The 104,455-nt window shown below is 42.5% G+C and overlaps 6 protein-coding genes across 9 annotated transcripts; 3 read left to right on the top strand and 3 right to left on the bottom strand.

The window, feature by feature from the left end:
- Positions 1-4,407: 4,407 nt before the first annotated feature.
- On the bottom strand, positions 4,408-52,732 carry sfmbt2 (Scm like with four mbt domains 2). Of its 2 annotated transcripts, XM_084038874.1 has the most exons (21): positions 52,582-52,732; positions 45,299-45,480; positions 44,073-44,167; positions 38,444-38,684; positions 35,460-35,480; positions 25,855-25,943; positions 24,595-24,844; positions 24,045-24,142; positions 22,994-23,095; positions 22,106-22,336; positions 20,452-20,578; positions 20,187-20,300; positions 20,056-20,098; positions 18,463-18,530; positions 13,597-13,736; positions 13,065-13,174; positions 11,362-11,537; positions 11,034-11,203; positions 6,295-6,558; positions 5,998-6,120; positions 4,408-5,396 (listed from the first exon to the last, which is right to left on the bottom strand). In XM_084038874.1, the coding sequence occupies exons 2-21, from the start codon at positions 45,387-45,389 to the stop codon at positions 5,256-5,258; spliced, it is 2,694 nt and encodes an 897-aa protein (XP_083895000.1). In that variant the 5' UTR covers positions 45,390-45,480; positions 52,582-52,732; the 3' UTR covers positions 4,408-5,255. The 2 variants fall into 2 exon arrangements, with proteins under 2 accessions (XP_083895000.1, XP_083895001.1); XM_084038875.1 differs by lacking the exon at positions 35,460-35,480.
- A 3,555-nt stretch (positions 52,733-56,287) lies between these two features.
- Positions 56,288-78,684, top strand: tmem110l (transmembrane protein 110, like). Of its 2 annotated transcripts, XM_084038763.1 has the most exons (9): positions 56,288-56,727; positions 59,704-59,752; positions 60,060-60,155; positions 60,246-60,367; positions 61,381-61,493; positions 62,447-62,530; positions 63,055-63,186; positions 65,170-65,304; positions 78,670-78,684. In XM_084038763.1, exons 1-8 carry the CDS (start codon positions 56,538-56,540, stop codon positions 65,296-65,298), a joined length of 915 nt encoding a protein of 304 aa, XP_083894889.1. In that variant the 5' UTR covers positions 56,288-56,537; the 3' UTR covers positions 65,299-65,304; positions 78,670-78,684. The 2 variants fall into 2 exon arrangements, with proteins under 2 accessions (XP_083894889.1, XP_083894888.1); XM_084038762.1 differs by lacking the exon at positions 78,670-78,684 and having other exon boundaries at positions 56,289-56,727; positions 65,170-65,443.
- Positions 67,513-79,948, bottom strand: itih5 (inter-alpha-trypsin inhibitor heavy chain 5). The gene is made up of 14 exons (XM_084038759.1): positions 79,576-79,948; positions 79,457-79,501; positions 78,698-78,861; positions 77,741-77,842; positions 76,818-77,086; positions 76,282-76,451; positions 75,830-75,946; positions 73,600-73,768; positions 73,102-73,411; positions 70,935-71,608; positions 69,996-70,049; positions 68,987-69,103; positions 68,523-68,900; positions 67,513-67,984 (listed from the first exon to the last, which is right to left on the bottom strand). Exons 1-14 carry the CDS (start codon positions 79,684-79,686, stop codon positions 67,725-67,727), a joined length of 2,940 nt encoding a protein of 979 aa, XP_083894885.1. The 5' UTR covers positions 79,687-79,948; the 3' UTR covers positions 67,513-67,724.
- Positions 79,949-81,347: 1,399 nt separating this feature from the next.
- itih2 (inter-alpha-trypsin inhibitor heavy chain 2) lies at positions 81,348-89,554 on the top strand. Its single transcript, XM_084038760.1, has 21 exons — positions 81,348-81,551; positions 82,086-82,118; positions 82,316-82,354; positions 83,095-83,267; positions 83,345-83,449; positions 83,526-83,688; positions 83,774-83,881; positions 84,120-84,248; positions 84,346-84,462; positions 84,955-85,123; positions 85,232-85,357; positions 85,462-85,643; positions 86,038-86,223; positions 86,328-86,467; positions 86,616-86,788; positions 87,154-87,309; positions 87,406-87,519; positions 87,784-87,982; positions 88,067-88,239; positions 89,061-89,172; positions 89,257-89,554. The coding sequence occupies exons 1-21, from the start codon at positions 81,456-81,458 to the stop codon at positions 89,402-89,404; spliced, it is 2,841 nt and encodes a 946-aa protein (XP_083894886.1). The 5' UTR covers positions 81,348-81,455; the 3' UTR covers positions 89,405-89,554.
- A 53-nt stretch (positions 89,555-89,607) lies between these two features.
- On the bottom strand, positions 89,608-92,825 carry kin (Kin17 DNA and RNA binding protein). The gene is made up of 12 exons (XM_084038761.1): positions 92,595-92,825; positions 92,419-92,513; positions 92,266-92,309; positions 92,062-92,184; positions 91,569-91,753; positions 91,437-91,485; positions 91,304-91,355; positions 91,091-91,214; positions 90,881-91,006; positions 90,707-90,806; positions 90,297-90,397; positions 89,608-89,869 (listed from the first exon to the last, which is right to left on the bottom strand). The coding sequence occupies exons 1-12, from the start codon at positions 92,706-92,708 to the stop codon at positions 89,810-89,812; spliced, it is 1,173 nt and encodes a 390-aa protein (XP_083894887.1). The 5' UTR covers positions 92,709-92,825; the 3' UTR covers positions 89,608-89,809.
- A 480-nt stretch (positions 92,826-93,305) lies between these two features.
- On the top strand, positions 93,306-97,540 carry atp5f1c (ATP synthase F1 subunit gamma; the record flags this gene model as incomplete). 2 transcript variants are annotated; one of them, XM_084038764.1, is made up of 9 exons in its annotated part: positions 93,306-93,416; positions 93,959-93,993; positions 94,499-94,630; positions 94,825-95,032; positions 95,251-95,394; positions 95,509-95,573; positions 95,664-95,819; positions 96,542-96,638; positions 97,411-97,540. In XM_084038764.1, exons 1-9 carry the CDS (start codon positions 93,376-93,378, stop codon positions 97,412-97,414), a joined length of 882 nt encoding a protein of 293 aa, XP_083894890.1. In that variant the 5' UTR covers positions 93,306-93,375. The 2 variants fall into 2 exon arrangements, with proteins under 2 accessions (XP_083894890.1, XP_083894891.1); XM_084038765.1 differs by lacking the exon at positions 97,411-97,540 and having other exon boundaries at positions 96,542-96,642.
- Between the last annotated feature and the right edge of the window lie 6,915 nt (positions 97,541-104,455).

Raw genomic sequence — 104,455 nt, 5'->3', positions numbered from 1 at the left:
GGACGAGCGGTCTGCCTTCATTGAGAACAGATAGTTGCTGATGGTGTGATTATACCAGATTATACAAGAGTTTGGACCCAAACGCAGACAAAGACAAACTGGTTTTGAATGAAACAAGAAGTGATTTGTTTCTACGAAGCACATTGTTGGCTGTAGTCGATGAATGACGGATGACAGCCCCACTTAGACCTTAAATCAAGATCATTTTGCTTGTAATACTTAAGGATTACATTTGATTTTACTGTTAGCACACTGGTGTCATGTACCTGCACTGCTTTCCTTTTTTATCATCGGGTTCTGTTTGTGCCAGGCCTTGTTACATTATTCTGTTTATTTAACAGGGTGGGTGTTGCTGTAAAAGCACGTCTGCTCGGCCAACTCACCCTGTATAAATAAAGCTTGAATAAATGTGACTCGTATACCATTTTGAATGAGGGATGGTAACTTTATGGGAGGATTTCTGAGAGCTCGCATTGATACCCTTTGTATGAAAAGATGTTTCATTTCAAGGGAAGGGGGGGAGGAGATAAATTGCAGCTTTTGTTTACACACTTCAATTTCTGTCTTTTGCTCCCGGTGGCAATTTTTGCTTTGTTTTTGTGTTTTCTTCTGCGTCTCGTTTCATGTGTAATTGCTCCGTCTGGTTCTTGTGGAATACATTAGTGTCTATCAAAGCTGCCTGTTTATTTTGGTGCCACACAATGAGTTGAGCAAAGCAAATTTATAAACCATCATAATTTACATTAATCAGCCCACAACCATTACTCACTGCTCACATAGTCAGGTACACTGTTTGTTTTACGTCTCCAAACGTGAGGATTTTATGAGCAATTTATGACTTCGCTCTTTGTTCCACCTCCATGTATGAGGCAGTCATGTTAGCGAGGCCCCGTGGGATGACCCCGAGTAACCCATCACTCCGCTGTCATGCTCATGGGTTCATTGGATTTAATGCTGTTCATGATATGGAGGCGGGTTTCATCATACGGTTGAACTGCCACGTTAGTCATTTGGTCAAGTTGGTAATCGTACTGCTGCAATATCACCCATTCTTTTTAACCAGCGTCCATCCATTACCTTTAAATGTATGTCACAACCATGTATCTAGTACCTTTAAATGTATATCACAACCATGTATCTAGTACCTTTAAATGTATGTCACAACCATGTATCTAGTACCTTTAAATGTATGTCACAACCATGTATCTAGTACCTTTAAATGTATGTCACAACCATGTATCTAGTACCTTTAAATGTATGTCACAACCATGTATCTAGTACCTTTAAATGTATGTCACAACCATGTACCTAGTACCTTTAAATGTATATCACAACCATGTATCTAGTACCTTTAAATGTATGTCACAACCATGTATCTAGTACCTTTAAATGTATATCACAACCATGTATCTAGTACCTTTAAATGTATGTCACAACCATGTATCTAGTACCTTTAAATGTATGTCACAACCATGTATCTAGTACCTTTAAATGTATGTCACAACCATGTATCTAGTACCTTTAAATGTATATCACAACCATGTATCTAGTACCTTTAAATGTATATCACAACCATGTACCTAGTACCTTTAAATGTATGTCATAACCATGTATCTAGTACCTTTAAATGTATATCACAACCATGTATCTAGTACCTTTAAATGTATGTCACAACCATGTATCTAGTACCTTTAAATGTATGTCACAACCATGTATCTAGTACCTTTAAATGTATGTCACAACCATGTATCTAGTACCTTTAAATGTATGTCACAACCATGTATCTAGTACCTTTAAATGTATGTCACAACCATGTACCTAGTACCTTTGTACTGTATGTATACTACAAATATTTATTTAGTACATTTAGATGTATATTACAACCATGTATTCAGTACTTTTAGATGTTATTAACAACCATGTATTCAGTACTTTTAGATGTATTTAACAACCATGTATTCAGTACTTTTAGATGTTTATTACAACCATGTATTCAGTACTTTTAGATGTATTTAACAACCATGTATTCAGTACTTTTAGATGTATTTAACAACCATGTATTCAGTACTTTTAGATGTTTATTACAACCATGTATTCAGTACGTTTAAATGTATATTACAACCATGTATTCAGTACTTTTAGATGTTTATTACAACCATGTATTCAGTACTTTTAGATGTATATTACAACCATGTATTCAGTACTTTTAGATGTATTTAACAACCATGTATTCAGTACTTTTAGATGTTTATTACAACCATGTATTCAGTACTTTTAAATGTATATTACAACCATGTATTCAGTACTTTTAGATGTTTATTACAACCATGTATTCAGTACTTTTAGATGTATTTAACAACCATGTATTCAGTACTTTTAGATGTATTTAACAACCATGTATTCAGTACTTTTAGATGTTTATTACAACCATGTATTCAGTACGTTTAAATGTATATTACAACCATGTATTCAGTACTTTTAGATGTATATTACAACCATGTATTCAGTACTTTTAGATGTTTATTACAACCATGTATTCAGTACGTTTAAATGTATATTACAACCATGTATCTAGTACCTTTAAATGTATGTCACAACCATGTATCTAGTACCTTTAAATGTATGTCACAACCATGTATCTAGTACCTTTAAATGTATGTCACAACCATGTATCTAGTACCTTTAAATGTATGTCACAACCATGTACCTAGTACCTTTAAATGTATATCACAACCATGTATCTAGTACCTTTAAATCTATGTCACAACCATGTATCTAGTACCTTTAAATGTATATCACAACCATGTATCTAGTACCTTTGTACTGTATGTATACTACAAATATTTATTTAGTACATTTAGATGTATATTACAACCATGTATTCAGTACTTTTAGATGTAATTAACAACCATGTATTCAGTACTTTTAGATGTATTTAACAACCATGTATTCAGTACTTTTAGATGTTTATTACAACCATGTATTCAGTACTTTTAGATGTATTTAACAACCATGTATTCAGTACTTTTAGATGTATTTAACAACCATGTATTCAGTACTTTTAGATGTTTATTACAACCATGTATTCAGTACGTTTAAATGTATATTACAACCATGTATTCAGTACTTTTAGATGTTTATTACAACCATGTATTCAGTACTTTTAGATGTATATTACAACCATGTATTCAGTACTTTTAGATGTATTTAACAACCATGTATTCAGTACTTTTAGATGTTTATTACAACCATGTATTCAGTACTTTTAAATGTATATTACAACCATGTATTCAGTACTTTTAGATGTTTATTACAACCATGTATTCAGTACTTTTAGATGTATTTAACAACCATGTATTCAGTACTTTTAGATGTATTTAACAACCATGTATTCAGTACTTTTAGATGTTTATTACAACCATGTATTCAGTACTTTTAGATGTATTTAACAACCATGTATTCAGTACTTTTAGATGTATTTAACAACCATGTATTCAGTACTTTTAGATGTTTATTACAACCATGTATTCAGTACGTTTAAATGTATATTACAACCATGTATTCAGTACTTTTAGATGTATATTACAACCATGTATTCAGTACTTTTAGATGTTTATTACAACCATGTATTCAGTACTTTTAGATGTATATTACAACCATGTATTCAACTAGCCAATCAACACCTGTGTATAATCTGGTTTGTGTTTTTATTTTATGATGTGTAAGTATTACCACATGCTCCCTGGCAACTGCAGTAAACATGGCTGGGAACTCCCTGATAATGATGATTTATTTAATGTCGTAAATGGTTGTTATCCCTGATAGCTAATAATGAGCCAACACGCTCCACAGTTAAATCATCAGTCATTGTTCCAGCTGCTTGTTACCCACTGGCAGAAAGTAACTAAAGGCACTATATTTGTTTAACATCACAACATACGGTATAGATCTAAGATTAAACGCTGGCTAATGTTCCAATAATGTAACACATTGAGTAATGGTTTGTAAACACTTTGTCTATTTGCATCTGTAGATCTGTACATAATGACTCATTTCCATATTTAAACATTAGATTTCAGAAAACTTGTAATACTAAAACGTATTGTCTTAATGTGAGTAATCAGCTGGGGAAGTGTCATGGTGATATAATAGTTAAATTATTCTCTCCATTACAAGCATTGTCACTACATTTAAACTTCCAGGGAGTATTTTTGGTGGTTTTACTACTTCCAAATACTTCTTCTGCCACTATTGTTGCCTCTTCAGAAATGTTTTCCAAATATAATCAGGGGCCATTTTTGCTTTGGTGATCCTCAAACTGTATCTGTTGTCACAATCGTTCAGCTTCTGTAGTTCTGGTCGTAGTCGGTGCTCTTATTGTGAAGGAAAGCTCATATCAAACGTAACAAAAAATCAATAGAAATTTATTTTCTTACTTATCAAAAATATCTGCAACACATTTGCATAGATGGACACAAAATAGCTTACATGATTGTTTCATGTGAGTGTAACAATGAGAAGTGAGCGACACAAAGTACTTCAGAAGGCGTTATCTTCCCAAACACCTCGTTCTGCCTCCAGCAACACAACGTGACGTGGAAATCTAATAAACACAGATCCTGCTTCTGTTTGGGAAATCCATTCAGGGTTTGTTTCAACAGTTCATGTCGATATTATTATATAACTGATCAATTATTTTCTCTAAATCCAAATACATCACTCCTTATAAATAAGGATAACAATAAATATTTCATATATATTACGTCTTGGTTTGTTAAATACTTTCAAATATACTTTTTTTCTTCTCCAGAACCAAATCATGTCACACAAACAGGGGAAAAATCTTCATGGTCAATCATCATTTGTAACTTAAATGCTATAATGCTCCTCTTATCACGAATGAAATGGAAAAGTAAGAAATAAACACAGATGTCTTGAGAACCTCAGCTTCTCATGGTGACTTCTTCACAGGTCGGTGAAACACTCGGATCCACTCCGATGCGTCGTGTTCTGCCGAGTCGGCAGCCTGGACGTTTCTTTCCTCGGTGCTGCGTCACATTTTCTCCACCAGAAATGAGTCCTTCAACATCTGGTAGGGAAAACCTTCTGCTTTACCAATGCAGCCGCTCCAGAGAATGTCTGTTCCTCGTGCACGGAAATCCTCCGCATCGTCAGAACCCGATCCAACACTCTGCTGCTGCAGCACCACGACATCGTCTTCCACTGACCAGGCGGTCGCTGTCACTACTTCTTGTTCAGTTGGCAAACTGTTTGTAAAAGGCCACCTTGACGCGCTCGATCTGGTGACACAGTTTGATGGCGGGGCCGAGCTTCAGGTCCATACACTCCTGCACGGTGGGCAGAGTGAGCAGCAGCAGGGCCTGGCCGTCGATGTCCTGTTCAACACACACAGAGGCTTCAGAGCTTTTTACTCGAATGTCTTCAACTGGCCGACATCCCCTCAGCATTTCACTGTTTTACCTCCGTTCTTACACGGATTGTTTCAAGAGAAAGATGGGTTTTTTTTTAATCTTGCACATCCAAACAGATACTACTGTTCAAGTAATTAGAATACAGGAGGGGGAAATGCAAAGTAGTCTCTAAATAAGTAAAGAAACTAATGTGTTTTAAAAACAATCGTCACCCAGATATTTTCTTGCATTATTGATTTTCTTTTAGTCTTTTTTCAGAGTTTTTTACATTTTCTGTTAAACAAAACATTTTGAATGTAGGAGGGAAAAAATTTGAAAAGTAAAACATTTTTTTTTAAATACAATTGTTACCCAGATTTCCTTGCATTATTCATTTTCTTATCTTGTTTTTTTTTTTAAATAATCAACTGAGTTTTTAAAATTTTCCTTTCAACAATGGAAAACGTGCAAACTGACCTCTAAACAAGTAAAAAACTAAACAAATGTGAGTTTTGAGATCAACTAGATCCCACATTTTTTTTTTTTTAGCTAAATAAATGGTGTAATAAATGGTTGCTGTGTGTACCTGCTCCTGGAAGATGGTGGCGAGGGACGCACAGTCAGTAGAGTTGATAAATTCAACCACTTCATCGACGCTCCACTCTAGAGGATTTCTGTCCAAAACCAGCTGACCCTCCTCTTCCTCCACCTGACACACACACACACACACACACACACACACACACACACACACACACACACACACACACACACACACACACACACACACACACACACACACGAATACTTTTTATCTGATCGTGTCACTAAACCGACACTTGCAGTTCTAACCACTGAGGGCTGAGCCTCCACCAGTCTGCACCTGCATGTCTTGTCCTTTGGGCGGCTGGTACTTGTTGTTCTGGCTGCAGGCCGACAGCGAGCGAGTCGACCTCCGGCGGCCCTCGGGGGCCTCCTGGCTGCCCGTGGTGCTGCTGGTGCTGAAGGCCCTGCGTAGCGTGGCGGCCCGGCGAGGGCGGCTGCTGGTCACCTCCACCGAGGAGGCGTCGGTGTGGTCCTCGCGAGGCTCCGAGCTGGTGCCTTCGCTGCCCGACTGCATCGCCATCTCCTCATCCTCGTCACTGTCCTGAGGGAGGAAGAGGCTCAAGAGTCAGACGGGGGAGGGGCAGTCTGTGGTTGGCGTCAGACCTCCCACTACATGTTCGCTGTTGCTCTGGAAATCACTAAATATTAAATATTTCAAAAGAGAAAGACAGAACAAGTCCACTAATTGAAGCTTTTTATTCATACTTTACTTATTTATTTTTTCCTTATTCCCTCAGCATTTTATCACTTTACCACCAAGTGTTTCAAGGGAAAGATGTTTTTTTTTATCTCTTTTAAATCTCGTCTTCCAAAAATGTTGTCATTAATACTGCAAAAAGATTCTCCAATTAATAGAAGTGCATCAAAGTAATTAGAATAAATAAGGGGGAAAAGTTTGTATGTAGTTTAAAAAAAAAAAACACGTTTCAGATATGATTTTTACCCAGATGTTTGCATTGTTGATTTTCTTTTTAATGACTTAGGACTCACTTTAAATCAATTTCAGTGCTACTGAAACTCTTTGCCGTGTTTAATGTACCTCAGTTGTTCTGAGCTATTTGAATATCACCATCTGTGCAGAAGAAAATGTATCTTTCATTTTAGATATAATGTCATCAAATATAGCGATGCCACAGTATTTCTGTTGTGTACATTTAAGATCTACTTTCACATCAGGAGATGCACATATTTAGACACTGTTCAGTATTTTAAATCATCATTGCAGCATTACAGGACGTAGCCGATCAGATGCTACCAATGTTTAGGAATCATTCAAACTGTCATTTTGAGGAGAAACAGCGCAGACTTAACCATTTTAGCCAGTTGGTATAAAAAACTGAATCAGATATATATATATATATTAGGGCTGTCAAAAGATTGATTTTTTTAATCGCGATTAATCGCATTTTGTCCATAGTTAACTCGCGATTAATCGCAAATTAATCGCATTTTTTGGCACATTTTTTTTTCTTCTTCTAAATGTACCTTAATGTATTTTTTTCATATTCTTAATACTTTTGACAACATAAGGGCAAATATACTTGATTTATGAAAATGTTTATTTAACACTTCAAATATCCCCTTACCAAAACATGGGATCAAAACAGGGTTATAAGAATATATCACAAACAATTAAAGTGAACATGTCACAGGAGATAGTGTAACAGGAGATAAGTAAAGTTAGGATATAAGTGCATTGGCTTGCAAGTGATATCTCAGACTGGACGTGCTTCTATGGTAGCTCATTTCATACCCACAGTACGCGCAGATGACTTTGGTCTTATCGACTGAACCATCTGGCAGTCTTTTGAAGGTGAATTTGCCGTTCACAAATCGATTTTAAACGCGTGTGGACGCGCCGCTTCCCAGTATTGCACGCTTGGTGGGCTGCCACTAGAGGATGATTGACAGGCGCTCTCCTTTAAACAACAACTTTTTGCGAGCGTTCGCGAGCGTTCCCGAGGCGGCGAGTCGAGCCCGGCGCCTCTGATTAGCATAAAGTAGATTCGACTTTACTTTAGGCAAATGAGGAGCGGCCAACTCGCGCGCCGTCTCTCGACATTCGCCGCAACACCACCAGAATGCATTGCACGGCTTTTCACATAGACAATGAATGGGACGCGGGGAAACACCGCTGCCTGTGGACACGCACCTTCCCTCTGGATCAAGACTACAGGTGCCACCGACGGCCATAAATCATACAATGAGCGTTTTTTTTTTTTTTAAATACCGAGCGTTAATCGCGCGTTAAAAAAATTAACGGCGTTAAGAGGATGTTGCGTTAACGCGTTATTAACGTCAAAATGCGATTAATCGCGATTAAAAAAATCAATCTTTTGACAGCCCTAATATATATATATATATATATATTTATGTTTCTGCAATATTTGCTCTAAACTAGTTGATAGAATGTTTGGCAACCAGCTTCCAGCTCCACTGGTGCCTCGTCGGTGTGGCAGACTGATATCTGAGAGGGCAGGAACAGAAACCGGACTCATCCTAAGTTCCCCAAAGTGACGTAAGACGTGACTCATGTCCTCCTCAAGTTTCCACTTCGGGCAAGAACTCAGAGTTGGTATAGTTTGCTACCAGGTGTTGTGTTCCAAGCACAGACTTGTTAAACTCTACTACATGTACAACACATTCAGGTTGTTTAGTACTAAATATATAAATGGAAACGTGTTTTTGGTTCTTAAATATTAGTCAGTGTTGTAGTATTTGATCTCGGTCTCGATACGCTCTGGTCCTGGACTTTGGTTTAGAATGGCCTTGATTACAATACTGAATGTCAGAATTTGAGCTGTAGTTCTTAAATATGAAATTTGTCAGACTTGTTTTATATTTAAAATCCCATCAAACCAAAACTCTGTTGCTATTGCAGCTCTGGATATGAAATAATGAATTGATTAGTTTCCTGGAAGAAAACTGACTAATACTTTAAGTTATGTTTCAAGCAAAAATACAAAACATTACCTCATTCTGGCATCTCAATTGTGGGGCGTTTTTTCTGCTTTTTATATTATGTTATATTATGTATCAGACACACTTGTTACATCTAACCGTGCCACCACCTGCTCCCTCGACCCGATCCCCTCCTCTCTTCTCCAAGACATCACACACGACATCTTGCCATTCCTCACCACCCTGATCAACTCCTCCCTCACCTCAGGTGTCATTCCAGCGGATTTTAAGACAGCTACCGTGAAGCCTCTCCTTAAAAAACCCACCCTAGACGCTACTGACATCCAAAGCTACAGACCTGTATCTCTTCTATCATTCCTCCACACAAATCGCACCTTTCAGGTCACATGGAATGGCTCTATGTCCAAACCCTGTTCTCTGGACACGGTGTCCCTCAAGGCTCAGTATTAGGACCGCTTCTGTTCTAACTATACACCAGATCACTAGGTTCTGTTATCACATCGCATGGATTCTCCTACCATTGCTACGCAGATGACACCCAGCTGTTCCTCTCTTTTCCCCCGTCCTCTGACACTCACATTGCAACTCGCATCTCGGACTGTCTGGCTGACATCTCTGTCTGGACAACTGCACATCACCTCAAGCTTAACCTGAATAAAACCGAACTCTTCATCCCAGGGAAAGTCTGCCCTCGCATGGACCTGTTGGTCACTGTCGAGGGCATCACAGTATTACCTTCCTCAACTGCGAGGAACCTGGGTGTAATCCTCGATGACCAACTATCCAGCACCCCCAACATCACTACTGTGGCCCGATCCTGCAGATTTGCCCTCTACAATATCCGCAGGATTCGGACCTTCCTCACAAAGGATGCAACGCAACTCCTGGTCCAAGCACTGGTCATCTCCCGCCTTGACTACTGCAACTCTCTCCTGGCCGGACTCCCGGCCTCTGCGATTAAACCATTGCAGTGTATCCAGAACGCTGCAGCACGCCTTATCTTCAATCTACCCAAATTCTCCCATGTGACCCCCCTCCTCCGTGACCTCCACTGGCTCCCTGTTGCAGCACGCATCCAATTCAAGACGATGACACTGGCCTTCAGGGCCATCAATGGAACGGCACCTGTCTACCTTCAAACACTGGTCAAACCTCATGCCCCGAAGCGAGCACTTCGCTCCTCTACTTCAGCTGGCCGGCTGGTACCACCATCGCTGAAATCAAACAAATGTCGCTCAGCAAAGTCCAGACTCTTCTCTGTTCTGGCGCCTCAGTGGTGGAACGAACTCCCGACCAATATCAGGACAGCAGAGTTATTTGCCATCTTCCAAAAAAGGCTCAAGACTCACCTGTTCAGACTTCACCTCTACTCTACATAGCATGACCCACTAACACCCCCCCCCCCCAAAAAAAAAACCTTACCTAGCACTCTGATCATAACACTGTTGCTCTTGAAGTACTACTTTACTCAGATGAGGACCTAACACTTGTTCTATTTTTAGCTCTTACTTTATCGGCAATGATACGTTGTGGTTTCCTTGTTTCCTTCTTTTGACAAATGTACTTATTGTAAGTCGCTTTGGACAAAAGCGTCTGCTAAATGACCTAAATGTAAATGTAATGTTTTGGACTGTTGTTCGGACAAAATAGTAAGTGCACAATTACTATTACTAAAATCAATTAATCTGCAGAATTGATTTCTAATAATTTCAGCTCTACAAACCAGAAACATGTTCTACACTCAACAGTAAGTTGAGAAAATAAGCATTTGTACAGCCCTACTCAGCTCTATCACTTTGTTTATCTGGGTGTCACCAGTCCGACCAGTAAACACGCCACATTTTAGTAGTAAAACATAAAAAACACCCACAGAACAATAACTCCTTGCAGAGTAAAGATCAAAATTAAAGCACATATTCAAAACCAGGGCCTTTCATTGGGGTAAATTAAGAGTGAGTAAGCGTACACTTCCTGTCACATGTCGGGATGTTTATATTTATTCCCTATTTGATGGTGAGTGGACACCATCCGCCTGTTGCTGAGCACAAGCTGCTGTTACCACACCAGGGAGGAAGAGTGAAGCTGTGATCTAACCTGCGGTGAGCCGGCGGGAGTGTAGTCCACAGCTGACGAGCGTCTCTTCTTCTGCACAAAGATAGCTTTCCTCTTCTTCCTGCGGCGCGTGGGCTTGGCCAGGTCACCCTCCGCTGCCTCCTCTCCCCCCGGCGGCTTGGACAGCTTCCTCTTCTTCCCATAGTAATAGGCTGCGGACGCAGCAGATGTTTAAAACAATACATCCCCCCAAAACAAACCCTAGCTACTCACCAGAGGCAATTATACGCCGCTGCTGCGTCAACAAGCTCTGATTTGGGGTTGTCTTCATAGCTGCGGTGCAGGAAGTGATGCGTTTAATTACACTCACTGTATTTGGTTTTGGTCTGGACGGAGCAGTTCTCCTGGCACTTGTCGGTGACGATGACGGGGCTGAAGAGGTTCGAGCAGCACTGCAGCTTCACGCACACCTTGCGGCAGAAGTCTGGGATCTGGTCTGCGAGGCGGACTATACGGATGGTGGAGCGATAGGTTTTCCCTTTATATCTGGGCGGGGAGAGAGGGCGAGCAAGGGGAGGGATGTCATGACATTGTCAGCCAGCGTTCACACTTTTATTCACGAGAACGGTGCTTAATGAAAACTGTGATCCATCACAGCACTCGGCGACGATGAGTGATGATCGCCCGCGCGGTTATGATGTGAAAGTGGGCTGTTTGGCTGAATTCTGATGGTGTGCTGGATGAGGATTATGCAGCAGAGCGGAGCGTGACGCAGGGTCGATCCCGCAATCTCCCATCTAATGGCGAAGGTTAGGAAGGCTGAGCTGATTTGTTGGCAGCGCTCAAGGACAAATCTGACCTGCAGTCTGATGCCACTGACTTCTTAAAAATTCAAACGGACACAGATTAAAGCAGAGATTATATATATTATATATATATTATATTATATATATATATAATATATATATATATATATGGACTAAAGCCTTAATAAGGTTTTAAATTTCACTCATAAACTCAATAAAGTAAAATAAAAGAAGAGAACAAAAGTGATAAATCTCTCCTGGTAATGCTGGTTACTGTAGAAAACCCAAACCAATGAACATTGATACATTTTCAAGGGAGGAGGCTCAGAATGGGCCTGGAACAGATCCAGTAGATCATAAATAGATAATTAAATCCAAACAGAGAGAGAGAGCAGCATGATGCCTCGACTAACGAGCAGCGATGTTCGTGCTGCAGCCAATGATCATTTTCTTTATTGATTCATCTGTCACTTGTTTATTTTTCAATAAGCTGATTAACTATTTAGTTCATAAAATGTCAGAAAATTGGAGAATAAAGTTGTCAAATTCATTTGTCTACAGTGATGTACAAATAGTAACAAACACTTTTGAGAGGCTGAACACAGCAAATGTTTGCTGGATAAACAACTTAATAGATCAACATTATTGTTAGCCATTCGTGTTGTGTTCATCTAATACATGTCGTAAGAATCAATAGAACGTGGGACTATCGCCATGACAACAGCGCTGTTAAAGTCCCCCTAAGTGACCCTTGTCTCCGGGCAGCAAACGCCCCAGAAAAGTAACTCCTTCGTCGAGTTGTCAAGCCCCGACACAGGTGACTCACCAGAACCTTCCACTGGCCAAGTCTTTCCCGTTTCAGCCCGAAAAAACAAAACAAAGAACGGGGCCGTTTTTGATTAGAAAACACAAAGCACGCAGCCTGAAGCTGTGGAATAATTTAGCTCTGTGCAGCCAGCAGAGGAAGAAAATGCAGACCTCACACAAACCACTGCAGTAACCGAAAAATAACACTAAATTCAACAGACGGGGGGAGGGGGGGGCAGAAAGAAGAAAAACACCAGGCTCTTCTCTGAGGCCTGCTGCTCATTCTGGGGGAAAATGTTGTCATAATCGGATTTGTTATGATTTATAAGTCAAAAAGGCATGTGAGTGTACGGCTGCGTTGCCTCTGAAAATGACCAGAACTAGAAAACGACCCGAGAGAATCTGTTCCATCCCGTCTGTGAACGCTCCCCTGCACCTCTGTGTGTTTTGGGCTCCTCACTTGGCTTTGAGGGTCTCCTCTTGGCAGTCCCAGCTCGGATCCTCCAGCTCCTGCAGCTCCTTCAGGACTCGCCCGGGCTTGTAGGCGGCGTTGATCAGCATGCTCAGCAGCTGGAGGCAAAAAGAGTGCAGATTAAATAAAAAACAAAGAAACTCCTGCTTCAACTGAACAAATGTCGGGGAAGAATCGGAGGAACTGAACGAACACGAAGGAGGAAAAACGCAGATCACAAACGGACGAGGACTCTGACATTTTTGTACGCTCGCACGCCTGCAGAAAGGTCTCTGGAGAAATTAAGGGGCTGCTTTGCTATGCGGTCGCGGCGGTGTTTATGTGTAAACACACTTGACTGACAGCTCCTCACATTAAGATGAAGGCGCTGCTGGGAAACTGCAGGTGGCTAACAAGACATCGCTGTCTCACCCTCCGTCTTTCACCTCCTCTCCCCCCTTTCAGCCTCCGTCGGCCCTCCCCTCCCTTTGAAAGTGTTCAACTCTTTGATTAAACCTGCTCCTCGCAGGCTTCCCCCCACCTCTTTGAGGACCAGCGTGCATTTCCCCGGCCCGACGGCCTGCGGCAGCTCGGCGATGCGTCCCTTGTTGAGGTAGGGTCCTGAGAAGCAGCGGTGGTTGACAAAGATCTTGGAGCAGCAGTATCTGCCGTTGGCTGAGCCTGAGACGAGGAAGCATAAACAGGAATAGTTAGCCAACATACACACACAAAACAAACAAGGAAGTAAATAAGTCTGATGCCAGCTCGTCACGAAACAAATCTTTCTGGGGGAATTAATCATCGCCACATTGAGTCATCTAAATAAAAGAAGCAGCGTCGGAGAATAAAATGAAACAAACCGTCAGTTCTTTGGACTGAAGAGTTAGTGTCCGCTCTAATGTGTGCTCGTCCCCGAGATACTGCAGTAAATCCACATTTCAGTCAAACACAGACTGGCTGCTACACTATTATATCAACATATATATATATATATATATATATATATGGTGAGACAAGCACCAGACTATAAAGGCAGGATTTTAAAAGTAGAAGCATAATCAAAGTGTTGATTCTAATCTGGGAAGAATATGCAGCATATGTTTGAGTGATCGATGTGCCTCGGTTGTATTTCACGCTGTTCGTTTGAGATCTGATCGCTCCGACTCACGTCCAGAGGGGTATTCCATCAAACTCGCTAAGTGCAAAGCCGGGCTAATTTCGATAAGCCTTGCTACCTTTAGCGAGAGTTGCGTTCCATCAACGTGACTTGAGGCACTCTCCGCTAAGTAACCATGGGAATTTATCCGACCAAACTAGCCTGCTCCGGGGCAGGCTAAACATCAGGCTTACTTTAGCGGGGGTTTCAGAGAAGTCCGTCTGTCGGAAACAACTGTACCAGCAGAAGGTTCCGCCAAGCCTACTCCTCGTGATTCACGTGAAAGACCAAAAATGACCAAAATTACATATATCAAGCACAAACAAATCAAGCGTAGCGTTAGTTCCGGCAGGCCACGACGTCAAGCTCTAACAGCTTAGCCGTCAGTACAGATCAGCTGATGGCTCAGCTGACTCTGCGCATCCGCTCCCTATTGGTAAATTGCATTCAGAGCGGGGTATTTAAACTACTCCTGCCCGACCCTCCGTCCTGCTCCTCTGATAGCACTTCGCAACCCACCTCCACCCCAGCTCCTCCTGTCATTGTATTCATGTTGGCTGCTCTGCTCTGGGGTTTCTTTGCTGCTGCGCTCCCTGCTTATGCCGTTCATGATGGCTCATGAAGGGCAGGAAGGTGCTCTTCCTGCCTCAGGCTTTCCACGCAAGCGCGTGGAAGAGCAGGGAGTCCCAGAACAGTACCATACCGCCAAATAAAACTGTGCAAGAAATAAAGATTATTTTTGACAAAGTGGTCCTGACTGAACTATATTTTCATCAAACGTCTAAGAATACACGCTTGCAATTAAAAAAATATGAATAAATCGTTTATTTTGTTTAAGAACGACTGGCCATATCATTGTCTAAAGCCACTAGTTGGATGAGTGGTGATGCACCTGCCCTTGAATGTGGGCATCGCAGGCTCACATCCCGGCGAGGACATCTCATGTGTGTTTTGTTGTTGTTTTTTTTGCCTGTATAATTGTCTTTTTAATAAATTAATTAGACCAACATTTTACCTTAACTATGATAAATATGTCATACATTTCCCCAGAACCCAAATATAACTTGCAAAAACATGATAGGCATAAAGATGTTATTATTAATAGCATGATATAGATCCCAATGACAAAGGCATTGCTGCATGCAATTGTCAGCCACATAAATTCCTTTCAGGTGAGTTCATTAATAGGTTCATTGAATTGTTGAGATTAATGAGTTGGTCAATGTAGATGCATTTACTAGGCCTATCTAAAAAAAAAGAGAGAGAGAGAGAGAGAGAGAGAGAGAGAGAGAGAGAGAGAGAGAACGCATGAATGGAAAGAGTTCCGGACAAAGAAAGAAGTTTATCAAACTTCCATAGTCGGGAATTGAACCGTGTCCGGCTGCATGCAAAGCCGGCACGTTACCTCTACGCTATCGTCACGTTCGAGAATTTGTAGTCAGAGTTATATTAGAACATGTTACTCTTAACGGTACTTCCGTATTTAATCGTTCGGCAATTCTTGCCCAAGCAGCCTCGCGATTTTTATTTATCACTACAGTATTCCCTTTATTGGTTATGATGGGTTTGTACTCCTCATACAGTTCCATCAATATTTTTTGCGCTGGTCTTTTCTGCCATTTTCTCGATGATTCGACATTCCTGGTTCTGGTCTGGCTTCATATCCCGTGAACGGCGTAACACAAGACAACGTTAGCCTGGCTTGAATTAGCCTCAACAAGGCGCGGCTGACATGCGTTAATGGAACGGGTTTAGCCGCAAGTGGAAGTTGGCGTTAGTTCTAACCAGGCTTAACCAGGTAAGCGCCGCTTTAATTAGCGAGTTTGGTGGAATACCCCTCTGGTGAATGTCATGCCTAGAACACTAAATAACAATAACTAAATATGCAACAATCACAGTTGGTCGTAAAAAAAAAAACTGTTGATCTGCTCCTTTAGGATTATGGGGGGTGTGGTTTGATCAGATTGACAGAAAGACATTTGTATTCCATTTTAACAACTGAAACCGGCATGAAGAGCGCAAAGAAAACCAGCAAATACACACATCCCTCATGTGAAACAACAAGAAGTTTGGTGACTTTGGCAGGACGGTGTGTTCATGGAGGAGGCCGTCACTCAGAGTAACGGTGCACACACTGATGTTATGCATCTTACTTGTTATTGTTCTCGTGTATTCTTGTATATCACTAGTTTGAGTCCGGGAGCACGTCCTGTTTGTGTGACCCCCCCCCCCCTCAGAGATAGTCAGAGGGTCAACATAAAAAATCTGCACTCCGTCCTTCCTGCAGCCACGACTACCCCCAGCACCTGGACCCGCACCACTAGGGGTGAATAGTAATCAGGGGAGGGGATGAATATGCATGAGCGAGTGGGTGGTTTTTAAACAGGCAACTTGGGAAAAAAGAGGGCAAGGGTCTCCTGGAGACAACACTTAGCCCAGCGCTGTCTTTGTGCTTGAACATACACGCTGTTTACATGCAGAAGCGCCCCGAACGCAACACGGTACCTTCAAGTTTGGTCCACGGAATGCGTCCAATAAAAGAACCACGCTTTGCTTGTGCTCCCACCATACTTTACATCAAAATGATGCATTTTATTATACTTGTTTTCTAAATGTTGGCTTCAAAGCAGACATTTATGCATTTACTATTGTGTTATTGTGTCCTTTGCACAATGTACCTGCTAAATGTGAGATGTTAACAACGGGTTTAAAAGGCCGAACACATTCATTTTAATGTCTAAATAAATGATTTGTTGAAGATGCGTACTCCTGTGACTCCAGTGGTAATAAAACAGAACGCACAGTGAGATTTTTCTTGAAGCAGAGACTCACTTTAAAACACTAGAACGTGGTTGTAAAAAGGGACGCTGCATTTCTGGCTCTGTTTGGGTCTGTGGGAGTCGTTTTCTGCTTCCACCTGATAACCGGCCAAATGCACACATAGTAGTTTGAGTGGAGCTGCAGTAAAATGTTTCAGCTCTCTAAAGCGTGTGATAGAGGAAGATTGCCTTTGGAGCACTATTCAGTGAGCATGCTGGAAGAAATACATAAATATCCAAATAAATCTTGATATTGTTGTAGTATATTGGGAGAGAAAAAAACCTTCACTGAAGAGGAACTGAGACTAAATAGGACAAAGATCAAACTGCATCTTGTTGTAGCTGCTCTTTGTGTTATTCAGTCATTTGGAGCGTAAAGGTGCCTTTTCCGTGGCTGCACCCAAGTTGTGGAATCGCCTCCCTCTGCATGTTTGATCAGCTGCCACCGCTGAATGTTTCAAATCCAGGCTGACAACATTTTTTCTCTGGCTTTCCATGTGCTGTAGATATGTAGATATGTGGTTCTCTGATTGTTTCTGTTATCCCTAATCCTTTCATCTCCTTTACTTCACACGTCGGCCTCGTGGCTGAAAAGTTTACGGAGAAGTCACGATGGCGATCTTACTAGCTTGGACATTATGATATTTCTGTAACACTTCCAACACTTTGCACAGGTTTGGCTTGAATGGTGTCAGATTAACATAACAAATCTCTAATATCACCTAATTATCATCTCCTTTGCACACAGATAGAGAAACACTGAATAACTAGACCATTTTCAAACCTTTGCTTCCTCTTACAGAAGGCTGTTGATCCTATTGACACTAGCATTGATGTCTGAATACTCTTCATCAAACCCACTAATAACCAGATGCACATTCATGTGAGCTGTGTGAAGGAATAAATGCATATCCAGCGTTTTGCATACAGAATGTGAGCAAATAGAAAGTTAAATGGCGGTCCCAACTTGACCTCCTGTCTTTTAATACGTGTGCACTGTTGGAAATAGAGAGGCTATAGAATAAAACATAATCTAATAAATGATGAAGCTGATGAGGGAGATCACAAAGGTTATTAATTAGGCCTTCAGTACATTTGAAATGTATCATTGATGCCTTGTGAGAGAACAAAGACATTCTTCTTCGTTGATACCAACTGTGCTCCCTTTTGCGTAGCCGTTTGCCAAATACCGTGTGTGCATTACAAACGATTTCATTCACGTCTGAGTGAAGATCTGAAGCGATCGCTTTAACACATGAATGAGACCAATAATGTCTGAAAAAGACTAACTAAATGCCGAACATCACAAACTGGCGATGTTTATGAGCACAGGAGCATCTGACGAGCGGGGTTCCCCCCTCGACTCTCATCACGGCAGCTCATTAGCATTGATTACCGGGGATAAATCATGTGCAACGTGGCTGTTGATTACCTGGATCCATGGCGACGGGCTGGCAGAGGTTGACAGGAGTCGTCTCTAAAGGCTGCGGCGGAGCCAACCTGCAGGAGAAAGGCGACGCAGTCAAACCAATCAATAAAAATGATCTAAGTGATCTAATCAGACAGGAAACAACAGCGCAATCAAATGATCGCTCATCGATCCCATCGATCTTAGCAACAGCTAGTAGAGTTTCCATCAGATTTAGAAGCAGGTGGGTTAGAGGGGGGAGTATTGATGAAAGGATTCCCCTGAAGGTGAGAAATGGAATTAGTGGTTAGATGAGAGAGCTGACAAAGTGCTACTGAAGACCTCATATTTCTCTCCGCTCTCCCTTCGTAGTCCCGGGCTGCGTTTGCCAGCCGACGGTGTAACATGCCATTTGTCAACAAAATCAATCAGCGCCGCGGGAAAGCAATCTGGACTCTAAAAAGCCACTGTTTCAATTAATGTCCTCAGAGTGACAGAGAGGCAGGAACGCCTCGAGGGCTTTCTGAAGGAACTTGTACTTTGAGGGTTTTTTGGCTCACAGGTGGAAAAACGATGGAAAAACAAAAGGCTGTAAATTGAAGTTGAAGTGAAGCGGACGATGACTGTGGTGAGATTACCGTGATGTATTGATGCGTGTGCGTAATAGTCCTGTTTAATTTTCCATTTAACTGTCATTCGACACTTGGAAAACATATGGAGGAGCAGTCTGAAGGAATGTTGATTCACATTCAAGGAGAGAAACAATATGGTGGCACTTTATATTGAGGTCCTTAATAAGCGTTTAATACTATGTAATAAGGCCCTTTTAAGATGCTTGTCAACATGATTATGTGTTAATAAGACTAATGGTAGTTGTTAGATTATACATTTATAACCACTTGCACAAACCTAACATTGTATTTATTTATTATTAACCTTTATTTATACAGGTAAAATCTCATTGAGACCCACTGCTTAAGAATGTTAATAAAAGCCCTATGACTGTTATGTTATTAATAGCATTACAAACACATTTATTAAGGTCAACTAACTTACAATTCCTTTTATGTCACTACTAAACTTTTTTGCTGCTGTTTTCAGGATTAATAAACACTTTATTATATATTTATTAGCAGTTAGCAGCTACACATGTCTTATAACAAAGAACATCTTTATTTCTATGCTATTATTCCCACTTATTAACATAATTATGTTATTATGCATCTTATAAGTTCCATACGATTTATGGACATGACCTTTCATTTGTATTACTACTTACTTACATACTTATCATATGATATATGGATATGACCCCGGTTGCCTGTTGTGTTGACATGCATGTTTATTTACATAAGGATGTCTCAAACATTTTAGCCAACATAAACAGCAGGGTTTTCCTTCCCATTATAAGATTTGGACATTGCACATCTTTGCTAATAGAACACATATATTATGTTTTGTTTATTTAGGATATATTACTATTATTATTTTTTTCACATTCCACTGTCTGAATAGTCCTAATAATTAGAAGTTAATTGCTCTTTGAAAGGCTGCACGTTCATTATATCAGTGAAATAAGGTGATGTCAGAATGTGATGGATAAAGGCCTTTTCTTACTGTTTCTCTGGCTGGACCACCGCTATCTTCTTCTGCTTCTGGCCTGCAGAAAAAGGACAGTCTGCATTAAGCTGTCACTCCCAAGTAAACATGTGTGTATGCTGTGTGTGTGTGTTTGTGTGTGAACATACAGACAGGTTTGAGTGGGGGGGTCAGAGGGTAAGAGTTGGCCTCGCACCAGCCGACAGGGAAGATGTCCATGGACTCGACGTCCACGATGCGCTCGGACAGAGGCTTCATCACGCCTGTAGACGGCAAAGAGAGAGAGGAGGGGTGAGGGACCTGTCACACACACACGCACACCGTTTTATTTCCTTCAGCACAGCAGGCGTCCTCCGACACTTAATCCTCCACACACACACACACACACACACACACACACACACACGTCTGTACCTTCCAGTCGGAGCCACAGCAGGCGTCCTCTGACCTGTGTGATCTGAGCCACACACACCTCCGCTGGCCGGTGAGGGTTCACCGCCTCCAGCCACATGTCCTTGGCAAAGCCTCTGTTCTGCCATGTCTGACCACACACACACACACACACACACACACACGCACACACACACACACACACACACACACACACAGATGAGGAAAAGTGTAAAGGAGAGAGAGGTGTAGAGTTTATTTTACATTTCGGACAATGATATAATCTCAGATAACCTAAACCTCATACTGCAAGGTGCAATAAATAGAGAGCTGCGGGGATGGTTTTTTTTTGCAGGCCAACCCTGGAAGTTTCCATCGCACTGGTTCCCTTCACAAAAAGCCAATGGGATTTTTCCATTGGACTGAATATTGCAGAAAATGAGCTCTGTGGCAAACACAAGTTTATAGGTTATTTGTGGTTCCTAGAGTCTCCAAAAGTAACATGGGAGCCAGAACCTTCAGCTCCCCTCCTGGGGAATCTACTACCAGTTTGAGTCCTCAAGATTTTCCTTTCTGATGAGGCTGATAGTTGGGGCTGGCTCGGCTCGTCTTGGACCAGCCCTTAGTTAAGCTGTTACGGGCCTAGCCTGCCGGACCGGATCGGACCGGATGGTTGTACGTGTCCCTGCTCGAAACCTACTGCTGCTATTATTACTTAGTCATATTTCTATTATTAACTATGCTACTATATCTGCTTCATCATTGTTATTGTCATCGTTTGGTTTGAATTCAAACTCCGAGCTGCTATTGGATGAAGCCGACCAGTTTCTGTGACAATCTCACCGTGGACATAAAGAAACGACTTTAAGAAACATTTGAAAAAAGGAACTAAACATGATGTAAATAGAAAAAAAATCCCTTTATCCGCTGTTTTAAAAATACTGCCATCGTCAATTTTTTACTTTACTCTGCTGGTGCAACATGGATGAATTTATATGTTATCTGATTGGCTGTTTGTAGACATGGGTTGTGGTTACATGGTTACATTACTTAAATTTGATCACTAAAAGCTCTGGAAACCAGTACGCCATTAGTTAAACCAACCAGTAAGTCCTCATCACTGAGTCCATGTCTCCTGTAAAACCAAACAGTGGTGTCAGAAACCACTAGAGATAAAACATCTTCATCTTCGGTCACAGTCAGCTCATTCCACACTCCAAAACAAGCGATGGCACTTTAACTAAAGGTGAGATTTATTCTTCAGTGGAAGTGTTTTTCTCACGATGTGTTTTCATTTTATAAGATAAAAACATTTCAAGGATGAGGACTAACAGGTTGGTTTTACACATTCATGTCTGGTTAACTTTCCCACCTCCAATAAAGAGCAGAGCACAGCTGCTACTCTGAGATTATTACTCACTAATATGCTTCTGGATGTACTCATGGATGACATATTTGATTACCGTCTACTCTTGTGTTTACTCTTCCTGCCCGTTCACTACATGGACTTTGGGGACCTCATGTAACTCCCTGCCTTGGCGTCCTATTTCACAAATGATCTTCATACGGTCTTTTTTGAAAATACTGAACATAAAAACAACTCTATATCAGGACACCGACTTAAAATAAATTCAGGGCTTCCTCAGTTTAAAAAGTGCTCCGATCAGCCCGGTCTTACATCGGGGAAGCAGGCGTCGGGGGCCGCCTCCGTCCCACCCTGCTTCAAGTAGTCGGCCCAGTCGAAGTCGTGGCCCTCGTAGCCCCGGGGCCGCTCCAGACCCACGCCGTTCTTCAGACACCACTGGACGGGCAGGATCCCGGGCGAGTTACCGTGACACACCACAGACCGCGGCTTGGCGTCAACGGAGAGATCGTCCAGCGTCACCTGGAAGTAGATCTCATTGTAGATCTGAAGAGGAGAAAAGTGAGCGGAGAAACTTTAGATCTTTCATACGCAACGTTTTAATAACAAACGTCTAAATGAGTTTCTTTACTCTTTTTGTTGTTAAAGCGACACTTGCTTGGGTTTTTGATAGCTCAGCCTTAGCTGCAGTGATTTTAACACTTCTTTCTTCTAATCTGTTGAAGTGTAAATCTAAATCTACTGGAGGACCTTTGAAGTCTGGCAATGAAGCAACAAGGAAGCAGCATTTTGAAAAACCATTATATGCTTGAAACACTTTTTTTTAAAGAAAAATCTGAATTTTACAATCATTCAAAAACATCAGCAGTGAGCTGGGATGACATTTGCATGGTGGCAATTTGTAATTGAATACTGGCACAAAATAATGACAGCTTTATTCCATCAGACAGAAGATTTGTATTCAAATGCAACACATATAACTTGCATACTAAAACAGTCATCTCACTGCGTGAGAATAAAGGTTATATTTGAGATGAAATACTCAAGATAAAACCTAAGGAACAAGGCTAGCTTCTTGGTTTAAACATGTTAAGAATCCAATTCCACATTTATAAAGGCAGCTGAGGAAGAGGAGAGGGAGGAGTCTGCTTTTATAAATATATATCTATATATATAGATATCTAGATAGAGGGTGTGACTCACCTTGCTGACAGAAACGGGGCAGATCTGGAGCTGCTCCCACGGAGAAACCATCTCCAGCTTCATCCCCGTGTTGAAGGAGTGCTCGGTCAGGTCTACGTGGTCCTGACACAGTAAAGTCAAGACTTTCAGACAAATGTGCTCCATTTTTGTTAATGTGCACACATGCAAGACAATGTAGGTCACGCAAACCCCGCTTGGTCGGCGTGTAATGAACAAACAAACATTCGTCTCCGTCTCCATTCGTTTTTTCCTGATGAACTGTGTGATTTCATCCACGTGGCCACTCCTCAAGCTGACTACCCGGTTCTTCTTCTTTTATTCATTCTAAACCAACAGTAAACACATCACTTCCTGTGTGATGGACTCATTATGAAGAAGACCAAATATTGTCTTTGTAATCTCAGAGGCAGCTTGTCAGGTTTGATGAAATGCATCACTTCGTTTCAGGCTGCAGTTCAGGAGAAATCCTTGGTGTTTATTTGTCAGTGTGAACATTTGAACTTATTCCAGCCGGTCTGATGGTCGCACCATGTTTTGGGCATTTTTCATTCCAGTTCTGGCTTTTACAAAGCTTTTCATTTCACGTGTGAAATGTTACTTTACTTGCTCTCGTTAAGTTCGGTGTAGTGATCTTCCCACTAATCATGGCAGAAATGTGGTGTATTAATAAGATTGCTATTTAGTACGATTCCAAAGAGGGATTTTAACTGTGCAGCTTAAACTTTGTTGACATATGACTTTTTAATTTGGTGGTGATAGCGGTGAAAAACAGATTGTGTTCAGCTGGTACATTATTTATGAATTCATTACTAAACTTTAAATGAATAAAAAATACTATTTAAATTTACATCATATTTCCCTATAATTGGTACCAAATTACATAATTCTGTCAATGAAGCCCAGTTTTATGTCACAGATAAGCCACAGACAACAGAACTAACTAACTAAGGCAACAACACAGAGCTCATCTCAAAGTCATAGTGCTGCAGCCTGGATCTCAGCCAACACACACACACACACACACACACACACACAGAAGTGTGAGACTCACCTTGAACACCTCCAGCGGCAGTGGACTCTTTTGTCCATTGAGTCGAGCGTCCTCCAGAGCCTCCTGCCAGTCGGGGGCGCTCTTCAGAGACCTGAGCCCTGAGGCGCAGAGAGATGATGTGTAAAAGTTAAAACACATAACAAGTCAGTGTTAATGTTCAGCAGCTTCTGTAAACTGTCATCCATTGTTATGGATCAAAAATAATTTAATTGAAAGGATTTGAACAATAACTAACTTCTCTTTAAATCTTTTTTTATTATTATTATTATTATTATTATTATTATCATTTGATCATTTCAGGCATTCCTTGAAAGCAGAAATAAATCTATCAAATCAAATCTAATTATTTGCTGGTTTTTCAATCTCCCATAATAGTAATATATTTGAGTTTTGTGATTTGAGGCGCCACTTTGGACTCTGGGAAATCACTATTTTTATACATTTTTATAGACCAAAAATAAATTAAAAAGCAAATTAGTTGATTATGAAACATAGTTTCAGCCGTGACTTCAACTCTTCAAGGCCGGCGGTGAACGGAGCAGATGATCACCTGTGGGCGGTTCCAAGCTGAGCTGGTTATCCAGAGCCCAGCCCAGCGTTCGGAGCCGGACGTCCAGGTAGAACAGCCAGACGTCCTGGGCCTGGTGGTCCTCAGAGAGGCCGGCGTAGCGTAGGCGGAGCCTCCCTCCAACGTTCTGGAGGACTCGGACGGGCCAGTAAAGGGACGGGCTGGAGAGGTCCTGAAGCTCCAGGACCGAGCCCTCGACGATCAGGTCTACGGTGTTCTTCCCTCTCAGAGGCTGACAGACACAACGCTAGTCAGACAACTCAAGGATCCTCTCATTGGTGAGTCAGTCAAATCTCCTGCACACCAAACTCTTCCAGTATGAGCAGTGAAATAGTGACTCAACCCGAAATAAACAAGGGTTCCTGCTGTTTTCTGTTGTTCAGTGTAGCTGGTGTGACAGACAGAACACTGATACGCTCCTCTCTGTGGAAGTCTGTGGCTTTATATCTATGAAATCATCTCTTACGTTAGAAATGATTCAAACAAATGTTACAGCACTTTGCTTTATTGTGAAGCCACTAGTGATGATGTAAGATTATATCGCTGATGGAGATAAAAAAAAAAAAAACAGGTTGATCGACACACTTTATCTGTAGCTCATTCTCAGCTGGAGGAAAAACTGGAGAAGTATCATTTTCCAGGATATTTTTACACTCCCTCTGTATTCTCATGCGTTTTCAATGACTGGAAAATTGGTCAAATGTTTTCCAGGATGAGCGGGGAACCCCGAGAAAGTTTCCATCAGGCAGTGGCTTTGATCAAGATCAGCTGTGTTTCCTTTTTCTAACTAAATATGAAACATATCCTTCCTCTATTTTCTCACAGTGTGCAAGAGTTAAAAAAAAAAACAGCCGCAAAACCCAAGCAATTATGTTTCATTTCATTTCATTCATTGAAAATCAGGCTGTTGACTTGGAGCACCATGGGACCTTGTTTCCCATGGTGGTCCTACCAAATATGTACGGTAGTCAACTGATGGAGACAAATCATTTCTTGAGCCTGTATCAGTTGTATATCTATGACAACAGATATTTCTGTGTGTTCGGTACCAGAATGAATTGATTTTTCTCTCACCTTTGACTACCGTACATCTTTTATCACAGGAAGTAGCTCGACTTAGCCTCTCTATGCCATTGAGGTCTGTCTTTTCTCGTTCTGTCTGCTAGCACATTCAGCGAGGAGAAACAACAACAAGAGGGACTTGTAGAATTGTAGAAACCCTGAATCTGGGAACACACTCACCCCCTCCAGCAGGTTGGCCGGGGCCGTCCTGGCGCCGGTCAGGTCCTGAACCAGGAACTCGGTCCAGTCGCTGTATTTCTCCTTGATGGCTGCAATGAGACGCAGAGAGAGACTGAGAACGAACAATCAAAGTGAGTGGAAAGTGAGCTCACTGTTGTGCTTTTTGTGTCGTGCTGAATAATTAATTGCGAGCCGCTACGTTGAACTGTTAAGGGGAGTCGCCGGGGAACAGCATGCTTGGGAAACGCATGCATGTACGCAAACAAAGACATCACGACCGATATGTCGGGGTGTTTCATCCAAGGCTGATTTATTCAATTAGAACTGCAGATGTGAATTATTTTAACAATGAGCACCTCGTAATTTTACCATTTTTATGCAAAAGAAGTGAGAAAGAAAATCACATATTCAGTGTTTTTCCCCGCCTGGAAAAGCCTCTGAAGCCTCGATGGCTTTATTCACACTGCAAACATTAACGCTCTGATTTATGGCTGAGATCAGATATTCTTTTAAGGCTTTCATCTGGCAGGCTTCTACAGAAGTAAACACATCAAAATGAAAAACACTGACTAATGTCGTATTGAGCTGTGCCATTTAAATGTTAATGTGAAGATTAACAGCTGCAATATTTCAGTATACAATCAAATAAAGTCGGAGGAAGAAAACTTTTCTGTTTTTGACGAGCAGAAAGCCACTGTCTGAGCAGAGATGTGAGATCAGGTTTCATCCAGAACTTCAGGAAACAGTAGGTTACCGTGGCGACTAAACAGCACATGAATTCATAATAACTTGATGCTGAGGTTCGAAATGCCACAAATTAGACATGCGTTGAGTTTATGACCCCATGTGAAAGAAATCTAAACCATAATAAAACATTTTAGATTCAGAGAAACATCAACAAACCGATCTGGGCCACAAACACTAAAATAATGAGTACTGAGAATAAATAGGGGTGCAGAAAATAATCGATTCAAAGATGCATCGAGATGCTTAATGGGACGATTCTGAATCGATGCAGAAACGTCACATAATCGATTTTTATTGCGTTTCCGCTGGACAATAAAGTTGTAAAGTTCAAGTTGCATTGTGGGTGAAGGACAGACAAGCGAGCGAACACCGTAAAGCCACCATCATAACATGGAGGAACGCAGTAGCGGTAGCCAATGCGCGATAAAAAAAAATCCACACAATTTAAAAGCGGATATCTGGGAACATTTGGGATTTTATGAAGCTGCTGGGACGCGACGACAACTGGACAAGACCCATGCTATTTGTAAAACTTACCACGCTAAAATCAAATACTTGGTAACACCACTAATATGAGGAACCACATTAGCCGATGGCACGCTGAGCTAATGTTAGCCTCTGGTCACAACGGAAATAAAACTACTGAACCAGCACAGCCAAAGATCGACGAGTCTGTGAGAAAGTTGCCATCCAAGTCCGAGAGAGCCCAGAGGATAACTCGGTGTGTAGGAGCTTATAGTGAAGGACTTACGGCTTTATAGCGTCGTCATTAACGTGAATGAGGAATTAAAATTAAAACACGTTGGTAGGCTTGGCCTATAATTATATTTTTCTTTACAACTTAATGTAACAAAACATGTGAAATTTGTTAACATCTGAATTTAAAAGCTGAATTTAAAAGCAGCTTTCTAAATAAAGAGCTCATATTTATCTGACTGTTTGTTTTAATTGATGAAAAAGCCATGTGTGGTAATCTAGAAAATTGAGGATGAAATGCATCGAGATGCATCAAGAAGATGCATCGAGATGCATCGTAGAATCGAATCGAATCGCATCGTAGACTGGTGAATCGTAATCGAATCGTGGGGGCAGTGAAGATGCACACCTCTAAGAATAAATGGAGTTTCCCACATAGATGTGGAAATCTACTGATGTGAGGGCTTTCCTCTAAAAATCCCCAGGGTGGTTTTATGATTTCTGGCTGATTTGACCTTATCTCGGTTAAATATGTGAAGTCACTCCTCTCTAAACAACAACGTTCATGAAGGGAGGGTTTACTGCAGGGCTGTTTCTGTGTATTAGACCACAGTCGTCGCTGGGTGTACCTAATAAACTGCTCTCCGAGTTGACGTTGTATCAACAGCTGCAACAGGAGAATGAAGTCTGAAACTAATCAAGATAAGTGACGACACCTGTGTGGGTTTATTATGGGCCTGCGCTCGGTAGTAGAAATTAATCTGCTTCTTTTTTTCTTTTTTTTTTAAGTCCTAATCAGAAAAACAGAAAAGGTGAGGTGTCCAACTTATATGAGTTCATGAGGCACATACACGTCAGTTTGATCCCGAGTGGGTCGGACCAGTCAAACCACTGCATGAATACCAGTAAATAACAACACCTCCATTGCTTCCGCTTGTGAAAAGGTTAACAGTTAATGAAGCATCCATTTACCAACCAGACGATGGAAGCGTGAGATGTCTCACTGATCCTTCAGCCGCGACTGAAACCCGACTGTGGTTTCATCACACCTGCAAACAATTTCACCAGTCTCTTCTGTTCTCACTCTAACCTTAACCTTAACATACCCTTAAACCAAGCCTTCACCCGGAAATGTAATTATTTACATTATGAGGATCTGCAATTGTCCCCATTTGGTCTAAAAGATGAGTCCCCACAATATGAGTGTTATCAGGTCCCCACATGACAGAAAAACACACACACACACACACACACACACACACCTGCCTCTTTCACCCGTATGTTTACTTGTCTAGGACGCCGCATTGACTTGCAGGCAAACGGTTTTCATATCTACTATCAAAGACTTTTGTCCACAAAAATGAGGTCTTGTGTCACAGCGTGACTGTCTGGAGAGGTTCGTGTCCCGACGACGTAACCAGCACTTTGACCACACAAAAGCCAAACACAGACGCCAGGTGGACCGGAGCTACAGCTCCAGAGTCCTGCTAAAAAGCCAACTTCCAGCACATTTGCATGTGGTTTTCCCCTACTTCCTCTTTCCCACAGTGCAACAGTGTTTAGAGGAATCCTGCAATCTTCACTTTTCCTTTCATTCCCGATAACCCTCCTTCCCCCTCCACACAAAAAAAGAAGAAAAAAGACGGCGCTTACATTCCGAGGAAGATGCTGAGTGGCCTTCAGAGTCCTGTGTTTTCCTGTTCACCACTTACAGAGAAAAACCCCCGCAGATGCACTCACTTGTTCACTTGTTGGGAGTCACCGAGATGTTGTGGAATGAGTCACAGTTCCAGAATGACTACAGCGGGCTGTGTGAACCGACGCTCCCTGCAGCAGTGATTAGCATCACGCTGAAGTCAGAAACACAGCGGAACATGGTGATAATTAAATGTGCTTCTGGGTTCACGTTGTTTTTGTTCAGGTTTTTTTGGGGTTTTGTTCTGTTTTCCAGGGTGAAGAGTCAGGAGGGCACATTACTCTGAGAATATGTATTCTGTGTTTATCATACGAGATCTTTTTTGGATCGTTCTTTTGCAATTCCATGTCAGGAAACAGTATTTTTGATATGCTATGAGCTAAAGTGGGAGTCTTCCACAGACATCATTGAGATGAGATGGATTTATTTCAAACATATATCAAATGACAAAACAAAACCAATAAACTGACCAGTAAATATACAGCAAATTCTAAATAAACCAAATTAAATATATTTCAGAAGAGTAGACCCAGGTAAACTCTAAAAGTCTTACCCTTTCCTATTAATTAAAGATAAATAAAGCGAGCATCACAGACTAATCCACTTTATCAGATTATATTTATAGAAACCAGTTAGTGAATTAATTAATTATAATAATTATTTAGTTCTGTTTAAACATTTTTTTTATTTTTTTTGCTCTCCTAGTTTTCTCATAAACTTTTTTTTACTCCTTTAGAAAAGGTGCTACAGTTGAGAGGACGCTCCATCTGCTTTCAGTGATTCCACTTCAACTGATTACAGTAGCTTTTACTTCAAGAGGCTCATTTTTATTTGGGTAAATGCTTCAAACTAAGTGCTCGTCACCGACATATCTCCAGAAAAGAGTGAAATCATCCAAGAAAACAAGATCTCGTAAAAAAAAAAAAAAAAGGTCACGGCTGTCAAAATAAATTACAACATAAAGTATGATAACAATCTTTGCTACCAAAGATCGCTACCAGATGTTATGATTGTGAGAGAAGATCTCCAGTCTTAAGTGATTGTAACGCGTTCTTATTTTTTATTATTGATCGTGTCTCGACCCTCAGCTTCAACCATGCAGCATTTAACATGCAAAGAATTACCAATATTAAACCTGTTTATAGTGTTTACATCTGCAATTTCCAGTTCAAATAAGCATTTTTTTTAAATGTTATAAATTCTTTTGGACACTTTGGCACATAACTAGTCATATATGGGAATGTCCAGCTTCTTGTTTATACTGTATCTGTTTGAGTTCTCCATTGTTTTTGTAACTTACACATTGCACAGTTCTTCAGAAGACTGAGCCTCTTCCAGCTCGCTTTGGAAACAGAACGTGATTTAAACGTTTGCATTATAGTTATTATAATAAATCAGAGGTTTGAGTAAACATAACCGGCAGTGTGCTCCACAGAGGATCGCTGGGGATTTTAAATACGTAATTGACTTATGGGATCAAATGGATAAATCCTCTGGTGGCTCCTGAACTCCAGAGGTCCTCCCTTTTATCAAACCAACAACTGTGGAATTCGCTGGCAAATAAATCAACGGTTTTCCTGCGAACGGTAAAGTAAACGTGAGCGTCTCTGCGGCCTCGTCGCTCGCCCAACGCCTGTTTAATAATAGTGTTTTTTCCTGTGAGACTCTTTCCTTGCTGCTGCTGGACTTTGTAAGAGCACACACACACACACACACACACACACACACACACACACACACACTCCTGTGTTGATCTCGGCTGTGCAGAAATAGATAAACTATTTTTACAGATCCTGCCGAGATTAGTCCTGAAGCCATTTAGAGCTCAGTTGAATGATAGTAGCAGAAGCTAAAACATGCAAAGTTCACCCTCTCTCACCCTCCTCCGCTCTCTTTCCTGCTGTCTCCCCCACTTTTCCCTCCCCCAGCGTGCAGTTTCATTATACTGTAGAGCTTGTTTTTTTTTAAATATAAATAATCATCTTTTTTCCCCTTCATTTCCATCCCAAAGGCAGCAGACACATAGAGGTGAAAGCCTGACTTTCACATAACAATAAGTGCATAATTAACCTTGAGGGAGGAGCTCCTCAAACATACTGCTACACTATCACAGAGCTAACCTCCCCCCGTCCTCTCCCTTCTCCTGCCAGGCTGCACCAAAGCTGGCTGAAGCCTCTATGCAAATACCGAGCATTAAAAACACATTCTAATAAAAACACACCTGATATTTGCATACAGCTCCTCTTCTCCTGTAAACAGTGCCGGCTCTGTGCTCGGGGCTTATTTAAAAGCTTTACTTTAGATAATCAATGTTATAATTAAAGAAGAGAAACCGTCTCAGTGGGGGTTTTTCTGTGTGTGTGAGATCACGGCAGTGCAACAGATTCTAATCAGAGTTAATGGGAGCAAATTGTGCTCGATTCCCCCTCCGTCTTATCTAGTCATTACTCGCTGGCACGGAGAGGAACGGCCTTCTGAACGCCAGAAAGTCAATTCAAACAATTACCTGCTTTAACCGACGGCCTTTTCCAAATAGGCCGAGGGTGTAACGATGGAAGATGTCACACGGTGTGTGTGTGTGTGTTTACTGAGAGAGAGTTGTGTGTGGCTGAACTGCACCCGGACAGACAACATGTTGTTAACATTTTTATAGCCCTCTTCACGACAGGGCCGGGGATATTACAGCAATTTGTGTAAATATGAATTACTTAAGTGATGTGTCTGCGGCGATTGCTAAAGAGGCCCACAGGAGCAGAGCGCATACAGTGAGTGTGTGTGTGTGTGTGTGTGTGTGTGTGTGTGTGTGTGTGTGTGTGTGTGTGTGTGTGTGTGTGTGAAGAACCTGCTCAAGATGCCAGTGGTGGAATAAATACAAAGATGCTTAACTGGAAGTTACTGTGAGGAACCTTTAACATCGGCTATTTCTATGTAGTTATTCTTAATGCTTTAAAACCAAGCAGGTTCACTAGCGGGGGCCTCCTCCGCCTGCAGTCAGTTCTCCGGTGGGAGGTGGAGCGCTCGGCGCCCGCCAGCAGCGGCTTCTCCTTTAACCAGGAGCAGAGCCCGCTGCTCCTCGAGGAGCCCACGCCAACACCAGGCTGCTGGAGGGAAGGGAGCCACGGGAGAACCAGAACCCAGCGGGTTAGACTGTCGAAGCCTGCCACAGTGAAATGATTTTATTTCACATTACGTTTAGTTTTGATTGACACCGTCGTGATTGGTCAGCTGCTTGTGTTTCCGACTACACAGTGATGACGTCAAGCTCTGATTGGACAGGCGTGAGACAACTCTCTATATGACGAGGCTGTATGACAACATAACCACAGATCATCAAAAGTTCATTTTGTCTTTTGAGGAACAAGTGACTCTTCTATACCCCTGTTCCTAATGTTTCATCTTTATTCGAGCGCTATTCTGTTTTATTTTTTTGGTTTTAATTATTATTATTTATTTTTTTAGATATTTTATAAATTATTGAATTAACAGTATTTTTTAGGTTTCTGTTTGTTTGAATGTGCTTTGAATTCAACGACAAAGAAATGGATGAATTCAAAATAATGGAATCAGCTGAATAAATTGAGCAGCTCATTACGATTTTTCTAACTGTGACCAAAGACGTCACGTCGGCTTTTCTGTGACCAGTTTAAGGTTAAAAGGCAGATTATTTCCATGACTTTTTTTAACGTAAATTGTTCAAGAGATGTGGACAAAATACAGTATAAATGCAACATAAGAAGTGTTAAAGCATTAGATTGTTAAATGGGTTTAACAATCTTTACTTTTATTAACAAAAAACAAGCTTTTTTAAATTAGCTAGTTCTGTCAAATGTGTGTATATGTGTTGAAGGGACATTCGATAATATATTATTGATTTATAAATAGTTTATATATTAAAATATATATATATATATATATGTGACAGGCCTAGTTCCAGCTTATGAACTTTTTATTTACTTGAAACTCCTGGCCTTTACAACTGTAAATTAGCATTTTATGGAGCAAATCAGAAAAGAATCATCACATCATTCGATAATAAAATGAAGAATTGTTTGCTTTGCTGTATAAATGAAGCAAAACGCTGCCTGTATAATGAACACTCTTCATATCGTGCTGCGGCGGTGACGTTAATCGGTTAATCGAACACTCAACTATAAATCTAAATCAATCCCTTCACAATAAAAGTCTCAGGCTGGAATCACCAATAAGTAAAAGACGAGGTGATCGACACGAGGGCGACTCTTAGAGCCGGCGACGGCTGTATCTCAGCGTCATCTCCAGCCGGCTCTGGCAGGAAGCAGTGTGGTGAATTCATTATGCAAATGACGGCTGTCAGGATCCGTTGAGCCAGCAGCTACCTTACCACATGACCAAACTTGTGATGTAGCTTTAAAAAGCTCTTTACATGAATGGATGAACGTCTCCCACAGACTAGCAGACGCACACGTGCACATGCACATGCACGCTCGCAAGACTCCTTCTGAGCAAGCTTCCCTTAGTATAGTAGAATGAATTGTGTCGTCACCGTCTGCACCTGTTACTTCTCCGATATTTACCAAGATCCTCAAAACTTGCTTGACATTTTTCATGCAATTTGGATGTAATCTTAATAATAAATAAACAAATACAGGTTTGTTATTTTAATCCAAAACCTGGATTAAGAGTAATTCTCAGTTTATATTCCGACTGCAGGAGGGCCATGAAGTCATTATAGGTAAAGTGGAAAAATCAACAATGTTCACCCTGTTTAACTGTCTGTCCAATGACTTTTTAAATTCTTAAAATGAGCAAATTACACAACAGAAGCACTTGCAGGGCTGCAGACTCAGGCTGTTCATTGCAAACAGAGATGCTGATTAATTCGCCCGCTGATTTGACGAGCAGAAAAGCTTTGCTGAACGCATCAATTATCAGAGGAGCATTTAAAGTTGGAGCTGAGAGGCCGACTGTGTGTGTGTGCACGTTTCATGAGCGAGGACGACAGTTTGTATGTGGTGCGTCCAGTTGAGACACTGAATCTGAATTCAGGTTTTGCACCTCCTAGCAAACGGTGAGGAAAATAATAAATCCCATAATAATGACGGTTATTGAAGGGGACAACGGCCTGCAGATTTGTCAAAAAGGTATGGAAGCCGCTGCGCTGCCGCTTTAAGTAGATCAGTCAATTAGACGCCTATTTGGTCCAGAGTCATGGTGAAACCGTCTGAAGATCTCAGGCTGGAGATGTCTCCGTTTTATTATTAGGTTTTTATCATTTTGAAGATTTGGCTTTCTCGGTCTAAAAACCACAATGTTGACATCATGACAACGTTTCTCATGAACGCGTGGTGTATCTTCCCAGAAACAGCATCCACACAGTTCTTGAGAATCCACAGGACGCCCCGTCAACAGGTCTTATGATTGTATCTGCATGGTTAGACACCACTAAAGAAAACAGGATTTTTAAATATGCATGAGCCGGCCCTTTAAAGAGCAGCACTGTGGCTCTGCACTATTACACGTCTGTATTCTGGCAGACATCTTTACATGTCCAAAATGAAGAGAGAAAAAAGCACATTTGAGCATCAGATATATATATATATACACACACACACAAAATTATGAACTGTATTTATGTATGTTTGTGTGTGTATATACAATTGTTATATTATGTATTATTACATTATGTGTATTATTAACATGATATGAATATTATATTTTTTAGATATGGTGGTCAGTTTGTTTTTATAACACTATAACAGTTCTGAGAAGAGTCCTGATGGCGTTTGTCAGTTGCTTTGTTGTTTAGTTGTCATGAAAAGCCAGTCATAAGCCTACATCCTCACAACCCTCACCACGGCAACCCACTCACATCCCAGAAAAAGAAAACACCATGGTGAAAAACAACAAGTCCCATCCATCCAACATAATTGTGTACACAGCTCGTCTGGGATATGTCAACAAAGCAGCGTTCATACATAATGACGCGGTTAATGAATCTCGTCAGAGATATCGCTGCAGACCAACAGCAGCAGTGAAACAACGCCTGGTGAGATGTCGATCTTATCTGCCAACGACACATTTCAACAGCGCTTCTCCAACTTCTCACTTGACTCACACACCAGCGACATGTTGGAGCTTTTTTTCTGACAAAGGGGGAGGGGCCTCTTTATCACAGCATCGCATTTCTGCACTAGTTATCATACGAACACAGCTTGGCTCAAACGGCAGCGCCAGTGTGTGTGTGTGTGTGTGTGTGTGTGTTCACTGTTAAGACACACTCAGCTAAACATGCAAGAGGAGGCAAGGCAACAGAGCTGTGAGGTCACTTCCTGTAGAGTGGTGAAAAGAGGAAGAGCAGGAGGAGGAGGAGGAGGAGGAAGCACACTGTACACATGCAGCTCTGAGGCCTAACACAGTGATGATTTTAATGTTAGCCACTAGTGAGCCGGGCAGGCGAGTTAGTCAGAGCACTGTTAGAGCTGCTTACCTTTTCTTAGGTAAATGTTATCTGAGAAACAAACAAAAAAACAAAAAGGAAAACAATAAAACAGGTAACTGTGACACAAGTGTAATACACACACACACACACACACACACACACACGTTTCTGTCAAATTGCAGCTGACTAAGCAACATGAAAATGTGCATGACATGATGTAGACATGATGCAAAGCCTTGAAACGAAGTACTTCTTTTTTTTTAAGTCACATCCACAGATTGGCAGTATCTTGCGGGAGCCTCTTTATGGAATATAGAACTGCCGACGTTACATGATTTATGCTTCAGTTTGCATCATTAAACATGCAGATGTCAGCTGTCCATCATCGTTCAAAGAAAAGGGAGTTTTTTTTTTGGAAACAGGAGCTTTCTGAGAGACGCAGGCAGAGACGGTTAATAGGAGCCGAGTTACTACTGGAAAAATAGATCCATTTCTTAATGAACTCCAGCTGCTGTTACTCTCCTGGATTTATGAGCCAACACCAGTGTGATGGACGGAAACACGTAGTGGAGTAAAACGTACCATGTCTCATTCAAACATGCACAGTAGTACATTTCATAGAGGATCATGATGGTTTAATCAACTCTTTATCTGACTCATATGTTCATATGTTGCCTGGATTACGTTATCTGGCAAAGTTTTATCCCCAATTATGCAGGGAAATCAATATAAACATTTCCTGGTTTCCCTTAATAATTATCTTATTATGCAAAGCATTATGGCTCCTGTAGTCCCAGTGAAGTTGGAGCATCTTTATCGTCTGCACTGTGAGTGTTCCCCAGTAAAATATCTGAGAGGGATTTAAATCAAATCCTTCACATTTGATTGGACCGCTAAAAAGTGGGCGGGCTTAGAGTTGGGTGCTCCAGAGGGCTGGCTGCCATTCGCTTAAGCACACGTCATATTTTGATTCACAGGAAGAAGAGATAATTGTGTTCTGATATTGTTATTGATTATTACTTTGCTATTTTGAATGATTATTATCTTGTTTAATAGGTGCACAATGTGACTAACAAAGCATTTTTAATTTCTCTTTCACGGGTGTAATATGAAATAAGAAATTCTGAAATAAATTTGGTGACTTTTTGATGTTCACTTAATCATAACAGTGATTTCTTTTTTAAGTTATTCAGAGAGGAGAGAGAAAGGAGAGAGGGGGGAGAGAAAAGACCCAGAAAGAGTCGCCGGTGGGATTTGAACCCAGTGTGGACTTAGCCTCGGTACGAGGGGCGCCACCGAGCTATGTAACCTTCAGTGTAATGGCTGATGGTAGGCGTTAAATTTTTTATTTTAACTATTTTCCATTTTAATTTCATGGCCAAGGAATTGAGAAAATGATGGAGAGATTCCTCAATGATACTCTTCAGTCGTATCATGTTTGTGGACTTGAAATCCAAAGCGAAACAAAAAGCGGAGCTGGTGTGAGAGCGAGGACACCCGAGTCAGATGGAAACATATCCAGGTCACAAGAATGGAGGCGCTCGCCATCCATCAGCGGGGTAGCGGCGAGGAACATAAGTGGTCTGAACAAAGCTGGGGAGGGTGAGTGATCTATCCGAGGGGAGGAGAACGGCTGCAGGTGGAGATGTGTCTGCGTCTGTGGAAGGGAGCGGAGGAAGGATGGCTGCTGGAGAAGGAGGGCGCTTTGTTTGGAAAGGCTGCGTTCAGGTGGAAGAGACGCTCTCTGGAGACGGCAGTTGTTACGGGGAATGTTAGATGAATGGGAGTTGAGCCGTTTGAGGGAAACTTGTTCTTCCACTCAGATTATGTAAAGCATTGTTTGAAAGATAAAGGTGGGACGTGTTGACATTAAGCTCTAACTGACACTCCTGATTAATGAAGTCAATCAACCATTAGCTGAGCATATTTGTTCTAATACACTTAATAGTATTATTATTTAAATGTAAAAAGATTTTTTCCCATTCAGGATGGAAACACTTGGATGGCGTCCAAACTGCATCACGGGGCAAAAATGTATTAATATTTGTGTATGATCATTATAAGACTATATTAAGTTATGGATCATCATTTATATTTTTTACAAAAATATGTTTTTAATGAAAAAAACCTTTGTTTCCTGCCATGTTTTATGCTTTAAAATGTTAAAAAATAGCAAAGTCATTTTTATTTATAGAGCCTGAAATTGTCCTCCTCAGAACATGATGCCCACCATCCTTTGACGACCAAAACTAAAATAAAAGATGATGTATCCACAGATTCTAAGACAACAAGCTCAGCTTAGAACGTGTTTACTCCCACAAACTAAAAAGAAAAATAGGGAAGAAATGCTGCATTTTGCTGCAGATTATGACAAAACCCCTCAAAGTAAAAGAAATGCTGTATATAGTGATACAGAGACCTTGTGGTTTAAAATAGGACTTTCCCATCAAGTATTGTTTTCTTGCTGTTTACAGGTTTTAATGTTAAATATTAACATAAAAGCGAATACGAGTGATGTTTTTCTGAACACCATTTTTTCATTCCCGATAATGAAACCTGAGTGGTGTGATACCGGTGCGTTAAAAACAAAACTATATATGTAATTATTTTAATAGAGCTATATATTATATATGATGCTATTACTGTAAACCCTCTGTAAAAACAAACACGTAGAGGGAATGAATGTCGTATCTAACTTGACAGACTAGAACTTGGCAGCTACTTCCACCATCAGCTGTGGAAACACGCCTGTTGTTCTTCCTGTGTAGCGGAGATGAGCTGTTATGATATGATGACGTGATTTCAGATCCGTGCATAGACTCTGTATTGGTTCATTAATAAAGTCCTCCAAAAATGTACGTAATGAGCCTTTAATGCAGCGGAATAAATCGCTGTACCCTCAACAGCTAAATCTGTTCATTAAGTTTCAAACAAAAGGAAGTGTATCCTACTGACAACATGATAACGTTGAGACTCCACCCCACCGTGTGTGTTCTGCCCCGTGTGAGTCCGGCTTCAGTGTTTCTTCCTACCTTCGGGGGGCATGAGGGTCTTGTTGTTCTGGGTGCACCAGCCCACCGGGTGCAGCTCCGCCGTCATGACGTCGCACCAGAAGTCGGCCTTGCGGTCGTCGCCGTAGCCGCTGTAGCGCAGCAGCAGCAGCTGGCCGCACGTGGTGATGATGGTGGCCACCCAGTAGGAGTCCGGGCTGCTCTTATTGGCCACTTCCAGCTTCATGCCCGGCTGGAAGCTGCTCTGCAGGCTGATCTCCACCTGAGAGACACACAGCACACGGCTCAAGGAACCTTCTTTGTTGCTTTTTGTAGTCCTAATGTCCGTTACAGTTCTAATCAATGGATGCAGGTCAAAGGTGAAGCAGGGAGGAGGTTGATGTTAGGATTGGGTAATAAGTGTGTTTCTTTGTTTGTCTGACTGCTCGTGTTGCTCGCTCTTTTGGACTGTTGGTGCTGCGTCATTCATTTATTCATGGTCAAACTATGAAAATCTCAACCTCCTGCAGAGAAGTTTCTCTTGATGATATTAAATATTCATGACTAAATAAGAACATCCTCAGATTCATTCATTAATTATGTAAATATTTAAAAATACAGAAAGATAATCAATAATAATAATCAAAACTGCTCCGACTTTGACAGAAAATCGCGTCTTAATGTGAAGCTGCGTTGTACCGAGTGAAAAGCAGAGCAAATACATCTTCAAGGTCTTAAAGAAACAAAAAAAGGCGACGTGTGATGCTGATGTAATGTGACAAGATTTTGGCGCTGACTGTTGGTGCCTTCAGAATGTATTTCCATGATAGGAAACAGACGTTAAGTCTAAAGAGATGATCTATGGAAAGACCTAAAGGCAGCCTGTAAAAACTGCTGCTGAGGAGCACCGATGATTTCAAATGAACAAATGAAAGCTTGTTTTACAAGATGAGGGCATCGCGGCACTGACCAGCAAACAACAAGATGCCGTTGAGTTGCATTTTGGGAACTGGAGGATGAAAATGAGACTTTTAACACACAGCCTAAAACAAAACCTCTGCGCGAAACAAAAGCCGCTCAGCTTGCACCGGAGTGCCATAAATCCGTACGACAGTGAAGGCAGCGCGGCATAATGCATTTCCACCATAGCCACGGGCTGCTATACAATTCTCGAGGAGCCCAACAGGATGTTCACATTCAGCTCTCGCACAAACGCACACACTCGCCAGTGAATGGAAAAAGCCAACATCTTAGAATTAAACACAATACGAATGGCCCTGTGACTTCCTGCTGCAACAATGCAAACGTGCTGTATCACTGTGGTCGGCTTACGTAAGAGTGTGTGTGTGTGTGTGTGTGTGTGTGTGTGTGTACAGGCCCAAGAGAAATCACTGTTTCAATTTGTCCAGGCACACACACAGAGAGAGGGAGAGAGAGATGAGGGCTGCACTTTACTGAATCACATTTTTCTGGGGAATTCATGGTCTGTTTCCCAGTGACTCAATCCACTTACCAACAAGGCAATTTAGCTCCCCAAGAGACCTCGCCTGCTCAAAATCCCCACACAGACACTTTGTCCGACAACGGGGGCCCGCTCATAAAAACCCACACGGTCTTAATCTCCTCCTTATTACCGCTCATCGCTCCGAGTGATGCAAGAAACTGAAACGCCGACACGCTCCTTTAAATCCCAAATTACCGGCAGACGCGTCCCCGCCTTTTTCTTTCCGGAGGCCCGTCCCGCCGACGGCTGGGCGCCGTGAGCCTCGTCGGGGAGGACAGCTGCTCCGCGCGGTCAAACACGGTCAGCTGAGGTGGATAAAGACCTCGCATCCGGGATGAACTCGCCCATCTGGCCCTCTCCTGTGATGTAACGCGTTAATGGAGGCAAAGCCTTGTAATTGTTTGGCAACAGGCTGAGCGTTTTGTGTTTTTTTGGGAGATTGCAATAATGTAAAAGTCGTCATCAGCGAAATGTGAGTTGAACTTCAATTTGGGGTTGATTTCGGGGTGATTCCAAGAAGAGTCCCTTTAGAAAACCTCTGGTTTTACTGCAGCAGGGACAGTATGCGTCGTGGATTTCGGTCCAGGTCCTCCAGGTCCTCCCGTCCCTCCAGCGGGCCCAGCAGTACGTCCCGGGCCTCCAGCAGCGTGGTGTCGGTGGGGGCTCCCAGCAAGCTCTCCACCTCCCGCCGGAGCTCCAGACCGAAGACGGCAGCGTAGCCGGATCTGGGGCTGGTCGCTGCTGGAGGCCCCGCTGGAGTCCGAGCTGAAGGAGTTTCTGCTGACGCTGCATGATTTCGTCCGATTTTGTGCAGAATCCGACCCAATGACGAGTACTAAGAATAGAGAAATGGCCCATCTTGGTTTGGTTTACTTATGGAGGTGGTATAAAGGCATCAGAATTAAACTGAGTTTCATGACAAATGAAATGTTCCTCACAGTAAGTATTAAGTAGGAAACGCAAAGTATAAGTATTGATTTTGTGGATTGATATTACTGCTGCATTAATGTGTACATTGCATCTTACTGCTGTCTACTGAGATAAGTGGCTCTCCCTGGACAAGCTGCCAGACAAATGTAGTGGAGTCAAAAGAACACTATTTCCCTCTGAGGTACAGTGGAGTAGAAGTATAAAGTGAAATGGAAATAGTCAAGTAGAAAAACCTGAAATCCATATTTGAGGACAGCTCTTGAGTAAATGTACTTGGTTGCAGTCCAGCACTGGTTGCAGCCTTGAATATTACTTCAAGAACAGGAACACTATGTTAAAGGAAGTTGGATGAATAATCGGTTACCCACAATGCCGTAGATGAGGAAACATATCTCAGCTAGGCCTGTTCGATTAATCGATTTTAAATCGTAATCGCGATTATGTAGTTAGGACGATGTTAAAAACTGAAAATCGTAAAATCGATTTTTCAAAAAGCTAAAGTTCTGCACTTTATTCATTCATTTTTGTTTAATGGACACACCTTAAGATACATGTGAAAGTGAGGTTTTTCTCTTAATCCCAAAGGGATTGTTTTTTTTTTGTTGTTGTTTACAAGAGATCTACAAGAAGATAACATGGAGCAAAGCCAGATGGCAAAAGTTCATTAATTGTTCTTTATATTAATCCCTTGAGAGATTTTTTGTTTAATAAGAGCAAGGTTTGCACTCAAATCCCAATGGGGAAATTATTTGCAAAATGTTCAATAAAAAACAGCATATTTGAAATTATTTCTTTGCCTTTTGTCATTTCACAAAATAATCGTAATCGTAATCGAAAATCGGATTTTGAGAGAAGAAAATCGGGATTTTATTTTTGGGCAAAATCGAACAGCCCTAATCTCAGCGTTATACAATGTCCGTCTTATAAAAAGGCGCCGCAGCAGTTTATTAACACTTGATTTGTAAAACACCTTCCATAAAGATTAGTGTGGTTTACAGGTGACACGCTCGTTATTATACAGAACAAATAGAAACATTCAAACAATCCTAGCCAAGAAAATCCACTCTAGTTGGCAGAGAACAAACACTTCAGCTCAAAGTGCCTTTCAATACTGGACCGATCACCTGACTTTAAGTGCCTAAACAATACTTTATTTGACAACTTTTATTCTGAAAAGCCAATGTCCACAGTCCAGTTTTCCTCTCAAGTCACTTTAAAGTGAAAAATGATTTTGCTCCGATGTCTGACAGCCTCATATAAATTTAGTACTAGCGTGTTCCAACACTTTATTTAAGCTATAAGGCATTTAAAAAGGGAAATATGCAGCATTCCACCAAATGGAAATAGCTGCCATCATTTTATACACATTTCTCCAAAATCCAGCCGTGGCAGCTCTGGAAGCTTTGGAATATCAAGTGTAATTTGTACTTAGTCCTGCAGAGTTTAATCCATGTGAGGCCGCAGCAGCATCGGTTTGTAACCAGAATACCACAGTGAGTTAGCGTGGCTTCTCTATGAAGTTGGGGGACTTTTGAGAGATTTAAAAAGGAAAAACAATGACGCAGCAGACGACGAGCTCTTCAGATTTTAAGTCCCTGGTCAAACTCCAGAAACACTGGATCTACTTCCCTTAAAACGGTTTACAATGCAGCCTTTTTGTTCAACATTTGTACTCTCAAAGTCTCTAGAGACACAGCAGGCAACTGCTTCCACAAGATGTTTCACGTTGTAGGTCAACTGGCTTTGAGATAAAAATGAGTGCCGAAATAAAACTCAGGAAATATCTAATCAAAGATGGACTAGAAAAGTGCACTGAGTATGTAGATCTCCACCGGGTGGGTCTCCTTCTCCCCGACCAAACAAACAACCTTGAATCTCACTCAGCGGCCCCATCCCGCCTCCCTTACAATCAAGATGGCGGCGAAGATAAGCTAACTTAATTACTGTAGGTATTAATCTGCAGATGCTCCAACTTTTCAGAGTCCAAACCGCTGCCTGCAGCGGGGGGAGCTTGTTTAATCCTGAAGCCCCTCCTGCTTCAACGACGTGAGGAGTCACTGACAATGAAATAGGTTTCTCACAAATACTGGTTTCACCACAGTCCTAAATGAGCAGAAAACATTGTTAGGCTGATGGTATGTGAGATTAGCTGCGGACAGACAGACAAGCATGACGGAACACATGATCTCCCCCACAGGGTCCGGTACATTCAGTGCCAACTCTGTTTGTGCCTCCTGGTCTGACTGCTTCTTTTCTTTAGGAACCATGTTGTTTTCTGTACGTTTCACATCAACACGTTGACATCTGACTTCGGCTTCGCCTCGGAAACTAAATCCGTTATCTCGGCACGGTTCTGCTGAGCTTAGCATGAAGAACAATGACAGCCATCCATCCTGTATTCAGGGTACAACACTGGCTTTTAGGAGAAAAATGAATTAGCTGATTATTTTTGGGAATCATCTAATTGAGTTACTCTGCCGTCACGTGTCTCGTTAACTTACAGCATCATTTTAAATAAGTTTCTGTGATCCATTAATTTGGATTTTCTTATACACAACATATTATTAGGCAGTGAGATATGATATAAAGATTAAAGTAGCTCAAAAAAATGCATCATCACAATATTTACCCCATAACAATATATAGGAATATTAAGAAACTTTGGTTCTGTGTGTAGAATGATTACTAGTCTATCTATCAGGTCTTGGTCGTATTCATCCCCATTTAAAATGATGCAGTATTTGTACGTGGTTTTCTTTGGATGCATTTTAACGAGCGTCGTTGGAGGAGGCTGAGATCGGAGATTCATTGCTAACGACTGCTTCCCTACAATTATTGGCCAAATGACAAACCAATAACTCAAAACTGGAACTGACTGAGAAAACAGTTGTTGCTCTTGTGCGTTGAGTTGCGTGACAGGAAATCTCAAGCATCTCCCTCGGAGAGCGAAGACTTGAAGATGACCTTCCTCAAAAGCACACACACAACCCCGCCGCTCATTTGCACCCACGGGACAGTTTACTTTGGTGCCTCGGTAATTACCCTTAATTGTGTTTTGTCAAAAGCCGGTCATCTAACAACTTGTGCGCCACGAGGGAACCAATGAGAGTGCTCCGTGGAGCAGCATCATCGCTGTGATGCCGAGGCCTGCATCTCCCCAGTATGTCGTTAAAGGATTTCTACGTGTGGCGTTTATCTGCGAGGCTGCATTTACAGGATCAGTGAGGATGCACTCACATGTCTGAAGGTGGTGTGAGGGGCGGCGTTGGCACCCGTCTCCTCCATGTACTCCTCCCAGTTAAACTCCGCCTCTTCCTCCATGGAATCTGCATCTGAAAGAAGGAAAAAGTGCCCGTCAGTCATCACCAATAAAAATGAGACAGCCGCCTGTCTCGGGGCATTTTAATTTATGGGACAAAATCTGCAATTAAAGACACAGTGTAAATGTGGCTGATCCTGCCAAAACGCAGCGTGTGTGTTTGAGCAGAGCGGCGTCACATGTGATGCCAGTAAGGTTCCTCCTGAAGGGGAGAATTTTTCACATTTCTCTGTCATGTTTCAGTGTGTGAAGTGTGTTTGGTCTCCGGAGACTCCTCAGTGTGAAGGGAGCAGGACTGAACCTGCTGCAGCTAATAAGGGGGGAGGGGGGGAGGGGAGGAGGGGAGGGGGTGTAGGACAGGACGCGGGTGTTTGTTTTGATAGATTGTAGTCCTCCATTTGTGTCTTCGTCAAACATACACTTGTTAACAAACAGAGCGTCACCCTTTGCACCCACATGACACATTTTGTGTCAAAGGTCACACACACACACACACACACACACACACACACACACACACAGTTAGTTCTGTCAGTTTAGGACAAACATACGCACTTTTTTTATTGTATTGTATTAAATATATTACTTTTCTGTAAGCTTCATCATCAAAAGTTCATCTCCATGACTTTACAAGGTGCAGATTCTGGGTTTTCTGCAGTTTAATTTAAGACCCTTTAAGACTTTTTAGATTTTCACTACATGATTCATTTCGGCCAAGATTATTCATGACAATATTATTGTGATATGAATAGAATGTTTTTTGGCAAACGAGTTACGCTCAAATACGAGTGCAGGGAGGTGGAAGGAAAGAATGTCCCAGTTAATGCCAGTATACTGCCACACCCTTACTACAGTTATATATTATATATATTACAAGTCATACAAAGAAGAAATATGAAGAAGGCCTCCCGTTACTTATCAAGTATGAATTCATTGACATTAATACAATAATATACAGATAATATGATAATTGTTATAATTAAAAGCCTCTGTCCATGAAATAAACATAGAATATTCCTGCATTGTCAGCGACAGGAAGATTCCTCATATCCGTTTTCATCCAGTGAACCGGTCGGCAGACGTGACGCAGCCGAACTGACCCGGCCACATTCAAGGTGCAGATAGAGCTCCGGGGCCCGCTCACCTGTCTTCACCTCCTCCTCCTTCCCATTGGTCGGACAGCGTGACATCACTGCGGCGAGGGCCAACGGCTGCTCCTGGGTGACAGACTGCATCCCGCACCTCCACTTCCTGCCGAGCGTTTTAACCTTTGACCTGAAGTGTGTCGCTCGTTCGTCACTGCATCGCCCGCTCCCCTCGACAGCTCTGGTTCAGAAAACAAAAATCACATGGAGTCAAATGAATGGTTCACAAACGGTCTGTGAGATTACAGTAACACAGATTGGGTCATTTAAATAAAGACACTTTGCATTTCCATTCATTGGAATAAACAGAGAACCCAACGAGAACTAAACTTAACCAACATAACATGGAAATCCAGAGGAAACCTCAGCAGCAGTAAGAACTTACAGCCAAACAAAGTGTAAGAAAAGAGAGAAAACACAAATCTTGCAGTTTTCAACACTCAAAACTAATTTTAAGCACAATTAAAGCCGAGTCGACAGCCTGCTATTGTGTTTAATTACAACCTCGGCCTCTGCCTGTGTTCTGTAATATCAGGTTATGCATATTGTCTGCCGGCCCGCCTGCATTTGCATACCACAGCAAAACTGCATCAGATAACAGAGTCAAACAAAGTAGAAAAACTGGAACGACGCGAGCGAGACAAAAGGCCGATGGATTATTGCCACCGCGGGGAGAGAGAATTATACAGAGCTGCGCCGTGATGTCACCGCGGCTTCATATGGAAGCGTGAATATGTATTTATACACGAGGGACCGGAGCCGTCTACTGTCGGGCCGTAATCACCACCATGTATTAACCAGTTTCACTAATGAGGTCATTAGTTCTACCAATGAATGCATCAATTACCAAGTGCTTCTTTGTCAACGTGGATGATGGAATAACAAGGACAGTCTATAAATATGAACTCTTGGGAGATTTTCAGATTTTTTTTTGCCACATTAAGATAACTGTTGACTTCTTATTCCTCACGGCTGCTCCCTCTTAAACGATGAGTCGACTCATCGGCTGTTTGGTCCACGATTTATTTCGTCAATTAGTCCTGAAATGCATGAGCACGTCTCTGGTGAACGTTCACACTTAATTTCACTTAATTGAGACGATCAGTGGACTAAGAATGTCTGGTTTCTGATCAAAACAAACAATCAATCATCTCAATATAGTTACAAGATGACAGTTTAAACAGCCGCCTCATCCATTACATTTTGTGTGTACATTTTATTGATTATGAATCCATCATCGGTTCCTCTTATGGATCACATTTATTGATTCCTGATAAATTGTGGGAAGGAAAAAGATTTGCATCAACTTACTTTTATTTGTTGATCTCTGACAGAACAAACACCCCACGTTGTGAATAACCTGAGACAAAATTTTAAATATTGTAATAAACATGATGTTAGGGGGTCGGATGTGTTAGCTAGTTAGGATTTTAATGCGCATCGAGATAAAAAAAAGTCTCACAATAATGGATCGTGGTGAATTTTCATTATCGGTACGATCGTAAATATCGTGAAAAGTTAATTGAAAAGCCGTCTAGCTGTGAAAAACTGAGCCTGATTTTTAAAAAGCATACAAAAATGTATTAATCCTTTATTTATGCAGGGAGACCTTTTGATTTATGATCATCTTATTATTTCATTGTTCACTAAAAAGGATGTTCACAAAAAACTTATCTGACACAATACAAATATTTGTTTAATAAGTAATACCAGTATGTTTTAGTGCCTTTTAAGAGTTTTAAGCCCATTTTGATGATTATTGGGGTAAAGAATCTCAATTATTTTGACCAAGATAATTTAAATGTTCATATCATCCCCATGCCTCTTGAGGGGATTCAGTAATCCCCCATAAAGGATCAGAAATGAGTCATTCCTGCACTATAAGGGCATGCTGTGTTGAAACTGTTGAAGCATATCACTCTGTTTCCCCCCTTGAATGAAATTGACATTTTGCAAATGTTACAACACATGCTGTTATCATCTAGTCTTGTGAAACGCAGCCAGACCTTTGAGTGTTTTTTAATCTCCCAAACAAACTGAAACATTTTACAGTGTACGTACGGCGTTGCATTGATAAGAGGAATCAACTGACTCAGCAGCAAACGGCTTCAAGGAATCCGACAGTGAGGAAGCAATTTTCATCCCTAGTGGTATATACGTGTGATATTTACTGTATTTGACAATGTTTTTCTTCCTTCTTTTCTTTTTCATCATCTCCTGACCCCAGAGATTTATCTTGTGACCCATTCAAGGGGCCCCAAATCCCCAGATTTGATTGTATTCAGATTTTCGGGGCCGTTTCTTATCCAACAGCGAACAATACAGTGGAGAGAGAATAGCAGAACAACTTTAATAATAGCAGATGTTGAAATTGTGGCGTTTTTCCATTGTCCATCTATAAAATGTCAGAAAATAGTGAAAAACTCCCATCTCACTTCCCCCAGAGCCCTGGGGTTTCAAACAGCCGCCAAAAGCCCAAAGATAATCATTTTGCAATCATAGAAAACAAGCAAATATGCGACCCGAGAAGTCTTACTTTAAAAGTTGCTATCGATTATCAAATTATCCTGCTTACTTTTCCGTCAACGATTAATCCGCTCTTCAAGTTGAAATCACAGTATATGTTACAGGTTTGAACCTCCTGCCCTCCATATCTGTCTATACTTAATGCACAGCATCAATAAAGGTTTAACATTAAAACAAACAGCAATCAAGACCACACATGGGAACGATGTGAAGCTACATCACCAAAATATCTTTAAGAATGGGGAGAAAACAGCAGATTTTAAGTTAAAGAAAAAGTCACGTTTAATCCAAAAACAGACGAATCATCTTTCTGAATAACAAAACCTGTGTGAGCGTCATGCTCCTCACACAACAGACCCTGTTTGTCACTTGCCTGGTCCTACAGTAGGTCAGGCAGTAACAACGCCCGTGACTCACTCCGGGACTTCCAGCCACTCTCATCAAACCTGGCAATTAACCCCCGAGGCGCGCTGCCTCCCACAGCGACTCCTCAGTCAAGCCCAAAAACAGCTCCGGGATCAGGCTGTCGCTCTCAACTTTAAAATCAATATCCAAAAGGAACGGGCAACGTCCTCGTTCTGAGATCAGGCAAAACCACGCATCCTGAGACGTTCCCCGGAAAAGAAAAACACAAGAGGAAGAATCCAACAATCCTCTTATGAAAATAGACCGAAGCCTCGCGTCCAGAAGACTCTTGAAATCCAGAGGAAATGAAAACGCACAGACAATGCTGGAGCTGCTGTTTGAGCCGAGCATATTTACAGAGCTGTGAGGCTACGAAGGCGGTGACGGTCTCCACAACCACCCACCCACACACACACACACACCCACCCTCTCACTCACACACACACCCACCCACCCTCTCACTCACACACACACACACACACACACACACACACACACACACACACACACACACACACACACACACACACACACACACCCACCCTCTCACTCACACACACACCCTCTCACTCACACACCCACCCACACACACACACACACACACCCACCCTCTCACTCACACACACACCCACCCACCCTCTCACTCACACACACACACCCTCTCACTCACTCACACACCCACCCTCTCACTCACACACCCACCCTCTCACACACACACACACACACCCCGACGTTCCACAGTGGCTCCAGCAAACATACATTGCGTAAACAACAAGCGGAGCTAATTTGGCTCACATGACGGCGGTCGCTGCCCCCCCCACAGACTATCAGTGTTTCTTGCCCAAGACCCAACAATCTCCAGCAGCATTGACACATCGCTGTCGCCAGCATGCAGTCCTCTCACAGCGCTCATTAAAACTCATTAAAGTGCACTCCAACGCTGCTATCAAATAGTGCGCAGAGTTCTTCTCAGCAGCTGGTTTTTCCCCTTAAAATTCCCCTCAAGCGGCTGTTCCCCCCCTACACACACACACACACACACACACACACACACACGCACACACACTGTGTGCCAGTAAACCGAGTGTGATGATATTAAGGTTGAAACAAGTTATTTATCAAGCAGGAATGGCAAAACGTTACGTGTGTGTGTGTGTTATGTTCTGATTCATATCACTGTAAATGTCATATTTTTAGGGTTTTGCACCGTTTGATCACAAAACACAAGCAATTGAAATACATGACTTTAGGCTCCAGGGATAGTTTTGGCTGTTCGTTGACATTTAATACACCATAAATGAATAATAACCAATGAATTGCAGAAATAGTCGTGAGGTTTTCATGTTTCGTACTGAATTTAAAATGACACAAAAGTTGTGCTGTTGTTGAGCTTTCATTTAACGGAAAGTTGTTTGATGTTAAATCCGATGTACTGGTTGGAGGTCAGAGCCAAAAAAAGAAACAGGAAATGTGTCATTGTCCAAATACTTTTGTACTGCGTTGCTCATTTCCCCCCAAAAAATCGCCCTGACATATTTATTATCTTGGAGAACTTTGAGATGTGCTCTGGAGTTTGAAAGGTCACATATTTTACTCTTCATTCTTATGGAGTTTTAACAAAGTTCCCCGAGGTCTTAAGGAATGTTCTCATTTCTGACACGCGGCCGGCCCACATTCATGTTTTCCCGTTATGGGGCCGATAAAATAGATCTGCTGTGGGTGTGAACAGTTTGTAAAGGTCCTCCACATCCTCCACAAAAAAAGGTGACAGATCGTAATTAATCAGAGCTAGAAAAGTCAACTTCAATCATACATTTTACCCTCTCAGCCCCCTGTTGAGTTCTTAATTCGGTCCTTCACTGGTTAAACTGGTTTCATAATTCTCAGGAGCAGAAAACAGTCCACAGGCTTTGGCTCAGAAGGTCACCGTCAATGTCGACTACGTGACTCAGTCTTTATCCCTGAAACAAGCAGACTTTTTTTTTTTTTTTGGAGCAGCATTTGTACTTGATGAAGCTTGCTGACCTGCATCGTCCCGGAGGAACGGGTCCAGATTGGTCACCGGGGGATTAAACTGGTCTGGGAGAGTTAATCTCAGGACATGTGTGCCCCTGTGGTCTGTTTTTTTATTTTTATTATTGATTAGCCGCTGATGGGTCACTGGGCAACCACATGTTGTCCTCTTGCCTTTCCCTAAACCCATCCATGCCCAAGATTTAATGGGGGATTTAGGAGATTAACTACCACTGGGTTTTATTGCATTACTCCTTATTAGGTTCTCCTCTTTTAGACCCATCCAAGAGTTGTTTCCTCTTGGCAACAGCAGGCCTTCATATAACAATTTGCCCTCTGTTTCTTCCTCTTGATTCCTACCGTTTTTAATGCATGCACAATGCAGCCTGTGTGTTTCATGGCCAATTACAACAGCCACTGCAGATCGGCTCACTATATCGAAACGGTGAAGTGCAAACGGCAACCGCTGCCTTCTGATTTCAACATCGGTGACCGAAAACGACTCCCTGCAAACGCAGCACACAACAACCTGCAGCTGTGAGGCGGAAGGAAGGAAAGAAAGAGAGAATGAATGGCAGAAAGAAAGAAAATAAGAATGACAGAAAGAAAGAAAGCATCCTGACCTGATTATTTCCGGTTCAGTGACCTCCCATTTCTGTCTCTCTTTACTGCAGACTTGTTCATTGTGTGATTGTCTTTGCGATGAACAACATTAACATACAATGCTTTCATCAAAAACAGCTAAATGGTTCAAAAGAAAAATGGCCGGTGGGTGTTTCTTGCAAAAGAAGCCAAAACCATCAATAATGTATCAATAAAGCAGGACTCACACTGAGCTCTCCCAGTGGAGAAACTGGATCATATATGTTTTCCACGTTTTAATTGACCCCCCCCCCCCCCCCCTTAAAAGTGCTCTTTTTTGGGAGGCGGGTTTTATTTTCTCTGCCGCTGAGCCATCAGCAGCTCCGCGGAGAAAAATATGTATTTATACCTCTGGAGCAACAAGAAGTGTACAAGCATGATTTATTCATTCAGCGTCGGCAACATAACGTGCGCTCTTTATTCTTTCTGTTCGTTGTGGTGACGAGTTTAATCTGCTGGAGGAATCCTCGAGTGATGCAAAGCCGTAAACCCCGGATTTACAGACCGCCGCGTAAAAAAAAAAAGGAGAAATAATTAAACAGATAGGCTGCGCGCGGTTTAACCCAATTATCTGCTTAATCGTTGCAAATGTAGCCCACGGAGAAACAATACACCGGGAAAAAATATCTCGTTAAATCATCAACATATTCATCTAAAATGAGGCACAAAAATGGAATTAATCATCCTGCTGTCGGATTAATTTGGCCCCCAAAAAAACAACAACGCCATTAATCGGATACAACGTGGTCTGTGTATGAATCGAGCATTTTGTTGCTGGATTAAAGTGAAAGAGGAAACGTGAAGTGCACATGAGGAAGATGAGGCTGAGGGGTGTAGCCGACCAGCGGGCTGCATGGCTGCCACTCCGCTCGTTAGACTTTGCACACTCACAACTGCAGCGGAAAAAAACTCCCACGGAAACGCCAAACGCACACTTCGAATTTAATTGATTGCGCCTCCTGTGTGTCCATCCAAAGAAACCGAACCGGGCGCGTTATCTGCCGTCGTTTTATTTTTTCCTCTTTCAAAGATTTGAAGGCGCAGTTTCCCCCCATCTGAACGCCCGAACCCGCCATGTTGAAAGTGCTTTGGCATTTTTTTTATTTTTTTTTGGCAGTGTCCGGTGTTTTCCGATGGCTTTAACGCACCTAAGGGTGACGAGGGGAAAAAAAACACACACAAATGACTCATCTGTACGCGAATAAGTCACGCCGAACGTCGAGCTGCGAAAACAACTTCGTGTTCGCGTAAAAAAAAAAAAAGAACTCAACCCCCTTCGCGGTCTTTAAACGCAACATTTAATACGCCTTGTTATAACGTTTCGGCCGCGACCCCTGCGGATTATTTAAATTCGCGTTAATTCCCGGAACAGTTAATTTACGAGACAAAACGCGAACGGCGAAGGTTAAAAAAAACACACAACGCAATAAACCGTATTAAGGGCGAGTGCCACGAGACACGGTGAAAGCTGTTAATTACAGCGCGTGAGCGACTCTTTGAACAACTTGGGCTCGTGAGCAAAAAAAAAAACGCTCTCGTTTCTGGAGAAACCGCCTCGCGAGCGCTTCGTGTTTTCTTTTTGGCGAAGGAGGAGAAATAACTCTCCCGTGTTTATTCCGTCGACATGAAGGGAATTGTAAAAGGCAGCGAGCCCGGCGAAGCCTCCCAGAAGCTCCGGAGCAGTCACCTGTCTTACCTGTCCAAGTTTCTGGTCGTTTCTCCTTCTCGAGACCCCTCTGCTGTCTCTCTCTCCCTCTCTCTCTCTCTCCCTCTCTCTCTCTTCTCCTCGTCCGCGTAAGCACAGCAACGCGAGCGACGTCTTTCAGCTGCTGCTGCCCCCGTTTCAATATGGCATCTCCCGTCTGCGCATGCCCGAAAAACATCTACAGATATTTTTTTAAGCCGACTCCTTCGCGGACCTTTTTTTTTTTCAGCTCAGCAAGCAAACCAAAATATTTCTTCAGCCTGTTCAGAAAAAAGAAAAGAAAAGGGGAAGTGAAGTTCAGCCGCCGACGAAACCAAACAGCTTCTCCTTCTCTTATTAAAGCTTATTCTGGTGGCATTTAAATACCAGCCAGTTATTTGATCCGATTACCACTATATGGTTTTATTATTACCAGTGATTGGAAACAATAAAAGTGGTCAAGCTTCCAGAAAATATAGAAGTATACCTGACTAGAGCAGCACAACTTCCCCTCATCTCCAGCTGCTTCCGTGCATAAATAACCCCGAAAAGTCAATAATTCTTCATCTCTCATAACCATTTGCTCTTTTCACCACTTCATTATGCTCTTTTTTTTTTTTTTTTGAGGGCAATCACTTTTCTCCAAACAGCTCTTGAGAAATCCCCTGAGATTTGGTTGTGTGAAGCCGCGTCTTATCAAAGTCAACAGTATCCTCTAGCGGTAGCAGCGCCACTTTAAGAGTCACGCGTTTGGTTCAAAGGTCGCCACATATTTCCATAAACAGACTTATTAACATGCCGACCAGCAGAGAGGCGAGCTGGTCCCGGGGAGAGATACGTGGTCTCGGGGTGGAAAGTCGGTCTTTCCCCACAGAGAGCGGGACCTGCATGCCTCCATCTGTGAGGTTTCTCAGCGAGGCTTGTTCCTCTTTCAGCGTGGAAGTTCACTCTTGACATTTGGGAGACCGCACGCATGACGAAATCAAAAGTCAAATGTAAATCTCACCTCCGCGCGTATTGTTTTATTACGCGGTATTTTTCTGGGAATCCATGAAATGAAACTTACCCTTCTTGCGCCCTCACACCCTGCCAGGTTCAGGAGACTCACATGCAATAATACTGCATGTCTGTGACACATAATCCTATATTCACAAGAAAAACATATATTTAGTTTGGCCTATTTTTGTCTTTTTGGATTGATTTGACCAGAAGTGATACAATATAAGGTTGTGCTATAACATTCATGTGGGTGTTGGAATAGTCTTAAAATACACGCTGTCGCGTATCATGTATTAAGTCCATATTTAAGAGCCAATTAAGAGGCGTGGAGGTCAAAATCGATCTTTGAGATGGAAAACCAGAAACAGCGTTTCGATAATATCACCTAAAATGATGACATATTAAATGAAAGAGATCTCTGCTAATTCTGATTAAAAGGTAATAAATCTGACATGCATGCCCGACACATGAGGGGTCACCATTAAAGCGTCACCATTAAAGCGATTAAAGTGATAAGAGACCCCCCCCCCCCCCCCCAAAATATTTTTCAAGCTTTTGTCATTTTTTCGCTCTTTTAATGTGAAAAACATACTGTAGATATCTTCACCCCAGAGCACCCTTCAAATGAAATAGGATTTTAGGGGACCAGAAGCCAAAAAGGTCACCAAAGTCACCACATAATCCAATATTCTACAATAAAGCGTGGGCTATTATGACTGGGTGGTACAATACCATTATAAATGCGATGCGGATTTTATTTTGAAACCTGCGAAGGGAAGTCCCGTGTTGCGTTTGCGGCGGCGGGTCTGATTCCTAAAGACACAAAGGAATCATGAAGACGCGAGAAGAAGAGGCGCTCGTGCCGGTGCGATGCCGCTGGAGGAACAGATGGTTGGGGCACGCGCCCTGCTCCATTAATCTGCCAGAGAAGAGGCTTTTCCATGCGCGCGCTGGAAAGGATTATGCGGGGGGGGGGGCGCACACACGCACACACACACACACACTCGTGCATGAGCCCGCAGCCTGCACGAGGCAGAGGAACGTTTTTGTTTTGGCAACACTCATAAAAGGTTCTGGTTTCGGGAGCAAATTAAACATCTCCTAAATCCTCAATGAAGTGTTTAGTAAAGCAGAACCAGTGTGAGTTTTTGTAGTCAAATAAAGCAATTATTTATGTTGGGTATTTATTTATGCTCGATTTCTATCCATATATATTGATGGCCCCATAAGCATTGGAGCCACCTAAAGCATCTAAGAGCATCTAAAACGTAGGGGAATTCAGTATCGAGGAAAAATGATTTGTAGTTTATATATGTCAAAACCTTCCGTCTGAGCTGATAGACGTTAACAGTGTGAATAAATGCAGATGCCATGCGTGCTGTCGACAGGTTTATATAGGAACTATCGAGCCTATGAGTGACATTTTGAGCCAAACTCAAAGTTTGGCTGTTTCTATTGAGATAGTAGCTCGAGTGCGCACGTGCCGTATTAATGTCTCATCACACACGAGTTGTGTTTTGTACAAAAATAATCCAATGACAATCTTTGTGGATTCATCCAAATGAAAAATCTCAACTATATTATTCAGACAAATCACAACATTTGTACATAACTATCTTCTCTCTAAATTGGCAAACTAACATTTTATAATTATTAATCCCATAACAACATCCTCTCCACCTCTATAACTGCGGTTGATAGACTCCGAATTTAAACATATAGGCTAAGTTACATCTTCACGTGAGGCCGAGATTTGCCTCGTGCGTGGGCCCCGTCGCGCGCATGGCCAAGTGACACGATCCAAAGTGCTCCGGAGGGCCTCGCGCATATTCTTCTGCTGCCATGAGCCGCACAGAGCTTCATTACAGAGCAACAGGAAGTCGGGTACATTTTACTTCAAAATAAATGCCTGTTAAACAGTCAAAATGGGAACAAAAGAATAGAAATAGTGTGCTTTTGGATCACATTTGAATGTTTTGTATATTATGTAAATTGGTATAAATCCCAAGCAAGACAGCAGCGTAAACACTTTCAGACAAACAATACAAAAGGAAACAGATATACTATTAGGCCTACTAAAATCAGATAGCCAACAATAGCCCAATAAGGGAAAACAGCTAAGAACCATCATTAACCATTTAAGAAAGTCTTGAATTTGACCAAAAGTATCACATTCTTTACATTTCTGTCGCAAACATAAGTGGTGAGAGCAGAATATCTAAATGTATTTCTCATCTCCGGCCCTACATGACTCCATATATGTTTTGTGATCTGTGATTAATAACAGATAACTGCAGTAGGCTTTCAAGGAAACTACTGGGTAACGGCTTTTCCTTCATCACCTAAAAAAAGACGTTATTACAATCTACACATTCAAAACCATGTTCAATAATCATCTTCTACCTGCCCATGAATGTTTTTAACAGGGCCTCCATGTTGCTTAATATCTGTCTACTATTTGATTTCCAATTTTAATTATTTAATAATAACATGACATAAAATTAACCGTGATCAGCACGAAATGACATTTTCTGCAAGATTGCTTCGTCTCTAAAAGATGTAAGTAGTAGGCCTACTGTGTGATATTTGCAGGTTACTAAAAACAACGTGTCGCCTGAAAGATTACAGTCTTTTGTTTTTCTGTCCCAAAGGAAACATGGACGCCTTTTATTTTGAAATCGCGGTTTTCACCGGAAGCTAGAGTTTCGGTTTTCCGCTGGTTGCTTGACAGTTAGGTGTTTCTTGTTGTCATAAACATGGACGTGAGTGAGATAATCGATTCTCTTGTTTGCCTTTGCATCACGGGTTGTTGCACCGGCGTTTGCACACGTTGACGGCGGAACTTTGAATCGGAACCCGGTAAATCTGGCGTTGTTTTCCCCGGAGTGAAGGAAGGTTAAGCCCTCTTTAGCCCACCGAGGGAGGACTTCTTTTGTCTCAAGCGTCCGTGTTGTTTGTGTCGCGTCAACATGGACCTGTACGGATACAGCGGGGTGTTCTTGGTGAAAAGGTTCCTGGACAACGACGTCTTTGAAATCACGAACATGTCCGACATCAACAAGGCGAACCCTCAAGGCTGCGATAACGGAGCTTTGACGGACCGGTTCGGCGTTCTGATCCAGGGACTCCTGGCTGTCATCGCGTTCAGCACGCTGATGTGTGAGTATTCTTGTGTTTTAAAACATCTTCATCACCACAGTCAGTTTGGGTTTATTCATGAGGATGTTCCGCGAGACACAGCTCGTCTTTAAAGGCTCACATTGGTCCACGTGGCGTGTTGTTGACGTTTGTTTTCGCAGACCCTCGTTTAGCTCGCCACCAAATTCCATTAAAAAGCATGCTAATTGAATACAGACTCGCCGTTCGGCAGAAAGTCCGACCTTCTTCGAAGACCTCTTTAATATTTCTTGCCTAATAAGTGTTCTCTATTAATTTCGGCATGAGATAGGTGATGTAAACTTAACATATCGCGAAGGAATGTCAGCTGTTTTGTCAATTGAAAGCCACAAACATCTTCCACGTCCTCAAAATACACAGCTGATGTGAATGATTGCTGATTATCTGTACACCGAATTTGCCCTTAAGACCCCAATGCATCATAAATAATACATTTTAAGGTTTTAACTTATATATCGAACTGTAAGCAAAGATGCATCACACATTGTAGAGTTTTTAATGGAGTCATGGTCTAAAAAAAAAAACCTGCCAATGATATACTGATAAAAATCTCAGCCAAATTCAATATTCAGCCAACAGAACAGACTTCTTCAAGGAATCTGTGATTGATTTAAACAGCCTTGTATTATCATTGTATGGGACGTGACCAACATCAGCCACGTTCCTAGTGGTTTGTTTGCCTGCTTTCACAGTGAAACAAGATAATCCTTTTACAGCGGATGTGCTCTGAACAATGGCTATTGACGACTACATAACTTGTGATTCTGCGGCAGCTGACTTGGAGAATGTTGGGCATCTTCCCACTTCTGCTGCAGCCGATGGGTACGAGTAAAATGGGAACACTTGAGCCATTTAGGAACCTCTTTATATGGTTTGTTTTAATGCAGACGCTCTCAAATCCCACCTCATGTCCAATGGTTTCCTTATGACTTACTGGATTACATTCAAGCTGTAGGTTTGTTTTTTTTCTGATCAGTTTTCCTTGAATATTCAGCATTGACTTTATTTACCCACCAGGTGTTTTTGTCCATCGGTTCATGAAAAATAAAGCAGTTTCTTCACATTTTTTAGCTAACTGGATTATATGTGCTTTATGTTAACTTTTGCCTAAATTCAGAGCCTGTGAAAATGCTTGTATTGTTAATTAACCCTTATGGGTAAATGCATGGATGCTGATATGGCAAAATGCTGCATGTAAATGACATAAATCCAGATCATCATTCATCATTTCACCCGTGTGACGGCGATGTAATTATGAGGGTGCTGTTTTGAAAGGTCACTGCCCGGTGGTGATCTTAGCGATGGGTTCAGAGCAGTTGAAGCCTGCAGCAGTGAAGTGTTGCAGAATTAGGCCAGGCATCGAGGCTGAGTGAGATCAATGAGCTCTAACCTCCACTCAGTTACTTATTAGTAGAGAAATCGATACCCCTCTCCTCTCCCTTTTTTCTCCCCCTCTCCTGTTCTCAGCTTTGCGCAGTGACTCATGTGTCATTCCTGGTCAAAGCACATGAATCTGTTAATATTTACCGCCACATTATTTGTGTGCAGCGGAGCATTTAAGAGCCCTTCGGCTATGATCACAGTGGCAGAAAGCCAAGTCAAAGCCGAGCCGAGCATCCCTCCACTGATCTGTGTTTAGAGTGCTCTTCCTCAAAGCTATTTTTGTGAGTTTCCTTCCATTGACTTGTCATCATTCCTTTGCTTAGATAAACCCCCGACCAAGGCCGCACATCCAGTACAGCAGCCAGAGTTATTCAGTGCAAAGCTGTGTGTTTAAAACAAACATTTGAGGATTTTTGTGAAGAGAAACGTTTGTAAGCCAATCAGAGCAAATTATGAGAAAGTGACGCTGATGTCATTAGAGTCACTGGTTTGTGCGATGCCTGTTTTTCAGAAGACTTAGGAGATAAATTTCACACACTTTAGTTCCACTTAATGCCATTTCTGTGTGTCCAACATTCCCACAGCCTCTAACGCTTTAGAAAATGCAGACCTGTAAGTGATTATTGTTATGATCATATCACGTGCTGCTTATTTTGGGGGATTTAACAGCTCCACTCTTTAGAGCCCAAGGGGACATCTTCATATAACTTGTGTTGTCAGACCTAGACCTAAATATTCACTTTACAATGATCTAAAATGGAGACGAGCGGCAAATCTTTACTTTTTGAGATGAAATCAAATGTTTTTTTATTTATTTATGTATTTAATTTTTATTTAATCAGAATATAACAGGTGTTAAATCTTTTTTACAAAGGGGGTACCGGCCAAGACGGCAGTTTCACCTCATAAAAACACACAACAGACAAATGGAAAACAAAATGCACATAAAAATGTAATTGCCACGGTAATATGTCCAAAATGTAAAAACACTGTGGGTTCTACAGATGACGAACCTCATTTTAATTGGCAGCTATTAATAGTAATTGCCGTCAGTAAAGAACCTAAATAATGATTGATTTAATTAGCAAAATTGATAATAGTTTCAGCCCCAAAACAATCCACTTGAAGTCACTTTAAAAGGCTTACAAAGTTAGAAAAAGTCCAGAAAAGTATGAATAATTACGCTGCGCTCCAAAGGCCTCTGCCATGACGCGTTTACAGATGTCAAACACGTCTGCAGGAAGCCTCGCTCCTGTTTTCACATGCCGAGTCACATTCTCTGACCTTGTTAGATGGTGAGATAGAGGAACAGTGGGAGTCTGTTCACCCTCAGCCCGGTGGGGAGGAACCAAGTGTTGCGTCGGTGTGAAAAAGAAGAAAAAAACCAGAGTTCATGTGAACGTCTGTGTTTCATCTGTCCTGGCTCCCCCTCTGCCCTGCAGCGCTGGGAGGGATGAGGCTCAGACGAGCTGCAGAGGAACCGTATCACCTGTTATTGTTTTGCAGGATAAACACAAGTTTAGTGGGAACATCATTGTTCACTTGAATGACTTTCTTTGGTTTTGTCTTTGGCAGTGAAGAGGTTCCGGGAGCCAGTAGGGATCAGACGGCCGTGGAGGATCTGGTCAGAAACGTTTCCTCTTCTCTTTACTCTCTTCTACACGGTCCTGACTGACATTCTTACATTCAACACACTTGCATAGATGAGCAAAAGGTCTATTAAAGTAAAGAAAATGTTGGCTGAATGAATCCTAATTCCTCCCAGGGAATAAACCTGGACTATAAAAAGCCTCAAATATCTCCTCCAACACTGGCCTGCTGGCTAGTCTGAATATTTCTTGTGATTCCTTGACATTAAGTATTCAATAAGACATTTGTAGACATGCAACACAATAAATCTTTTTTTTTTTTTTAAACCTGATCTTTTCCAGGTTTTTTGACACATCCAAGCAGGCCATCGGTGCCCTTTTCATCCACTTTGCCAACGTCTTCCTGTCCACGCTCACCGAAGAGGACCCATGCTCCCTGTGAGTTACTGATCAGCACACCACACAAAGTCTTGACCCGCCGCGGTCCGACTGTCTCACTCAGAAAGGCGGTTTCCCATTTTGCCCAAGGTATCTGATGAACTTCCTGCTGGACGCCATGCTGGGGATGCTGGTCATCTGGCTGGCTGTGAAGTTGGTGTCCAGACTGGTGGAGTACAAGCAGTGGACGCTGCTCATGTTTGGAGAATATGGTGAGTGGGACGTCGTCGCCTCTCTTTTGTCCACATGAAGTGCCTGATGAGTTGAGTTTGTGGATTTCCAAAGCTGCAGCTCTGGTTTCTGCCACCGGGGGGCGCTGGAGACTCACTGGAGGTAGATGGGGAGGAGAGCCAGCATCTCCAGCTGTAAAACATTCCCAGCGGCTTCAGAGGGGGATTATTCCACTCACTCGCTCTACTGTTGTCTTTTATTTGTTCCTTGTGTGTGTGAAGGAACATTTCATCAAAACAACTTGTGAGGCTGCTTAAGGTCTCCACCTCGCTCATCTTTTCTGATCAGGGTCGGCTTTATATTTGATCTGTGACTTCTTTCTTTCTTCTTTCACACTCTATGTCCACTTCCAGTCTCTGTGTCTGTCTCCTCACCTCTTCCTGTCTTAATGACAGACTTGTCCTCTTGTGTCTGCTGTGCTGAGACACCTGTGTGACAGACAGGTTGAGGTTTACACACAAGATGCATTACAAATTAAATCAAGCATGAAAATACATTCTTGATCCTGGACGTAGTAGTTCAAAGTATGAAAAGTTATTTCTTTGCAAGTTCGTATGCAGTATACTGAATGTGTCACGCAAATAATTTAGCATAGTACCACCAATTTGAGATATAGAAGAGCTAAAAATCTAAATAAATTAAAGTTATAAAAAAAAATCCCCAGGACAGAATAAATAATATAATAATATGCAATAATAATGCATGCTTTTTTCATAAAAAATAAGTTAATACTATAAAATTTGAATAAAATGAAGCACATTGAAATAAGGAATACAATCTTTAAATATAGCTAAAATAATATTTATATAATAATATATTATTATTATATTATATTAATAATCGTTTCACAAATAAAGTGTGAAAATGTGAGAGAAAACTACAAAATTTGCAATTGCGTATTTTTAGTCCTGTTTTAGATTTGGACCAGCACATGAAGACGAGCTGTGAACCCTTACATACTGACGTGTTTTCCTGTGGACGTCCTGTCCTCCAGGCGACCCTCCCCAGGCGGCAGCGTGGCTCGGCCAGTGTGGCGTCTACCTGCTCATCATGGTGCTGGAGAAAGGTGTGATCAGCCTGGTGCTGCTCGTCCCCGGATGGTCCAAAGTAAGGACACTGAGCTCGTGTTGCATTCTGGTCCGCTGGGAAAGATGGCATCCTGTGACATTTTCCTACATTTTTTCTGCCAAAAACACAGGCGGAAGTGGTAGATTATGAGAATACACCCTGCTTCACTTCACCTGAATCAGGTTTTCTTTTTTTATTGTGAGAAACAGAACATTTTTTGTCCAGGCCAACCAGACTCCAAAGCTATCAAGACTAGAGAGGGAAAATAAACAAGTGGAGGATAAAAAACAGTTTGTTCGCATGACATTGGGGTTCATATTTGTTTATTCAGAGTCTTTGTCATAGCAACAGATGCCCTTATACAGAATATAAAGGCGGGTTATGGTTTAATATCTTTTTCATCCATTTCCAGATAAGAGTTTTGTTTTGTAAATCTCTGGAGACCCAACTTTGTTGACACATTGCCTCTGGACTCTTTGATCAACTCTGATTATAAAGTCTGTCTTCCCATTTGGATTTGTTTTGCCAGAGCCATGTGAGGCAAAACAAAGGTTTTTATGAAACCATAACATGTTCTTTTTGAGATTCTAAGTTGAGATTCTAATGCATGATATTTTCAGCTCAGATTGTGTGAATACACAAGTGCACATTTATATAGAACAGCAAAAGAGTTAGTGTTTAATGACGTATCTGTTGTTGTGAAGAACAGATTAGTTCCACACGGAATCATTATCTTGAGAAATAAGGAACTAATAGTTAAAAGCATAAAAAACATGTGAGTTGATGCAAATATGTCAGCATTGTTGATCCCAAATGTTTTCAGATAATTTCTGTACCTAAAATGAGATGAATAGAGTGTTTAACTATGGGTTGAAATCACATTTCGATGGTGGTTTTCAAAAGCTCTTCATTGAAACAGTAGTTGGTTCATCTTCTTCCCACTCGACAGCGTTTTGAAGAAGCCGATGTTAACGTTCACTCTTGGTTTCCAGTTGCAGGAGGTGCTGCTCAGCTACATCGCCAACCCTCAGATGGAGCTGGTGCTGGTCATGCTCATCGTGCCCTTCATCGTGAACGTGAGCTAAACCTTCGCCACCTGGTCGCCACATTGTCTATTATTGTTAAAGGGATGGTCAGGATGTTGTATGAGGCGCTCGTCCATAGTGGGTATCAATCAATCAATATCAGTTTATATGGATGCTATATTTAGCCCTACCTTGCTGTTAGACTGGCCTTTTCTGTTGTCTATTCTCACTCCAAAGCCACCAGACTCCACTGACAAAGGCAGTACTTTTACCTTATAGAGCTTAAAGAAGGTTCTTGATGCACCAAAGTCCCACGATAACGCAATGTAAGCGATCGTTGACCAGCAGCCAGGAGGCTAATGTAGACTTAAACAGATATTGATTTAAATGTTTTTGGCTGCTACCCCCGTCCACAGCAGTACATTGCTAGTATTACTAGCTGGTACTCCTATCGGTTTGTCCAAACCATCTACTGGAGGCAACACACTGACTATGGATCAGCTCAATTAACCCCACTTAAACATTTGAAGGTGTCTTAAGAAGAACGAGTAACCCCTCTCTGGCTCTCCCCGTAGTCCATCATGTTCTGGGTGGTGGACAGCCTGATGATGAGGAAGTACAAGACGATGAAGAGCCTGGATGACTCCTGCGACAGCTCGGTGAAGAAGGCCGACTCGTCGCCATGGGCGACCGGCGAAGAGTCACGGGTGAGAGCCACTGACGCGTTAACGAGTAGCGAGCAAAGTGAACTCTGGTTAACGGCCGCTCAGCGTTTCTAGTCCCTGACGTAGTGAAGCCACCTGCTTCCTCTTAGAGATCATCTCCGTTCAGCTTGTTCAACTCTAATTGGGCATTGGTACAAACGGGATCAGATCCAAACTTCACTTACTTCTCTTTCCACGTTTGATTGTGTAAATTCCAGTTAGCATTAGCAGTTTATGAATGTTAATAAAACAGTCATAAGCCAAACGCTTGCTTACCAGAGCTCTGAGAGGAATCAGACGGATCCCATCTGCTCTGGAAGTGACTCACTGGCCTTTTAAAGGGATTACTTTTGATGTTATGAAGCAGTTTGCTGAAGCCAAACAGGAATGTGACTTTAAGATGTTAAGACTTTAATGTGTGTGAAAACGGGTGTTGATGGTGGATGCACCCACACGGTCACGCTGGGTGTCAACCGCACCTGTTGTTTTGGGGGGATGAGCACAGTGCAGACACACACACACACACACACACACACACACACACACACACACACACACACACACACACACACACACACACACACACACACACACACACACACACACACACACACACACACACACACACACACACACACGATCTAATGAGGAACAAACCCAGTCCAAGAAATACTGAGTCAGACCGTTCTCTCTGTCCTTCCTCGTTTCTGTTTGGATTCTGATTTTTCTTTCCACGTTTTAATCCACCGTGAGATCCGTTTTTGGATAAAAGTAGAGCATGTGCTATTTTGCTTTTGATGAGGTTTTGCAAATTCACACAACTCCCAAACGTGTTCTCTCGCTCTCCCCTTGTGGTCATCACTCATGCAGAGAATTTTCTCAGTTTTGTTTATGTAGCATTAACATCTTGACTTAAACAAACCTTAATGTTGTAACACTTTGTTTATAATAATCGAAGCATATTGTATTTCTAAATTGTTTTTTTAAATAAACTAGACAAATTTTAAAAAGTTTCTCGGATTTAAAGTAGAACTACAATAATTACATTATGGGTGTAATTGTTGGGGGTTCCACATACGTTTGGCCATGTAGTGGAGGTGCTTTTATTTTGTAATTTAGTGAATCAAAGAATATGTTCGCAGCCTTATTTGCTGGAATGTACAGACATGTACAGAGACAAGAAACACAGAGAGAGACATGGAGACAGAAGTCTGGCAAGAAGAAATCAAAGTGATCAGTCGAGAGCTGGTTTATCCAAGAAACTCAAAGTCCTGTCCTTGTTGTGTTCGGGGAATCCCTTTTTAATAGCCGCCATTTCTTTCTTCAGTTGAGATTTAACTGACAGACTTCAGGGCAAATGACTGCTGGGGTACTTGACCCCGGTGTTCAGTGTTTACCCCGCCCCTCCCCTTTGCTTTCCCCTGATCGTCTGCCAGGCATCCATAAATCAAGCCCTCTTGCCGGGAATAAAAGTGCCATTTAGGAGTGGTTTCCACGCGCTGATGTTGTGGAGAGTGGAGCGAAGCGGAGGAGGATGACAGATAGAGGGGCATTGACTTGGACGAGGTCTTGGTGGGGGTGCTGGTCGAGGCCGTCGTCACAATGCCTCCGTTGTGGCTGCTGTTGCTGACTCTGACATCAAGGTTACAGTGGAGATTTGCTAGTGACAAAAAGACACTGGGAGGCAGTAAAGTGCTCCCTGTCTTTACACCACTGGTCTTTATATCACATTCCCCACATGTCAAACCCACGCAACATTACATAAAGCATAAATACGGTGGTTTATAAGGCCTAAATGCTGCTCCTTTGGGACGTGAATCCCTGCTGCTGCAGGAGAACAGAGGGGTAAAGCGAGTAAACAGGATATTTTCCACTTTAGGCTGGGAATTCAGAGCTGAGATATTTCCCACATTTTTGCAGAGGATGCACAATCCAAACATTAAAACGGCCGATAACCTCTCGACCTTGTCTTCTGTCTTCTCTCAGGTCCTGCTGACCGTCGACACGGACACAGACGAGGCTTCAGAGGGGGAAGAAGAGCCCGCCACTGTGGGACCGGCCCCTCATGTGCAGTATTCTGGAGGACCGCTCAGACCCAGCTGGGTGGTGGTGTAAACCCAGGTGATGCTACCTCCTACTCGTCCATCCGCTGTCCACACACACACACACACACACACACACACACACACACACACACACACACACACACACACACACACACACACACACACACACACACACACACACACACACACACACACACACACACACACACACACAAGACACACACACACACACACACTCTCTCAAGATCCTGAGCACAAGCAAACCTGTCAACTTCTTGCAAACAAAGGCACAACTAAAGGTCACGTGACCCGTGAATGTGAACACTACAGCCTTAGCAGCCTCTTTATCTTCCTCAGCGTATGCATGTGATGAAGATGCATGTACATCAAATAGCATTTTGGTAATCAGAAGCTCTCACCTCGCTGCCTTCGCTCGCTGCGAGAGAACGTCAGAGAAGCCACAACTGAATGTGCGCTGAGGGAGGTTATTAAGGAGGGCAGAACCCACGGGGCAAAATGCACGGGTGGTAATGACAAAGACTGAAATCAATCTGTCTTCTCTGCACACTGGGGACTTCTGGAAATCATGCTGCTCTAAAGAGAGTCGTTTATGGTGTATCATATTCCAAAGAGCAGCAAGTGAATAAAGCATATACAAGTATATAGGTGCTCTGTCAAATATAATCACTTGAAATCCACCTTTTTATTTAAGGTGTAATTATAGTCATTCCGGCGATTTCTCCCTCTGGCTGCTTATTTCAACCTTGAAAGACGGTTAATGGTCTGATTTTTTTAAAGCCGTGCATATATGCTGCAGTCACGACGGAGCAAACGTGTTGAAAGCGGTTACAATCGTTACATGGAAAGGTTCACATATATGTGGGCAGGAAATTGGTTCATGTCAAGGTGTAAAGGACCAGATCACACTTCTGCAACGATTTTAATATTTGGTATATACGATGGAGTCACTGAGCAGATTTTCAGAATAATGTCAGAATATTTTGAGTAAAATGTGTAAATGTCGAGGAAAAGTTACCAATTTTAAGAGAAAAAGCTATAAAGACTAAAGTCTTAATGTCATGAGGTAAATATCATATTTAAGGGGAAAATCAGTCTGAATATCTCTCATGTCTGTACGGAAAACATGAAGCTACAGCCAGCAGCTGATTAGCTTAGCATAATGACTGGAGACAGGGAAATAACATACCCACTAGCACCTTTTAAAGCTCACTAATTAACATTTGATATATTTTGTGTTTTATCCGCACAAAAAAGGGTAAAAAAGGCACGTTGGGGTTTCACAAGGATTTACACGGGACTATTTCTCAGCGGGGAGCAGTGACTTACTGAACTTCCTACCTTTTGTTCAGAGCGAGGCTAGCAGGTTCCCCCTTTTCCAGTCTTTGTGCTAAGCTATGCTAACCATCTCCTGGCTGTCGCTTCATATGAATGGACGGATATCAGAGTGATATTGATTACTATTCCTTTTTTTTTTTAAATGATCACATCTTCGCTCATAACATTAAATGTTTTCTTTTCTCAAAATACTGCTGTTATCAAAATCTCCCATTTTTGTAAAAATGGCCCTAATACTCATAGTAATGCTCTGTGGCAGATCATATAGTAGCTGTGTATTCAACTTTTACAAGTTATGGCACATGTATTTTATTTATTCTTTTTTATTTCATGTATTTCTCTTTATATATTATGGTCCAATCTGTGGTAACGACGTTGGAATAGGATGTTTTTAATGAATATGAATGTCTCCGCCGAAGGGCTACAGTTTGACGAATTTCGTCTCTAATGTTTTTATTTTGTATTCCAATGTCTCTTGTGTATTTTTTTTTTAATAAACCCAATCATGAACATGTAGATGAAAAGGCTTCCTACCAAATGTATCTCTTTAATCTGTGCTATGAATAAAGATGATTGACACATGAGCTGGTGTTTGGTGTTGAATTCCTGCGGCGGCCGGGGCGAGGCAGCGCGATGACAGACAACCTCAGCGGGGACCTGGCCAGAGCACACCTGTGTGGGCGGGGCCAGCAGCCCTGTGACCTCCAGCTGATGACAGGGAGCACTATGGAGCTGTGTGTGGGGGGTGTATTTGTGTGTTGGGTGTGCATCTAGTCATTGGCGCTGGGGCGTTCGTTAGCGGCGTTGTGTCTCCGTGGTGACCAGGTGTGATCCTCAGCTCGAGGACTGAGTTTGAGACATGTTGTTTTAGAAAACAACCTTCAACATGTGGGTTTGAGTGTTTTATTTACAACGTCAAAATTATTGTAAAAAATAATACATATAATAGACAATTAATTTTCATTAGAAATAGTAGAAAAAAATATATACAAAACGAGCAACTGAAATGTGAAGGTGAGGCGTGTGACCCTTTGGGACCTGCTGGGATGCGGTCTGGCTACAGAGTAAAATGAGTCGTGGCCACATGAATGCTTCAGTTGGGTTCAGTTCAGTCTGGTCTCACACTCTGTTGGTCCCGTGTGGCCAGTCCGCCGTGTCGAACATGTGCGACATCAAATAGTCCTCGTACTGTCCGTCGATCAGCTTGGCCGCGTTGTTCCGGGCGAACCAGCAGTCCACGCTCTGGGTCCCGCTGTAGATCCTCCTGCTCTTCTGGACCACCGCCACCGAGCGGTCCTTCACCTTCAGGACCGAGGAGGGCTTCATGTCTCCTTGTGCAGGAAGCTCTGCCAGCCCCACCTCCTCATACAGGAACTGACCTGAAAGTAGACATGGATCACGCTTATCTCAGTGGCCATCAATGGCAGAGAGTCACTAAGTCTCCATCCCGGCAACTTTCCCCTGATTATAGTCCACTCACCAAAACCCTGGAGTTATCCTTGAATACTTACTTGAACCAAATGCTAATAAACTGAGGAGAAGGATCCTTCCACACCACAGTGAAGTGTTTCTCTGGTGTTCTATGGGCTCAAAGGAGCTATTGATCAAGAATAAGTGTTTAACTACTGCCCAGATTACCCTTTAGATTTGGATGTATTGAAAACAAATGGCTGGATTTCCATTAAAATTCTCTGTGAATATGAATGATCCCCATAAGATAATCAAGTGTGTTTTTAATGACGACCTGACATTTTCTCGAGTTCAACCTTTGCTTTAAAATGACAGATTTACATGAAGCGTCATGCTCCACATGAGACAATGAATACTGTTGTTGCTTCTAGTGGCTGATAGAGGGGTTTAGTTTGCAGCTTTAATGACAGATAGGAATTTCTCCTTGAAACCCTCATTAACACTTACCCAGCAGGCCGTGGCAGTAATGCGACAGCCCCTTGCTGTTACCGATGTAGAAGCCCAGATGGTCCCTCTGGTAGGGGGCTGGGTTCTTGTACTGATGCAGCAGGATCACGAACATGACGTTGCCTCCGACCGTCACCGTCACGTTGGACTTCCCCACAATGGACACCGACAGGACGCCGCTGTCCACCGTGACGGTGGAGTGGCATGGCAGAACCATTCGGTCCCGCCCGTCCAGGATGACCTTCTTGGGCGTCACCTCGATGTAGGCGCGTCGGGGCAGATCCACCACGATGGTGATGGTGCTGAAATAGGTGCGCTGCTGCTTGTGGCTGCCTGGCGGTGCTGGGGCGCCGATCAGCTTCCCGTTCACCGTCACACCTGACGGAGACACGTGACATTAACAACACACCCACGGTGTGAATGATCTGGATGTGAAATGAGGGTTTTTATGATCTGTGTCTCACCAGAGTGCTTGTGGTCAGACACCAGGCGCAGGACGTGTCCAGGTTCACCGTTGATGTTGAAGCACACGGTCAGTTTGCTGAGAGGGAACTCCACCACAAAGTGGGGGTCGCCATCCGCTGAGACGTTCAGAGGTGAGCAGGGGGAGAAAAACAAAGACACTTTACCAAGCGACTTCCGACAGCATCATGTTTATGTTATGTGACGGTGTAGAGCAGTGATTTATAAATCAGATGGAGGAAGGCAGTTTTATGGCTGATTCTGACTAAATTTGACAAAAAAAAAACATAGAAACAAACACAAGAAAATGTTTTTAAATTTGGTATTCATCACCAGAATTGGATAACTGGCACCTTGCCATTATGTAAGGAAGTCAAATTTACATTTAGCTGGTGTCTCTTCCGGCTGGTGAGAACCAGTGAAGATGAATAGAGAGCAGCGGTAATGAGGGGGTCATTAGCCCTCGCTAACCGCCTCTGATGGGCTCCCTCTCTTTACTGTAGCACACAAACATCCACGGCTCCTCTCTCCACTCGGCCACTGTGTGTGTGTGTGTGTGTGTGTGTGTGTGTGTGTGTGTGTGTGTGTGTGTGTGTGTGTGTGTGTGTGTGTGTGTGTGTGTGTGTGTGTGTGTGTGTGTGTGTGTGTGTGTGTGTGTGTGTGTGCGCGTGCGTGCGTGCGTGCGTGCGTGTGTATACTTGGATGTTTGAAGTGTCACGTAGCACTTGTGTCGGTATTTCAATTAGACCCTATGTGTTCTTTCCTCTTGTCAGGTTGCGTTCAGAGACATCACTCAGACTGTCTGACAAACGTCCAAATTACAGGCCGCCCACACCGAGAGAGGGAGAGTCTACTGTACGCTCCCCCCTCTCCTTTCTTTCAAGTCTCCTCGTCGGAGCCTCGTAACCACGACGTATACATGCTTACACTATATAGGTTTGAGATGCTATCAGATGAAACGGGCGACGGGGATCTCCAACTGTTTACAGGAGGCACAGAATGTGGACTCACCTGATGTTTTGGAGACGGTGATGGACTTCTTGACTGGTTGTCTCTCAACTTTACCTGCAAGGAAGAGAATATTTATTCTATACTCATATTTTTACCACAACAAAAACAAAATGTAGCTACAGTATATAGCAGGAAACAGCAAACCATGCTAGCAGTAAAAGGAAACATGCTGTTCACCTACGTTCCACAAAGAACTACACCTTCATTTACATGAACAACAAATGTTAGCAGCTAACCGTGCTAGCAACAAGCTGTTTATGGCCACGTTTTGTGAATGTCCACAATTATTATTATCCAAAATATAGTTCAGTAAACAGCGTCTTCGTTGCTAGCTGTTTGCGTTGTCATTATGTTAGCAAGCACAGCTGTATGCAACAAAACGGCTACACACACGCAATTCTATTTATTTTACTATATTTTAGCAAGAATTTTGTACTGTATGCACTTTGTTGAAGTGGGTTATCGTATGAGAGTGGAATTAGAAGATCTAGTGGACATCGCGATGCTTCTATTTGGCCATGGTTATAGTTGAATCCATTGTTACGGTTGTGAATCCAGGCACAACACATTCTCGCTCCCAACTCACCAAGAACTGACGCTCGGTCAGTAGCCCTCGGTATTGGTTATTAGAACTTTTGGGATAAACCCCTCCGCTTGCACTAATCAGGCTTCCACACACTTTGGTTAGTTGAAAGCCATCACATACAGCAGCTAAAGTGGGCCTCAATGTGTTAATTTCCGATGCTGAGGGGCCCTAACTGAGTATTTGATAAGAGTGAGACTGCAGCTGCCGTCTTTGTATTTGATACATGGAGTACTCGATGGACTATTATTTTGAAGAAGGTGTATAGGTTTCAATCCCACTATCAGTTTTTGTCCTTGTGGACTTTAGACCGTTTAGACACCCTCTACACCCAAACCTAGGAGACGCGACCTCACCAATCATGTTGCTCTGAGATGAAGTCTGGCTTCCCGGCTTCCCGTCGGCTTTCTGTTCCCGTCTGTCCTCTGTGTCGCCTGGCAGCTCATTGGCAGTTGAGACAGCTGACGGGGGGATGGTGGGCGCCGGGGCCATGGTGCCGTCGGCCATGACCTCGGGCTTCTCCACCACCAGGTTGGTGAGCGGGGTGAGGAAGTGGTAGGTCAGAGACAGATTGGTGGCCTGCTGGATGTGGTCTTCCCTCTCCCTGCTGGTTTGGCTGCGGAGCCGTGACCGTAGCCCCTCCTTGACGCTCAGGAAACCCCACACGCGTTCCACGAAGTCCTCCGCTATAGAACCCAAAGCCACTCCTAATCCCTGCGCGACCCCTGACCCCGGAGTCTTAGCTCCTGCCGCCATCGCCGCCTTTGCTGCCCCCACGTGTTTCTTGGTCTCCGTCTGCCGTTGCCGCAGTGGGACGTCCGTCTCCAGGATGAGGCTGCGGTCGTTGTTGCTGGCTGTCACCTGGACGTGGAGGGACTCTGCCGTGCTGTTGGACAGCTTGCCGGCAATGACGATCTCAGAGCCGTTGAAGTAGTTGGTGAAGAGATGCTGCGTGACGTACTGGACGGCGTCCTCGGTGTAGTTGATCCGTATGTCAGACAGCAGAGGAGTTCCGATCTCATCGTAGAACCTGAAGAGGAACGGAGAGACATTGCTTTCTGAAGTGACCTCGGTGATCTGTTCTGGTTTTTCTCTTGGCAGGATGACATTGTTTGATGACATCACTCACATGCCCCCCCAAAATTTTATTGCAAATTTTTTAACAAGAATCGTGGTTATTATATCCTACCTTTTATAGGAATTTACTGTAAATTGACTTGAAACTGAATTTAAGGATTCTATATACTCTTTTCTTTTAGCAGCTCTCATGCTAATTTTTTGCCAACATTGCTAAAGTGCCTAAGTTGTTCACTTTCCCAACTCTGGAAATATGGCCGCCTGGTCTTTGGACCCGTGCTTTAAACATGACGCTCAAAGTTTCCTTCTGCGTCGGACAGAGATGCCGTTTGCTCTTGTTATTATTATTAAGCGTTATTTCACATTGCTTACTTTTTCTTTTTTACATTATGTACACAACATCCAAATCTGACATCTGCCTATCAGATCACCATTCAGTCACACGTTCAATGCCTTTGCTCAAGGGCACATCGGCGTGTTATTACAGGTTTCATCAAATGTCTTAGTTATTCAAACAGAAAACCTTCCGGCTATAAACGTGCTTGTCTAACCTCTCAAAGCAACTTCCACCCACTTCAGACTATGTGCACACATTCATAAAAGAGAGTGTGTGTGTGTGCGAGTGTGTGTGTGTGTACGAGTCCTCTGTCCTGTCCTTGTTATCATGCCGCAGTAAACCTCCTCACCTCTTAACCAGCGTGTTTGTTCAAGCAGGCCGAGGGCTATTACCTGTTAACCCCACATACATACTCAGATGCAGGTTTCACAACACGCACACGCACATTCTTGCTCTACTGAACAAACATCTTGTGTGTCCGAGTGCAGAAGAGAGACGGAGTACGAAACCGGGTTGTGTGTAAAGGAGAGGAGAGAAAGAGGGCGGCCGAGTTGATTAAAGAGGTCTGTTGTCAGCACCGTCACATTTGCGGTCGTCGTTCCCTCGTAGCTTGATGAGAGATGGAGGGACGTGTCGGAGGGGGAGAGAGGAGGGATTAAGGAGAGCTAATTGCTTAATAAGAGGCGGATTATCCACATATGAAGGGGGATTTTGATAATAATTACTCTTAAACTCATAAATTAGGAATTCCTTGTCTTTTTATTTCATGGTGGAAACACCTGATGTAGTTGGTTTTAAATAGCTAAATGCTGGAATGAACAAATACTTTCATTATGTCAACATTTTGGCCAAATCTTTTTTTTTTTTTTTAATGGTTCAAGCCAGTTGCAATAAAAAAAAAAAAAAAGAGAAATAAAAAATCTCACTTTATTACTGTTGCTAGATGGTAATCTTGCACAGTTTTGGACCACGACAGGTGTAATTTGAGTGTAAGACATCTACAGGAGGAGCAATTCCGGGATTGGTCACCACTTTTAGAGATCAAACATGTACAGGATATTCCATCAACATACTGACTGGATTGACGACCACGGAGAGGACGCTCTTACCCTTTGAGCATCGCGCTGGCGTCGGCGTCCTCGTGGATGCGTCTCATCATCCCACAGTTTTCCAGAGCCATGCGCTCCAGCAGCCGGTAGTCCACGTCGTTCCCCATCCCGATGGTGAAGATGCAGAACTTCTCCTGCACGGCGGAGCGAGTGTTCCCCAGGATCGCAGTGGACTGGATCTCCCCGACCGTGGGCCGCCCGTCCGTCAGGAATATGATGAGGGAGACGCTGTTTGGTCTGGCATCCGGGCTCACGAGGTAATCACGGAGCAGAGAGGAGCCGGTCTGGATGGCTCCATCAATATTTGTACCTGTGGTGAGGAGACATCAGGATGTTATTGAGCTTTATGGATTTTATTCCTGTTGGATAGTGTTATTCAATACAGACAACCGTTCTCTAGACCTTTTCCAGACCTGGAACCACTTTCCAGAAAAACAACAACAAAATCAGAATGGAACTGGAACTGTGAAGAAGACCATAATGGTAGAAATGACTCGCCTCCAGTGGGCACCAGCATGTAAATAAACTTTTTGGCGTCTCTGATGTTGAGGGGCGTCACCGGGACGAGATTCGGCTGCCAGACTTTGAGCCGATTGGAGAAGCTGACGAAGTTGAAGTGATCGCCGGGTCGCAGATCCCTCAGAATGGTGAACAGAGCATCTTTAGTCTGAAATGATTTCATCTTCTGTCAATCTCACTTAGAAAACAAGACTAGGGTTTTTGAAACTGACTTTCTTACAACAGATGAATGTAAAAACTCTTTTCACTCATTAGTTGGAAACAAAATCATTTCATCAAACACACAACCCCACCCATGAATCCAGCCCAGGAGTGTGGAGTCAAAAATGTGTTAAAAAGGGAAGAGAGCTTGTTAATCTGAACACGTAATGGTGTGTTTTTGTTGTTTTGTATCTATCCATCAACTTCTTGCATACTAAAGTACCTTATTTTGGAGCTTGGTAGGTGTCGAATGTGTTCTTCATGCCATTTTTATGCATCATTTACAAAACGGAAACTGTGTAATCCTGGCATTGATGCTGACAGAATACATCAGAAACATTTTCTAGAGAAGTTTTCTTTCTTTTCCTCCAAGAAAATTAAGTTTTTAGCTAACGTAAGCTTGATTTTTCTTTCTGAAGAAACATGACGGATTTCCATGGAACTTGTTTGAATCACAGCAGGTTTTGGCCATCTGCTGATGATTGAGCGTTATCCTTTGTAATCATTATTACCTCCCCAAGGAGGTTAATGACTGAAAGAATGAGATGGCCGATACAAGCAAACACGTCTTTGTCTGAGCCTCCTCGGTATGGTGGCTGGGCTCAACCCTAGAGACAGGGTGAGGAGCTCATACATCTGGAGGGAGTTCGGGTGGAGCTAATGCTTCTTCATGTCATCTGATCATCAGGACGCCTCCCTTTAGAAGTTCTCCATCGCCTCCAACTGGTAAGAGCTCCTGAGGTGGACCCAGAGCACGCTGGAGGGATCATATATGTCGTCTGTCCTGGAAACGCCTTGAGCTGGGGAGAGGGAAATCCTCTGCTTCCCCACGACCCAGCATTAGTATCTTTGACCACTTTCTAGTTCCCTTTGAATGTGTCTATGTAAGGAGATAGACGAGCAAAAGTACGTTGACTTCTGGAGCTTCCCAGTGTCCTCATCTCTGCAGCCCTCTGAGCGTAGGTGTGATATATAATTTGGCACTGTCTGTGCCTATGAGCTGTAGCCTATACAGCAGGGGTCAGAACCACACTGAAACCCTCTATTGTGGAGCCACATCAAAACACACTTGTTGTTCTGTTCCTGCAGCCCGCTGGGGGTTGGCGATGGGTGGGGGGGTGGCTCAAAGGGTCGAGGGTGCTGTTGTCTAGAAAGTTCCATTACCCCATAGACACTGACCTTCCTCCCTCACAGCATGGCCTTGTGCTGTATGTTTCCACTTTTCTTTCTGACTGAAAATCTGTTTCTGTACTCATGGCAGCTGTAGAGATCAGCTCGGGGTCCGGCTGAGGGGATTATCACGCTATTGCAGATGGAGGATACTGATATTCCAGTGTGGGAGTGAGGAGGTGGGGTATCAGGTTTCCCATCCGATACAGCCATTGAAATTCTGCTTCAAATCAGGGTAAAATGCTTTGCATGGGAAGCAAAAATGTCCTCTGACACACTCTGGAAAAGTAAGAAGTTCATATCTGGTATTTCTGGCACAAGGTGGCACTTTTAGCTGCATTCGTTAAAACTTTAATGTGAAAATAGGCTAAACTTAGCCTGCATCCAAACTTGTTGTTGCAGCAGATAAACAGGCCCAATCACTGGGTTCTAACCAACTAGTGGGAAGTTCAGGTATTTAACCTCTTGGAGGGAGAGGCATGTAACTCCCAGACCTACCCAGCCCTCAATTGTAATTTGAGTTGTTGGAACTTTGGGGGCCAAGTGGGTCCTGAGCCCACCCAGCCAAACAGTGAACTGTTTACAAGGGTGTAAATTGGTGTAGGAGACCTGTAGATCTACACGCTTGGCACACAGGAGAAGGTTAGGTTCTGGGTTTGTGTCCTATTCTGTCAATTTGGCAAGAGTAAAATCCAAACCTTTCTCCTGTGTAGGAGTGGAAACCCTGTACAGAGGAAGGTCGCAGATACTATTTAAAATGCCCTTAATTAGGAACACATTCCTGCAGCTTTAACTTCACCACTGTATTCTAGATATCTATGATAGTGTGGTGCTGTACCTGTTTGATCTTTGTCCCCACCATGGAGGCGCTGGTGTCGATCACAAACACCACATTCTTGGGAACGACCGGCAGGTCTTTGGGTGCAAAGTAGTGGACGAAATGGCCGTTTAAAACCTGGCAAAGAAAAGAAAGGTTACAGACAGCAACAGGCAGTAGTTTGCGTGCGATTAGCAAAACATAGTTTGGTTCTGGAGACAGACAGAAGAGTTTGGCAGCGGAGAGGCTTCGGTGGCAGCAAACCAGAAAAATGAATCACTAACAGGTGTGTGTGTGTGTGTGTGTGTGTGTGTGTGTGTGTGTGTGTGTGTGTGTGTGTGTGTGTGTGTGTGTGTGTGTGTGTGTGTGTGTGTGTGTGTGTGTGTGTGTGTCCAGTTGGATGGGAAATGTATGTGCACACTATGCAAAGTATGAAAAGGAATGCTCTCGGTCATGAAAAGCTCATATCTCACCTGAATGTCTCCTATCCCCATGTCCCTCTGCACATCGTAGCGGATCACAAAGTCTCCCAGGATGCCGTTGGTGGTGATCTTGGCCTGTTGGACGATGTTGGGACTGAAGGTGATCTTGCAGACATTCTTTTCCTTTTTGATCGCCGTGGTGACGGGGAGCTCGAGCTTGGCTGAAGGACAGAGACAGGAAGTGTGTTGGTGTTTTAACTGGAAAATTGATCTCTGAGCTGGACTGAGATTCTAAACAATAGTTGATGATATTTAGAGTTATTCATCCCATTTTGGGGAATATTTGTTTGCAAATGCATGTTGGTAAAATCTAAGATCTTGAATGATTCCTTTAGAAATGCTAATTTAAAGTTATAATAACACATCAATATACATAAAACAAATGGGATGAAGGGAACAAAAAGCACGCTTAAAAAGAGAAGAAATACATACATATGATTTATGTACAACATAAACAGTAGAGAAAACTAAGAAAAATCAGAATGAAAACAAGTATGTGATCAAATGAACAGGATGTATCTGTGAACCTGGCGTCTTGGCTGCAGACCCGGTTGAGGGCTTGGTGCTCCTGCCGTTGCGGAGCGGCAACACCTGCAGGTCTGTGAGGGGCGAGTGGTCCACGATGGTGACGTCCAGGCTGAGGCGGCTCACCAGCTGCAGCGGCCGGAGGCTGGTCACGTGTTCGTAGCGTCCCAGCCGGCGCTGCAGAAGCTCCTCGTAGGTCAGCAGGAACACGGCCCGGTTCCGACCCGGGATGCTGGCCGCCATCCTGAACACCTCCACCTCCGGCTCGAACCTGGAGGGGGGGGGGGGGGGGGGGGGGGGTGGTGGGAGGAAGAGGCCACTTTAATGCCAGTACAGCCTTCTCCAAAGCTCAGGGTCACCAGATTGGCTGAAATATGGAGGTCAAATAAACTGAGCAGCAGCTGTAAAGAAATAATGTATTATCATTATTGTTATTAAATGTAGAAGAGAGAAGGAGAAAACAACACTGGATCAATTATGACGGAGGAGAGGAAGGTGGAGCAGTCCATGAAAGTGGTGATATCATGACTTCCACTCCAATCCTCTCCTTCCTCCCTCTCTGTCCTTTCACAGCGGAGTCAGTGAATCACCAGATCTCATTTCATGAAATGTCACTTTTCATATGACAGCTGGAAAGGTGATGTCACTCCTTCCACATGTGGGCCCTCGGGTCGCCCGTTTAGACGGCGCTCCTCGCCCTCGGAGCATGAGGAGCGATGAGCTCGTGTCGGACGCACAGAACACACTCCCAGTCTTTGTGGCCGTCTGGCCGGGATGTTATCAATCTCTGTTTGCAAAATAGGAGCATGCGAGGGCTGCTGTGTAATTAGGAAGAGACGCCACACACACACACACACACACACACACACACACACACACACACACACACACACACACACACATCACTCTCAGGTTTCTTTCTTACCTTGCATCACCTGACTCTTTGTTCCTGGCTTTGCCGTTGTCCTGCTTGACCCTCTTTCCCTTCGGCCTGACCTCGCTCTGGTAGACCCGCCCTCCAATGATCCTGGTTCACGGGGTCAAAGGTGGAGGGTTAGAGCGGGGCTCGTATTCAGGACCACCTATTGTCACGCTTCAACCGGGTTTTCTCACACAAAAAAAGACATTTTGGGGGCAAAATACTGTTGTTACCTTTTTATGATTACACATGAATGAACTCCCGTCACTGTGTGTGTGTGTGTGTGTGTGTGTGTGTGTGTGTGTGTGTGTGTGTGTGTGTGTGTGTGTGTGTGTGTGTTTTAACAGCAATACTAAAGTGATGTTTTGGTGTTTTGGTGAAGTGGGAACTTTGCTGCCGATAAAGTTTATTTTATGGCTTAAAAAATAGATTTAGGTAGGCCTATTGTATAATTTTCTTTCCATTTTAATCATGTCTTATAATACGTTGTTTGATTATATTCATTGAAATGAGTCTGAGCATCTTAACAGGAACCTGTTAGTAGGCTAATTGCAGAGCGATGTTCCCAACCTGGGGGCCGGGCCCCTCATGAGAGGCCCGAGGTAAAACTGAGGGGCCACAAGATGATTTAAGTGCCTCGCCTCTAACTGAGACACCTGTGATACAGGGTCCTTAAAAGATTGTTTAATTTCAGAGAAACGTGTTGGGAACTTCTCGTTCAATCCTCCTTTGAGTTTGTGAGTTTTATTTTCTAACATCTGTTGGAGTTTTCATGTTCCTCGGTGACTTCTATAAAACATCTCGTTCTACCCGCTGATTTCTGTTGTTGTTTCGTGTTTTATGATCCTAAAAGAAGCCAAGTTCCCTCAGGCAACAACTTGCGTAAAATCCCAAATGGATCCTTATCACGGTTATTGTGATTTTTCCACCATCAGAGCGTTTGTGTCGCAGGTCGGCTCTTACATGGTGAAGTTGGAGACGTAGGCACCGGCGGGGATCTGGAAGTGGAAGACGCCCTCGGCGGCGGCGGAGTGCCGGTTGAGCATCGCGCAGTGCACCGCGGTGAAGGCGTAGCGGGAGATGATGGTGGTCTTGATGGAGAGTTCCTGGATGTGGGGTTTGGTCTCCTGCGGGGGTAACGTTGAGACACACTTACTGCAGAATAACCGCACCTACATATGAGCTGAGAACTTGGAAACGCGGCCCCGCCATGCGTACTGGATATGTAATATTGATTAGCCAAGATTGGTCATGCCCTGGATTTTCCCATAGTTACAATCACCAAAACAGAGGCCGAGGAATCTGTTCCCATGAGCTCAGATCCAGTGGATTACTGATGATCTGGCACATCTGCGCGCTTTGGCGGATCTCCTGCGCGTCACGCCCAAAGCGCACACGTTCAGGGTGACAAACGCTTGTAAATAACAGAAAGTAGGTCATGACTTCTTGGTCGCTTTTTAAAAATATGATGCTCTGTTGGACCAAATGTTTTCTTAATGGTGAGGTCAGCTGACCGTGAAGTCCCAGAGGATTGGCAGATTCATGTGCCTAAAACGCCAGGCTAAGACGGTGAAACGAACCATTTAAATGTGTTTTTTCCTTTCCTTTACTGGTGATATCATATTAAGTTTGACGCAATTTACGCAACTTTACATTTAACCTCTAAATATAGCCTAAGGATCAAAATATGAATACTAACAATCTTCATAGGTTTGACCTTACCTTGGTGAGTAACGTTTTGACCTGCCGTGGGACCCTGCGTGGCGCCTGTGAACAAGACAGAGGAGTCAGATGTAGATCCAAACAGCAGAATGTGCAAACTCCTCTTTTAATCTTCTTACAATGTCTAAGTCAAAGTCTGCGAGGTCAGCGTCATCTCCAAACTGGGATTCCTCCAGTTGCCCCAGTACAGTCGGGTTGGCGCACATCAGCACGGTCAGCAGCAGCAGCATCTTGCAGTCACTTCTCGGGTACAACTCAAAAAGATGAATGGGACATTATTCCCAGCGCGCAGAGTCTCCGAGTCTCCGTCCGCAGCAGAGTGACCGGACGCAGCGCGACGCGCAGCGAGGAGAACGACCCGCCCCCCACCGGAGGAGAGGGATGCGCTGTTCGCAGCCGCGCCGCTGGATGAGTGGCAGCTGCTGCCGCTGCCGCCTTCAGGGGGGGTCGGAGTATTAGCAATTATGAGTTAAACTCAGGAAAAAGTCCCCAAAATGTCCAATGTATCTGAAGCCAGCGAAGTATTACATGCTACCAAATTATTATTACCCATGTATTCATGGAAGAGGATTTTAGTGTGCTTGGTTGAGGTGGAGCTCAGTTTGGACTGCAAATTATTAAAATAAAAATAGAGGAAAAGCAGCAATTCTTCACATTTGTGAAAATGGAACAATTAAATGCTTTTCATGAAAAATTATAATAATATTTCATAAACTCTGCATGCCTTTTGTATTAAAGAAATCTTACGTTTTAAAGTAACTTAAGTTTCTAAATGTAGTGGAGTTGAAGTATAAAGTGAAGTAAACCAATTTTTTTCTACCATCACTTGTTTGTTTTTCTCAACATTTAGTCAGATTTGACACAAAGAGCACGTTTGAAAGGAGCGTGTCCTACTAGTAATCACCACTAGGTGGCTGACATGAACCTGTGATTACATTAGTCTGTAGTTAATTCAAAATGACCCCCATGTTTGACATTCAGCTGGTGACTTTGTCCTTTCTGAATCTTCAGCTTTAATAGGTTCTTAAAATATTGTTTTATTTGTATTTGACATATGAAGAATTATGCTCAGTTCTTCTTCACAGTTCTTTTTCACAAGGAGCACTTGAAGGCAGCATGCCATTACGATTAACCGACCTTTAGCTGCCTCAAATCTCACCTTGGTTCCATGATAAATAATATCAAAGAAATTCACCTGTAATAACAATTTAAACTGCATATGGCATAGCCCTCTGAACAAAGGAAATATGTTTCAAAGACTTTGAAATGTTTATGTATTTTATTTAATTCGAAGATTAAAATATTCAGTAGCTATAAATGTTCAGTGTTGGAGAGTTTTAATCCTTCATTCCTTCTTCTTTCATCTCATTTTTTATTAAACTTCTTTATTCACACTTTTTTTAGTTACAGTGTAAAATAGAATCCTCCATAATTTCACAATGAATTTATCCTATAAAATCAAGTATTTAGTGAAAATCAAATGAACAATAACTCCTGCACTTGTCTTTTAGCGTTATAACATGAAGAAGGAGACGTACAGCCTTCAGCAGTTGGGGGTACTTTGGTGCCACCTTGTGGGCAAAATGCAACATTACAGATTTCTCATGTAAACTGAGGAAAAAGTTCATCCCTGTGCCTTTGTATTGGTTAAAAGCTGCCACCTTCATATCAGAAACAGACCAGAATGATATTTAGCCGAGTGTGAGCCACGATGGTATTGCGACCTTAAAACAATCTGTCTGATGTGAAATCTCTGGAAATGAGTCAGATCCCTCCTATTTACCCTGCCCACACTGCAGGTCAAGTTTCAAAGTTTCCTTCTCCTCTCTGGCCGACGTGAAACACAACAAATATTGACTGGGGCTGGGGGTCCACCAGTCCAGTGGATTTCAACCTTCGGTTTTCAGCTGAGCTGTGTCTCCTGGAGCCTCTCCGTGTCTCCCAGCGCTGCCTTTCTGATATATGGGTACGTGTGTTTGAGCCCACAGGCCTGGAAACAATGAGGCGTCTGCTGCTGCTGCTTCTGGGGCTGCTGCTCCTCCAACACGGCCGCTGCTTCGAGTTCGTGATCGACGGAGAATGGAAGGATGAGACGGTGAGTTGGATGGCGTTCACAGGGCCGGGGAGGAAACATCGATGTCAATCTGAAATCAAAGTACCGCCTTCGAGTCATGAAATTCATATTCTGATGTATAAGAATATATTTAGCTTCTATTGGTGGTTGTTTGGCTTAATGACCGACAAGAAGACATCCTTCCTGCTTGTTACATCAATGGTTTTTATGATTCTCACATACATTTAAATAGTTTTTTGCATATGTAATACTTGTTGTAAGGTGGGAGCAATTTTTTGTCTATACATACATTTTTAAAAAATGAAGTCTAAAACTTTGCCCTGACCTTTGACCTTCAAATCTTGCCTTTATTTAACAGACTTCTTGCCATGATTGAATACTCTCTTAAGTTTGTCTGCTTTCTGAATTCTTGTTCTTATTAATCCTTCCAGGTGTATACTGCTTGATGTACTTTCATCATTATTACGACAGACTTACTGAGTTGTTACAGAAGAAATACATAATAATATTTAACCCATAATCTGATTTTCATCCTAATTTTCTTTCTGCCACCAGTCAGATATACGGGACCATCGGGAGAGACACAAGGTGAGACCTCCTTCCAAACAGCCTCGTCTTATTAACATACACTGATTTACTGGTCACACAAACAGACAAGGCGTCATCAAACGAAACGACTCTGATCCTGATTGTGATCCCGTATCATCTTCTTCATAACAGCGGTTTTTGATTAATAATCTCCTCTCAGATGCAGATGATGAAGCTGATGTGTTTGTGTGTTTCAGAGAGCGATATTGACCAGCGAGGAGCAGGAAGACTTTGAGGTATGACTCCCCGTTTGTTGTTCGAGCCCCTCCACTGTGACAGAGTTGAAGCTTATCTCATAGTCAATAATGCTGCTGTTTGAAGAGATTCCCATGACTGACGGGTTATTGACTTTGATCTGCCCCGATCCTGCTCTGGTCCCCTCTTTTTGTCTTCCTCTTCAAATCAGTCGGTCAGTCATGTCATTACTCAGTGTGTGATGTATAACATTTATTTTCTAAATGTCAGAATTTCAGTGAAGTCTTGATCCAAGTTGGATGCAGAATAAAAATGACTTTATGTTGCGATAAAGTTTTCTAAATTTAAATAAACGGAGGAATAACCCTTTAAGATCTTAGTTGTTTGTGGCACACAGTAGGGAATAAGTGAGAGAAATGCATCTCTTAAAGGCAGAGTGGGTCATGAGGAAAAACCACAGAGACTTTGACTTTGAACGCATCGCCCCCTGGTTCAGACCTCCGATCAAAGCCACTCCCCCAGAACGCCAAACAAGTGCTCGAGATCAGAGTGCAACCAGGAAGTAAGCACTGACAGACAGGCAGGCCGTCCAATTATTTTATCCAGCCCGACTGTTTTGATTGGACGGGGTTTTTACAGTCCTGCCACGGCATTTTTAAATGTATTTTTTATGTTAGAGCATTTCATTTATTCATTGCTATCGGTATATTACGAGGATTTCCAGTGTCCACATCCAGATCCTCCTCTCTGCTTAACATCTCCCTTATCATCGCCTGCACAGGCCGTCCGTGGAGATGACATCACCGTCAAGAGCTACAAGGTGGAGAGCCGCATCACGTCGCGTTTCTCCCACACCACCGTCAGGAGCTCGGTGGTCAATTCAGGCTCCAAGTCGCAGAGCATCGGCTTCAACGTCCAGATCCCCAAACGAGCTTTCATCACCAACTTCACCATGTGAGCCCAGTTCCACACAGTCCTGACCTGTCAGGGAGAGCCTGTCGAACTCTGACCTTTCACTGTGTCCGTTGCAGGAATGTGAACGGGATAACGTTCGTGGGCTCGGTGAAGGAGAAGACGGTGGCCAGGAACCTGTACGCCCAGGCCAGAGCCAGAGGCAAGGCGGCGGGCATCGTCAGGTACCGGACCAGCCTCCTCCAGGTCCTCTGGTGAGTTCCTCGGCGTCACACACACTGACATGTTTCTGCTCCACAGGGCCAATTCCCAGGAGATGGAGACCTTTAAGACGGAAGTCCACGTTCCTCCCGGCAGCAACATTGAGTTTGAGCTCCACTACCAGGAGATGATGCACCGGAGGCTGGGCTTCTACGAGCACTCGCTGTACCTGCAGCCCGGCAGGCTGGTGCCCCAGTTCCAGGTGAGGATGTCCCGCTAAACAAACGTGTTCCTGCGTCTGTGTGTCGTCTGCAGATCTTCCCTGACCCCGGTCTCTCTCTCTTCAGGTGGACGTGTACATCTTTGAGCCCAAAGGGATTGCCATGGTACAAACGACAAACACCCTCGGAGAGCAGTTCTCAGGCCTGATCAAAGCTACGTCATCCAAAGACAAGGTACGACACAAGGGTCGGACACAACATTCAAAATGATCATATATGTTGTATTTATTCTCAAAGGTAAGGTGTGCAAATATATGCTCTTCTCTGATGTTTTATGAATATTTAAAGAACATACACACAAGACTGAAAACAAAGGCTTGGCAGAGACAATAGTTACGTACCAAATGTGCAGGTAGACATCTGAATGTGTCTGTCTGTCTGTCTGTCTGTCTGTCTGTCTGTCTGTCCTCAGGTTCACATCGTCTTCAAGCCAAACCTCCAGCAGCAGAGGAAGTGTGACAACTGCACTGGTAGCGCTATAGACGGCGTCTTCACCGTCAAGTATGATGTGATCCGGGACAGCAATGCCGGGGAACTACAGGTATCACCACATTCATCCCAGCCTCCTGTTTAAAGCTTCAACCATTCACTAAATACCGCATAAAGCTAGAAACGGAGACGAACCCTGTTTCTTCCAGGTGTCAGACGGCTACTTTGTCCACTTCTTCGCTCCTTCCAACACCTCACCTCTTCCTAAAAACATTGTGTTTGTCATTGACGTCAGTGGATCCATGTGGGGAGTCAAGATGAAGCAAGTAAGTGGTTTGTTTACATGGAGTTTTGTGCACTTTGACCCCTCCAACCATACATTCCTGCGTCCCTGTTCACACAGGTTCTAAAAAGTGAATCCAAACTGAAGTGACTTAAACTTGCATTCTCTCTACTGGCCATCAGGGGGCGACTCCTCTGATTGTAAAAAGTCTGATTGCATGGAAGTCTATGAGAAAATGACCCTACCTCTCTATTTATTTCCCCACTAAACATTGGAAACATGAGTTTATGTCTCAATCTCCAGTTTCAAGTCTTCTTCAATCCAGGCTGATGTTCATTTCATACATTATGGTCCATTTAGAGTCCAACAGACCAGAAAGCAGGGGATGCTTTAGGGGCGGGGCTACATTGTGATTGACATGTCACTACTGCAGCCATGCTAACATCGCTACCATCGCTACCAATGCAGTTAGCTACTAAGATGCCACCATGTGGTCACTCTGCAGAGTGCATTTAATTCCAAACTTCTCCCACAGACAGTGGAGGCCATGTTGGCTATTTTGGACGACCTGACCATCGATGACCACTTCAGCGTCATCGACTTCAACCACAACGTGCGTTGCTGGAGCGAGGAGCTGGTCGCCGGCTCCTCCATTCAGGTCGCAGACGCCAAGAGATACATCCAGAACATTAAACCCAACGGAGGTGTGAGAGAATATTATTCTTTAATCAAGTGGGGCTCTTTTTGATTGCTTTGATAACCTGCTGGACGTTAACATCTGTGTGTTAATGGCTGCATTTTACCGACTCCAGGCACCAACATCAACGAGGCCCTGATGAGAGCGGTCCAGATGCTGGTGAAGGCATCCAATCAGGGGCTCATTGACCCTCGCTCCGTCTCCATGATCATCCTGGTGTCTGACGGAGACCCCACTGTGGGTAAGACTGACCGACTCATTCAGCTGCTGATAAAACGATTTAAGTTAGGAACCGCAGTTAGCAACCGCAGTTAGCAACGATGATATGCTGATTTTCCTTTGCAGGTGAGATCAAGCTGAGCGTCATCCAGAAGAATGTGAAGCGGGTGATGAGGGAGGAGTTTTCTCTCTTCTCGCTGGGCATTGGCTTCGACGTGGACTATGACTTCCTGGAGCGTATTGCCATGGAGAACAGGGGCATGGCTCAGAGGATCTACGCCAACCACGACGCTGCAGAGCAGCTACGGGTACGAAGACATGGCGGAAAACTTTAACTTCGGCCAGAAACATCCTCGTTCCCTACATGAAAGTCGAATAAACTCCAAGTTTGTGGATGTTAGCCAATCAGAATCCAGTATCCAGAACCTGCTCATCAATCTGAATCCTTCCTAAGCCCTTTTCAAAACTATTTCAATTTCAATTATTTAATTCTTCTGGAGTAAAAAGTAAAGATTTTCACTGAATGTAATAATAGTTTTGCCACATATATTATATACTTTCTATGAAGCTAAACTGAGCTATTGTCATTTAACGACTTTAGCTTGCAACAAGATTTTGGATATTATTGTGACAAGCAGGAGATCCAGGTTTAGTTTCCTTGAAGATGAACCTTCTACCGTCCCTCCTCTTCTTCCCCTGCAGGCGTTTTACAGCCAGGTCTCCTCTCCTCTGCTGAGGAGGATCACCGTCCAGTTCCCGGAGGACTCGGTGTCAGACGTCACCCAGAACCGCTTCGATAAGTACTTCAGCGGCTCGGAGCTGGTGGTGGCCGGGAAAGTGCTGCCGTCAGAGAGCAGCACCCTGACCAGCTTCACCAGCGCGTCTGCCGTGAGTAAAACGCACACCGCTCCGTTAACGGGCAGCCAGACGATGAGAGTTGGAGGTGTGGAAGTGGTTTCACCGGTGTCTTCTGTCCCCGTCTGGTCCTGCAGGCCCAAATGGACATCACCCTGCAGACAGAGAGCGACCTCACAGAGCTGGACATGGAGCTGGCCAAGCAGCAGCACTCGTTCACGGGCTTCGCCAGACAAATGTGGGCTTACATCACCGTCAAGCAGCTGATCTCTGAAAGGTGAGAGGACATACAGACAACAGACAGAAAACGTGACATCATGGTAAGGTCACAAATTCACAAACAGGGTACAGTGAGGAAAACAAGACTCTTAATAGTCAATGAATGCAAACAAACCCCTCAAATCACCCCAAACTGCGTTCTGCAGGTCTCTGGCTCCCACGGCGGCCAAGAAGAGGAAGATCACCCAGCGGATCATGGCGCTGGCCGTGGAGCATCAGTTCGTCACTCCGCTCACCGCTCTGCTGGTGGAGAGCGAGGACGCCACGGAGAGGCTGCTGGCCGACTCCCCAAAGGACCCCAAGCATGGCTGCTGCTCAGGTGCCTGACAGAAGATGCACCTTTTTACTGTTGATTCAAGTCTGAACCTCATTTTTAATTCATCTTGCTTTGGCTTTAAAGGATTTGCAGCAGGATTTGGAAATCGATTACGATCTAAATCTTTGTTGATAGTTTTCTGACACCCAAGTACGCTCCACTAACATTTAGGACGTTGTAAAGGAAAGAAAATAATAAAACACTCATATATGCCGGGGTGGTGAGGTTTAAATCACTATCAGAATATAAATAAGGATATTTTAAAGATAATGATGTATAACACAACAAAATCACATACAAATAAACTAATCAACATTGTTAACAGAATCAGCAATGCTGATGAAACTATGTCATGTGTGCGTATGCAGGAACAGGAATAGGAGGAGGCTCGGCGTCCTCGGGGCTGGCTCCGGTCCGTGTGGTCTACCAGCCTCCGCCCTGGGTCCAGATGACCACTATGGCCCCCCCGAGCCAGGCTGTGAAGGGCCCAGAGGAGATGACCCTACCTCAACAGGTCAACTTAGGTAACACACACACACACACACACACACACTCCTCCAGCTGCTGTAGTAAATGTGACCAGTAGTCGGTGTGTGACGAGCTCAGTGTTTCTCATGCAGTGGATAACGACCCTCACTTCATCGTCCACCTGCCCGGAAGCAACATGGACGTCTGCTTCAACATCGACTCCACCCCCGGCCACATCCTCAACCTGGTGTCCGACAGTGGATCAGGTACTTCCTTTTGTCCTTAATGCTACATGTGCTGCATATTGTAGCATTTTAACAGCAGGGATATAATTTTTCTCCCCCAAACCTAAGTCTAAACCCAACAATGAATGTCTACTTTTCATATTTTGACACATTTGCCAGTTGAACCTCAGCCCTGGACTGTCTTGCGTTGATGCTCCTGTCTCACCCTCCTGTCTAACCCTCCTGTCCAACTCTCCTGTCCAACCCTCCTGTCCAACCCTCCTGTCTCACCCTCCTGTCCTACAGGTGTGGTGGTGAACGGCCGGTTGATCAGCTCCAAGCAGGGGCACAATAGCAAACAGAGCACCTACTTCGGCAGTATCGCTGTCTACTACCAGCCTGATGGAGTCAGCGTGACCGTCGGCACCGATGGCATCGCCGTGACTGACGGCAGGAGCAACTACTCCTTCACCTGGGCCGCCACGGCTGAGATCACGCAGGACGGGTAACGGCCACGCCCTTCAATCACAGCGTCCATGTCACCGCGTTGACGTCCAGGTCGTTTCTATCTCACCTTTCTGTGTTTCAGTGTGAGGATTTCCATTGTGAAGAACTCCCACGTCTCCATCATCATAAATAATAACATCCAGGTGATGGTGTTACTGCACCGCGTGTGGAAGAAACACCCGGTCAACGTTGACTTCCTCGGTGTCTACATTCCTAATGACAACCAGTACTCCCCTCTGGTCCACGGACTCATCGGTACGTCTCCGTTCAAATCATCCTTTAAATTCAAACATCATATCTGTAATTCTTTGCACAATTCAAACAGGATGAAAACATTATCTGTCTCTCTCCGTTACTGAATATATTTTTTCCTAAACAAGGTCCCTTGGTGGTCCATCAGAAGGGGCGGGACTTAGTCTCTCAAGACAATAACATCTGGGAAACGGAATGACAGAACTGTAATCGAACTCGCACTAGAATAAGTCAAATTAGCTAAAATCTCAAGACAAAATGTTTCGAGTCAACATCAATGTAGTTGAATTTTTGGAGCCAGCATCTAGTGGCCATTAGTGGTACTGCATCTTAAGGCACAGATTGTTTTACCTCACAGCCGTGAAGACAGCTACTTAAGTAGTATTCATCTGACAAAATAGTATACATTATTTTACTTGAACATACTGTAAACAGACAAAATAAAGGGAAAGTGTGGATGTTTTGAAGCGGGGTTGTAGGTGCTTATCCGTATCTGTAGTATCACCTACAGTAGATGGAGGTTAACAACCCCCCAGTTTGGAGAAACAGACATGATCCTGTGGACGGGAGCAGCAGCAAAACATATTTGAGACACAAACATCAATATCAGTTTTATTGTATGCTATATTTAGAATATTTCCACCTCTTAACCATCAGAAAGGCCTTTCCGATGGTAGAGCCATCATTTTAGAAAAAAAAAACCCTCTTAGAGCTCAGAAAACTAAACTGTCCACCCAAACTGAATTAACTCTACCAACCAGCGTAGCCTCACACTGATGTAACTGGTAGATGGGAAGCTGAACATGTGCGTGTGACCTCTACAGGTCAGTTCTCCAGAGAGCCTGAGGTGAGTGTGTACGACATGCACGAGGGAGCGGACCCTCTGAAGAAACAGGCCACCATGGAAGTGAAGGGCAACAAGCTGCTCGTCACCAGGTACGTCTTAGCTTGCAGGAAACACATCTGGGGACGAACGCACCTCTGGTGGAAAAACGTAAACGTGTGTGTTGTGTGTATTAGGGGCTGGCAAAAGGACTACAGGCGGGATAAGAGGCACGGCTCAAGCGTCTACTGCTGGTTCATACACAACAGTGGGAAGGGCTTCATCGACGGCCACTTCACAGACTACATCGTCCCGGATCTCAACAGCTTCCTGCAGACGGTCTGAGCACTTTAGAAGAGTGAAACATGAGAATTCAAAAAGGGGAACGCAACCTTTTCCCTGCTAGTGCGTGTGTGCATTTACCTTCCTGATCCATCCATCCATCGTCTACCGCTTATCCTGTATTCAGGGTCGCGGTACGTTCCTGATTTCATTTTAAAATTAAGAACTTTTTTTTTTCCTAATCACTTTCAAAACAACACCAGACGTCACCTTTTGTTGAATTTATTTGGACAAAGTTTACATCTAAGATCAACTTGAATATTAACACAGAATAAAAAACATAACAAATTGAACACGTCGCTCTGAGTTTCTGTGTGTTGTCTCACTGTGGGATTGTGTTTCTATGTACAGCTGAAAGTAACTCTGACACAGTAGAGTCCCTGAGGTTAGAACAGCAAGGTTGCTGGTTCAGGCCAGTTTGGAGAAATCCTCATAGGCCACGTCCACTCTCGCCCCCTTCTGGTGACCCTAAAGAAGAGACAAGACGAGACCTTAATGAAGGCTGCAGCCGCAGCACAAGATGCTGGATACAACAAATACAACATAAAAGTAGACGCAGTCACTGGAAAGAAACAACCCGAATGCAAGTTTTTACAACTGCAGTCTCAAATTTGATAAGATTCTTCACATTGAATGCTTATTTTGATGATGGCACATAAAGATGATTTTATGTTGTGTGTTATAGGCTTGGGCTGATTGGCAAAAATCAACGATTGTTTTTTTCCTACGGCAATATTAAAAGTCTTTGAGCATAAGCGCTATATAAAACCTATGTATTATTATTATTATTGAGAGTCCTCGATTATTCAACTCTTGGGTTATCAAATATTTTGTCCATGTTGTATTTTAATATGTGACGGGGACAGATGTGGGAACAGCCCCTAGAAATACTTACAGAGTCGAGTGTGAGCGTCGCACTGAAGTGCTTTTCGTCTATCCCCTCCAGCAGAGCCTCCGTGTCTCTGTACTGACCGTTCAGGATCAAAACCCGTTTACCTGCAGGAAGAACAAGACGCTGAGGAGGATAGAACAATACAGCTGAGGTTCATGATATGTTTCTGGTGATCAGATGGACGCCGATAAATTCAATCATCTGGGAGAACCAGTTCTAAAAGGTTAAGGAGTTTCCTTTAAGTACAAAACTTGCTTGAACAGTGAACATTTTGATAAATGGCAACTCAAATTTAAACATGCTCCAGATATTACATGACATGGTCCAAACAAATGGTAGAGAAGCTCATTCTGTCAGGTAGGGAATATCTATCAGAATGGACGACTACCTCTATAAATGTTTTGGTGCTTTACCTGGTGCAGGTATGACCGTCTCCACGTGATTCTGGTCCAGTTTCAGTTTGTCTCCAGAGTCGATCATCCTCACCACGGCTCCATATTTGTCCCGCACCTCCTACAAGAGAACGGATGTGTGACTTTCAGCAAGCTCACACACAAACGTGCTCTCAGCTAACGAAGCATTGTTACCGTGACGACGGCCTTCTTTTTGTGGTACTTCTCTCCCAGTCTCTTTGTGGTAACTTTGACCACAATGTTGGGCTGCAGCCAATAATCAGTCTTGACTGTCTGCTTCTTCCTCTTCTTCTCCTCCATCTGAAGGAGAAGCATGGCAGCTGGAATCAATACAGACTGAATGCAAACACTCATAGAAGACGAGACAAAAATCATCTCCTCTACCTCCATGATCTCCTCCAGGGCAGATTTCTTCTTCTTCTTCTCCCCTTTGGTGTCTGAACTGGTGTCTTTCCTCTTGGTTGAGGCTGCTGCTGCTGCTTTGAGGGCGCTAGCACCGAGGCCAGAACTACAGGGGGACAGTTTCAGACAAATTATTAAACTACACTCCCTTGATGATTAGGCAGCACAGTTAGCAACCTGCTCAGACGTCTGTACCTGGATTTGGAAGGACCGGCAACAGATGAAGAGGTGCCCATGTTGAAAGCAACTGCAGAAAAAGATGGGAGTGTGAGTGGAAGGAAATGCATAAAAAGGAAATGTGACAAGAAGTAACAAGAAAAGAACAAACCTTTTTCTTCTTCACTCTCACGTTTCAGCTCTGTGAAAACTGGAGTTTCCTACAGGAACAAAGTAGTATTTTAGTTGTGAAATGTCATGTCTCTGCCGATCTGAGCTGTTATCCGTCCTCTCTGGTACTCGCCTCGATCTCCTTGCCGTCGCGGCCTCGGCGGACCTGCTCCTCGATGAACTTGGCGCTCCTCTCCTCGTCGTCCAGGTCCTGCTTCTTCTTCCTCGCCTGCTCCTCTTGGCGGCGGATGGTCTCCGGGTCGCGGTCGATGTACTGGACGTACCAGCCTTTAGGGGTCTCATCCACCTTGCAAAAACCTAATAGTAAGAGTCAGTAAATTACTACACAGTTGAAATAATCCTTTTCTATGTAGCAGTACCTGGTTCATCAATATTGTGTCTGACGGCTAGAATTAGATACTTATATATATATAGATATCTTTTGTCAAACACATTCACATGATCAACATTGTTCTGTTAATGTCCTTTTATTAACTATCCCCAACATTTTCAGACTTTTCCTGTAAACTGCACTTTATAGCCTTTCAATTTGACTTTTTATTTAATTTGGAAGTTACATTCATTAAAGTGCTGGGATTCAAACCTCTTGATAAATGACAGTTTACCTTCTCTGCCCAGCCACTTGGTGAAGTCAGTGAGCGTCTCCCACTGTGTGGAGTTCATGTGGACGTGCTCTCTGTGGCTGATGTATTCATTGTAGACAATGTTGTTGTGCACTCGCTTGGTCCCTACAGGTGTAAAAAAACAACAACAATTAAGTGGAACAGCTGTTCAAACATCTGGGTAGTCTGTGTGGAGTCAGGACTCACCAAACCGTCTGCTGAGCAGCTCCAGGAAGTCGCTTTTGAACTCACTGGGAGGGAGGGGAACAAGAATCAACACCAGCACCAAGTAGACTCTACTTAGACTCTACTTAGTAGAGGACCGACGTGGTTTATTTCTGTACTACGAAGTTAACTCACTCGGAGAAATAGTCCATGAACTTGTTTGGGTCCTCCGAAGCCAGAAGCAGCTGCCTCTGGTGGGACTCCGACATGCAGTGGCATTTGAAGCCATTCTGGAAAGGCGAATACGTTAACAAAATATCAACAGAAACAACAAATCAACTAAATTAGACGGATTTAACCAAACACCTCACCTCATCTCGACACTGTTTTTGACACATCTGACAATACCATCTCAGCTTCTGGAGACCTTTGGATTTGATCCGGTTGGCTATCGCCTTGGGGGAGAGAAAATCTGCTTTCCCCATTCTGAACAGCGACGATAAACATAAAACACCCGGTACTTATGTATTTATAACGCTTAAAAGTCGGCTCGAAACACGGCGTACGTAGTTCGACTACTAGTAAACAGTTTCCGCATGTTCAGCGTCATAGTCTCGTGCGGAATTTTAAAACACGCGAGAATTGATGGTGCGTTCGGGGACTTATTGTAAATTGTAAGTTTCTTTTCTAAGAAGAACTACAAATGTGTCCTGTCTCACAAGCTATTTTGATATTGACAAACTCGGAATACGAATATGGAAAAGACACTGTCTCAGTGTAGAGAGAGAGAGAGAGAGAGAAAAAAACATTTGAAATAAATTTGATATTTTCATTAAAAAGAAAACTGAAACAGATTCAATGTGTTTATAGTCAATGAAAGGCACTAGTGGAATGTAACTCATTCTCATGTACCTACTAAGTATTAGTATTTTCGCACTATATAGTACAACAGAATTGTAATTGAATATCTGAATAGTTTTACAATCATTCAAAAAAATAGGTTCATTCAAATTGGAGACATTGCGGGTTCGAGCCTGTGTGTGAAGCGCATCTTAACGGTATTTTGTGTAGTTCCTGAATGCATCTTTCATCCATCTTGCCTTCAGTTTGCGCCTGCGCAGTCCTGCGTGTCTGACCTTCATAGCAGTAACCATGTTCGCCAGGACCAGCGCGTTGGTGTTCTCCCCACAATGGTAAAGTAAAACATATATAAGAACTGTGACATCAATATTTAACTCCTGCTTCCTAGTATGTGCTCCATGTGATATGTTATCAGTCTCAGTGTGTCTTGTGTAGTCTGTATGACCTGCAGTTATTGAACGCAAGGACGTGCTAACGTGGAGGCCGCGGCTAATGAATGACAGTGTGCTGCGATGTGAAGGGACAAGTTCAGAGAAGCCAATGCTAGCTTAGTTGAAATGTACTAGCTGAAACGTTCAGAAGAGAGTAAACATTTCCCCCTTTAACGATTGATGATCTCACTGCATTATCCAGCACGGTCACGTCTATATCGTTAGCAAAGGGACTGCCAAAGCTTATGTGTGCAACAACTACTAAGCTAACTGAGACTAGCACACTTGCAGCGCTTGCTAGCAACAATTGACAATTCATTACGTTTTAATCCATATTACTCTAAGTTAACGTGTCAAGAAGCTAATGTTACTGCTAGACATTGTTATATTGTTTGTGTTGCTCATGCTCGCAGCCAAGGCTCATGTCCTATTTCTGTTCACAGTGGGCAGGTCAGGAACATGGCTACCTTGAAGGACAGTAAGTACTTTAGTATATGCTAACATGCAAAGACCATAGCATAACATGTTACAGACTATAAACCCACACTGATAACTTCTGGATTGTGTCTGGTACATTCTGAGGGAAAATGTCACTCAACCCTGCAAGTTCACAATTGTTTACAGGGCTGTTGGCAGTAAGACACAAGCTGCAAAACATGGGTTTTAATCTCTTTTATAATACCATTAAAAAGTGATCTTAACTTAGTTGAAGATGATTATGGAGGCAACTAGAGAACAAATAATAACATTAAACAACTCATCTCATCAAACTTCCCATTAAACAACTTTACAATAAAATATGCTGAATTGAAGTGCTTATCTTAACGATTCAAAAAAGGTTGCTGGCGTTCAACAAGTGTGCTTGTTTGCCAGAAGAAAGGGAAAAAAGGATCCTAAAGCTGCCAGATGGGTTGATGTAGTTTAGTGTGCTTTATATCACAGTTTAATCCGCACTGACAGTGATTATCCTCTCTTCTCTCTAGTCACCATTCGGTTGAAGTCCATCAAGAACATCCAGAAAATCACAAAGTCCATGAAAATGGTGGCTGCTGCCAAGTATGCCCGTGCTGAGAAGCAGCTGAAGCCGGCCAGAGTGTACGGCACTGGTGCTCTGGGTATGTACACCTCCTCTTGAACTTGGTATGAATAGGATTTTTACGCTTCATAGTGTATTTTAAACTTTTTCTTTATCAAGGTCCAGAATGGACAAATCAAGTGAGCTCTAGATGGGGTCAAGTGTTCTCCCACACGGGTGAATTTTCCGTTTGCCTTGATCACTGGTTTCCACTGTTTCCTCTGTGCTCTCCAGCCCTCTACGAGAAGGCCGACATCCAGGCGCCAGAGGACAAGACCTCCAAGCATTTGCTCATTGGTGTGACCTCCGACCGTGGACTCTGTGGTGCCATCCACTCTGGTGTGGCCAAGGCCATCAAGAGTGAGATCGCAGCCCTAACCAGCTCTGGCAAGGAGGTCATGGTGGTCAATGTGGGAGACAAGCTGCGAGCTCTCCTGAACAGGTATGAATGGAAATGTTCATCTTCAGAACTTTGATGATTTAGGTCCAGTGGCAGGCTTTTCTTGGCAATTTTAGCAGTCATTTTATTATGCTGAGGTTTATATTACACTAATTATTTGATTACTGTAATGGCTTTGTTGGCCCTGAAAGCATAAAAGCTGGCAACAGGGAAGATCTTCCATCAATCCTGTACCACTAATACTCTCTGTTCCTGATCAGAACTCATGGAAGTCACATCATTATGAACTGTAAGGAAATCGGCCGCAAGCCCCCCAGCTTTGGTGACGCTTCAATCGTCGCCGCAGAGCTGCTCAACTCTGGATATGAATATGACCAGGGCTCTGTCATCTTCAACAGCTTCAGGTACACTGTTCAGTTTTTACTTTATTTTTCTTTATTTTGATTTGTGTGAAAACATTTCAAGTTTCATAAGGTGAGATTGATCATAAAAATAAATCTCCTCTTTCTCTGATGCAGGTCTGTAATCTCATACAAGACAGCCAAGAAGCCTGTGTTTTCCAATGACACCGTTGCCAACGCAGGTACTGTTGTTTTAAATGGAAAGTTTTGCACAGATCCTCGGGTGTCCTCTGCAGAGAGATTACTGAACATCTGTGTTCCTCCCCCAACAGAGAGCATGGGTGTCTATGATGACATTGATGCCGATGTGCTGAGGAACTACCAGGAGTTTGCTCTGGTCAACATCATCTACCTGGCCCTGAAGGAGTCCTCCACCGCTGAGCAGAGTGCCAGGATGACGGCTATGGACAGCGCCAGCAAGAACGCCTGTAAGAACTCCTGGCTAACGCATTTCACACAGGAGTGTGCGGCTGTTGTTTCTCTGACAACATAATTATCTGAAATGAGGAAAAAATCAGATCTAAAATTAAGTTGTCATCAGGAAGTAAATGGGTGGACTAGTCTTCTAAACCCTTTACATGTCAACCGTAACTCCATTCACACAGTCATTTGCAGAGATTTGCCATACAAAGTGCCAAACTGCTCACCAGGATGTAATCTTAATTCTCATTAACACACAATGGCCTTCAGGAGCAATTTGGAGTTCAGTGTCTTGCCCAAGGACACTTTGAAGCTGGTGGAGCTGGGGGATCACACCGACAGTTTTCAGATGCGTGGACAATCCGCTCTACCTCCTACAACAAGGAGTCGACACAACCTGATTTAAACCATCATGGGAAACTTTACAATTTTCCAAACCTGCAGTATTTGCAAGAAGCCAAGTGGCTTCTTGTGTGAGGTAGTTCTGGTTAACCCTTTGGCCACAGTGCTGCTTTAGACCGTAATAATGCTGAAACCAAGTGCATCATGACACAAGCTTCACACTCGGACTCATGAAACCCGTTTTGATCCTGTATTCACTATTAGTTATGCTAATGGAATCTAATCTCATCCTGATCATCACATTCTTGTTATGATTTAGTTTGAGACGTATGCTAGTGCAGAGTTAGAGCTTCCATGTCATCACTGACTAACGCATTGTTCCCTCCAGCTGAGATGATTGACAAGCTGACCCTCACCTTCAACCGGACCAGACAGGCCGTCATCACCAAGGAGCTCATTGAGATCATCTCTGGTGCTGCTGCTCTGTAAGTCTGCTGTGTTTTCTCTTCTCCTTCCATCCTCCTGCATTCATCTCATTATTACTCTACCACTCCTCTCACTTTTCTGACATTTTAAGACTTTTTAATTCTCTCCTGCAAAATATTTTCAACTAAGTGTGCTCCAATGGATCAACAGTGGATTGTTATCAGCTGATGTTTGTTCTAAATAGTTTGATTGGTCGGTGGTCTTTATGAAGATGACGCATCAATTCTGAATATGAATCTGATCTATAACTCATCATTACGAGCCTGTCTTTGTGTGCACCAGTTCTGAAAAGAGAAGCCAATACAGAAGCACTTTAAACTAGCATTCTCTCTGCTAACAGGCTGCATTTAAGTGAAATCCTAATAAGTGCAGAATGAAAAGACATTCTGTTCCTGTAGAATATGAATGTCAAGGTTATGAATGAGCCCCGCGATTGACTCATCCGATTCTGCTTCCAGTACTCTCCACTATGGTGTTGTTTTTTCATTTCTGAAATCCAGCACATTGTCATGTGACTAATTCTCCGCTCTGCTCCTCCTAACCCTCTGCTGATGTCAGGAACTGAGCCTTGTTTTAACAGAGGAGGTAACGCGTTAGACTGTAATGTAATGGGCTAGTTAGTCAAGTATCCAATGTAGAAGTGTGTAGCACAGATTCTGTGATGTAATGGTCTAGATTCCCTTTAGGTTTAGGGTTTGCACCCGGCCCCAAGCCAAGTTGAAATGCTGTTAATGTTCCTATTCTTACATTTTCCCCTTTCTTTCTTTGCAGATAAATGGGCGAGATCTTCGTTTCCATTACCTACAGCTCTTCAAACTTCAGACACGTGTTGTCGAGAGTCTACGAATATTTGTGCTTCTATTTGTAAAATATATGGAGAAAATAAACCTCTTACACAACCCTCATGCTTTTCATCAGTCCCTGTATCTGTCCATCCTCCCAAATGTTGATGACTGAGAAATATGAATGTTGAAGCTCCACTCTTATGGAATTAATCCTCCAAATATGTTACATGATGAAAAATTAAACAAAAACATTTAAAGGCAGTTTTTTGTTTGTTTTGTTGTTCAGTCGCTGATCTAACGCAGCATTCATCGGTTTGTTTATTGTGTGACTTTTGATTTTAAAGGGTTAGATTAGAGTCTGGCGGCTTTGGAAAAGACATGGAGATGACTGCTTCTGTTCCTCGAAGGAAAAGTTTGTCAGATGGTAAAGTGATGAGAAGTTCTACATTGAGTGTATTTAAACTGATGATAAAACTTGTTTTCTTTAGGTGTCTTAAATTTTTGTACAGCTGCTCCATCCAAAGTACTACATTGCTTTGCTGGTAGTCTTCAACAAACCGGGAGCGCTGACCCCCGTCTACTGTAGGTGATACGCTGACTATGGAGAAGTACCTTACAATCATTGTATCTCACTTTAACTAGTCATTTTTGAGGCTGTACATTCGTTGTCGGGGAAGCTTCGTCTGTCAGATACTGACTGAATTAGGGTTCTTGGCCATGATGATGGGACCAATCCACATTAGTCAGCGTCATTACAAGGCATTAAGGATCAGGCTCATGGATCCAGTCACAGTGGGCCACTGACTTCACACATTCCTGGACCCATGTTGCTGGACCACATGCCTTTTTTATGACGGTTCAACAAACTATACTTATTTAAACTTTAATACTACATACTATACTAAGGATTTTTTTTACTATGGCTTTTTATGACTGTTTTGGACTCATTAGACAGACTTTGCTTGACATACGATACAAATAATTTTTTGCAACAATTTATGAATTTTCTCAGCTGCCTTTTTTTGTGAATTTTTTACATTTATGACTTTTTTCCCCCGAAATAAAATTGACTGTGGCTTTTTTTAACGTGTACAAAAGCGTTCTTCTCCATATGTCAAACTCTTCCTCATAAGACACAGCATAGCTGAAAGTAAACAAACCAAAGTCTTTGTTTTTTAACATGTTTGGTAATTAAAAAAAGGCATTGCATTTGAATTTTTTTTCATTTTTGTAGCATCTTCCTAAAGGGAGAAGCTACATCACACTTACGAATCCTCCTCTGTTACAAGTGTTTGACAGTGAGTTCATCACAACACAAAATAATAATCAAAGCATCCAAACTGTAATAGCAATAGATTTTTTTATTTTGCATATCCAAACACAAGTAGCCAATGTCGCCAGACTTGCAGCAAAGACATATCAGTAACCACATCACTTTTAACAGTCATCGAATATGTTCTTGCAAAATATTCTTTGACGTGATGGTAGAGGGCCGATATAATTCTGTGACACAGCCGCAACAGCAAAAATGAAATAATTTGTACAATTCTGTATAAATGAAGCACGTGGTTGTGAATCAATATATGCATAAAAAAAGCTTTGCAAGTGTTAAGGCACTCAGAAAACAGCCAGTTAACCTTAACTCTTCTGATATTTAGTATTTCAGATTTGAAATCACATCCTCACGGTCTCATCACTTGTGGGCATCCGTCTCTTTAACAAACTCATCTTTAACCCCAAACATTCCATTTTCTCCTTACATGACACTTACTGATTACATTAATTGGTCCGTTCTGTGATTCTGTTGAATGATGAATATATCATGGCATAAATATATTAGATGTAGTGCAATAGCCACTGCAACTGTATGAGTGCTATAATGTTTTCAAGGTAGAGACTATAACAACTGGACAGCCTCATATGCCCAAACCTCGTTGACAGACGTCTAGAAGGCGAACCTGCGGCAGCTGGAGTGGCCGACTTTGTCCAGGTTGGGGTTGCAGGCGAACTAGATCATAGGCGGAGGTCCACACATCAGGATCAGACTGTCGTCGCTGGGAGGTCACCATGTTTTCCTGTACTCCCAGTCTGAAACACGGAGGAGGTCCCAGACAACCCGTTTTTTAAAATATTGTTCTACATGCTACACATACAGTATCTCTGTTGTATACCAGCGGGTTAACTTAGCAGTTGGGTGTGCTTGAAACTTGTTCTTGTGAAATCCTTACTGTACTGATGGCGATATATTGTTGCACTTTCTTCCAACTAATGTACTTATTGTAAGTTGCTTTGGAGAAAAAGTATGACTTATTTTTGAAATACTACATTTTTTTTTAGTATTTCTTCAACATAATTATGTTGATTTTTTCAATAGGACTATTTTTACATTATGACCTTTTATTTATGACTTTTCCCAACACAGTACACTGAGTTTTTCTACACACAATGACTTTCGTTGATGTACTATTTCTGAATTTTCAACATAAAGGAAACTAGAGAAACCAGTTTAGTGCTGCAGTGATAATACCCTTTCCATGGAGATGGTCATTGATGTCAAAGGAAGCCACAGTGAGTAACTCAGCTAACGTAGCTGGTTATCGAGAAAGTCAGTACCAAGCTCCTCAAAGTGACCTCTCAACACCACTGAAATGATGACAGCAGCCTCTTTCCCAGGAACTGATTTATTGCCAAACTGCAAGATCCCAACCATCTTATTACATTTGTTTATTGTATATTATCAGTCATGACTCTTTGTATACACTTACCTATCCTAGCTAGCTCTTTAGTGAATTCTTTTAAAAAAGGTGTCTCATGTTTTATACGTTGTTGGGGATACAAAATATTTGAGTGTGTACTGTGGTTGTATCATTAAAAATCTTAAATCCTGATTTTGTTTGAAATTACTTTATTGTGACTTTTTCCGACATTACTTTGTTTGACATACTATAATATGATTTTTTCGGCATGCTTTTATGACTTTTTGCGACATAGCCTACCGTACACTGACTTTTCCAATCTACTAGTTTAGGAATTTTTTCATCAAGCTGTAATAGGACTTTCTTTGGACGTACTACAAGATTACTTTTTTCACCCAAAAAAGTTGACCATGACTTTTATGACTGTTTTGGACTCACTACAATCAGATTTGGCTTGACAAGCGATATCAGTGATTTTTATGACTTTTTAATACGTTTTTGCAATTTTTCATGAATTTCATGGACTGGCTTTTTTTCGCGATATTTCGACATGCTATAGTATGACTTTTTATTTTCCCCGAAAATATTGACCATGGCTTTTTATGACTGTTTTGGTCCCACGACACTCAGATTTGGCCTGATAAGCGATATGAGCGATTTTTATGACTTTTTAATATGTTTTTGCAATTCTTTATGAATTTCATGAACTGGCTTTTTTTCCACGATATTTCGACATGCTATAGTATGACTTTTTTTCCCCCGAAAATTTTGACCGTGACTTTTATGACTGTTTTGGACTTACTACAATCAGATTTGGCTTGACAAGCAATATCAGCGATTTTTATGACTTTTTAATAAGTTTTTGCAATTTTTCATGAATTTCATCGACGGACTATTTTTGAGAATTTTCGACAGCCTATAGTATGACTTTTTATTTCCCCCGAAAATATTGACCATGGCTTTTTATGACTGTTTTGGACTCACGGCACTCAGATTTGGCCTGATAAGCGATATGAGCGATTTTTATGACTTTTTAATACGTTTTTGCAATTCTTTATGAATTTCATGGACTGGCTTTTTTTCGCTATATTTCGACATGCTATAGTATGACTTTTTATTTTCCCCTAAATATTGACCATGGCTTTTTATGACTGTTTTGGTCCCACGACACTCAGATTTGGCCTGATAAGCGATATGAGCGATTTTTATGACTATTTAATATGTTTTTGCAATTCTTTATGAATTTCATCGACTGAGTATTTTTGAGAATTTTCGACAGCCTATAGTATGACTTTTTATTTTCCCCGAAAATATTGACCATGGCTTGTTTTAGACTCACGACACTCAGATTTGGCCTGATAAGCGATATGAGCGATTTTTATGAATTTTTAATATGTTTTTGCAATTCTTTATGAATGTCATGGACTGGCTTTTTTCGCAATATTTCGACATGCTATAGTATGACATTTTTTCCCCGAAAATTTTGACCATGACTTTTATGACTGTTTTGGACTCACTACAATCAGATTTGGCTTGACTAGCAATATCAGTGATTTTTATGACTTTTTAATAAGTTTTTGCAATTTTTCATGAATTTCATCGACTGAGTATTTTTGAGAATTTTCGACAGCCTATAGTATGACTTTTTATTTCCCCCGAAAATATTGACCATGGCTTTTTATGACTGTTTTGGACTCACGGCACTCAGATTTGGCCTGATAAGCGATATGAGCGATTTTTATGACTTTTTAATACGTTTTTGCAATTCTTTATGAATTTCATGGACTGGCTTTTTTTCGCGATATTTCGACATGCTATAGTATGACTTTTTATTTTCCCCTAAATATTGACCATGGCTTTTTATGACTGTTTTGGTCCCACGACACTCAGATTTGGCCTGATAAGCGATATGAGCGATTTTTATGACTATTTAATATGTTTTTGCAATTCTTTATGAATTTCATCGACTGAGTATTTTTGAGAATTTTCGACAGCCTATAGTATGACTTTTTATTTTCCCCGAAAATATTGACCATGGCTTGTTTTAGACTCACGACACTCAGATTTGGCCTGATAAGCGATATGAGCGATTTTTATGAATTTTTAATATGTTTTTGCAATTCTTTATGAATGTCATGGACTGGCTTTTTTCGCAATATTTCGACATGCTATAGTATGACATTTTTTCCCCGAAAATTTTGACCATGACTTTTATGACTGTTTTGGACTCACTACAATCAGATTTGGCTTGACTAGCAATATCAGTGATTTTTATGACTTTTTAATAAGTTTTTGCAATTTTTCATGAATTTCATCGACTGAGTATTTTTGAGAATTTTCGACAGCCTATAGTATGACTTTTTATTTCCCCCGAAAATATTGACCATGGCTTTTTATGACTGTTTTGGACTCACGGCACTCAGATTTGGCCTGATAAGCGATATGAGCGATTTTTATGACTTTTTAATACGTTTTTGCAATTCTTTATGAATTTCATGGACTGGCTTTTTTCGCAATATTTCGACATGCTATAGTATGACATTTTTTCCCCGAAAATTTTGACCATGACTTTTATGACTGTTTTGGACTCACTACAATCAGATTTGGCTTGACAAGCGATATCAGCGATTTTTATGACTTTTTAATACGTTTTTGCAATTTTTCATGAATTTCATCGACTGGCTTTTTTTCGCGATATTTCGACATGCTATAGTATGACTTTTTATTTCCCCCGAAAATATTGACCATGGCTTTTTATGACTGTTTTGGTCCCACGACACTCAGATTTGGCCTGATAAGCGATATGAGCGATTTTTATGACTATTTAATATGTTTTTGCAATTCTTTATGAATTTCATCGACTGAGTATTTTTGAGAATTTTCGACAGCCTATAGTATGACTTTTTATTTTCCCCGAAAATATTGACCATGGCTTTTTATAACTGTTTTGGACTCACGGCACTCAGATTTGGCCTGATAAGCGATATGAGCGATTTTTATGACTTTTTAATATGTTTTGGCAATTCTTTATGAATGTCATGGACTGGCTTTTTTCGCAATATTTCGACATGCTATAGTATGACTTTTTTCCCCCGAAAATTTTGACCATGGCTTTTTATGACTGTTTTGGACTCACGACACTCAGATTTGGCCTGATAAGCGATATCAGTGATTTTTATGACTTTTTAATACGTTTTTGCAATTCTTTATGAATTTCATGGACTGGCTTTTTTTCGCGATATTTCGACATGCTATAGTATGACTTTTTATTTTCCCCGAAAATATTGACCATGGCTTTTTATGACTGTTTTGGTCCCACGACACTCAGATTTGGCCTGATAAGCGATATGAGCGATTTTTATGACTATTTAATATGTTTTTGCAATTCTTTATGAATTTCATCGACTGAGTATTTTTGAGAATTTTCGACAGCCTATAGTATGACTTTTTATTTTCCCCGAAAATATTGACCATGGCTTTTTATGACTGTTTTGGACTCACGACACTCAGATTTGGCCTGATAAGCGATATCAGCGATTTTTATGACTTTTTAATATGTTTTTGCAATTCTTTATGAATGTCATGGACTGGCTTTTTTCGCAATATTTCGACATGCTATAGTATGACTTTTTTCCCCCGAAAATTTTGACCATGACTTTTATGACTGTTTTGGACTCACTACAATCAGATTTGGCTTGACAAGCGATATCAGTGATTTTTATGACTTTTTAATACGTTTTTGCAATTTTTCATGAATTTCATCGACTGAGTATTTTTGAGAATTTTCGACAGCCTATAGTATGACTTTTTATTTTCCCCGAAAATATTGACCATGGCTTTTTATGACTGTTTTGGTCCCACGACACTCAGATTTGGCCTGATAAGCGATATGAGCGATTTTTATGACTTTTTAATATGTTTTTGCAATTCTTTATGAATGTCATGGACTGGCTTTTTTCGCAATATTTCAACATGCTATAGTATGACTTTTTTCCCCCGAAAATTTTGACCATGGCTTTTTATGACTGTTTTGGACTCACTACAATCAGATTTGGCTTGACAAGCGATATCAGTGATTTTTATGACTTTTTAATACGTTTTTGCAATTTTTCATGAATTTCATCGACGGAGTATTTTTGAGAATTTTCGACAGCCTATAGTATGACTTTTTATTTTCCCCGAAAATATTGACTTAGGCTTTTTATGACTGTTTTGGTCTCACAACACTCAGATTTGGCCTGATAAGCGATATGAGCGATTTTTATCCATCCATCGATTTTCTACCGCTTATCCTGTATTTAGGGTTGCGGGGGGGCTGGAGCCGATCCCAGCTGT

Source organism: Eutrigla gurnardus (assembly GCF_963514095.1).
Source record: "Eutrigla gurnardus genome assembly, chromosome: 21".
Lineage (NCBI taxonomy): Eukaryota > Metazoa > Chordata > Actinopteri > Perciformes > Triglidae > Eutrigla > Eutrigla gurnardus.
Note: the sequence above shows the minus strand (reverse complement) of the source record. Positions and strands in the feature narration are given on the sequence as shown.

What these genes read in the sequence shown, in the direction of transcription:
- sfmbt2 (XM_084038874.1), bottom strand. Translation starts at nt 45,389, where the DNA reads ATGCAGTCTGTCACCCAGGAGCAGCCGTTGGCCCTCGCCGCAGTGATG. An exon ending in GCACGCTGGTCCTCAAAGAG is followed by an intron (nt 13,175 to 13,596) that starts GTGGGGGGAAGC and finishes TTTTGCCTCCAG; the next exon opens with CTGCTGAGCATGCTGATCAA. An exon ending in CCAGACCAAAACCAAATACA is followed by an intron (nt 11,204 to 11,361) that starts GTGAGTGTAATT and finishes CTGCGTCCGCAG; the next exon opens with CCTATTACTATGGGAAGAAG.
- tmem110l (XM_084038763.1), top strand. Translation starts at nt 56,538, where the DNA reads ATGGACCTGTACGGATACAGCGGGGTGTTCTTGGTGAAAAGGTTCCTG. An exon ending in GCTCATGTTTGGAGAATATG is followed by an intron (nt 60,368 to 61,380) that starts GTGAGTGGGACG and finishes CCTGTCCTCCAG; the next exon opens with GCGACCCTCCCCAGGCGGCA. An exon ending in CGACCGGCGAAGAGTCACGG is followed by an intron (nt 63,187 to 65,169) that starts GTGAGAGCCACT and finishes GTCTTCTCTCAG; the next exon opens with GTCCTGCTGACCGTCGACAC.
- itih5 (XM_084038759.1), bottom strand. Translation starts at nt 79,686, where the DNA reads ATGCTGCTGCTGCTGACCGTGCTGATGTGCGCCAACCCGACTGTACTG. An exon ending in TCAAAACGTTACTCACCAAG is followed by an intron (nt 78,862 to 79,456) that starts GTAAGGTCAAAC and finishes TTACCCCCGCAG; the next exon opens with GAGACCAAACCCCACATCCA. An exon ending in CACCGTCTCCAAAACATCAG is followed by an intron (nt 69,104 to 69,995) that starts GTGAGTCCACAT and finishes TGAACGTCTCAG; the next exon opens with CGGATGGCGACCCCCACTTT.
- itih2 (XM_084038760.1), top strand. Translation starts at nt 81,456, where the DNA reads ATGAGGCGTCTGCTGCTGCTGCTTCTGGGGCTGCTGCTCCTCCAACAC. An exon ending in AGGAGCAGGAAGACTTTGAG is followed by an intron (nt 82,355 to 83,094) that starts GTATGACTCCCC and finishes TCGCCTGCACAG; the next exon opens with GCCGTCCGTGGAGATGACAT. An exon ending in CAAGCATGGCTGCTGCTCAG is followed by an intron (nt 86,789 to 87,153) that starts GTGCCTGACAGA and finishes GTGCGTATGCAG; the next exon opens with GAACAGGAATAGGAGGAGGC.
- kin (XM_084038761.1), bottom strand. Translation starts at nt 92,708, where the DNA reads ATGGGGAAAGCAGATTTTCTCTCCCCCAAGGCGATAGCCAACCGGATC. An exon ending in GCGACGGCAAGGAGATCGAG is followed by an intron (nt 91,486 to 91,568) that starts GCGAGTACCAGA and finishes TTGTTCCTGTAG; the next exon opens with GAAACTCCAGTTTTCACAGA. An exon ending in AAAAGAAGGCCGTCGTCACG is followed by an intron (nt 90,807 to 90,880) that starts GTAACAATGCTT and finishes GTTCTCTTGTAG; the next exon opens with GAGGTGCGGGACAAATATGG.